Source organism: Lepidochelys olivacea (assembly GCF_965140295.1).
Source record: "Lepidochelys olivacea isolate rLepOli2 genome assembly, chromosome: 14".
Classification (NCBI taxonomy): Eukaryota; Metazoa; Chordata; order Testudines; family Cheloniidae; genus Lepidochelys; species Lepidochelys olivacea.
This window is the reverse complement of record NC_140424.1, coordinates 23172547-23278460: the sequence shown is the minus strand read 5'-3', so window position 1 is coordinate 23278460 and position 105914 is coordinate 23172547. Positions and strand designations below refer to the sequence as shown.

At 47.6% G+C, this 105914-nt stretch overlaps 1 protein-coding gene across 1 annotated transcript; it reads right to left on the bottom strand.

Moving 5' to 3' along the window:
* Positions 1 to 4467: 4467 nt before the first annotated feature.
* Positions 4468 to 98060, bottom strand: PIK3R5 (phosphoinositide-3-kinase regulatory subunit 5). The gene is made up of 19 exons (XM_084646760.1): positions 97950 to 98060; positions 55462 to 55574; positions 38814 to 38914; positions 36180 to 36248; positions 34531 to 34669; positions 27918 to 27987; positions 25255 to 25429; positions 24238 to 24391; positions 22928 to 23011; positions 20127 to 20868; positions 19406 to 19559; positions 18707 to 18832; positions 17906 to 18034; positions 16340 to 16433; positions 14408 to 14484; positions 12625 to 12718; positions 9416 to 9498; positions 7734 to 7846; positions 4468 to 6228 (listed from the first exon to the last, which is right to left on the bottom strand). The coding sequence occupies exons 2-19, from the start codon at positions 55559 to 55561 to the stop codon at positions 6081 to 6083; spliced, it is 2652 nt and encodes an 883-aa protein (XP_084502886.1). The 5' UTR covers positions 55562 to 55574; positions 97950 to 98060; the 3' UTR covers positions 4468 to 6080.
* Between the last annotated feature and the right edge of the window lie 7854 nt (positions 98061 to 105914).

The window sequence follows — 105914 nt, the reverse complement described above, 5'->3', positions numbered from 1 at the left end:
GCTGCCAGCAAGATGTATAAAGATAGATGAAGTGGATCAAAACAAGAAATGGACCAGATTTGCTTTGTATTCATTTTCTCCTCCCTCCCTCCGTGAAATCAATGGCCTGCTAAACCCAGTTGTGAGTTCTGTCCTTTAGGTTTTGAGTTCTATCCTTGAGGGGGCCATTCTGTTTCTTGCAAAGCCTCCCACTTCGTTGATTTTAATTTAAAGCCAACCCTGTAAGGCATGTCGTCAGTTACCCCTCCTTCCGTCAGAGCAATGGCAGACAATCGTTCCGTGCCTTTTTTCTGTGCAGACGCCATACCACGGCAAGCATGGAGCCCGCGCTCAGATCACTTTGGCAGTTAGGAGCACATTAAACACCACACGCATTATCCAGCAGTATATGCAGCACCAGAACCTGGCAAAGCAAAACCGGGCGAGTAGGCGACGTCAGCACAGTGACGAGAGTGATGAGGACATGGACACAGACTTCTCTCAAAGCATGGGCCCCGGCAATGTGGGCATCATGGTGCTAATGGGGCAGGTTCATGTGGTGGAACGCTGATTCTGGGCTTGGGAAACAAGCACAGACTGGTGGGACCGTATAGTGTTGTGGGTCTGGGATGATTCCCAGTGGCTGTGAAACTTTTGCATGCACAAGGGCACTTTCATGGAACTTTGTGACTTGCTTTCCCCTGCCCTGAGGTGCAAGAATACCAAGATGAGAGCAGCCCTCACAGTTGAGAAGCGAGTGGCAATAGCCCCGTGGAAGCTTGCAATGCCAGACAGCTACCGGTCAGTCGGGAATCAATTTGGAGTGGGCAAATCTACTGAGGGGGCTGCTGTGATGCAAGTAGCCAACGCAATCAAAGATCTGCTGATATCAAGGGTAGTGACCCTGGGAAATGTGCAGGTCATAGTGGATGGCTTTGCTGCAATGGGATTCCCTAACTGTGGTGGGGCCATAGACAGAACCCATATCCCTATCTTGGCACCGGAGCACCAAGCCGGCGAGTACATAAACCGCAAGGGGTACTTTTCAATAGTGCTGCAAGCTCTGGTGGATCACAAGGGACGTTTCACCAACATCAAACGTGGGATGGCCGGGAAAGGTACATGACGCTCGCATCTTCAGGAACTCTGGTCTGTTTCAAAAGCTGCAGGAAGGGACTTTATTCCCAGACCAGAAAATAACTAACTGTTGGGGATGTTGAAATGCCTATAGTTATCCTTGGGGACCCAGCCTACCCCTTAATGCCATGGCTCATGAAGCCGTACACAGGCAGCCTGGACATTAGTCAGGAGCTGTTCAATTACAGGCTGAGCAAGTGCAGAATGGTGGTAGAATGTGCATTTGGACGTTTAAAGGCGCGCTGACGCAGTTTACTGACTCTGTTAGATCTCAGCGAAACCAATATTCCCACTGTTATTACTGCTTTCTGTGCGCTCCACAATATCTGTGAGAGTAAGGGGGAGACGTTTATGGCGGGGTGGGAGGTTGAGGCAAATCACCTGGCTGCTGGTTACACACAGCCAGACACCAGGGCGGTTAGAAGAGCACAGGAGGGCGCAGTACGCATCAGAGAAGCTTTGAAAACCAGTTTCATGACTGGACAGGCTACAATGTGAAAGTTCTGTTTGTTTCTCCTTGATGAAACCCCCCGCCCCTTGGTTCACTCTACTTCCCTGTAAGCTAACCACCCTCTCCTCCTCCCTTCGATCACCACTGTCAGAGTCAATAAAGTCATTGTTGCTTCACATTCATGCATTCTTTATTAATTCATCACACAAATAGGGGGATAACTACCAAGGTAGCCCAGGAGCGGTGGTGGAGGAGAGAAGCACCAGGAGGGGTGGTGGAGGAGGGAAGGACAAGGCCACACAGCACTTTAAAAGTTTAAAAATTTAAATCTTATTGAATGCCAACCTTCTGTTGCTTGGGCAATCCTCTGGGGTGGAGTGGCTGGGTGGCCAGAGGCCCCCCCACTGCGTTCTTGGGCGTCTGGGTGAGGAGGCTTTGGAACTTGGGGAGGAGGGTGGTTGGTTACACAGGGGCTGTAGCAGCAGTCTGTGCTCCTGCTGCCTTTCCTGCAGCTCTACCATATGCTGGAGCATATTAGTTTGATCCTCCTGCAGCCTCAGCATTGACTCCTGCCTCCTCTCATCATGCTGCCGCCACCTTTCAGCTTCAGCCCGCCACCTCTCCTCCCGGTCATTTTGTGCTTTCCTGCACTCTGACATTGTCTGCCTCTACGCATTCGTCTGTGCTCTGTCAGTGTGGGAGGACAGTAAGATTTTAGAGAGAACATTTCATCAGAGAACATTTCATCGCGAGTGCGTTTTTTCTGCCTTCTAATCTTCACTAGCCTCTGGGAAGGAGAAGATCCTGTGATCCTTGAAACACATGCAGCTGGTGAAGAAAAAAAAAGGGACAGTGGTATTTAAAAAGACACATTTTATAGAACAATAGGTACACTCTTTCACGGTAAACCTTGCTGTTAACATTACATACATAGCACATGTGCTTTCGTTTCAAGGTTGCATTTTGCCTCCCCCCACCGCGTAGCTAGCACCTCCCCCCTCCCTGTGGCTAACAGCGGGGAACATTTCTGTTCAGCTACAGGCAAACAGCCCAGCAGGAACGGGCACCTCTGAATGTCTCCTTAAAAAAAACACCCTATTTCAACCAGGTGACCATGAATGATATCACTCTCCTGAGGATAACACAGAGAGATAAAGAATGGATGTTGTTTGAACGCCAGCAAACATACACTGCAATGCTTTGTTCTACAATGATTCCTGAGTACGTGCTACTGGCCTGGAGTGGTAAAGTGTCCTACCATGGTGGACGGAATAAGGCTGCCCTCCCCAGAAACCTTTTGTAGACCAAGACTTAGAGGATCAGAATTAGTCCAGGCTGACAAATAGCAGATATTTTCCCTGGAAAGTTATAAATGAAACAAGAATTTTTCATTTTGTTTTTTTTTTAAAAAAAGGTGAACAAAAGTGTTCCATTTTGGTTTGGATTTAAAAAAAAATGTTGTTTCTTTTTTCCTCATCTTTCCTTTCTCTCCCTTAAAAAGGGAGAAAGATGGGGAAGTGTTTTTAAAATAAACTGAAAAAAATTCAATTCATTTTTAAAAATTTTTTAAAAAAGTGGAAGTATTTGTTTCCTTCAAAAGCCATTTTAATTAAAAATTGCTAAAATTTTCAACCAGCTCTGATCAGAATTAAAATAGTGCTCAGCAGCTAATTCCTAAAAGATTGTTTATATATAAAGCTGTCACCTTCTCTTTGCTCAAGCTATTCACAAGGAGATTGCATTTTTTCCGAGCTTATTCACTGGAATTTGTCAGTTCCTTCAGACATTTCAGCTAAACATCTTGTTTTCTTGAATATCCCCAGAAAGGGAACACAAAAGGGCATGGGTACACTTGAAACAACTAGTTAAAATTATTTTTTAAAGACTCATTTAATATTGGGGGGAGGCTATTTCCTTTTTGGTGGGTTTTTTGTGGGGCGGCGGGAGGGTGAGTATGGGCTAGAAAAGCACAGGCCAGAATGCAACATTTGCTAGGTGAAAAGAAAAGATATCCTAGAGACATAGGAGTTGTCCTAATCTTACCAGAAGGTTATTAAAGCCTCTTACTCTATGTAAGTATTTTTTTCTGTAAGGGGTAACACCTCCTCTTGCTTGGATGTATCACATTGCAACCTGGTGTAATTTTATGTGTGGTCATAGGAGCAGCACGACTTACAGCCCTGGAAAAAAATATCCCTTATTTATCTTGAAAACAAGAACAGTGCAAGAGTGGCTGCAGTGTATCACAGTGTATGTGTATTACACATACCCTGTGCTCTCTTGTGGAGACTTTACTTTTGTTCTTTTTCCTCTATCCGATGGAAGGCTATTTTAGACTGACTGTATACAGTCACTCTTTTTATGGAAAAGCATATGTAACTCAAATTAACACAAGTTTCAGAGGAGCAGCCGTGTTAATCTGTATTCGCAAAAAGAAAAGGAGGACTTGTGGCACCTTAGAGACTAACCAATTTATTTGAGCATAAGCTTTCCTTTTCTTTTTTCAAATTAACGCAGTGTGAGTCTTCACTTCCCTCTAGTGGCTGGACTATATATGTTTATGAGCCTATCACTGTCCTTGAGGTAATATGTCCAGGACTTCAGCTCAAGCTGTAGAGGTTAATTCTTTTTAGATCCGGGAGCCATGGGGGTTCAACCCCTGCAAACGACCCAGCTACAGCCATCACTGCATTTGAAAGGATACAGCTCCAATGCCTCACATCATTCCCCTTTCGTGGTCAGGAATTGCTTGGCACTCACCACATTTTATTGATTACACAAACTCTGCACTCACACTGCTCTTGAAATAAATCAATATTTAATATTTTACAGCTTTCTTAAAAGTTCTTTGAACAATATTTTACAAATTATCATAGACACACAAACTTGCTGATGTCCAACATATATACAGTTCATCCTGAAATGAGTTTCTATCATTTAAAAAAAAGCATTGCAGGCCCAAAATCCTTAATGGGGTTATACATTCCTAGAGTTTTGCGCTTGTTTTTCTTTATCACAGGGCAATTCTGCTCTCCAATATTTTTGTGTGGCCAGCGAAAGCATCAGTGTTTACAATGTTAACAGGGCGAGATCTACTTAGCCAAGATCACAGATTACACTGTTGTGACAGGATAAGGTGCAGCGATCCCCTCCTGGCCTGGCAAAAGGGCATTTTAGCTGGTGGCTGAGCCCACCCGGGCGTTCGGAACCGCCTGCACCCATGTAAGGCAGTAGAGGCATGCGGGCTTTGGCGTGTTAGTAACAGGGCAGTAAGCCAACCAACACTAATAAATAGCCTTGTGGTGAAGAGTAGCAAACAAGGCTGTTCCAACTCCCATTGCTTCTGTGGTCACATTGCACGCACAGCTATTGCACCTTCCTGGCACCATGCACCTAGAGCCTTTTAACAAGAAAGAAGGGAGTTAACTGTCTCCTGCTGGAGAGAGGGGTTCTCCCAGGGGGCTCGAAGTCCTATAACCGCTGTGTCACTAGTGTTTTTGGCTCCAGGGCCTTCTGCAGCAAAACTGTTCTCTCTGGTACGTTTAAACTTAGCCTGGCTCAATACCATGGCCTCCCTAGTACTCACCTCCCCTGCTCCCAGAACTGTGAGTGCAATGCCATTGGCACCATACATTCACCTCTCCAGGGTGTTTCTTTCTCACCCAGCATTCAGTGCAGGTAAGCTGGCCATGGGAGCATTAACTGAACAGGGGAGCTTGTGCTTTCAGAGACTTAGCAGAACGCAGAGGTTGATCGCTCTGGTGACCTAGCTTTACAGTGACTGTAACACGGTGCATAGATCAATGTATGCCCAGAAATCGCTTATTGCACTAGATCACTGGCACCCAAGCCATGGTCTGCAAGCCGCCTTCAGCTCCTCCTTGCCCTAAATGCAGCCCTCATCTTTGTGCCTGTAGGACAAATAAGTCCCCAAATAATTCAGAGTAAACTTGTCCCCTGACCCCAAAGAATTTGTAACATTAACAGAGATCTTCAAATTTGCTTTGGGCAAAGCATCATCAGGACATTGTCTGGAGGTTAGTTGAAAACTCTCCAGCTGTTTAAGGTGACTCATCATCTTTTTGTGTCCCCAAAACCGCCTATCGCAGCCTTTCCAGTATCTACACTGGTTGCAAGTTCACTCCAAGTACAGCTGATCAGGAAAGTGGCACTCCCCTCCTTGCCCCACCCCGCTGCAGCGCCATCTGGAGATGACAAGGAACCCACTTCCCTCCCAGAGGGCATGAACTGCGACAGCTACCAGAGCTTTGAAGTGACCCCTCCATTTCTCAAGGGCATGCCAAACACAGGCCAGGGGTAGCTCATCCATTGTGCTAATGCTTCACGTTGCAAGACAGTTGGGAGCAGGAAACTCTAGTTCCCTGACCCAAGGGAGTGCAATAAATTTCCTCTTCCAGGGGCAGCTTTTGCAACTATCAGGATCGGCTGGAGGCATGTCTGGTCTGAGGCGGCATGGGGCCTGGGACATTATGCCCTGGCCTTGCTGGTTCTTCTATGGCAGTGCTCCGCTGAAGGTGGCAATGGGCAAGCACAGAAGAGAACAAAACTCAGGCTGGTCTTGGGGGAGGTGATCCAAAGAGGATGTCCTCAGTGTGCAGGGTTCACCGTCCCTGGGTTTGTAGCATGCGGAGACCTCGCACCTGCAGATAAAATGAGCAATGGAAATCACAGGGCTGGGACAGGCTTGGAGTGCAGTAAGAACGCACGCCATGGAATTCAAGTTACAGGGACCACATGCACCCTCAGAGGGGGGCCTGATTTGCTGAAGTGCTGAGCACCTGACCAACCAACCCCTTTAAGATTGCTCAGACTGGGGACCCAGAAGTGGAGCATCCAAAATCAACAGGCACTTCTGAAAACGTACACCCTAAAAAAAAATACAAGACAAAACTTTTGCATTTCCTGAATTTAAGTGTGGAACACTTTCTTTTGCATTCTCTGTATCAAAGTTTTAAATGATCTCCTTTGGATCCTGCAGCAATAAAAGGATTAAGAGAAGAGCAGGGGCATAAGTAGCTGAGGAAGAGTTCTGAGTAGCTCAAAAGCTTGTCTCTCTCAGCAACAGAAATTGGTGCAGTAAAAGCTATTACCTCAGCCACCTTGTCTCTCTAATATCCTGGGACTGACAGTTACAACACTGCTTACAGTCCATTTAAATGTTCATAGATTCCAAGTCCAGAAGGGACCATTCAATCATCTATGCTGACCTCCTGCCTAACACAGGCCAGAGAATTTCACCCAGTTACCCCTGTATTGAGCCCAAGTGAAAATGCAGTGCTCTGTGTCATGTCTGATCTCATCCCTGGTAATACAGCTTGGTCCTCTCTGAAGAGGAGAAATACCCCACTGGAGATGATACCCTAGGCTATACTCATGGACAGACAGTCATTTGTCTTTTCCCCTTCCCCCCAACAACCTCCCCACTGAAAGGCATATGGACTATCTGGGATGAGCGTCCCAATACCAGGGCAGAATCCTTGCAAGGTTTGGAAGCTGTTTGCTCTGTTTATATGCTCAGCACAGTCACTAGTCACAGTATTTATTGTGCCTTGAATTCCCCTGGTTGACTGATTAGTCCTGCTGGAAGATCTCTTTCTGCTTGGAGATCCTTGACTGCATTGTACCCCTAGGTGGGTGACTGAATGTTAGGAACTGGAGATCTTATTTCAAACCTTCAACCTCTCGGTAAAAGTTCAGCCTCCCAGTGGTTCCAGCCTGGAGCAGAATTGGAGAGGGGCAGCATAAGGACTGAGACCTGTTGGTAACAGCAGGGCACCTTGGTGCTGAATCCATCTTGGGACAGAGGACTGAGGTTCCGCTCCTGCTTGGCTGTATTAGTTGTACCCACATCTGCACATGGCTGTTGTGTGATCTGAATGGCATCATGGCTCCTGCCTGCATGACCTGCAGCGTTGCTATGCAGTGCAGAGCCCCATTTAGGCCATCTAGCCCCTTGAATGCATGTTTACTGGAGCACTGGCCACAAACAGTCCACACGGGTTCAGAAGCCTAAGCAGCACATTTGGGTCTAGGGGGCTAGTCCCCTCAGGGCTCACATGACTCAATGGGGGTGCCTTACCTATAGCACTTGTCCCCAGAGGAATGCTGGACACAGCCGCAGAGAGACATGCTGGACATTTCCTACCTTGTGACGCTCTGCAGGATTTTCTGCTCATCCTGATCCAGGCACACGGCGAAGGAACAGTTGACTCCAATGATCTGGACCTTGTCTGCTTTTATCTGGGACACGCTGATCTGCTGCGAGAGACAGAGAGAAACACCATGAGTCAGGCTCAGAACATTCTCCAGCCAGCACAGCTTGGCTTTGTGGCACGTGCAGCCAGGGGCCAGGATCCCATTCACTATACGCTGCGCCTTTTAGGGTGTGTCTACACCTAAAGCTTGCCTAGATGTACTTGGGCTAGTTCTCCTCGAGCTAGCAGTGTAGCCACGGTAGCTCAGGCAGCAGTGAGCAGTGTCACGGGCTTGCTGTGCCAAATACTGAAACCAGTAGGTATGCACTCGGGGTGGCTAGCCCATGCCACTGCTCACTGTGGACCCTGCTACCCTAGCTGACCCACGATGAGAGCTAACCCGAGTATGTCTGTGCGAGCTGGGACTCTCAGCACCATCTCCAAATGTAGACATAACCTTAGTGTCAGGGCTTGGCCTGAAGAGGGGCCGGACTATGAGGCAATTCAAGAGGGAGGATTTCACGGGATAAGAGACTCGCCCTGAACGTTCACATATGCAGGGAGACATTTGTCGTCCTTACTCTAAAATAACAAGCTAGACTGGGTGTCCATGTTGGTGTAACAGTGTGCGTCCAGTCCACTGAGGATACAGGTCTGTTAAGCTGACTGCTGGGGGACGTTGTCCTTTAGCTCAAGTGGTAGCAGCTCATTCTCTTAGCTCTAGAGCCCGCAGTTACGAGCAAGGGCCTCATCTGGGATTTAAACTGCTGTCCTCACATGCTAACACAGAGGAACCTACCCTGCCTTGGAACATGCTCTGAAAGCAAGATTTATACATCTATCTATTTATACAGCTGGATTTGGGTGCTAGAGGCACAGAGGGCTCAGAGTCTCCCATCTGGGCTGTTAAAGTAACAGATTGGTTTTAAAATACAGTGGCCAAGATTTTCAGAGAGGGGGCCCCACAATAAGGCACCTGCATACGTGAGCTATTCTCAAATGTGCTGAATACTCGCTAGCTTCCATGGACTTCAACAGGAGCTGTGAGGTGCTCAGGCCACATCTGCCAGAGGCAGCACCAAATCCCAGTCCTCCAACACACGGCTGCTCACAGATGAAGTCGTCAGCCATCACACAGAGCAGTTATTCCCTACAGTTTCCCAACAAGCTTCGATACCCAAGCTGGCAGGATCCAGCAGTGCACTGCTCCCTGAACACCTGCTGTGCTGACAGGACTCATCTGCCAGCCTGACATCCAGGTGCTGATACAGCCCTGGGTACACAACAGGGAACTCTTCCAGCTGCAGCTTTGCCTGGGTTTTTCCCTCTGCCACTTGGCATCCTAGTTCTCATTGTGCTGGTGCAACCGCAAGCAGGACTCCCTAAGCCGCGAGACTCAGCTGCGGCTGCACAACAAATACAGGCCACGGCTAGGCACACACAGCGCCTTTCTGCCAATCTGGAAGTGAGGGCCCTAGAGTTCATGGAGATGGCAACTGTGATGGAATCTGGGCACAAGTTACTGGCCGCTCCGAAGCTCTCAAACCTTCTCCTCCCCTGACAGCGAATGAGCCACAGTTACTCTCTCCTTACCAGCCTAAACGAGGATACAAATACGGCAAATCCAACTTACCTGATTGAAGCTTTTCTTTGACTTGGAGTTTTGCCTCTTGACGACCTCGGTTATGGTTAAAGTCAGACACTCCGTTTTCGAGTCTGGAACAGAAGAGAGGGAGGTTTGCTTGGGCTATTCGAAAGGATTTGGATTTTAAATGAAATGGCCTCTCTGGCATCCAAGGCATAGAACTGCCATGCTCCCGAAGGAGTAGCCTCTGGCTTTGCTTGGCCAGTGGCAAGTAGCCAAGTTCAGACTCTCTGAAGGGAGGGGAGGGGGGAGAGTCAAGAAGGGATCTCTTGACCCCATTCTCCATCAAGTATCTCTAACAAGGATCCGTCATGCTATCAGGATGGATACTGCACGAGCACAGGTCACCAGTCCTGCAACTCAAAGCCGTGTAGAAGTTAGCCCATATCAGATAGTCGGAGGGCTACCCTCAGTCTGATAACCCCTTTGAATGGGCCAGGCCAGGGGTCCCAATACAAACCTGGAGCCTTAAAATGCCACCTGACTGTTTGAAAGGGAGATTATTACAGGAGCTTAGTATTATTATTATTGTTATTGTTTGTTTGTATTGGAAATCCCCAGCTAGACACCACAGCATTCCAGGACTGTTGTGAGCCACAAGATCCCAAATCCCAGCTCTACAGAGTTAATTATCTATCTTTGAATAAAGAGCACAAAACGAGAGATTGCTCTGCTGCCACATACAACAGCCTCCAGCTATACAGCCTGAGCTAAATCAAACAGATGTTCCTTCCAGCCTCCCCTTCACATCCCCCCACACACAGACAGAGAGAGCGAGAAAACCAGAAAAGAAGGCAGAAATACTTAGCATTATCCAGCTTCAAACATGATCCAGCTTTACAGACATTACCTGAAAGCCAATTAACTTCATTAGGGGCTAAAAAAAATTGGATCTACAAAAGCGACAATTGCAACATTGGCTGGAACAAATTCTTGCTCCCTCCATAGCTGGTGCAGGCCAAGTGACCTAAAAACTTCCATGTCTTCGCTAAAGGCCTGACACCTTTCAGCTATTTTGTGAGCAGCTGGTGTCTGGAGCTGCAGTGACATCCTGTGGCCAGACCAGTGAATGTGAAAGATAATCCCAGATTTCTGTGGCATGTAGGGAATTCGAGTGTGATGGGAAAAACTCTCCCTAGACATCGCATAGCCTATCGAAAGACACCCAGAATGAACTCAGCTTGCAGGCAGATCAGAGAGTTAAGCTCCAGAAATAGAACAGAAATATACAGCATTGCAATATCTGCAGCCTGCAACGTAGTGGTGGTGGTGAACAAAAACTAAGCGATAGCAACACTTCAGCTTTTCCAGGGGGAGGGAGGGAGGTGTCTGAGCTGATGGAAGAGGTTTAGATAGAGAGGCTCCGAGAAGCTCCAGTTCATTGGCTATTGCTCCATCTGAATGGTTGGTCCCAACTGCTGCCTTTATAGCAAATTTATGTGTGCCAGGGCGCATCACATGGAGCATTTCAGTGAAACAGAATAATACAAGGTTTCAGAGTAGCAGCCATGTCAGTCTGTATCCGCAAAAGTGATGCATCCGATGCAGTGAGCTGTAGCTCACGAAAGCTCATGCTCAAATAAATGTGTTAGTCTCTAAGGTGCCACAAGTCCTCCTTTTCCTTTTGAGAATAATACAAGATCTTCTCAAGTGAATCTGTTCCACCTGCCGAAGCAGTGCTGCGTTCAAGCAAAAGAAGAACCATAACCTCTCATTAAGAAGACTACAGCGCTGAAACATTTAACAGGGTGGCTCAGGGCACATTGTACTACCAGGGGATCGAGAGAAAGGAAGAAAGGTAACCAACAAAACAAACACACAGACCCAACTGCCGTGGGGGAGCACCGAGGAATGAGAGCACTGGCCTACTGTGAGTTCAGTTATTAACTCTACTGGAGAGGGTCAGCTGCTAAGGATGGCAGGACAGACAGATAAAAGCCTAAGTGCACATCTCCCTGGTTCTCACGTTGCACCTACAAGAGCATTATGTTCTTTGGTGCTTCTAGGTAGGGGCTGTGCAGCCTCCAATGGCCACCTCTCTACCGCAGCCAGTTCCTGCTCTAGTCATCTTTGGCAAAGAAACCCCAAACCAAGGCAAACTCACCAGGACTCATGTTTGGAACAACCCCAAAACTCAGACTGGGTTCACCCAGGGTCACAAGCCCAGCTCTTGGCAAAAGATCAGAGATGCTCTGGATTTCAAACACCCCCAGAGCTCTGGGTTGATTGGACCAGGCCCCATCTCCACCTTTGGCAAACCAGAGCACAGCTCTGCCTAATGGGAATTGCTATACTAGGTCAGACTACTGGTCCAAGTCCAACGTGCTGTCTTCAACAGTGGCTAGTGCCAGCTGCTTCAAAGAACGGCACAAGAAATTCTGGAGTGGAGAACGTTATACAACGTTCATTCCAAGGACCCTACACAAAGTTCTTCCAGGGCAGGGCAGAGCTTCGGGTCAAGTGCTTTAGCCACCAGACCTGCAACCTCTCCCCAGGTTTCCACGGGCTCTTCCTGCCAGCTAGGCAGAGGGTCCGAATCCAGGGCTCTTACTAAGGAACTAATGTAATGATTCTCAGCCCAACATTTCAACCAACAAAACATGCAGAAAAAAACTGCTTAGGGAAATCAATGCCCCGATCCTATACAATGTCCTATTCCTGGCCTTTGGTGCCTGTCCTAGGCGTGTGGTATGTTTATCCTGTGTGCATCTGTCCACCATGCAGAACAGTTTTGGAAACAACATTTAAGCCCTGGCTCTGAGGTTTGTTAATGGGACAGAGAAGCTTTCACCTCTGTGACCCATTTCATCCCAGATCGGGTCAGCACAGACTGAAGATCGCCACCCTCTGATGGCTGTTCTACTGCCTGCAGGAGAGGAGCTGCTGGTCTCAATCCAGTTCCTAATGGAGAGACGTTCATATCACAGAGCCACATGTGGCTCCCTTTGGGGGAAGGCTCAGTGATCAGAGCAGTGATCAGAGCGAAGTGCCCTTTCATCCCTGAAGATGGCCTTAAAGGTGGAGGGGACCTGAATCAGGATGGCATGGCTTGTTTTGCCCCGAAGCACAGAAGGCATCGCTAATATCTTCTCCTGCATGACACACACACTCCTCCCCATGCCAGAAGCACCACCGCTGTCCACTTTCCATCCTCTCCCACTGCCCCTGTGTAAAGGTTTAAGGGCACCAGAACTCACCTATTTCTTCGTACTTCTTACAGGTCTTGCTGAGGTTGACAGAGGTGCAGACCTTTTCAACATCATTCCAGTGGCTCCTTCCACTGATTGCTGTCTGCGGAGACCAGGCAAAAGTGAGAGAGACGGGTCACATTCCACCCTGATACTGCTCTGCTCATCTCTGACCTTCTGGCTGATATAGCTCAGAACTGGATTTACACTGAGATGGATGGTCCTGGGACCTTTAGCACCAGTTAAATGTACTTGCTCAAACTACCAGATGCCCAAGCTGCCCATCCATTCCAATAGTAGGTTAATGCTCTATAGCTGAACAGGGTACTGAATCAGGTACTGTCGTAAGCAGGTGGAGATTGTTCTCAGGATCTTTACTACTTTAGTAAGGAAATCCACCAGCATGAAAGAAGAGCCAGTATTTATATAGGGCCTATCACACTTCCTGCTCACTTGGAGGCCACCATTGGTTATGCCAATAAATGAAGCAGAAAGTAGAGGACAGGGAGCCAAAGTGCTTTCAGCTTATTTAGGCTGTGATCCAGCAAAGCATTTAAGTACACATTTAACTGTAAGCACCAGACTAGATCATTGAAGCCAACTCATGAGCTCAATGTAAAGCACAGGTCAAAGAAATTTGCTGGATCTGTTGAAATGCAGCAAACACTATTAGTGTTTGTCAAGTGCCAGAAGAGTGCAAACTGCCACTATCCTTCAGAAATTCATAGCCTCACACATCGCCGCATTTTGGTTTCTTTCCATCTCAGATGAGGTTCCCTTCATGTTCCAGAAACAAACACGTGGAGGAGATGTGGGTGAGATATGAGCAGAGATCTGTAATTAATTTTTCCTCTTGGCGATTAAATTCCTGTCATTTAAATAGCCATCAATCCCTTTCAGAAAGGGCCCAACAGGGAGAATCAATTAACTCAAAGAATCCCCCTTATCAGGCAACGTGGCCATAAAGAACGTCTCTGCATTACAAGTGGAAGAATGTCTGGAGACCTGGTTACAGCACAGTCTCTCCAGGGCTGCACCACAGCTCAGTATTAAGGTTAAAGTCCTGTCTACACTTCAAAACATACATGGTAGCCTGTCAGATCTCCCTCTCCACGCATGACCTGTACCTGAAGGCAAAACCCCTCATGAGGCACCTGGTTGTTCGGCAATATGGTATGAGGGATTCCTTCCCTACTCCACAGAGAGGAAAGATCAGCTTCCACCCTGAATCACAAGATATTCTCCCCCTTCCCCATCAACTGATATAAACACACTCTCCTAATCACAGAAATGTAGGGCTGGAAGGGACCTCAAGAGGTCATCTCGTCCATCCCCTAACGCTGAGGCAGGACCAAAGCTAGACTATCCTAGACAGGTGTTTGTCCAATCTGTTCTTAAAAACCTCGAATGACAAGGATTCCACAGCCTCCCTAGGGAAGCTGATCCAGTGCTTAAAGTTAGAAATTTTTCTTAATATCTAACCTAAATCTCCCTTGCTGCAAACGACGCCAATCATGTCGTGTCCTGCCCTGGTGGACATGGAGAACATTTGATCACTTTCTCTTTGTTGTCTTTAAAACAGCCCTTTGAAGACTGTTATTGGGTCCCCCCTCAGCTGTCTCTTCTTCAGACTAAACATGCCTATTGTAGTTCTCTGAGTTGTGTTTATTTCCTCTCCACTTAAAGAGATTTCCTTCATATACCCTATTAAAATCTCTGACTCAGTGGAGGTCTACACAATGCTGAAGAAGTTCCTGCAGCCTCTGTCCCCATCGGACTACCACCCAGTTACCTTGCTATGGACGATTTGTAGTGTTAGAGGGATTGCTTCTCTGTCGCCGTCTATTCCCAGCCTTTTGCTGCCTGGACCTTTGTAATACAAACAGAAGCTAAAGTCACACAACAGCCTTTTCTCTCCCCGCCGTTCAATACATGTTCACACCAGTCCCTCTCCCCTTAGGAAAAGCTGCCCCGTTTCTGAGGAGTTCAGCTTCTCACTCTCTCTCAAGTCATGCATCCTGATGACAGCAGAACAAGTGGCCTTAGAGTACCTCAGCTTGCTACAAAGCAGAATGAGGCAGATGAGTGAACAAGTTCAGAAGAAAGACCAATCACCCCTCCTGTTACGAGTGGTGGTTTGGCTGCTAAAAACTGCTGCCTATTAAGAACAGAGCTAAGACCACCAAATACTTTACTTCAGACCGTCATCAGTTCTCAAACCCTGGTCTTATGGGGCTCTACTATTCCGTCCCAGGCCAGACACCCAGTCCCGTTTCCAGAAATCATTTCTGTGTCAAAACATGCTCTTCAGTAGACCTGTGATAGCCAAGCAACGAAAAGGGGATCAGTGTTAACCTGTTTGTTACACTGCCTGCCACTTGTTTTATTGGAATGTGACAGAGGAGCAAAAAGAAAAACTAAAGTTAGCTTAAAAGCTGCCCCACATGAATAAGCTCATAGGGGATTTTCAGCATAAAACACAATAAGCAGCTGGAGACCTCTCCACAGAATGAAAAGAAATTAAATTAAATTAGCAGGTGCTGTTGGGTAAGTGTTGGGTCTTTCGGGAAAATAGAAAGCTGTAAAGGGCTGGTTTACCAGCTGGGCTCTTTCTTTTTTTTGCAGATGTGTACCCATCATAAATTGGGCTTTAAATTTTGTGCCTGAAGTTCACTGATGCTTTTTCCAGACAAAATTATTACAGGTGCAAAAGGGTGGGTGCAAAACTGCATCATCAAAACCCAGTTCAAAATTATGCCCTAAGTGTTTAAAGATGAAAATGGTTGATGGGTTTCACTATTGAAGCATAACCTGTCCATATTATGGGAATAGGGGCAACTAGTTCAATGGAGAGCACTTTGTAAGTTCTGCTTGGAGACAGCAAGAGGAAGTCAGAGCACAGAAAAGGATTCAGTGCCAAAAGAAAAAACAAATTAATAATGTGTTTTCTTGCAGTATATAATTTAGCCACTAGAGTCTCTGTGTGCTGCACAGAGCTCCAAACAGAATGTGGTCTCTGGTAAACAAGTGAGACAAAATTGGAACTGAAGCTGTGTGGATGCCTGCTTGTGTGTCCGTGGCTGTAGCTGTTTTCTACTAAACAATATTTTCTGTTTTAAAAGATCTATGAATCTATCCGTTTCTTTCCTTTGCCTAATTAAGGCTTACAAGAGTATAACCAAGAGATTTTGTAACTGAAGTATCAAGTCAGAAAGAGAAATTTTGAGTAAAGACCCCGCCAAGACAAAGAAAGAAAAAGGATGTGCTGGTTTCCAAGACACTGTGCCAGGACTTGATGAAGGGGAAAGGACCTGTTTTTAGTTACGCTAAAATAAATTAACTTTGGATCAAGGGAAAAGTAACAAAAAATTTCCTTGAGAAACAGAAATCATAAAGACTGTTACAGAAGGGAAAATGTAGGTTTAATGATGCTTTAGTTTCCAGGTTTGTAAAAATCCCTTGCTATATCCCAGCTCCCAACCACAGAGTTTATTGGAGCAACACTCTCCCCAGCCATCTGCAATCCAGCCCAACTGTGGATCCGATTTCTCTGTGCAGTTCATCTGGGTTTTTCTAGCTCCCCTAAGGAGCTAGTTATTAAGCATTCACCATCAAATCTATTTGTGCCCCGATTTCTAAAGCTGCCATTGTATCACTACAGAACCTGTGATGCATGAGACTTTAGGAAGGCAAAGAAACATCTGTGTCCAGATCTGATACCTACCCGATGCCCTGATGGCCCGTGTGGCAGCCGAGTGGCCCAGTTCGAGGGATTGAATGAAGACCTCAGTCTTCTTCTCACCTCCAATGAAGGTTAGCTGTCGGGGGAGGGAGAGAAGAGAGAGATGCACTATGAATGCACTGCACAATGAGGGAGCCGGGCATATTCCTAATAGCACACTGCCTTCAAATGAAGCAGTGCAAGGAGAGAGAACCCCTCAAGCTAGAAAATCCTAGCAGTGCAAGTCACAGCAACCCGACAGCAGCATTCCTACTCTGATAAATGCCTGTTACCATCACTACCTACATATGCATCCCACGCCCAACACCTTGTTATGAGAGCACCAGGATGACAAGAACCTTCCTCTCAATCTCTGCATGCTGGACAGAGCAGGCTTTGGAGAACAGGCTCCTTGCAGGGATTTCAGAAAGCAAAGCGTGTGTGTAATTGTTAGCACTGGTGAGAGCCATACGTGTATGGAGAAAGAAAGACAAGTTAGATGAGAAGTTGTCTATGGGACACCCATCCTCTCTTAGGGACCAGGGTATCGGGAGAGAGCAGAGTGGAGAGTTTGGAGACTTTATGGTGTGATCTGAACTACACTTCAACCGTCCCCAGGGTGCTGAGAACCACTGCATTCTACAACAGCAGCAGATTGGTTTCTCTGGAGGTCGCTGTTGGTTAATAGAAGTTCCCGCGGAGCGTTATCCCCCAGAAGCCTCCTACACCAGCTCCATCACCAGGATCAGGAGGGGCATCAGTCCATCATGAGCCATTAGTGAATGCAGGAAGGGGCAATTGCATACCAGGCTCTACTACCATGGTGATAAAGCAGAAGGAGATGGACTTGACTAATGGAAGCACACAGGGGCATGCACGGAGGGGGGGGCGCAAGCAGGGGCACTGCCGCCCCCCAAAATCTCTGTGTGTTCCCGAAGCCCGGTGAGGGAGGAAGCATCAGGGCGGCTGATGGCTGAGCTCCTCCTCCCCACACCGCTACAGCTGCAGCCTGCTGCTTCTCCTTCCCTGCTGTTGGAGTCCCATGTGTTTCCTCTGCCTCCAGCCCCGACTCGCCTCAGCAGGCATCTGCAGAGCAGGCAGCAGCGCTGGGACTCCAGCAGCAGGGAAGGAGAAGCAGCAGGCTGCAGTTGTAGGGGTCGGGGAAGGACCCTGCAGCCAGCTGCTTTGCTGCTTCCTCCTTGCCGGGATTGAAGGGACATGGGGAGCGCCCCCTGCAGGGGGAGCTTCTGCTGCCTCCTCACAGCTGGGTGTCCCTAGAAATGGCAGGGGTCACGCAAACCTTTCATTTGTGTGTGTTTAATGTGCCCCTCCAAAAGCATGCAAATTTAAATTCCTGTGCACGCCCCTGGAAGCACAGTCTCACGGGCCCACAATAGCCAGGTCAGGGGAGGAACTGGCCGAACCCTTGAGCATCATGGACGTATCAGTCCTGAAGAGACCTTTGTCTCGCAGAGGTTGGTACTGGAGTCCTTAGTTGATCTATGCAGAGACAGAAGTCCTCACAAACCCCATGTGCAAGGTGGGATGGAAAGGCCCAGCCCTGCGTACCTCTGTCTGGTAGAGCTGCAGCAGCACCGGGCGAGTAGCAAACCGGCAGTAGTAAAGCACCATGTCAGCCAGGATGGGCAGCTGCTCCCTGGACTCCTCCGTAGGCTCCACCTCGGGTTTGGCAGATTGCTGGCATAGACACAAGGAGGTGAAATGGAAACCCGCTCTGCTCCTGATGTTCAGCACAGGGCTGGGAGGTCGTGGGTGCTGGGGAAAGGTACTGGAGTCGCAGCCCTGGAGACTAAAACCCTCCGAACAGGTGCTGTGGCTGGGCGAGTTCCCCCACTGACATACCTCCACCCCACCCTGCTGGGACCAGGTCAGCCTTCTCGGCCTCTCTGCTGAGAATGGCGCCCAGGGGGTGACCAGTGTGGGGAGTAACAGCGAGAACACGATTCTTGCCCTGGAGTTTCCCCCTATGTTTCCCTATTGGCCAGTTAGTCTCCTAATGCACAGCAGGGGGGATGGGGACACTGGCCTCCTGTGCATTGTCCTGTGAACAGACTCACAGAAGAGGCAGAGCAACGGGGTGGGTCAGGCTGGAACCAGCCACTCCCCAGAGGCAGGCAATGTTCAGCCTCAGGAAAGCCTCAAGCTGGCTCCCAACCTGGATCTTGCAGGATAGCTCAAAACTAGACCCATCCTGGAGCAGACCCAGCTGGTCCAACACTAGCAGCTGATGGTGGATACTCCAAATGAAGGGGAGAGACCCTCCTCCCGCCCCCATGCCAACACATGGAAAGGGGCAGTGGGGTAAGGACCCAAAGCCAAGCTCATTTCCTCCTGAGCTCCCGGACATACCTGACACAGGACATCCGTGGGCAAGTTAATCAGCCCAAGAACGTTGCGCTCGTACCATGGGTCCAACATCCCAATGTAGTGGGAGATTTCGTTGGTGCTGCTTTGTGCCCCAGCTGAGCTGGGTTCCTGAAACCAGACAGACAGAGTCACTCAGGAGATGTCTACACTGCAATTAAACACCTGCGGCTGGCCCATGTCAGCTGACTCGGGTGCATGGGGCTCAGGCTACGTGGCTGTTTCACTGTGGTGTAGACGCTCAGGCTCAGGTTGGAGCCCAGGTTCTGGGACCCCAGGAGGGTCCCAGAGCTCGGGCCTGAACATCCACATTGCAGTTAAACAGCCCTGTAGCCCAAGAACCAAATCAGCAGACACGAGCCAGCCACAGGTGTCCAGTTGCAGTGTAGACATACCGTCCTGGGCCGGTTGATTTCATTTATTTTTCTTACTGCAAGTGAATTTTGAGCTGGCAGAAGGTATTGCACTGTTGGCCATCAAGAGGGCAGGCCACCTACAGAACAGACAGGGACAGGACAAGCTTCCCTCCCTGTCAGCCTCAGGCGCACTTGGTCTATTCAGTACTTGGCCTCTCTGCCGAGCCAGCCACAAGGCGAACCAGTGAGGGCCAAGCGTGGTGCTGCTTGTGTGACGCAGGCAGGTCTCTACACTAGGAGCTGGTCCGACGGGAGACACAGCACGTACCGTTTGCCCTGAGGCTCTCAGGTGAGGATCTCCTGGAGAAGGAGGAGCATGTGTCAGTGGTGCAGATGAGGTAAGGCAGCTCCTCTTCACCGGGATGTAGAAAAACTGCAGCTTGAAGTACCTTGTCAGTAATGGGCAATCAATTTCTTGTAGTCTAGAACAGGGAGAGGGAAGGAGAGCACTGCAGAGAGCCCACTGTGTCAGCACAAGCGAGGCGTGGCTAGTGTCAGGTAGGTAAGGCGTGCGCGCACCGTCCCCACCCCCACACAAACAGTCGTGTGCGCGGTGAGGGAAACAGTGCAGGAGCAGCCCAACGCTCTTTACTTAGCTCGTAAGCTCTCTGGGGCAGGGACCGTCCTTCTGTCGGATGTTCGCACAGTGCGTTGCACAAGGGGCTCTGCACAACACCACAGCACGAGACACGGCCACGTGCACCACGAAGGGACAGCACCGAGTGTGGTGAAGGGTTCGTCACCAGGCCTCAGTCGTGGAGGCTAACAGAGTGGGAACCCAATCCGCCATCATCACCTCACAGCACAGTCTACACCAGGGCATAGCCAGAGGATCTGGGCCCACCTTTCATGGACATCAATAGAGCTACATCTATTGATACCACCGGAGGCTCTGGCCCTTGGACTCCGTAAGGCGACGTGCGGTGGGAGGGCTGGGTAAATACACACAAGGAATGGGAGCCGGGTTCCCCTGGTGCCATCCCACTCACCTAAGGTTCCTGTACGCCCGGGCCACTTTCCCTGAGATGCGGTCTGAGCCGAAGACCACGACGCGCAGCGTGGAGACCTTGGTGTCCTCATCGTAGCTCAGGAAGGGCCTGCGCTGGACGCACACGTTCTGCGCTATGTGGTGCTGCGGGAGCCGCTGACTCAGCACGTGCTGGGGCAAGGAAAGAGCCCTCCGGGAGCGTGCTGGGATGTGGTGCTTGGCCTCTGGGTTGCACAGGCTCTCGGCCCGGCGCAGAGGTAGGGAGAGCGAACCAGTGTCAGGATAGTCCCTTACGTCTCTCCGCAAGACCAGCTGGCTTTTGCTCTTGAACAGCTTGCAGATTTTGCTGGCCAGTCTCTGCCTCTGCTTGTGAAGTGTCGTCTCCTCTTTCAGGTCCAGCCTCCCCACCAGATCGAGAGAGCTCTCATCGCTGTCTTCGGCATAGCCACTGTCCATGCAGTCCTTGAGGCTAGACACAAAGGACTTAAAGGACCTTCTGGAGACCACTGACAGCTCCGAAATGGAGTCCTTGGAAGTGGTGAAGAGAGACATCCGCGAATGTTTCGATGCCTCCTCTGATAACTCTGAGTACACAGAGTCCTTGGAAACCGCCGAGATGGAGGAAAGGAGCGAGTCTCTTTGTGGAGAACAGCCATCAATTTCCGTCTCCTCTTCCTCCTCATCCTCCAAGAGCACTGGCTTGAGAACATCGCACTCCTTGTTGAGTACGTCTCTGAGGATATCTGAAAGAATAAGAGCCAGCACAGAGTCCTAAACAACACAACATGGGAGATGAGAGGGGCATATCGGGCCTCCCAGCCCATCAACCCGAGGGCCAGTGAGGGATTATCCTCTACAGTGTGTTCTCCAGTACTTTGTCCAGCCTCGTATGACCCCAGTGGTGGAACTTCTACCGCCTCCTTTCTGAGGCCGTCCCACACGAATACGAAATGCACTTGTGCCCAGAACTCATCTTGTCAGAAGTTGTCAACGTTTTTTGACCAAAACAAGTGGATTTGGTGGGGGGGGGGGGAAGCGATTTTGTCAAAAACTAAAAACACTTTCATGAAAACAGTTCGATTTCAATGAAATTTTTTATGCAAAAAAAGTTTGAAACAAAAGTCAGTTTTCTTTCAAATGGAAGTTTTTGTTTCCTTTGGGTTTCCAAACACCAAAGTAAACTAACATTTCTTTTGCTTCCTTTCAACTTGGATTGTCAACTAGTTCTACTACTTATGGCCACACCCCATTAAAATGTATTTTAATACTAATCAAGATAGCCAGCCAGGTCAGAAAGTGATAATGCCACTGGCTCCCTGACAAAAATGTACTCTGTGAGAAGAATGAAACAGACAAGCCCAGGGGAGGACAGGTGGGCCAACAGTTTTCCAGAGTGACAGAATTGATGTAGCTTGTTGGGGCCGGCTGGCATTGAATGCACAGTCTGCACAGAAACACAGAGATTTGTCATAAGCAGGGACTGGGAGTAAAAGAGAAGTAGCAGCTTCGCTTGCAAAATTGCCGAGGAGGGAGGAAATTACCAGGCCAGGCACAAAAAACTCTGCTCACCTGACCCTATCCTGAGGGCAATGGAACCCCCCCACACACCATATTTTGTTGCCCAAAGCGTACGCCCACACTGGAGCTGGAGGTGAAATTCCCAGCTCGGGGAGACATACCCACACTAGCTTTCATTGAGCTAGCATGCTAAAAACAGAGCGTGGCCACTGCAGTGCGAGGGGCTAGCCACCCCAAGTATGTGCCCATCCTAGGTGACAGGCCCGGGACTCATGCTCCGGCTGTGGAGGCTCGCACATCTGTTTTTAGCACAGTCCTCAAACTAGGACTCGCACCTCCAGCTCCGGTGTGGCCTTCCGCAAAGGGAGCTAAACTTGCCCCCAAGGGGGCCGCTACAATTTGGCAAAGTTGCGGTAGGACAGCTGGCCTGTCTGCCCAGCCCTGGAAGGACCGACGCCACGTCCTAGGTCTCTTTCAGACCCTTGCCTTGGGGTGTGGTTTATTCATTTCAACACAAAACTCGGCCAAGCAACACAGAGTTATTTCCCAGACCAAAACAGGCGGCAGGGACCCCAGGGCCTTTCCACTTGTGTCTCTCCCCACTGCTCCAGGACCTGCTAGGAGCCAACTTCCTTCCTGCAGCCCCCGCCCCCGCCACTGAGCCCTCTCAGCTCTTTATGGCAATCACTGACCTCTCCCCTGCTGAATCTGATAACGAGCCAGGGCTGGCCACAGGATCCCTGACCATTAAAGGGGCAAGCCACCCTGTTACAGTTGCATTATTATTAATTGTCTGTATGGTTGTAGTACCTGGGGCCCCAGTCACAGACCAGGTCCCCATTGTGCTGGGCGCTGTACTGACTCAGAACCAAAAGGCAGCCCCTGCCCCAGAGAACGTCCCATCGAAGTACTGGGTAGGTTCCAGTAACGTACATTTTCAATATCAAAGGTCATTATTTCTCTTGACATTATCTATATTCTAGGAACGCAGGAAGGTACCAGATCAGTGCTGAGCCAGGCCTCAGTGCTGCGAACACCCACACACATGCTTAACTTTAATCCTGCGAGGAGCGCCATTGACTTCAATGCATTTCAAACAAAGCACGTGTGCGTTTGCAAGATGGGGCCTCGAAAGCCTCTCCGGTCTGGGATCCTGCCTCTGCCACTGGCCCCGTGCTTCCGAGGAAGTCAAACTCCCCACAATGCAGCTCTCTTTGCACGCCTGTGCCATGGGGGCCAGGGGAGTTCTTCCTCAGCCAAGCTGTGGGTGAGTTTTAGCCTTACCGAAATTATCCTTGTCCCAGCTGTAAGCGTAGCATCGAGCAACGGGGATGGGGACTGTGTGAAGTTTACACGACTGGGCCATCCCTGAGAAGAGAGAAGAGCAAGTGGCAAGTTAGGAACATAGAGTGAGAAGGCACCTCCTGTGTGACTGAGTCCAGTCCCCTGCTATTTATTGCAGGCCCCTCCATCTCATAATCCGTTTACCTAGCTCCATCTCAAAACCATTTAGATTGTTCGCCTCCCCTCCTATTGGAAGGGCCATTACAGAACCTCTCTCCTCTGATGGTTAGAAACTGTCTTTCATTTCCAGCCTAAATGTATTCAGCGCCAGTTTAAATCAGCTCAGGCAAGCATCGACTGAAGTGAAAAGTCCCAGCATCAAGGCCCCTCTTCCACTTGTGAGCCCCCACCCCCTCCTCTCCAGCAAGTGATGCCACCAGCAATTCATCCTAACAGCCAGGGATGAATGTGGGAGGGGAGGAAGTAGTGAATTCTCACTAGCTCCTCCCACAAAGTGAACTCCACCCATGTAGGACAGCAACATGAGAATCTTCTCACCACAGACAGTGTATGTGTTAAACAAAACAGCCTCTGCCAAGCTCATCTGGGGGGCTCCTTGGACTCTGTCCCCACTCAGTGGGGCTAAGATGCCGCTTTGTGCTCCATTCCACCCCTCTGCCATGCTGGGGCCAGAGATCAGGTTGGAATGGCACTCCCAAACTCCGCCCACAATCCATGCCACACTCCGTAATGACACCACAATGAGCCATCGCTCACAGCCGATCACGCAGACCTTCACCATACAGCCAGGCATTCTCCTTGTGTGAGTGCTTTCGGCAGCAGTGAAAAAGTTCACAACATCAACATTTAAAGCGATCCTTGCCAGGCATGCGGGTTGATACTCCGAGATGAATGGGGCAGTTCCGAGCTCTCAGAGCTATAATTTCAGGCTGTTTGCAGACCCAGGCAGTGGTCATTGTTACAATCGGTTTGTGTTTTGAAAGTTTTCTTCCTAACCATAAGGGTTAGAGACTTTTTTTTTTTTTTTTTTTTTTAATAAAAGCTGTGATTCTGGAGCAGAAAAAGAAATAAGCAAGAAAACCCCCCCAAAGACCAGCTCATCATGAGGAAGTGAGCCAGAACAGATTTTTTGTTCTACTTTTGAAATGTAGTCCAGTCAAGGATTTCATGCTTCATAGCATCCACTCCTGATCTCTCAAAATAGAGCAGCTAACGTATATGACAGGCCAGGCTAGAGAAAGAAAAGTAGAACATTGTATAAATTAGAACAACCCCACTCACTCTCATACCTGTGATCTTAGGAAAACCTGCTTCAGCCGCAATGTCCTGCAGCATGGACTCCAGCTGTTCCCTGGCTGTGACAGGGTCGCTGGAAACAGCTGCCAGCTCCTGAGCTTCTGTGGTGCGAGAATGGATCTCTGAGAGCTCTTCTAAGGTCCTGGACTAAAGAGAGAACAGAGATTCAGAGACAGCTTGTCTACATGTGGGTCTCTCTTCATGAAGCATAACCCATTTCTTCTAGAAAAAGAATCCTGGCCAGAGCTAAGTGAAACACCCTTCTCCCCCCAACCCCCATAAAAAATTCTGGGAAAAAATGTTTGAATTTCATTCAAAAAAATCTATTTTTTTTGTTTGGGGGGGGGAATTTAAACTATTTTAAAAAACAAGAAAATGGGAACTTTTGTTCACTTTGGTCTCTTCTCTTCCCTCCCTCCTTCTTTGCCTTCTGCCCCCTTTTTTCCAGTGGGTTAAAAAAATGAAAAGGCAGGGTAGGGCAGGGCAGGGCAAAGGAGTAAAGTAGTGAGAAAAAAGTGGGACTTCCCCCCCGCCCCCAACCACAAAAAAGTTTCAAAAAGTAATTTTAAACGTTTCAATCTAAATATAATTAAACAAAAAAGAAAGTATGACAACACATTTTTTCCTTGAGAAATCGTTGTTGAAACCGCGTTTTCTTTTGTTTTAAACTTTTGATTGACAACGCAATGAGCTCTATTCATCGCCATTTCCCATTGTTTCGTTGTAAAATTATGGGAACGAATAGTTGTTTCTACCTTCTGAATTGAACTGCTGCGAGATCTCACCTCCCCCTTGCAACTCACAAGACAATTTACATTCATGCAGCATCCCCAGAAGCACTGTGCAACCAAACTGATCCGTGAATTGCACAAGGGTCAGCATGGAACTGCAGCCATCTCTGGGATGGAGAAGACCACTGCTAAACAGCACACAGAAAAATCACCCTGTGTGCCAGGGATAGAATTGCTCTTGTTTAAAGGCCTCCATGCAGAACGCAGGAGTCTCTCTACCTTCAGAATGCGCTGTAAGCTGCCCATATCGCACTTGGTCCCAAAAGTGGCCTGGTAGATGTGTCCAATTAGCATGACGAAGGTTCTGTGCTGGCTGTGCTCCGCGGTGCTCATCTTCCTGGCGACAGACTGATATTCGCTCTGAACCTCAGAGGGGTTGAGCAGCAGAACCGTGCTAAGGGCAACATGGGATGGTGGTTAGTGAGCGTAAGATAAAATCAACTCAACTCACTGCAGCTCCAGGGTTAATTAAACAGCACCTTGCAAACTGGACCCTGACATGGGAATAGATAGAATAAATAATAACAGGTTTCAGAGTAGCAGCCGTGTTAGTCTGTATCTGCAAAAAGAACAGGAGGACTTGTGGCACCTTAGAGACTAACAAATTTATTTGAGCATAAGCTTTCGTGAGTGAGCCGTAGCTCACGAAAGCTTATTCTCAAATAATAAATAACAGTTGCACTGTTAGCACGACCTGGAGAACAGAGGGACTTGGGAGCTTTGTGTGGCATTTGATCAATTCCAAACTATTCCACCCACCAGATGGTGAAATCCTTCCACATTACAGGAACATGGAGCCTGAGAGAAGCCCTTCACCTCATTATCCCAGTTTACTGTACACACACAGCACTGCCCAGTCCTCCCGCTCATGCACTGTCAGCAATGGCCTCTAAAGACCAGCTTTGCTCTGTCGGTGCTTGGCAGACCAGCCCCAGCACTCTGGTTCCTGGGCTTCCCATCAGCACAATCTGCCAATTGTGTCAGGCCACGGGCTGTTTTACCAATGTACAGGCTGGACACAGAGCAGGAAGTCTATGTTGACAGCGGTGCAAATCTAGACGGTTGTGATTGCACACAGCGCTATGGCCCTTCCATCAGACAGACACTGGGTCCCTCCCCCAAATAGCCTGCAGTCTAAATGAGACAGATCACACACGATTGGGGAAGGACAGAAAGGGCGAGGGAGTAAGAGAAGGAAACCAAACTTGCCCTTGAGACAGCATCTTGGTTAATGGGGTTGGCTACTGGGCCCACATGAGATCTTGGCAGATGCACCAGATCCTTGCTAGTTTCCAGGTGTGACTGAACGGATCCATGGCATGACAGGATATAGACCATACAAGACCCGTCTCTATCCCAGTGTCCAGTTGCTGCTGCAGAGATTGACCAAGGTGCTCAAACTAAGAGTCCCTAGATTTAAACACCTGGGGTGGGTGGTCTCAGAGGAAGGCCCCTGCTCCTGGAATTGGGCTCCCGGCTAGGCCACCAGAGGCAGAGGTTAACCTTCAGGACATGGCGCACAGCCTGAGGCAGAGCAGTGGGGAAGAGAGGCACTCCTTAAGCACGGCAATGGAGTTTCTTCTCCATACTAACAGCAACCTCTAATTGCATGTTAATTGCTAAGGCCCTGGTCCAGCAAAGTGCTTAAGCAGGTGATTAACTTTAAGCAGGTGAGCAGTCCCGGTGTAATCAACAGGACTTGCTTAAAGCTGAGCACATGCTGCAGGGTTTGCAGGACCGGGGCCTCAGTAGGCCCACAGGCTCAGGCAATGGGCACAGGCTTTGTATAATGCCCAGGCCTGGTCTATACACAGATTTTGTACTGGTAGAAATATGTGGGTTAGGGGATATGATTTTTTTCTTTTTTACCTACACAGTTATACTGGTACAGCTGCTAGTGTGAATGTGGTTACACTGGTATTAACACACCAAATACCAGTATAACTTAGTCCCTTTCCCATACAGGGATAGCCAGCCTGGTATAAAGCACCTTTATGCTTTTATCACTGCATCCTCACTGGGAGGCGAGCTGCTGTACCATTTGAACACACTTGTATATTTAAAGCAGTACAACTGCATGCCGACAAGCCTGAAATAAAAAATGCTCACAGTAGGGGAACCTTAGCGATGGCTGAGCCAGCGGCTGTTGTTAATAGCAGGCTAGGGAGAGATCAGCTCTGCATTCACACTTTCATATTTACAGATGAGGGTGATAGCGTGGGGAGGAAGGGATCGAAGGCCCAGATAAGGCCCCCTCCCCCTTCTCTGACTCAGTCACATACACCGGGGTACGTGCTGGCTTGCTTATTTGTCAAGAGATGGCACTTTTATTGATCAAGCATGAACCCTGTCAAACTTCCTGCCTGGGATGGGGTGAAGCTGTTCCCCTCCCTCCAATCTTTGCCCCGCACCTCTTCTGGCTAATGCATGTCACTTTGGATCTTTTCTGCTCTCCACCTCGCATAGAGATCGGACCAAACATTCTCCGGGCGACAGCCACAGATCAGCTCCTTCTTTTCACCATCCTGTTCTTTTCAAGACCATGCATTTCCCACCATGGGGCAACAGCAAACACACACGCACACACTGAGAACTGGAGAGGGCCCAGGACGGCCACTTTGGGAATGCTGGTATTTCCACTTTATCCATATGCCTAGACCATTAGTTCAGTGCTGTTCTCCACTGCCCCTTCTCCCCCGAACCCATACACAGCCACAGCTGCATCTTGGGTGACTTTCTAGGGGCTGCTTGCCCTAGCTTGGCATCTGCCCCTTGATTATGAGCACTATGGAAAGAGCAGTGGGGGTTCCAGGGAGACCAGCTGCCAGACCACACAAAGCCACCCCCATCGATCCCCTCCACCTCCCCACAGCAGCACTCACACAGTGGAGCTCTGGCAACTCTTCATGGACAGTCCCTGCTCCGCCCTCACCAGCCTTTGGTACGAAATCCCTGTGGGGAAAGAGAGAAGCAATTCACTGACTGCAGCAACTTGGATCATATGGGAGCAAGACAAGCCAGTAAACTACTGGCATCAAGTGTGTCTTTTTAACATTTGCTGAACTGGCCAAGGTAAAGATCAGGAGGGCGCCTGATCCTTTAAAACGCATTAGCTACCACACGCTAACTTCACATCTTCAGGCCTCATCTAGACAAGGCCTGAGAGGTAACTTGCATTCAGAGGATCACCCAACACTCCAGGTGGAGCCAATAGTACCTAGGTAGGCATGGGGGGTGGGAACAAAGCCTATGGCAAAGTGATAGGAGACATTATGCTGGCGGTGAGTTACCGGCCCTACTTCAACTGTGCGAGAGCTATGGAGAGGGAACGGAGGGGTGGTCAGGACCAGATAATGTGGGCAAGAGGCTGGAGTGATGGGACAGAAACCAAAGGAGATGGAGACAAGGTCAACCGTAAGCATGGAGCAGGTTGGGGAGCTCACACAGAGCAGGGAGGAGAAGTGTGAGGCATATGGCAGTCAGAGCAGTGAGCTGGGTGTGAGGTGAGTATGAGACAGAAGCGATGGAGGTGGCAAGCAGGAGGCTGAGGGAGAAATCACAGGGGCAGAGTGCAAGGGCGTGTTGGGAAAAGATGAGGACACAAGATCTGAAAGGCAGGTTGGCAAGCAGAAGAGCCGGAAGCAGATGCAGGGAGGAGGGGGCTATGAAGCCGGAGCAACTCCAGGGAGATCTGAAGGCAAGTCTAAACTATGTTCAGCTAACAAGAGAAAGCAAGGGAATGTGATGGATAGCAGGGGCAGGGAGCAAGGGCATACACGAAGCACACAACAGAGAAAACCCAGTAGGTCGCATCCCTCTGCCAGTGCCAGACCATGCCCTGCTGTTTTCTACTGTTCTGTCCAGTTTTCATTTACAGTGTCCCAGGATCCCCTTCAGCTGAGCAGACAGGGACCAGGAAGGTGAGTCACTGCTAAGGCGTAAGATGTGTGGCCTCAGCCGGGTGGCTGCCGAGGCCATCAGGGTCACATGACCATGCAGTTCACCAATCTCACCCCATTGCACCGTCTATGCTCTAGCCTGCACCAGTCCACGAGAAGCCACGTTCAGTCCAGCAGTGCTGAGCAGTTCTGCATATCGTTGTCATGAACAGTCTCTAGGCTGGTGCAGAACAGTCAGATACCAAGGTCAGTGGGTTTCACTGTTCACAGAGTCTCTAAAGTGCCATGGATGGACTTGGCCACTTGACTCCCAAAAGCAACCTCCACAGTCAGGCGAGGAAGAATTAAAGGAGACGAGCTCTTGATCCCCAGGCTTCAGGACACCAGCTGATCAGCAGCAGGGAATCAGGATAAAATAAGGGGCTTTATACCAGGGTACAGTCCTCTGTCTGACGCCTCTGACATGGGTCACTGCTGTGGGCAGGACGTTGTCCATTCCGGTGAGGCAATTCCATTGGCTTTAATAGGACCAGTCACGGGGGAAAACAAACAGGGAAAGTTTTCCTACACCACTAAAATTCACACTATTGAACTGCAACGAGCAACTACCCGCTTCCCCAGGACATCCACAAGGCCTCACTAGATGGAGAAGACTTTGCAGTGATTTTCTCTCATCTATTTCATTTAGCGTCTGTAATGTGCTTTAGGAACTGGGGTCCCAGGTGCTGGGGGGGCGGGGAGGGGACAAACTTCTCTCTTATCTGCTTCCCATCCCCCCCGTTCCGCAATATGACTTCTAAAGTCTTCTCAGGTTGCATGTGCAAATTCAGCATGTACCGGCCTGCGTTCTCAGGCCTGGGCATAGGCTTTTTATCTGTCCACAGAACAAGTTGCCATGCAGGCAGCAATCGTGCAAGCTTCCCCTCCCCCACACAGCTTCCCCCCGAACCAGGATCACCCGACGGGCGTTCAGTCCATGTGGAATGCCCATGCCTGGCCACCCCCAATGAGCCTCAAGGGTGATGACAGCTTTGTCCATCTGAATTTTTGGCTCCTGGGAAGTGGACTGAGACCTACCAAATCCATTTCAGCCAGGACACCAAGCGGCTACCAGACATGGGCCTCATAAAGCCCCTGCAGCAGCATCCCCTGATTGAGTGGTGCCTTTCCGCTCAGTTTCCTGGGGCAGCCTGTGCTATCCAAGCGGATATTTTGTATATCGATTCATTCAATGATCATGCTTTGCAGAACAATCCACACCGACCCAGGCTCTCAGACAATACCAAGGTTTATTGAACTCTCGGTAAATATTGACAGCAGCTTTGTCTCGGTTAATCTTTACCTCTTGGCTTTGACCTCATAAGATTCCCAGGAAAGCTGAAGCATCTGGATAGTAATATGGTGACACTGTACCACAAACAGCTCCGGAAGTGCCCGGCAAACAGAATGAGTCTATAAGGTCTTGGTTGGATTTCCAGTGAACAAGCGTGATCTCCACAAAGCTATCACTGTTACTGGTCCCTGAAGACGGTCCTTCCCGCTCACGATCAGGGCACATTGGCACTGCTCTGTGCTTTGTCTGTTTCCATGGCTGTCAAACCATCTGCCTCCTCATACAGTGTAAAGAGAAATTTGGCTCCAAGCCCCCAGCCACGTTATTCTTGGGCACAATGGTGTCATGATGAGAGCAGGATGCAGTGAAGGCTCCTGGGGATCTCCCAGGGGTTTGCAGTTGTGTTTAAAACAAGCTTCCTGAACAGGTGTCACAGCGATAACAGACCACAGAGATGAGGCTGGGAGATTCCAGGGAAGTTCAGGGACAGCATCATTGATAGCACCACCATACCAACCACATGGTACTTCTAGGGCCCATCCACACTACAGATACTGGACGGTTCCCATCTGCTGTGTAGACACAATTCCTTTCCTGGTTTCAGCACAAAGCTGCAGCCCAGAGGACAAAGTGCACCCAAACCTGGTTCAGATGGAAGGCTCTTTATCAGGACCGGGTCTAACCCTGGGACTGATTTCCAAACACTTTCTCCTGTTTTGTATTGCACTGCTGCATTCCCTTGCGATGCTGCGGATGCGTAAGTGCATGGAGCTGCCATAGTGGTAGGAAAACAAACCACCCCAACATCTCCTCCCCCTGCCTGGGGGTCAGGTCTGCAGGCCAAACATCCCAGTCTGAACCTCACACTGCAGTCTGCCTCTCACTGGCACCACGTCCCCGGCGCCTGCCGGTCAAGGGGGCAGGAAAGACCCCCGTTAACGAAAGAAACTAGATTTGTCATCACAGCAAACCCAGTTTCCTGGTGGGCGCCGCACAGTTCAGAGGGGGAAACATTAACCCTTTGGATACTGCACACACCACTCAGCAGCTTTCATCCGGCTGGCAGCATGGAAGAGGCAGGTTTTGAGGGGTTAACTCCAGAGCCCAGAAGATGAAGAAGGTGACTGGTGGGGGAGGACATGTCAAACTGACATTTTAAAACAGAACTCGTCATTGTGAGGAGAAGGTTCTCACTAAGCCCTGCCTTGCTGCATGTCTTTGTTCCCCTACACACTCCCCACGCAAAGGCAGCCCTGTGACATCAGCATAATCTCCATCCCCGCACCGCGGCTTTCGCGACATGAAACTGGGACTTGTGCTGCCGTTAAACGGGGTCAGAATACACCATCTCTAGACAGGAGCATGTAGCCCAGCCCAGATGTCAACCAGAAAGAGGCATTCCCAAAGCACACTGTCCCCTGGAGAATACTGCAGTTTCCTGCCTTGCCAGAATTTAGCATTGAGCAATGCATCCCATCACTTCTCCCACGCAACCGAGCGTCACGCCGCAGCAAACAGGAACTGGCCAACAGCCTGCACTGAGTTACAGAAGACTTCCCTGTTTTGCTGGTGCCATTTCCCAGCTGTCACTGTCTGGCCTCATGCTTTTTCCTTTTATCCCTCCGGAGTCCTCAGTCACTTTCTTTCATAGGAGCAGTGCCCATTACTGGGACCAGCAGGTCTCCTGGCCAGTGCAGCCTGCTCTGTGAAGTTTGGTTCTCATTACAGGCAGTGTGGGAAACACCAGGGCCACAGAGATGTGCACAGCAGAGGGGACGTAGGCGGATTGGTCAAGACGAGAATGCCGGATCCAGGTAGCTTTCTTTGGGGACCTTCACAGTCTCTCTCTGGCCAAATCCAGAGCAATTTCCCACCTGCTCGCCCTCACTTTAGGGGTCTGGATAAAATAGGACCCAGTTCTGAACCATCCTTGGTTCTGACTTTGCAGAATTGCAGCCCAGCTCTATGTGGCTTTGCCATTTCAGAGACCAGGCCCAGCCAGATGAGAGGGAATGGCCGGAGACCCCTTGGAAACGTGGGGGATGCTAGGCCAGGTTTAACATTGCAGCAGTACCCAGGAGGGGCTGATTTAAGGTAAACGGATGTAAGCTGCCTTGCATCAACCTGACTCTGCAGTGTAGACCAGGGCCAACCCCAGCCACTGGGCTGCTTCACTGGGAACCCTGTTTGGGAGGGCTTGAGAGCTCCAACCAGTGAAAGGTCTCCAGACCCCCTTGCTTACTGGGCCTCATTTGCCACCTCACTTAATACAATCAGTGCACTATTCTTAACATCGTATCCACAACCCAGACAAAGACCTGAGGGCCCAGCCTGTACCAGGGCAGCTCTGAGCTGGGATGTGGTTTAGATGGCAGTTACAAAATTTTTTTTTAATCCTTTTGCTTCCTCGAAAGCATCTTCTATCCACCCCCATTTCTGGAACCTCAAATTTCACCCCCACTTAACACCTGGTTAATCTCTACTTAACCCCTTGGCACTAGCTGAAGAATCTTTGCTGATACTGATAATTTGCTGATAATTAGCCTGCAGTTGCCAGTCACCATCACCAGCAGAAATTGGATCCCTGGGTAACGTCACAGTTAAGAAGCACACAGTGTATTCCCCCACTGTCCTCCCAGAGTGCTTCAGCTCTGGAGTACGGGGCCTCCTCTTGGCCCTGTCTGCGCTAGTACATAGGGCATTAGCAATGATGTGTGCCTCAGGGCTTGCCTACACTACAGAGCCACCTAGGATGGCAGAGTCTCCAAGTGGAGACGCAGCAGAGGCAGACAGAAGTTGTTCTTCTGCCGCCAGTAGCTACACCGCTTCCCCAAACAACATTAGCTAAACTGACAGATGCACTCTTCTGTCTTCTCTATACTGGGGGTTTTGCCATCATAGCTACGCTGGGTGTGATTTATTCATAGCTATGCCAGTAAAACTTTGCTGTGCAGACTTAAGGCCGTGTCCACACTAGAGAGGAGAGCTTCTCCTGCTGCCATAGCTAACACCACTCGTTGGGGGTGGTTTAATTATGTCGACAGAAGAGCTGTGCCACTGTAAGGTCTAATGTAGACATGGCCTGCCCGTTGCCAACACAGGTTTTCTACAGCACGTCCCCTAACCCTGCTTGGAGCTCATCTAATCCTGCATTAGCAATCAAATGGTGCCAAGGGGTGATGTGGTGATTAACCAGATGTTAAATGGGTGTGAAATTCTACAATCTGTTCTAATACAGTACTGAAGAAAAATGATTCTCTGCATCTCATCCTCATGTGTAAGACCCTTTTTAAATGACCTTTTCTTTTAATTGAAACAGCTGCTTAATTGGAACCAATAGGCCATCCACGAGCATAGCCTCATTAAGACGATTCTACTGCGTAAAGACAGATACGATTACATGCTGCAGGTCTTGCCTGCAGCTGAGCCCAAAGTCCAATTACACAGAGACAGCACCTCAGCCACAAAACAGTGGCTGGGAGTTCCAGGGTACTGTATGAAAATTTTTTACAAAGCAGCACACTCAAAGACTAAAGCCACCTTGATGGGAATGAATGGATTCACTGTTATAACCAAATTGTCCCGCTGAGTCACTTTCCTTCGCAAAGCAAAGTTTAGGGCTAGTGGCAATAGCAGCAGGGAGCAACCAGAGCTGGTTTGCCATGCAAAAAATACCCCCAGAACAAAGAGGCTGCAGTGGAAATTCTCATCCGCTTCATGAATCCACCGAGATCAGCATGTCTATCTGAATTTAACATTCATGGAGACATGTCCGGTGCCATGCAACGCGGTTCCTCTACGTGACAGCATTAATGCTAAACACATGACCCTGGAAACGTAACTATGTCAATTCAGCTTTTGACCTCTGGAGGAGAGTTGGCTTCCAATCTGTGTTAGGGCAGCAGTGAAATGAGTTCAGCGGTCTCAGCCCGCTCCTCCCAGATGACAAAAGCCCATTTACAACTGTATTGGAAAACACAGAGCAGATGGTAGCAAATGGACCCACAGTTTGCTGCATGGCTGCTGGTCCTGAGCTTTGCATGATTTGTTTAAACACAACGTGTGTGTATGAGAGCAACACTCAGAGAATTTCAGAGAGAACATTGTGCATACCAGGCCACCGTGGTGAGCATTTCTGGTTTGGCATGAAGAACGGTCAAAATACTTCACTCAGACCCTCTGAGGCTAAGTTAGCTGCACCCAACACCACAAAGACTACGCGTGAGAGGGATCTGTAAAATGATGGACTGTTTGGATTCCTACCTGGGGCCTTGAGTTCATCGCTGATGAAGGTCAGTAGCTCCCGGTAGATGTTGCAGTAGGGCATAGGCCAGGTAAGGAAGGTATGGTAGGTGCTAATGGCCTTCAGAAGCAGGTCAGAGTCTGGTGGGAAGTGAGGAGTCTATAGGGTAAAAAGAAGTAGCATGAGGATTACAATCCAAGGTGGGTCAAGGACACAGTCATGGAAGCCTGTCCTTCCTCTTTGGCTTTGGTCCCTCCCTGCTCCCCAACACCACTCAGATGGATTCAGATCCTCCCAGGTCCCAAACTAGGCTCCCAAACTGAGCTGCTCGATAGCCCAAATAAAAGAGGAGGAGGTTTCAGCGGCCACTAGCAACATGGGAAAGCAGGTATCTGGGCTGGCACTGGGAGGATAATAAAAATAACTCTCAGTCTAGATCAGACCAGAGGTTGTACAGTCCACTCTCTGACTGTAGCTAGCACTGGATGCTTCTGAGGAAGGTTCAAGAAACCCTTCCCTGGGCAACTACAGAATAACCTTCCTGTTGGGGTTGTTTCTTCCTAAACTCCACCAGTTAGTGGCTTATGCGCCAAAGCAAGAGAGTTTCTCTCTTACTAAAGAGAACATACTCTTAGCAACCATGGATGTTCCCATCCTTTCAGATGCATAACCCTTTTATGAATCCTGCTTAGTTCTTGGCCTCCCAGAGATCTTGGAGCAATGAACTGCAGAGTTCAAGGAGAGTGATCACTTTAGATAAGCTATTACCAGCAGGAGAGTGGGGTGGGGGGAGAAAACCTTTTGAAGTGATAAACACCCATTTTTTCATGGTCTGTGTGTATAAAAACATCCTCACTGCATTTTCCACTTTTATGCATCAGATGAAGTGAGCTGTAGCTCACGAAAGCTTATGCTCAAATAAATTGGTTAGTCTCTAAGGTGCCACAAGTACTCCTTTTCTTTTTGCGAATACAGACTAACACGGCTGCTACTCTGAAACCTGAAAAAAAGTATTTCCTTTTATCCGTTTTAAATGTATTGCCTTTGGGTTTCATTAGAAGTTCCCTTGGTTTGATTAATTATGAGAAAGAGCAAATGGGGCAGATTCACCTTCTATACACAGGTTATTTTGTATACTTCTATCACGTCCCCTCTCATTTATCTCCTCTCTGAAAGTAAATGGACCCAAACTTTTCAGTCTCTCCGACTTATGATATTTGGTTGCTTGTTTCTGATCCTTTTCCACATCTGCTAGATCTTTTTTCAGATGAGAAGATTAGGGCAGAGCACAGTACTTCAGGTGAGGATATCCCAAAAGTATAACTAGATTATAAAAAGAACTAGATAAATTCCTGCAGGAGAGGAAGCCTATTAGCCACGATGGTCAGGGATGTAATCCCATGTACAGGGCAACCCTAAACCTCTGACTGCCAGAAGCTGGGAAAGAAGCCGGAATGGAACTATCCAAAATTGACCTGTTTTGTACACTCCCCTGAAACTCTGGTACTGGCCACTGTCGGATGCAGGAAACTGGGCTAGATGGACCCAGTACGGCAGTTCTTATGTCTTATATAATGACATTATTCTGCTTTCAGCTAGGCCAGTGCTCCAATTCTCAGCCCGTCCCTGAAGCTGAAGTTACAATTGGTTAAAAAAATTTAGGACTTACACACAGAGCTGCAGAATAGAAGAGAAGAGCCAATGGAGTGAGGAGGTCATAGTTGCATGTCTCTTGGACCTGCAGGAAATACACACGAGAAGAGGAGTATCAGCAGTGCTACTTGGTCACAGAAATACCTAAAAGCTGTCAGGAGATGGAAGGAAGCTTTGTAGGAAACCATCCAGTCGCAAGAATTGCTCATATAGGGTCTGTCCAGTACCCCACCCAATGACATTGATGCTAAGATTCCCATTGACTTCAACAGGCACTGCACAGGATTCAACAGGACTTTTCACACCCCTGGGCGACATTTTTATACTGATGTGTCTGTAGTGTAGACCTGGCCTTAGGTTGGCGTAACTATGCTGCGTCTGCACTGGGGATTAGGTTGGCGTACCAACGCTTGTCAGGAGCATGGGTTTTTCACATCCCTAACCAATGCAGCTACATCAGCCTAGCTTTGTAAGTACAGACTAGGCCTTTGGCACAACACATCCAAGCTCTGTCTACACCGGGAAAGTGAGGCGCATTAGAATAAATTGGTTAGTCTCTAAGGTGCCACAAGTACTCCTTTTCTTTTTGCGAATACAGACTAACAGGGCTGTTACTCTGAAACCTGTCATTAGAAAATGTGTTAACTACAATCTTTAAATTAACACTCTGTTAAATGCTACTTAGCGCCCAGCGAGGACAAAGATAGTCATGTTTAAAAATATAGATTAGCTGGTGCCAGTCAATCCTAGATTCACATGAGTGAATAATGGAAAATATTTTTGCAACTATTCAAATTCAAAAGGGAATTTATATCCAGCCAAGTTTGTGACCCTTTACATTTTCTGAGCAACGGAACTTTATTCACACTTGTTGCAATGTGTGCTGTGTATTGAATGTAAATCATGCAACCAGATAACAGAAACACCACCAGCTGATTTACATCACTAGGCAACATTGCGAAATTTGCAACAAAGCTAATTATGGACAATCTGCAGACTAAGAATTATTCACTGAGGAAATTCACCAATAATTATGAATCCATACAGGAATAGCATGAGGTGTTCCTGAACGACTGGAGAAAAGGGGGAAAAGATTAAAAAATAATCAACTTATTAGTTGCCATATTGCCTACCCCAGCCATTTAAAAATCATGAATCAGGCCTAAAAAAAAACCCCAACAGACACATTTTTGGTTCATTTTAGTTCTTTTGGTTTGAGTCTTTAGGGTAAGTACATTTGGGTCATGTTTTTAAGATTTTCTCCTTAACTAGAAAGGCTAGAAACTTTTTACAAAAATGAAAGCTGAGATTCTCACTTACTCACATGAATCTAGGAGCTGGGGCTTTAAGGAAAACATCAAATATTGCCAGACTCATGATAAAATTGTGGGGGTTGGCAACACTGTCATGTGAATTATTTGCTCGCTTGAACTCCAGAGTCCCTAACACCACCTCCTGCCAGGCTAAGGTCTCCCACCCAAGTCTTGAGGCTACTTAACTTGGGAGAGCTGATGGCCTCCCATCAGAAGATGGACTTATTGAAGGTTAACAGTTCAGCACCTCTGATCCTTCACTTCCCATGCTTAGCTGGACATAGCAAACCCTAGCAGCCTGCTGCTTACTACAGATGCTAGCATTTGCTCAGTCCCTACGTTCCAAATGTATTTTTGGTTGCAAAGCAAACCAGAATAGCTGAGGCAAAGCTTCCATTAAAATAGCAGGAAGCAATCAATTCCTTCTGAATTGGACAGGCAAAAAAAGAAAAGCTTGCAACAAGGGAGGGTCTCAGGAAGCCAAGCCTCATAAATTCTAGCACACCAAACCAACTGCAGCCCTGCCCCTAGAAACATGCATGCCCAGGACTCCTGGAACCGTATGGCTGGGATCTCCCTTCCCTGGCTTCCCCCTGCACAATGGCCAGCACACAATGGAGAATGAGACTGGAATCTGGGCTGGTCCCCAAGTGCGGAGGAAGGCGGTCGCTATTGTGGGACTGGAGGTCATGCACATAGCAGCACTTCAGGAAGTAGGAAACCTCTCCTTGTGTCTTGTGATGCTATTCAAAGTGCAGATGTTCAGGCTTGCTCTTTTTCCCAGTGCACTATCACATCCCTTTTCTCTGCAGTTCCCACATGCCAGAAGCTGCTCTCCAGAGGTCTGACCTTGGGCCAGCTCGACTATCTCCAGGCACTGATGCTCAGTCATTAACCCTATTATAATATCTGCTAAAAACTGCAAAATTCAAATCATTTTGGGCACAGGGGCTTACACTTTTGCACGCTGACTGGAGCAGGGCAAGCGGGAATGGGGCCAACTCACGGCAAATCTGATTCACATTTGGGGGTCCACACGCAGAGTTGGGAGTCTCCGGTGCTGAGAGAGAACACGGCCAATTGACCAGCAAGCCTGCAGGCCAGACACCAGCTTCTCTTTCACTGGGCATAACACTCTGACTTCCTCCTGCTCAAAGGCTTCCTTCCTCCATGGAAAGCAAGAGACCTAGCATTCAAATTATATAGGGGACGAGGCTTCTTTACAGACTTCAGAGCAGGACCCCCTGCCAGACTCCATCCTAATGACAACAAAGCACCCATTGCCCCAAGCCTCCTCCCTGCTGGGGCACCCTTCATTCTTGCTGGCAGGGCCTTACCTCTTTGGTTTTCTGCAGGATTTTCTCTAGGAGGATGAGGTAGTTTCCTGCATCTCGGCTGACCAGCTCCTGCAGGCTCCAGCAGTTCAGACACAGCCCAGCTATCAGAGCGAGAAAGGAAAACCACATTTCAAATACACCAGAAACTCCAGAGCTGGCAGTGGGGGTGCACAGAAGGAACCGATAACACAGGGAATATGGGGCTAGCACTTTGAGTCATTGAGAGCTAGAAACCCAGCATGTTCATTCTATTCTGTTCTTATCCTCCCCTCATTGACACAGTATCTGAGCACCTTCCATTCACACATTAACTGACTGACTAATGTCTGTCACATGTGGTTCATTGGGAATTGTTTTGGCAGAGTCCACACTGCTCCCTGGTGATATCAGGGAAGGCAAGTCAGGGAAGTGCACTTGGAGCGGATGGCTGGGATGTTTGGGATGGTCTTCAGTTCCTGGAGGAGTCTGTTCCACAGTCTGGCACTGACTCCGTGAAATCTCCGTCTCCTGCACAGATGAGCTTTACCCTTGAGGTAGAGAGTTCCATTGTACCAGAGCAGCGGTGGTGTCACCCACACTCCTCATCCAGGAGCTTTAGGATTTTTTAAATGCTCCAGGCCCTGATCCCTGAGCACCCTGCAGGACTTGAACTTGGCCTGATGGCAATTGTGGGAACATGGTACAAAGGTAATGAGGCAAGTAACTCCTACTGTGGTCACCCAGGTATTTAATGTCCCTCAATTCCAAGTCTCACACCGTTATCACCACACACCTTCCCACCTGTGCAGCTAGCAAGTAGGAGAGCAGAGACGTTAGAGAGAGAAAAGACCCGGAGAGCGAGCTCAGGAAAGAGTCCAGACAGAGAATGCCTCCAATATAGGGATACTGCCACTAATCTTAGCCAAGAGACCTAGAAAGCCATCTCAGGTCTCAGATAACTATCTTCACAGAGTACACAACTTACTTCTACCCTGGTATTAAATGATTTCTGAAGGAGAAGATGCAAGATTTATGAGCCACTGAGGGAGCGGAAAAAGGTCACATCTATCCAGACCAGGTGAAACTGTATCACCAGTAAAATACATCTCCTGACACTTGCTTCCTTCGTTGTCAGTTCACAGCCCTAGCCAGTCCTCCCCACTCCTGCTCATATCGTGAACCATTAACATTCAGCTGGCTTTGCTACCTGGGCCACTGAGCAGGGTAGCTGTTGTTACTAGCAAAGCTATTCCACTGAGAAACACTCATGGAATTTCAAAGTGCAGTCTTGCTCTGAAAAGTTATTCTGAAAAGGGGTACAGTCGGGCTCCTTATTTACTGGATCTCTGTGACCCTGGGACAAGTGTGATCAGCAAGCAAGAAAAAGATATTTTTTCCATAACTGCCAGCTCACCCTGCAAGTCTGAGAGTCAAGTCTGGTTTTTTCTATCTCATGCATCATTGCCAGGCATCTTGACCCAGCTGTGGTGTATTATTACTCTGTTTAAGCTGTGCATGTCTGTCCCTAGAAGGAAAGATGCTGCCATAGGAACTGAACAAACAATTGTGTAAATAATGTGCAAACCAAACAAAACTGCAGCTCCCTGCCCAGTAGCTGCACTGGCTTTACAATGTAAATGGCAGTAAACCTTATTGTGGGCTCTAACGTCAGCACAATTCTGAACACAGCAAGAGAACAGGTGTGCAGAATAAAAAAGAGCTTCCACAGTCATTGTGCTAACTAAAACCTTTGCAAGTTGCTACAGGGCTCGGAGGCTGAGATTTTCAAAGCCACCAAAGTGTGTCCAGTTCCTATTCATTTTAATTTGAAAAGCTTGATCATAATGCTTCAATAGCCTGTTGTTTCGGAACTAGTCTAGATACCCAAACCAGACACTCGTGTCTTAATTATGGGAAGAGCTTGAATAAATGGTTTAATGTAAAACACTGGTGTCGAACAAGGATGCATTCTCTCATCTCTCCTGTTTGTCATTGCCACTAACCTCATGACGAGAAGCGTGGATGAATACAATACAAGCCTCATGTGGTTTAACTATAGTACGTTCGAAAATTTTGGTTTTGCTGGCGACATAGCTCTTCTAAATGACAGCTCCAACCATATGTAAGCAAAGAACGCCCAGCAGCACAAGAAAGACAGATTTAAAAATCAGTTATGAAAAAACAAATCTAATGAGAACCCCAGCAACTCCCAACTCCCGTGTTACATTAGAAGGCAAAGGAATGTAAGAGTTCACATGTTTCAGCAGTAACATGCAAACCAGTGGGGATGTCCAGGAAGAAAATGTCACAACCTGGCACTTCACCAGTTTAAACAAGATTTGGTCGTCAAAAATCTACCAATTTTAAAGACGAAACTACAAATCTTCAACTCCAATGTCACTGCCACTTTAACATACAGATGTGCAAGTAGGTTGACCAGACAGCAAATGTGAAAAATCGGGATGGGGGTGGGGGGTAATAGGAGCCTATATAAGAAAAAGACCCAAAAATCGGGACATCTGGTCACCCTACGTGCAAGCTAGAAATCCTCCTAAAGATACCGACATCTCAGTGCCTTAGGTATTAAATACAAATACTAGGTATTCACTTGAATGAATTTATAACAAATGTCAAGATCCATCAGAGTGTTCAACAACCCCTTATCTCTAAAGATACCCAGAATAGATGGAAATAGCTCATGTTAAGAATGAAGCCAGAGCTTCTGCCACTGGGTAGGGAACATGGAAAACAGGCCAACTGAGAGAGTCCTTGTGTCAGACAGAGAGGAAAAACTTCAGGGACTTAACAACATGGAGGACAAGCAAAGAGCAGCCCAGGATAGACAGGGATGGTGGTTTATGCTCTAAGTGACATGTGACAGCGCAAGAAGGTTTTAGATTGGCACGCTGGGTGTAACTGGACTCTGACTGGCTGGCTGTCAATGAAGTTACAATCAAAGTCCTATGTGGCACATTATGCAGGAGGAACTTATGTGGCAGGAACCCCTGAATTATGCCACTGTTTGCTCCACTAAGCCCTCTCCTCCTTACTGCTTTGCTAAGTTCCCAATACCCCTTTCTCCCTCAATATTCATTTAATTTGCAATTCAAGTTCAGTTGGACATTGCCTCTAGATTGTCAGCGGCTGCAGATTTTTGCACTGAACCCACACTGGACTGCTTTGTAAAGGTTGCTGGGTAATGAGGGCAGAGGTTGGAAGATTTTTGATACTGGAGAGGTAGATGCAGCTCCTCTTTCCCTCCCCTTTCTGGGTAGAGGTTACTCCAAATTTGGAGGGGGGAAGGTCTGAATTCCTTGTGTTCCACCCCCCAACTAAGCTGAATAGCAACCAGCTGTCCCATTGCTCCCCACGGCAATATCTGCTGCCACTTCCAACAACCGACAGACAAACGTTTTAGCATAACCTTTTGAATAAAATGATCTGCAGTGAAATACTTGAAATGCCTACATTATCTCATTAGCCTTCAGAGTTAACGTCCCTAAACTGAGATTATTGGGGCAGTTCCCAGCTCTTAGCTCTATTGTTTCAGAAGATTCGCACGGGTAGCACATCATCATTACCCAGGGGTCACATCTTGAAGGTTTTCTTCACAGCCTATAGAGGTTAAACACATTTAATAAATAAATAATAATAATAATGTGGATTCTGGAAGAGAGTTGTTCTGCATATCCAGTAAGGAAGACAATTATGCATTAACTAATGTGGCTGCACAATCACATTATAATATACAGTGTCCCAGTTATGCTTATATCACTGAAGTTCCGTAACTGGAGGAGCCAGACAGGTTTGTCCTGTTTTTAGGCACAAATTCCATGTGATAACAGAGATAAGACACCCCAGGCTGTGGATTTCAGGGAGGTTGCTTCATCTTTTGGGTGGGCAGGACTCCACACTGTGAAGGCCCAAGATATAGGTGGGTGGAAGGTTGGGTCAAGAAAAAGCATTTTGCAAAAGCCCAAATTTCTGACCAGCTCCAATCCATTTCGATCAGCTCTGAGGCTGACAGAGAGATTGACAGCATGTGCAGCTACCCTTTTCTGATCTAAGAGGTGATTGACAAATAAATACCGAACAGCTGCCTCATTCAGCGAGCACTGAATTGGGCAAGGGGCCGGCAGAAACAACAATATTGGGATTTCAGGGCAAAAGTCCTACCCACTAGGAAGATAATAAAGTTGCACTTGTAACCTTACCTTTGGCATTGCCCGACTTCTGCCTGGTTTGTTTACAACTTTAGCAATGTGGTATTGTTTATGATCTAATCTGTGTACAATGGGAGGCATGGCCAACAACTCAATAGTTAATTCAGCAATGTTTCAGTTTTTCATTCAGCAGTACCTCTGACCAGCTTTTCTCCCAGAAGTCAATGTGATTTGAAGTACACATTTCCTGAACTTCATTACTCTCTTTGCTGGGCTTTGGCAAGTCGCTGTAATCAGATCTTTCACACAGTGGGGTTTCCCTCTGTCAGCCTCACCCTAGACTGCAGTACCTTCCTGGGAAAGTCCCAGGACAAGAGATTTTCAAGAAAGTAGCTGTCCCAGCAGGGAGACCCAGAGCTGCTGGGAACCTGGCTGATTTTGGCAAAGCAACAGGGCGGGGCAAGGGCTGGGCATGATCTGGACTGATCTGGATGCAAACTACCTCTGCCTTCAGCTTGACTGATTTGGGCAGAGGCGGTCAGGTGGGTTTGCCTATTGCTGAGGCAAATCAGGATGTTTGGAACAGATGCCTTTGAGACCAGCTGCCTCACTGTGGGGAAGGGAAAAGCCCAAGGCAACAAAGTGGGATTTGCAAAAGCGGCAGGGACTGGAATACACCTTGGTAAATTGCCGGATGAGGAGAACTCCATTTCCTGTGTGAGCACAGCCACAAGTACAAATAGCGCAACAAGGTGCATGCTCTTTCCTTCCTCTCATCACTAGCAAAAGAGGAGGAAATCACAGTGCTGGCTGGCTGCTTTATTCTGGACTGAATGAGATGTGGGAGAGGGGGCTGGACTCCTTCCAAAGGGAGAGAGAGGACAAGCTCTTAGAAAACAGATAACAGGCAAGGTGAGGAAGGAGGGATGAGGGGCGGGCCTAAGGCAAGTATCACAGATGCAGAGCTGGCTTGAGATCACATGGGCCACTCTTGTGATCACAGGGTCTCCCAGTGCCCAGGGCCAACCCCATGATGATGCAGCAAAGCAATATTTAAATCCCACCCCATGAGATAGAGTGGAACTTGTTTGATACAGGTTAAAATCAGAGGGTTGGATAATCAGAGTTTCCTCGTTACAGCAGGAACGCAGATGACTCAGACAGAGGGGACAGCTGCTGCAGAGCTTAGGCCAGCATAACCCCATGAGACATCCGCAGCCTTCAGTTACCAGAGTTCGGTAAGCCAGGGCAGTGCTGTGTCCCTGTTAAAATGTATTTAAGCAAAAGCATTCCGGCTTTGAAATCCGCAGACACGGGAAGCCAGGATAACGTGGCCCAGTGAAGCAGTACTGGGCCAACAGTGATCACCATGGGTTAAGGGTTCCAGGCCTTTGCAGGAATTCTTGACTCCGACCACCGTCACCATGTTACTTCCACACCAGCTTTGCATTACGAGTATCCAGGGCCTTGACATGAGTGCCGGAGACTCCCGGATCCCTAACCCTGTCACCCCACCCTAGGGCTACATTTAGACATGAACATGCTGCCTATGTGGATTGGTCAGAAGATCATAGGCTACCTTTAAAGCAAACAGGACATCTAGTCACAAACTCCACTTCCTTCTACAGGTGTCACCTTGGGGTGCAATGCAGTCTGCTGAGAAGGGAGAGCGGAGCACACCTCAGCTCTGCTGCGACAAGAGGGTATTTTTATGAAATACTGCGTAAAGCATTTCAGTGTCCTGTAATTCGAGATGTATCTACTGTAACATGTAGCCAAAACATCCCAGTCGTGCCAACAGCAGCCCCCTTTCGCAACTCTTGTGAACAAGCCTTTAAAGTAAGCCCACAAGCACCCAGCACATGTGACCATTGCACCATCGCCACATCATTAATGAACTTGTTGGCTAAAGCTAAGGCTGAATTCTTGCCCCCACATCCCCCCATTATAATCCACTATTCTCAGTCAGCTTTTTGCCGTTCCTGGTGTAACAAGCCCCAGGTGTTTTCTTTGGGGAGTGAACTTGGGGGCTCTGGACCTAAAAGCATAGGCCACGCCAGTCATAGAATCCAAGGCCAGAAAGGACCATTGTGATCATCTAGTCTGACCTCCTGTATAGCACAGGCCAGAGACCTGCCCCCAATAATTCCTAAAGCATAGTTTTTAAAAAAAACATCCAATCTTGCTTTTAAAATGGTCAATGATGGAGAATCCACCATGACCCTTGGTAAATTTTTCCGATGGTTAATTATTCTCACTGTTAAAAAATTATGCCACATTTCCAGTCTCAATTTGCCTAGCTTCAACTTCCAGCCATTGGATTGTGTTATACCTTCCTCTGCTAGATTAAGGAGCCATTTTTAAACATTTGTTCCCCATATAGATACTTATAGACTGTGATCAAGTCACCCCTCCACATTCTCTTCATTAAGCTAAGTAGATTGAGCTCCTTGCGTCTCTCACACTATAGGGCAGGTTTTCTAAACCTATAATCATTCTCATGGCTCTTTTCTGAACCCTCTCCAATTTATCAACATCCTTCTTGAATTGTGGGCACCAAAACTGGACACGGTATTCCAGCAGTGATCACACCAGTGCCAAATAGAAAGATAAAAACCTCTCTATTACTATTCAAGATTCCCCTGTTTATGCATCCCAGAATTGCATTAGCTCTTTTGGCCTCAGCATCACACTGGGAGTTCATTTTCAGCTGATTATCCACCACAACCCCCAAATCTTTTTCAGGGTCCCTGCTTGAGGACAGAGTCCCCCATCCTGTAAGCATGGCCTCTATTCTTTGTTCCTAGATGGATACATTTAGCTGTATTAAAATGCATATTGTTTGCTTGCGCCCAGTTTACCAAGCAATCCAGATCGTTCTGTATTAGTGACCCATCCTCGTCATTATTTACCACTCCCACAGTTTGCAAACTTTATCAGGAATGATTTTATCAGGTCACTGATAAAAATGTTAAATAGCATAAGGCCAAGAACTGATCTCTGCGGAACCCAACTGGAAATATACCCACACAATGATTTTTAATCCATTTAATGTGTGCCATCTTAATTTTATATCATTCTAGTTTTTTTAATCATAATATTGTACAGTACCAAGTTAAACCAGAAGTTTATGTACATTATTTCAACACTATTACATTTATCAACCAAACTTGTAATCTCATAAAAAAAAAAAAAGATATCAAGTTTGTTTGAGAGGATCTATTTGCCATAAACCCATACAGATTTACATTAATTACATTACCCTTCTGTAATTTTTTTATTAATGGAGTCCTGTATTAGCCACTCCATTATCTTGCTCCAGACTGATGTCAGACTGACAGGCCTACAATTAGCTGGGTCATCCCGCACACCCTTTTTAAAAAAGACAAAAAACATTAGCTTTCCTCCAGACTTCTGGAACTTCCCCAGTGCTCCAAGACTAATTGAAAATCCACATGAATGGCCCAGTGAGCTCCTCAACTAGCTCTTTTAAAACTCTTGGATACAAGTTACCTGGACCTTCTGATTGAAAAACGTCTACGCTTTGTAGCTTCTGTTTAACATCCTCCAAAGATACTAGTGAAACAGAAAGAGTGTTATCACCATATGTTAAGCCTTCTTCCTCTGTTTTTTCCCCAGATACAGAATAGAAATATTTATTGAACACTTCTGCCTTTTCTGCATTATTACTGATAATTCTACCATTTCCATCTAGTAATGGACCGATACCATTGCCAGGATTCTTTATGTTACTAATATATTTTTTAAATCTCCTTCTTATTGTCCTTAACTTTGCTAGACATAGATTTATCCTTGTGTCCCCTCACTTTCCTTATCAATTTTCTACAATTCCTAACATCTGATTTATATTCACTACCATCAATTCACTGCATCTGAGGAAGTGAGCTGTAGCTCACGAAAGCTTATGCTCTAATAAATTGGTTAGTCTCTAAGGTGCCACAAGTCCTCCTTTTCTTTTTGCGAATACAGACTAACACGGCTGTTACTCTGAAACTACCATCAATGTCCCCTGTCTTCCATTTGTTATAATGTTTTTTTTATAGCTGCCTTCACCTCCCCTATAAACCCAGGTTGGACTTTTACCCAGCATGGCCCTTCTTCCTCGAGTGTGGTTTTTTGTGCCTCTAGTAAGATGTTCTTAAATGATAGCACTGTTCCATCGCTGGCCATCTTGGTATTAGATGTAGTGCTGAACCTGGAAGAAAATCCTCTCACACTCCCTCCAAAACTGCCCTATTAGCTGCCTCTGTTCGCAGCACTGGAGTGCATCTAGCAAGTGACTTTTTATACCAAGCCTTCCCTTAGCTCTGCTCAGTCCCACCCCTCACCACCAGCGAGTGATTAACCACTCAGAGACATCATACAGCTTGCCCAAACAAAGCTCCATGGGCTAGATTCTCGCAGCCTTTAGCAAGGTGCCCTACTTACTCAGGGGCCCACAGCCCAGCTATGCATCCCATATACAGGGAACAAACAATCAGACCAGACACAGCACCCACCAACTCCCACTACCTCCAACCACAGAGTCTGCAGCTACTCCTTCTGGGCCTCTGTTTGCGGCTCTATTGCTTGAGCTAAAGGACAGAGTTCACAGGCTGGCAGGTTTAGCCAACTGTATGTGGATCCGCAAGCTGGGTGGGGAGGGGACAGAGACTCATTCCACGTTAACAAGCATTACACTGGGTTCACCAAGGTTACACCTGCATGAAAATGCAGTTTAGAGCAGGGGTGGGCAAACTTTTTGGCCAGAGGGCCACATCGGGGTGCGAAACTGTATGGAGGGCTGGGTAAGGAAGGCTATGCCTCCCCAAATAGCCTGGCCCCCACGCCCTATCTGCCCCCCGTCTGCCCCCCTCAGAACCCCAGACCCATCCAACCCCCCATGCTCCTTGTCCCCTGACCACCCCCTCCCAGGACCCCATGCCCCAAACTGCTCCCCTGGGACCCCACCCCTATCCAACCTCCCCTGCTCCCTGTACCCTGACTGCCCCCACCCCAAGAACCTCTGCCCCATCCAACTGCCCCCTGTTCTCTGACTGCCCCCCAGGACCCCTGCCCCTTATCCAATCCCTCCCCCCTGCTCCCCGCCCCCTTACCATGCAGCTGAGAGCAGCAGGAGCTCGCAGCCCCGCCGCCCGGCCAGAATCAGCCACACTGCCCATGCAGTGGAGTAGCTACGGGGATGGGGGTACAGCAGAGGAGGGGCCTCCAGAGAACAGATGCTACATATAAGCTTGCACATAGTCCTTCTGCTCCAAAACCACACATCTCTGCCACCTGAACTATAGAAGACCCCAAAACAGGGAAGTTGGAATAAAGGTGGTTTCAGAGTAGCAGCCATGTTAGTCTGTATTCGCAAAAAGAAAAGGAGTACTAGTGGCACCTTAGAGACTAACCAATTTATTTGAGCATAAGCTTTCGTGAGCATCCGATGAAGTGAGCTGTAGCTCATGAAAGCTTATGCTCAAATAAATTGGTTAGTCTCTAAGGTGCCACTGGTACTCCTTTTCTTTTTGGAATAAAGGTGGAACGTCCTATAGCCTGTCTATGGGCAGGTCATTAAAGGGTAACATCACCCATGCACACTGAGCTGGTGCATTGCAGTCACTCCGGCATACACAAAGAATTAAGACAGGCAAGAAGGTGGTGAGGCCTAGAAGAGTATCCCAGTAGCTCTGTTCCCTCCTTGCACACACTGTGCTGGGACAAACGCAGAGCAGCAGTAGGGTTCCATACATAGCTGTCCATTACAAAGCGTCTCTTGCTGATTTCATTCTCAAATCCAGAGTATTCAGATGCAGTAGCTGCCATAGCAGCTAGGACTGTCTCCAGTGGAGATAATCTGCTACAGGATGCAGGCACTGCAGGGAGAAAAGGTCATTTAAAAATCTCAGCCTCTTCTGCTGCTTTATTGCACCCTAAATGCTTCCTTACAAAATTAAAGTAGCATCAGGTCATGGTGGCATCCAGGAACTCCCAGGGTCTCTTCCCACCAACCTCACGGGGTACTGGGCAAGTCAACTTTTCAGCCCGATTTTCCTGATCTGTAAAATGGGATCATCACACAGGGAGCTGTATTCATTGATTTCTAAATCAGAGGCTCGGAACCAGAGCACACAAACTACATTGGCCCAGTCAGAGCACTGGTGCTTGACTTGAAAGGTGACCGCCACCAGACACTTCTAGAGTGCGCTACACGTACAAGTTACTTCACAGACATTAATTAATCCTCACAAGACCCTTGCAAGTTTAGTAGGCAGGTAAATAAGTCAGTATCATCCTCACTCTGCCTCTGAGAAAACAGAGAGAGATCAGATAACAGCCTTGTCTTCAGAAGTGCTGAACGCTCTTGAGTCCCATGGTAGTTCGCAAGCTCAGCATCTTTGAAAAAAGCCAAAGTCATCAGCCACTTGCTGAAGGACAGCAAGTCAGTGGCAAAAGTGGGATTAGACCACAGCTCTCCTGACTCTCTGTCCCATGCTCCAACCAGCAGACCACACTGCCTCCAACACCACGTCAGGATAGGTCGAGCTGTTTTTTGCAGCAAAGAAATTAACAAGAAAGTCCAACAATATGTGACTGAACAGCCACTCCCAGAGAAATCTCACTTTAGAACAGGAAACAGAGACTCACCAGCAGCTCTTTGGGGCAGAGACCATCATTTTTGGTTTGTTTGTACAGCACCTAGCACAACTGGCTCCCAGTCCATGACCGGGGCTCCTAGGTGCTACGGTAATACAAATAAATATTACAAACACTGAATTTGGACTAGCTCCTGAATCACACTACATAAGCATGTGCAGAATAGCACCTTGAAGTGTTTCTGCTTTGATCTTCAGTGTCAACAAAGATTATAACATCACACCTCGAATGAGCAACAGCCAGCCCAATATGGGGGGGGCGGGGCGGAGAAGAGGAGAGGTGGCTAGGAAGGATGAGGCTTGAAGGTTTCTTTTCTCAGAATTACACTGCAATACTTGGCATCAACATGCCTCCTCCAGCGGCTGCTACCTCCTGAATTCTGCAGCTGTGGTTAACGCTTCCCCTTTGCTTCTTGTTAAAAAGGACAACTGTCAACTTCAAAAAAAATAAATAAACCAAACTCGCCACATGACTCTGAGCCAGCTGGTACAAGTCACACCCAGGATCAGTAGAACAGACACAGGTTGCCAGGGTGAAAAACATTTGTCTATTTTTTCAGTTTGTTTCCATTGTGCACTTGATATCTCACTGTGACTAAATCAATTCACTGTAATAATTTGCCCGTGTTTGTGACTCTTTAAAGTCTTGCAAGTTAAAGGAACATTGGGCAAAATTTTCAAAATGTGTCTAAGTCCCACTGAAAAAAAATCAAGAAAGTCAATAAGGACTTAGGCTCCCACACATCTAAGTCACTTTGGAAAATGGGACTTAAGTGCTTTTGAAGACTGTACTCATTGTCAGGGTTCATATACCTAAAATGTGTCCTAGTCCCCTCCCTTGTTTTTTGTTCCACTGAGTTCTAGGTACATCTCCAACTTCTCCCCACAAGGCAAATATTTCTGTGGGCTTTTTTCTTTCAACTAAACAAAAGAATGGCAGCAACCCTGTATCCAGGGGCAGCCCCATGCTAAGCCAGTAGACACATCACAGGAAATTTGCAAAAACCAAACCAGTCTTTACACGAGCGGAAGATTGCAGTTTCCATTATTTATTTTGTTTATATTTGTGTTTGAATTGTATTCCCGCATCCCCAATTAGCATTGGCAATACACTTAAAGCATGAGAAAGGAGGCATTTTCCCCACAACCTAGTCCAGGCCCGTGCAGCATATTTGCAGCTCATGCTATGCCCAGGTATTATTTACAATCTAGCCAGGTATTTAAATCGCTATAGTACAACACTCATTAGCAGCTTTGTTATTCTCATAACAACTGAGACAGAGTTAAGTGACTTGCCCAGATCAGAGGGAGTCTGTGGCTGAGCTGAGAACTGAATCTGGATCTCCTGTCTTTCAGGCCAGGGCTTTCACCACAACCCACTCTTCCTCCTTAGATCACCAACCAACAATCTATAGCTGGGTATTAACGTCTCTCCTGTCCAGGGAGTTTAATATGTGCTACAGGTAGAGCTAAGAGGACACTTGGATGTTGTGATGAGATGTTCAATACCTTTGCTGAGTGGCCCGCCTAGGCGTGGGTCTTACGAAGCTATTTCCCAGCACTGGTTCCCAAAAGGGTTCGAAGACCCATCTTGGGAGGGGCTCCCAGAGGTGAGCTCTTTTCTGACCCTTAGGGGAACAGCTGGGCTTTTCCAGCTAGGAGCCAGAAAACGGGAGCTGCCTTGGTTTAATTTTGTTTTCTGTCTGAAGGCTCTTTAGCTGCATTGAGGGAATGCAGACAGAGACCCTGCCAATTTGTTTCAATTTGATTGCTCCAGAAAACCTGCAAATAAACCTGCAACCTCAGGCAAGCTTTTCCTTGACCAACTTGGGATTCCTGCTGGGCTCTGTACACAGACCCAATCCCTACCACAGGCATATCCTACTTCTGAAATGCTGAGCACAGTTGTAATTCACGTGCCTGCTTCTTGCTGACTTCACAAATCTCAACTTTTAAGTCAGATCTTTTTTTGGTAGGGGAGGGTGAAACATTGGAAGCAATTAGTCACTCACTATGGAGCAAAGGCTTGCAAGCATAGTACTGGAAAATAAATCACGGTATTAAATATGCAGATGTGCAGAAAATTATCTGTGATCACAGAATCAGGATCAGGTATACCTATGTTTCCAGCACAAACAGCAACTGCTTTCCTTTCAAGTCAGTTATTTATTTCAGATTAAGGAACACAGCAAAAGCAAGAGAGCCAAAGCAAATTGGCAAAGCCAATTAATAAAGGATGCAAAAAGCAACAATGCAAAACTGTGGCCAGTAGGGTTAAGGTTAAGAAGGAATTCTTTAAATATATATCAGGAATAAACAAACTCTTTGCAATAGTATAGGTCTGATACTAGACAAGGATGGTAAAATTATCACTCATGATGCAGAAAAAGCAGAAGTGATTCAATAAATATTTCTGTTCTGTATTTGGAAAGAAGCAGGATGGTGAATTCATATACCACAGTGATAATGAAATGCTTTCTATTCCATCAGTAACTAGGGAGGATGTGAAAGAGTTGTGGATGTTAGCGAATGACTAATCGCTTCCACAAGGAGTAGCAAAAGAATTGGCTGACGAGCCTTTGAAACCATTAAGAGTGATTTTTAACAAATCTTGGGACACTGGGGAAGTTCCAGAGGACTGGGAAAAAAACATATGTTGTGTCACTATTTTAAAAAGGTAACCAGGAGGGTCCAGGTAACTATAGGTCAGCTAGTCAGATACTAACGCTCTCCAGAATAATGGAAAAAATTATATGGAATGAAAATTGGTAAAGAATTAAGGCATGGGAATAAAATCAATGCCAATCAACATGGTTTTATGGAAATAAGACTTGTCAAACTGGTTATTTTTTTGTGGGATCACAAGTTTGGCTGGTAAAGGCAACTGTGTTGACATAATAGATTTATACTTCTGGATGGGGTTTCATTTAGACATGTGTGACATTCTGATAAAAATGTAGCCTGAATTAAATGGATTAAAAACCGGTTAACTGATCGATCTCAAAAAGTAATTTTAAATGGGGAATCATCTGTCTGAATGGGGGTGTTTCTAGTGTGGTCCCACAGGGGTCTGTTCTTGGCCCAATTAAGTTCAATATCTTTTATTTGTGAATTGGAAGAAAATATAAAATCAATGCTAGCAAAATTTGCTGAGGGCACAAAAATAGAGTGGTAAATAATGATGAGGACAGGTCAGTTATACAGAGCAATCTGGATTGCTTGGCAAGGCAGGGTCATTTGAACAATGTGTTTTAATAGATACAGCCAAATGCAAGGCCATAAAATCAGGAACAAAGAATGTAGGCCGCATTTACAAGCTGAGGGTCTATATCCTGGAATTCAGTGACACTAAATGACCCAGCGGCCATGGTAAATAACCATTTGAACATAAGCTCACAGCATGATGCTGTAGCTAAGAGGGTGCAAGCGATCACTGGATATAGAAGCAAGGGAATATTGAATAGAAGTAGGGAGGTGATATTACCTCTGTATACAGCATTAGCGAGATCACTACTTCATGCTATGCCCAGTTCTTGTGTCCAAACTTCAAATGGGATGTTGAAAAATTGGAAAGCGTTCAGAAAAGAGCTACAGGTTGAACCTCTCTAATCCGGCACTCCCCTGGTCCGGCAACATCCATGGCCCGGCAAGCTCCCCCGTCTCCCCACGCCTCTTGTGCGCTGGCGGCCCTGCACTTACTAACTCCTCCTCCTCCCTCCCAGCGCTTCCGGAGCTCAGTGAACAGCTGATTCGTGGTGTTCAAGCTCCGGGAGGGAGTGGGAGGACCTGGGGCCAGCAGCTAGGACCCCAGGCGAGGGGCCAGAGGCTGGGGCCTAGGGCCGGCATCAGAGCCCCCTGGTGGGGGGGGGCGGCAACGGGGCCACCAGGCGCGGACCACACTGGGTACAAAGCCTGGGGGTGCTGCCACAGCCCCCATATCCTACTTCCTGTGCCAATGGAGACCCGCTGGCACACTGTATTGACCTCCTGTGGTTCGGGAAATTCTCTGGTTCGGCATTGGTCAGATCCCGAGGGTGCCGGACTTGAGAGGTTCAACCTGTACAAGAATGATTCAAGGCCGGGAAAACCTGCCTTCCAGTGTGACATTAAAGCAGCTCAATCTATGTAGTTTATCCAAGAGAAGGTTAAAAGGTGACTTGATCAGAGCTTACAAGTATCTACGTGGGAAGAGATTTCTGACAGACTGATCTTTAATCTAGCAGAGAAAGGCTTGACAACATCCAATAGCGGTAAGCTGAAGCTAGACAAATTCAGATTAGAAATTAGGCACTTTTTCTTTTTAAAAACAAGAGTCATTCACCAATTTGCCTATGGTTTCTCCATCCCTTGAAGTCTTTAATTCAAGATTAGATACCTTTCTAAAAGATATGGTATAGCTCAAACCGAAGATATGGGCTTGATGCCAAAGTTTCAGGGTGAGTGTTTTGGGCCAGGGTTTTGCAGCGGTCAGACTAGATAATCATTATAATCCATCTGGCCTTAGAAACCTATGAATCTAAAGTCTCCACGAACATGTGCAGCATTCAACTGCCTGATAGCATGCTGACAAGCAGACATCCAGAAACATAAAGGTGCCGGGCATTGAAAACAACCCGTGACAGTTGCATACACCAACACAGCACATCCAAAGCTGGGACACACCCATTCTTTTTCCATTCTCTGATTTAAAGATGCCTGACCCAGCTGGCTGGGAAAGGGTTGTATACTTTGGTCATCTTGGGGGAAAGGGAAAAAGTTTGGTAAGATATGAATGTAGTATATCAGGCTGAAACCTGGCTCTCAGATCACGATCCAGAGTTACTGGTATCCAAGTTATAAAACCATGAAAATGAGGGTAGCAAAGACCAACGGTCCCTGAACGGCAGTGACCGGTGAGTAAAGCACAGAGGTACCAGTAGCAAGACAGAAATTCAGGGAGAGTTTCTCACGTCCTTATTCACACAGACTAATACCTTACTCTATACGCAATCTCCACGTCTTCAGTGATGCTGCCTGACGTGACTAAACGACAGACATGGGAGGGGGAATATTTTAATGAGACGATGTAACTGCAGTTCCATGGAACCGTTTAACCTCTGGTTAACAGAACACCCACTCCCTCAGTTAACTGAATGTTGGTCACACCCCCCCGGCACCGAATGCTAGGTGGGACTGCCAGAGCACTCAGTACTGAGCTAACTCTGTTCCCACTGCAGTCTATGGGAACTTTACCATTGACTTTAATGGACAGAGCTGGGCCAGCACTGGGTCCTTTGGAAAATGCCATCCACCATGTTTCATTGTTCCCCTTGTCCCAAAATCCCAGTGAACACCCCCCCCCCCTCACACACACACACACGGAAATATATGTTTGAGCTGCATTTGCCCCAAAGCAAGACCGCACCAGCTAGTCAAAGAACAGGAGTCATCCCATGTGGTGAATGGAGGTTCCTACCCTTTTCAGCCAGTGCTCTGACCAGTTCGCATACACCATAGCACGTTTACTCACTACCTTAAACTTAACTTGAATCTCTCAACATCTTGGCACATCTTTCCAGCTAGGTGAAGAACTTGGGCAGGCACAAGTGGGTAAGTAGAGCAGACCCATCTCTAACTCATGTATTGAAGGGAAGGTGGTTCTGAGCCCCGAAGTCGCTAGAGGAATGCGGCGGTAGTTCCTAGCCATATTACCTTCCCACTGCTTGGGCAGAACGTTACCAGGCAAAGGACAAGATGTACAAATATCAACAGAAAGGGCAGGAGGGATCCCAGGACATTTATGCCACAAGGTTTGGTGAGGATACCGTGGGCCTTCAGGAAGCCCATGAATATTGGGTCACCTACCAGTCCATGTGGTGGAGGAGGCTGCACTTCTGCTCAGCCCATGTAGACATCTTTCCAGTGCATGATGGATCCTGTCCTCTGTGCAAGTTGTGTGCTGCATTTTAGATCATCTCCTAAATAGAGATATAGAGAGAAGAGTTAACATCACCAGGCCGTACCCAGGAGCACTCTATTGAGCAGAGAACACAAAAGAACTCTCCGAAGCCTTGAAAAGCAAGGACATCCACTTTGACATTTCAGCCAGTTAAGAGTCTCTTCCCGACCTTTTCAGATACTATCATTGCTACCTTGTAATCTTCTCTGCCAATCGCCTATCTTCCCTACCTTCCCAACTGTCAGCAAAACAAGAGACATGGGCAACTCAATCAAGAGGAGCTGCAGGGTCTCTTTGTTGTGACCAGGGGGCGTAAGATCCTCCACAACTGCAGTACGTGCGTATGCTCACAACTACCCTCCGCTGGAGAGAGCAAGACTCGCTCATGCGTTTGCAATGATGATGAAGTCTAGTGGCTATAGGCCTGCAAAGAGCCTTGACGTAACTGACAGCTAAGGAAGTCTCGTGGCTTAGATGGTAAAGGGAGCAGATGGTTCCGAGTTCTTTCCACCCCACAGTGCAGGCGTGTAATTTAAATAGTGACCGTGATGGACACTGTTAGTGGCTATGGATTCATCCTACAGTGCCTCTCCTCACGGATCATATTTCTAGCCTTAAACAACCTGTGGGTCTGCAAAGGGGAGCTGGATCTGCTCCTTCTCCAGCCATTCCCTGCTGTTGACTGGCCAACTTAAGGCAAAGACCAAGAGGCTATTGGCATAACACAGGATACACATGGTCATGGAGTCTGTGCTCTTGGATAGAGTGCCTCGTCATGCAGGATAGTCACAGCCATGTTGAAATAGCAGATTGCATGCACATTTCACCATCAATTTCACTGTATGGAAAATACCCTTCCACCCTTACTGTGCAGGGATCAAACCCAGTAGGCAGGCCAACACACGATGAGTCGCACATGACGTGGCGTCATCCTTCTTACAGCATTACATCCAATTCAAGGGAGCGGTGGGGGACACACTGGTGGTAAGAAAACTAGCCTTTTCAATTAAGCATTATGGCAGTGATCATGTACCTCCTTCTATTACAAATAATGAAGAGACTACTGAGTTAAGGCCACCTCCCCTGCAATCAGAGCTGAACATCCAGATGGCTAATGCTAGGTGTGCACCTTCCCCTCTCTAGCCAGAGGCCTCAGGGGGGTCTCAGAGCTTCCTTGCCTCTCAATTAAAAATATTAATCTAAAATCCATGTCTCCCGGGAGGAAGGTTTAGCCAGTGCAGCCTTTGCCTTTGGATAGCAGGAGCTGCCTCCTATTCATTCTCAACACACACTAGGATCCTAGAAGATCCTCGAAGGGTTGAACTTGAGTCTGGGGCATTCCAGCATTTCTCTTGGCTTGATTCTCAAATGTATCCAAGCAGAACTTGGCGATCATGGCTCCTCAATTCACAGCCACTGAAAGCAGCTTACATTCAGTGGAGAACCCAGTATAACAGAGCTGTGCTCCACCCTACACCTTCCTGCCCACCCACTACCTCCCTCACGTCAGTGGGCAGGGTTCTGGCATGGCAGAGCTGGCCTAGCCACACCATCAGCTATATGCTGGTGGAGGTTGCCCCGCACAGGGGAAGATCTCTGATGGAGGCCTCTAGCTGCCTTGGGCTCCTAAGGAGAGCAAAATGAACTTGGCAAGTCAGAGAATCAAGCCCCTATTCCTACCTCATCCACACTTCAGAGAATCCACACGTGGGTCCCTCCAGGCAAAAGTGGCACTGAAGCACTGGCCTGGCAGGTGAAAGCACTCTGCTTTACTGGGAAGTGAAGAGCTTCTTCAACATGTTGGCACCAGACTCTACCATGGACTGTTTTGGTTTCCTGTCAACGAGCATGCATACTCCCACCGACTGACTCTGCTATGGCAGTGTAGGGAGAAGAGATTCTGCCACAAAGTGTCTGAAGTGAACAGACAGAGAGTATGTGCTCATCTTCCGATCCGCTTGGCATTTCACTCATGACTTGTGGCAAGCGTCAAAAGGAAAGCGGTGACTAAGAAGGCAATGACTCATGTATCACCCAGCACATTGCCACAGGGCACAAAAATCCTACATGTCAGCTTGTTCGAGAACACAGCTGGGTCATCTGAAGAAAGGCTAATGTTAGTCTAGTGTTCAACAAAGAAAGACTAGGAAATGCCTCTTGCCCGTTGAGAACTCTTGATCCACCTGCCACGCACTGTCCCAGAACAGCAGAATTCCCTCCCTTATGCCCCTTGATTTTGAAATAGGAAATGGACGTTGGGACCTGAAGGGAAAGTTATTACCGTAATTTTCAAACCACAAAGTACAAATGCGTCTGTCAGTTTCCTAATGTGCCTGTGGTGACCACACACGTCTCCAAGGCTTGTCATATTCAACAAAGTCTGTTGAAAATTTAATGGAAAAAGGACTTTGGAATGTGTCCAGAATGGTGAACTAGCGACATTTCATTCCCCCTCACGTCACCCCCCACCAAACAGACCCACAACCTGTGCAAAATTACATTACAGGGGACAGTACTGGAAAATGCAAGTCAAACTTTCCAAGCGGCCTTGCTAAGGGTTTGCCTGCACTGCAGAGGGAGTAGATGTATCTGAGCTAGCTTTATTCTAGCTAGCTCAAGTGCTGGAGCAGTGAAGCCACAGTGACCCAGGCTGTGCAAGCCCACCTACTTGGGCAGTAGCCTGTGCTGAAGCCCAAGCTGCCACAGCTTCGCCGCTATAGGTACTCATGCCAGCTAGTTTAAAGCTAGCTTGGGTAACTCTACATGGGCAGCAATCCCACCTCCCACTGCACTGCAGACATACCCTATGTCACCTCCCTACTCCCAGCAATGCAAGGGGAGGCCAAAGACTGGGGCTAAGGTTTTAAAGAGCATCCAGTGATTTGGAGTGTCTCCTTTTAGGGTGCCCAGCTTAAGACACTTTAAAAGGGACCAGATTTTCGGTAAGAGCTGAGCACCTGCCCGCTGGAAATTTGGCCCTTTTTATGTGTCTCAAGCTTAGCCCCACAAAATGGAGAGACCCCAAATCGCTAGTCACTTCTGGAAATCTGCGATAGCACGTTAGTGCACCGGGGTGAGTTCTTCAGGTGCACGTGCCTGCGAGCGCTAAGAGTATGCAGGGTGAGTTGCCCACAGTGGCACTTCAAAGCACTGGCAGGGCTGATGCTTTGGGATCAATCCTACTCCAGCTCCATCGCCACGCCTTGGTGCTGCTTTGTAAATTTCCGAGCAGCATGCCATGGTACAATGGAAGGGCTTTCCTGCCTGTAACAAGGCCTGCAGCTGTGGCTCAGACAGAGTCCCAGAGAGAGCCTGAGAACAACTAACTGAAGGCTGTGCAAGATCTGGCAGAAGACAACAGGCACCTGGGGAGTTTTCGGTGGAGGCTTGAATTCTGGAATTTGTTCTTCAGGGAAGGGAAAAGAAGGGAAAGCACCAGAAAAAGACCAAGACAGCGAGTAGATTCAGGAGAGAAGACTCCTGGCTGTGTCTTTTCTAGCCTTCACAGAACAGGCTGTGTGTGGAAATAAAAAAGTAATAGTGCATGGCACTGCCATTCACGCCACACACTAGCATCTGGAGATGCCACACCCACAAGACAGGAAGGAGAGGGGAAGCGACAGCAATGGGGGTACAAATACCCCACTGGAACGAGGCAATCCATGTCTCTCCTTAGAGAATTTACTTGCATATGGAATAGGGTAGGGCTCAGACCAACTGCCCCAATTATTCTGCACAAACAGGGCATGTGCTGGATGAACTAGATGTCAGGTTTCAGAGTAACAGCCGTGTTAGTCTGTATTCGCAAAAAGAAAAGGAGTACTTGTGGCACCTTAGAGACTAACCAATTTATTAGAGCATAAGCTTTCGTGAGCTACAGCTCACTTCCTCAGATGCATATCGTGGAAACAGATCACTGCCCAATACTGTAGTCTCTGGGTGCCTTCCATGTAAAATCAACAGTCAAGTCCCCAGTGGACTCCACGGAGCATCTGACACGTCTCCCTTTTTGGGGGTAAAATCGCCCCACACAATAACTTTGCTTTTCAATAGCAGCCTCCACCTAAAGATCTCCAAATGCTTTACAGGCATGAATGATCTAAACCTCACAACCAGCCCCATTTTACAGAGAGGTCAACTGAGGTACAGAGAGGTTAAAATAATTTTCCCAGGATCGCACAATGAATCTGCAACAGCTGGGAACAGCACTCAGGTCTTCTGACTCCCAGTCCTGTGCTTTAACCAAAAGGCCATTTTCCTCCAATCCCAGAACAGTTAGAATAATTAAGAGGCACTGTGTCTTCTGAAAGGAGACAGATAATCTTGCTAGACACAGATTTTTAGGGCAACTCATCACCATAGTACATACTGATAGCTGATCAGATAGGACAGACTTCTACTGTTATATATGCTACAATGAGAAACTAGCCTCTCCCTTCCCCGCCCATGAGTGGCACCGCACAGCTTGATTCATTAATGAAGCCGCTTCTTACTGATCAAGGGGAAGTGACTGAGAACGAGAGGACAATAGGGAAGTTAAGAATCATTGTCCACCAACTATGTGAATTACAAAGAAGTAGCGTGATCAGTTCACAGAAAGCAAGTTTTGCTCAGCATTTTAAATGCCTTTAACAGCGGCAACAACAAAATAAAGCCACGTTGCCTCTCACTGCAGTACACTTTTTTTGAGTGCCAAATATATGTTTGCTATGTTTAGTTTGATTTTTAAGAGATGGGGTGTGGAGGATACAAGCTTAGACGGGCCCAAAGCAGAGCCAGAACTGAGCTAAGCCCCACTAAGGAGGAGGCTGGATTTGAATAGAGCTAGTTGGGAATTTTCTGATTAAATGGGGTTTTTTTCCCCATCAGAAAATATTGATTAGTCAACACTAAAATGGCTAGCAGGAAAGAGTCAGATTTGACAAGTTTCCCAATTTGAAAAAAAAAATCAAACTTTTTGAACCAAAGAGTTGTGAGTTTTGGTACAAAACAACTTTTTGTTTCAAAATATTAGTTAATTTATAGTAAAAAAAAAAAAGTGTATTATTTTTAAAAGGCCAAAATTGAAAGGAAAATTGACTGACCCATTCCAAAATTATTTTTGGACTAGCTGTTCACAAAACAGAATCTGAGATTTTGACTTTTTGTCCCAGGTGCAGGGCAGATAAATTCTCAAAATCTTGAAAATTCTCATGGGCTAGGAAAACAATTTCCTACCCAATTCTAGATCTAAACCATGCAATTTGAGGTCATCTTTAGGTTATTAGCGGAGGGTTTCAGCTGCATTAGCCAGGCCAGAAAGCCCTGCAGAAATAGTTAGGTGGGAACGCACAGGTTAAACATTAGGCGAGGGCTTCACCCCTTTGCTATAGCCCTTTCATACTGCGGCAATGTTGAAGGGTCAGTGAAGGGAGAATTCCCCCTGCCACAGGCTTTGGGTAAGGGCAATTTATGCACCCTACCAGCCTGCTGACAGGGCAGGGCAGAGTTACTATGCATAGCACTGTGGGCATTCTGGTGGCACTGCTACCCAGAGGAAGCCAGGAAGGCTGCCATAGCTTGGGCACTCCCCTCGGGGTGTGTAAGTTAGGCCAGAGGCCTCATTGGTCCCTGGAGCGGCCCAGAATTGGAAGGATGGAAAGGAGGCTTAAACTCTGGAAATCTCACTCTAGCAGTTCAAAACACAGCCTACATGAATAGGACCTGGTATGCTACGTAACTGAAATGCGTGTGGGCTTTACTATAGGAAAAGAGCCTATACTAACTCAGAGGTGTCTAATATGTACAGCATGTCCTACATACACAGGGCCTGATTCAGCCCCTCCACTGTGGTGGGGTGGGGGGGTTAGGAGTTGCTCCATTGGATAAGTGTAAGCAAGAAGGAAATCAAGCCTAAGGGTCAGATCCTCAGCTGCTGTGAATGAGAGCAACTCCACTGCAGCAAATGGAGTGGCAGCCGTTAGCACAGCTGCTTTTGCTTAGGCTACAGAGACTTCTGTCCCACAAGGGGCAATTCCCAAACCCACACTTCTTCAGATCAGACCATTCCAGCGAGACATCTGGAGAGGGTACAGCCCTACGCATCCTGGCTACATTAATGCTCTCTCTCTTCCATTTCCACCAAAAGGCCAAGAGAAGAAACCCAGACAGCCATGTCACAATCTGAGACTTCACCTTCCATTACAACCAGCGACAGCTCCCCAAGACACATGTGCAAAAAGCAACTGGCCCGCTGAGTGCCTTCATCTCCTTCAGTGGAAGGGAAACCCACGGCATGGAACAAGGTCTTTAATACAAGCATCCAGGACACACAAGAAAGCCCCCAGGGCACATTCAAGGCAAGACGGTAGCTCTTCCTGCCCTGCTAGTTCAGAGGCTGCTGGCTGCAATGCCAAATTAGGAAATGGAAAAAAACCCACCCAGCCCAGAGGCCTGGTTTGCAAACATACTCGCTTTCACTGGGAAGTCGGATGGGCGGAGACCTACGTGCTGGCATGATTACAAATGCTACTCTGCCCTGTGTCTCATTCATGGACTCCACTCCTCCAGTGCTGTCACTCCTCACCCAGCCCTCAACTCAAGTGAGAGAGGAAGGGCTCGGGTCATCTGAGCCAAAGGACGGAAACTAAACCAAACCAAACCATGGATACAGGGGAATCCATGCAGGTGTGCTGGGTGGGAGAAGAGCTGCAGCGGCAATCACTTAATTTGAAATCAAAAGCATCCAGATCATATCTAATGGTTTGCCAGGACCAGGCACATGTGATTTAGACCCTACAGGGAATTCGTTTTTTCCCTTTGACATCATCTCATCTCTCCGCCTTCCCCATTTCACTCTGATGGCAGGGGTCAGGTGCAGGAATAAACCAATGTCACCAGAACAAAGGTCCAAGCAGATCACTCACTCCGAGTGGCACAAAAGCAGAAGTAGTGCAACAAATCATCCTCTCCACCCAAGCCCCCTTCCACAAAGAGATCTGGAAGCTCAGCACCAGCAGAGAAGCAAGCGAGTATAGCGGCACATCTCTCGCATCACACGCGCCAGCCTTCAGGGATCAGAAACCAAGCCGTCCACAGGAAGGTGTCATGAGCTCAGCTCACTGCAGCCTGAGCAGGTCATGTCCTAGTAAGAGCTATTGCTGGTGATCACTCCTTAAGAGACACAGAACCCTAAAGCCTCCCTTGATTGAAGCCTGTATTGACTTCAGCCCTGAATTCTTCTGACGCTGAGGAGTTCCAGTGGGCTTCTTGGGAATAAGCACAGTCCCTTGTGTCATGAGCACAGGTCTAGAAAGCAAGGAGAGCATCCATGTGTGCGTGTACATGTATGCTACAAGCAGCTAGCCCTGCACAGCTGGTACTTACTCCTTCTATGAAATCCACGTATTTCCTTAGATCACAGAGGAAGTCCTAGTTTCTGCCATTCTTAGCCCCCCAGCTTCTAGGGTCTCCTCCTCCTCCTGTGCACACAGTTCCTAAGTACCAGTGTCAAAGGGTGGAGCCCCGGAGCAGAAAGACTGAGGAGCCATAGGATGTTTCTTGTGGGATCCGGGGCACAGCAGGGAGCAACCCACAATTTCTTACGATCCTCACAGCTCAGGCACAGTCACCCTCTGTGTTTATGCTCAAGTACGCACAGAGCATCAAAGGGCAGGGAGATGACTAAGATAAGAAGTTCGTTCAAACCCTGCGAAGGTGGCTTATCAAAGGATCCAGAAGGCAACAGGTTTGACAAACATCCGCTCACAAAAGGCAAGTGAACCATCCAAACACCCAGGCGGTAAACATTATTTCCTTATTGGGTCACCGGTTCCTGGCCTGCTGGGGTAGGAAGTGAGCTGATTGCACAGCGGGGCTGCTGGAAGACAACAGCATATAAGCCCAAGCATGCGACTGGGAGCAACTCTCTCCACTCAGACAGGTGGAAGCCAAGTCCCACTGGGGACATGGGGTATTCAAAGCCATCACTGATCTGAGAATCACCACTGGCCTCAAGGGGGAAACCAGCATCTGACGCAGAATCAGAGGATCTTTGCCCACAGCCAAAGGGGGAGGGATTGCCTCAGTCACAAACCAAGTCCTTAACATAGCCTAGGAGTGAGGTCACAGTGGTCACAGGCGGCCTCATGTGACAGTCCCTCTAGAAATAAGAGAAGTGTGAACTTGTTTTGATTCACCATGTAAAAACCAAGTGCGCAAGTGGCTGTGTGGCCCCAATTGGTCTGTTTATGATAGCTAGGGTTGCCAATCCTCCAGGAGTGGCCTGGAGTCTCCAGGAATTAAAGATTATGTCACATGATGAAATCTCCAAGAATACAATCAGCCAAAATTGGCAACCCTAATAATAGCACAGACATTGAGAGGAAGCATGGGCCTAAGCCTGAAAATCAGTAGCTCCTGGGTCTTCTTCAGGACTTCACCCGTCTCCTGCTGAAGTCAGTGGGAGCAGTACTGGGCCCTCACTGTGTGACCGTCTCTGCTCCACTTTTCCTATCTGTACACCAAGGATGATATGATTATTTGAACAGAGTAGTGCCTATCGATCCACAACCAAGAGGAGGTCCCTATGGCACTAGATGCTGTACATACACATAGTAAAAGAAAGTCCCTACCCCGAAGAGGTTAGGATCCAAATGGATGAGAGACAAAAAGGAAGGATCATTATCTCCATTTTACAGATGGGGAAAATGAGGCACAGAGAGATTAATGGACTTGGTCAAGGTCACACAGGACTCTGCAGCAGAGCCAAGAATTGAACCCAGCTACCCTGAGCCAGAGTCTAGTGCCTTAGCCACAAGACCACACTGCATCACACATCTCCATACTACTATTCTACTTCATACTTCAAGGGCCACAGGAGATGTTTAAGAGCAGGTTGCTATCTCCATCCCAATTAGGCCAGCAGGTGCCACTCACTCATGCTTTCTTCCTAAATGGAGCATGAAGCCTATATCTTAACTTCAGTTGAACATTTAGGCTGCTAAACATCTCTCAGGCCTTAGTGAGCCAAGGATGTATGGCTTGGTTAAGCAACACCTAAGAAAATGGAACATGGGTGGCCATCTACAAGAATCCCATTCCAAGTATGGAAAGGAATGACGTAGTTCAGGGTGAGGGGATGCGGGTGTACATATATATGGGGATAATGGGACAGATCTTAAAGAAATGAATCATTTAGAACACAAGCAAAACTTTCCAACAGCAACAGCTCTTCAGCTAGTGATTATACTCCCCAAGGAAGCAATCCAAGTCCCATCACTGGGGACATTTAAGATTGAACTGGACAAAGCACGCACACACATGCACAGTATGGAATAACCCTGCAATAATTCTTGCTTTCTATTATCCAAAACAGAGACCCATGCTTCTACTCTTCTCCAGTTTGTCATGAATACTGACAATGGGATGTCTTTTTAGCTAGTGGTGTATTAGATTTTACTACTTCATATTACTTTTTCAGCCACAGTTAAGCCCCATAGAATACTCTACATCAAACTGCAGAGAGCATTGCTACCTATCTAGATGAAATGTGCTGTAGAAGTGTAAAGGCAGAAAGTTGCACCACCATGTGGATTACTGCAGTATAAGAACAAGGAAAGGGAGGGACTATGAATTGTCTCAAACTCAACATTATGGACATATTGGAGCTCAGCACTAGATATCCTGGAAGTAAAAATCAACGATGCCCTTCCATAGGAGGGGCACGTATTGTGATCGTGAAAGAGAGGGTTGGCCAAGTGCACTGACCTGCAAAAGAGCCGGAACATTCTAGTGCAAATATTCCCTATTAAGCAGAAATACAGAAGAAAGAGCAACTTCCTGAAGTGTTAGTAGCTGATGGAGATAAATATTTTAAAAACACACACCATTGAACCTGGGTGACTAATTTTCCAGCTCTGGATACCAAAGTGCTGGCCCTTTTTAATGTGTTAGTCATGTGTGGTTTATTCCTCCAACTCCCTCTGGTCCAGCTTCTTCTGCTTAGCTTTCACTAAGTGCCTACAGATAAGGGGATCAAAAGAGAAAGCCAACAGGAAGCTGAGAGCTGCTTAAGAAATGTCATCACCACATAAATTTCTCTCTCCAAGCCTTTCACGCTGCTGAAAATAGGAATTATTTAACAGGATTTCCCTAATTCCACCCTGGAGATTAATTGCATCAGCAGCAGTCTCTTAATGCTAGAGTTTGTGCATTGGAGGGACCACAACCTGCAAAACCAAAACTAGACATACTTATCAACATTAAATATCCAAGAAGTTGACGTGGTTTCCAGGGACCCAGAAGATCTGGGTTTAGTGGCTGACTTTGCCAGTTTCCCTGTGTGACACTAGACAGGGTGAGCAATAAAGCACAGAGACCAAGTTCAGTTCCCAGCTCTGCTACAGGCTCCCTGTGGGTATGTCCACATTGCATAGTAAACCCGGCTCTGTGGGACATGTGCCTGTGGCCCTGTTCTTTTCAAGCTTGTGCTGGAATGTCCACACTGCATTGCTATGCGAGCCTCAAACCAGTGCCGTGGGCAAATAACGTAGAGTAATATCTTCAAAAGCACCTAAGTGACGCAGGAGCCTAAATCTTACTGACTTTCAATGAGACTCAGTCTACGTCTATCCTACACACAACTGGCGGTGGCGTGTAGCATATGTGCAGCTACATGCCACAGTGAAAGCACGCTGTGTCCACACTGTGCTGTATAGCTGCATGTCGCAGTGAACGGCTCTGGCAAAGGGGAGACTGCGAGAGTCTCCAGTAGCAGGGAGCTGCCCAAGCCTTTGCCCACTGCCGGAGACTATTTCTGAGGCAGGGAAAGGCTCCAGCAGTGGGGAGGCAGTGGGACACAACACGGATAGAAACAGCAGCGTAAACACAGGCAGAGCTTCGGCGAGCGGAGAGCCATGTGGGGTATGCATTCAGGTACATACCCACATCCTTCATGCGTGTCTTTACTTACTGAAACCATGTCTCACTGTCTACACTGGTACTTATACCCATGCTGGGGGGCTACATGGGTATGTACACTACATGCAATTTTGAAATTTTTACTCTAGCCTCTGGGCCAGATTTTTAAAGGTATTTAGGCACCTAAAGATGCAATGAAATCAATGGGTGTTTGGCACCTACATGCTTTTGAAAATCCCATTAGGTGCCTAAATGCCTCTGACATCTGGCCCTTTGTGCCTCAAGTCCCCCATCTGTAAACTGGGGATATTTCCTTTCTCTGTTTAGTTTGTAAATTCTTTGAGGCAGAGACTGCCTTACATTTTGTTTGTACTGTGCCTAGCTGCCACTGCACCCCGATCTTGGTTGGGGTCTCTAGCCATTACTGTAACACAAATAATAATGGTTGTACTTTTTTTTTTCCCCCCTACTTGGTTTCTTAAGTCTCTTTCTTCTCCAGGATTGCTTTCTTAATCTTCCTATCTTCCTCTTAACAAAGAAACCAGGCTCATAAGCCTGAAGACTTCATAGAATTCTTTTGTAACAGTGAATTCAAGACGTCACAGCTGAATGTCTGTCTCTGGTATTTACCTGATGCCCCGTACCTGAGAGCCTCACAGTCTTTAATGGACTGATCCTCATCACATCCCTTCAAGGTAGGGCAGTATCCCAACTGTACAGATGGGGAACTGAGGCAGCAAGAGATTAATTGATTTGCCCAAGGTCACACAAAAAGCCTGCAGAGGAGCAGGGAACTGACCTGGGTCTCTGGTGTCCCCCACTAGCACCCTAACCATCTCCTATACACAGGCTGAAGGGTTATATTTAAGCCTATACTTAAGATAATGCTCCTAAAACTTCTCATGAATGGAAGAACTTTTCAGTCATTTAACCACCTGGCTTTGTGGCTGGAGGGAAAGATGTAACTACAAGAATGAACACCAGCAGACCTGAAGAACTGGACTCCGCAAGCCTGTCAGCTCCCAAGAGAGCTACTGCTACCTCGACAGATGTTTCAGGGCAGGAAGAAGCTCGCCTCACAAGCAGAGAGCCCATAGTAGTGTTTATCTAATAGTTCCTGTTTTTAGCTTTGTCTCTTTTTTCTGTCTTTGTTCCAAAAATTGAATTGTTGTGATGGTGATACATGGTTTGCATGGAAGAGGGTGAAGAGATTATGCATCTGAGTTTTCAACTTCCCTTCACTAATAAGAGAACTGAAGCCTTGACATTCAAACAAACTAAGTTCAGATCAAAACTAAAAGCCATAATACCATACAGGTGTGGGTTTTTTTTTTAATGTGTTGGAGCAGACAACAGCTGCTCTGGAGCGTTTGGATTTGAAGGGACACATTCACTTCTGATGTGTCTCCATTAAAAGTCCATGAAGTTACACCAGGGATGAACATGGCCCTAGATCAGCAATGAGGCAAGAGGGTCTCACTAGGGACGCGTCAGTTCAGCTCTCCTATGTCTGAGTTTTTCACCCCCATTACTGGAAAGCAACCCATCCTTACAACTGTAGCTATCATGTGAAATGTGGATAACAACATAGGGGTGCGGTGACAATAAATGCCCTAGAGAGAGACTGTAACAGCCAGCTATTATTGTTCTTGCCCATCACATGCTTCTGTTGTTGTCTCAAGAGCTTCCATTGCACCAGGCTCTCAGTTTAACATTGCAGCGCTGTCAGGTGATGCACTGCTGACAACACATGCAAACCAGTCCTGGTGTCTAATTTGGCAGATCTGAAATGGTGGAAACTACAGTTACTTCAGCCAAGCGTAGAGGCTGCAGCAAGATGCTGCTGGCAAAAAGAGCTTTGTTTGTTCCATTTGTGGGGGCCCATCACTGGGGCCTTCCCTCTGTAGGCAGGAGCACAGGCAAACACCCTGATTGGCACCTGGGGGCAGGATCTTCACAGTCAGGTCGGCCGTGCCAAGGGCCTTACCCCTAGAGCACAGCCAGCAGTTTGGAGAAAGCTGGAAGCACCCTGGCAGACCCAGTTCAGCAGGGTTTCTCCTTTATTCACTCCCACAGACATGCTGTACAATCAAAGGTCACTTGTGTTCTTCCCCAGGTCCTTCTTGTGTATGGTCCCACCCGCCTCACCACCCAATCCATACCCTGACAGACAGACAGACTACCATTTAGAATCCTTTCCAGGCAGGCCAAATAAGGGCTACAGACTGAGCCCGCCCTTCATGTCAAGAACCGTAACCCAGTTGCTGAAAAAGCAAACCTTTCCACAAACACCACGCCACAAACACAGATGGGGCTAAGTTATGCACCAGCTGTCTCTCACATGAGCTTGCTGAAGGGGAGTAGGACTCTGAGAACTCACAGTTGGGTGCCAGACCCTGAGAATCGTTGGGGGCTACATACCGATATCGCCTCAGTCCTGTCCCTCTTCTGCAGCCATGTTTCAGCTCCCCACCCTTGTTTGCAAGGCCCTATGTCTCTGGGGTCTCCCCTGTATTCGTTAAGAGAGGGCTCTTCAATCTAGCAGACAAAGGTGTAAAGTAAACAGACCAATGGCTGGCAGATGAGGTTAGATAAATTCAGACGGAAATAAGGTGCACATTTTCATTAGTAAAGGTAATTAGCCATTGTAACCACTTACATAGGAAAGGGACATCACGGGACATTTTTTAAGACTGTATTATCTGAGCACCTCTCAGTCTTTAATAAATTTATCCTTGTAGGAAGTCGGGGAGTGCTCGTATCCCCAGTTTATAGATGGGGAACTGCTCCAGACCACTCAGAGAGTCTGGGGCTACCACGTCGCGGGCTAGTGCCCTGTTGGGCTATCCTTCCTGCTTCAATAAGGGTATAAAACCAGGATTTCGGGTTCTTGTTCTTCCTCTTACCCCTCCTCCTCCTCCTCTTTTATTGATCTATGACCCTCCCTCCTCAGGTCATGTCTGAATTCTGCTGGTCGCTCTTTGGAGCAGAGACTGTTTCTTATTTCAGTGACACATCTAGACACACTTTTGGGTGCTCAAAAGAAGCTAAAGAGCTCAGGTGCTGCATCCCAGCACCACCGTGTCTTGTAACACAACATCTAGGAGAGTCGGAGAATGGGCCTGCCGTGTGACTGCCGTGTGCCCCCACTCCAAAAAAAAAAAAAGATTTTAAGCCAAACAACATTTAGTCTTCTGATTTGCCTTCTGGTGTCTGCACCTTCAGGGGTCACTTTTTCCAACTTTTCTCTGCAGCCAGGAGGGTTAGAATCTCAACTTCCATTAAAAAGAAAAAAAAAAGTCAGATTTTCACATATTCATGGGGCTGATAAGAGCTGGAGCTACCAGAAAGACACCAAATATCACAAAATTCAGTGAAATCGACAAAGCTAGCCACCCTGGGGTTCTTAGTGTGCCCCACGCCCTACTTTTCAAATAGCCATGAGATTGCATAGGGATTGAACTAATTAGCTACTACAATTCCCAATCCTTTTAGCAAAGAAACTTCTTAGTACCTGCAGTTTGCATCAAACAGCAGTTTACTCTTACAGCAGAAAACTGATCTTTCATTTTCTGAGAGGATAAATGTTATGCTACATGTAAATTTCTTTTCCCACATCTTTTGTAAGTTTCTAACCATTCATCTGCAAAACTCATTCCAGTAGCGGTACCAGCTAGGAGAATGTCCCCATCTGTCATCCTTAATGAGTACAAATTTAACTATCCTCTAATCACCAAAGGTATTGTTCTTGGTATCAGCCAGAGAAGAGAGAAACATGCCTCAAAATGAGTCAGCAGCAGGAACAATGTGACTACAGGATTTTTTTTTGGGGGGGGGGGAGAAACGGGGACAACAACTATCGATAAATAATCTTGCATACAGCAACTACCCTAAGTCCCTGATCTGCTCTGGTGGCAAAGCTGCGTACAGAGCCTTGGGGACATATCAGAGTGGTCATTTCCTTGGAAGATCCTGACTGGCTGGCCCAACAGCAGGCCAGGCCACATTTTAGGGTCTATCTCTAAAAGTTTCCACAAGGGTCGAATGATTATGGGTGCTGAGACCCAACCCTATGAAAATCAGGGTCCTTTAAGGGTGTCTTGGATCTCAGCCTATAGGCTTGATCCTCAGCCCCTTTCAGACACCTCAGCAGTGCAGAGCAGACTTAAAACTCCTGTAAATGGCCAGCTAAGGATTCCCCCTACATAGAGGAGTCCTTTAGTGGCACAGAACCAGGCCAATGCAATCCTCAACCTTGCAGCTCCTGGCACAGAAGAGACAATCCTGGAAAAGGGGGCAAGGACAGGAGCCCCTTTGCTCTCCAGACCCATGGGGGCCACTCCTGCTGGCACAATTTAGCATAGTCCTGAGGCTGCTCTAAGCTGCTCCTTGGTAGAACCAGACTAGCAGCCTGGGAAATCAAACGGCTGCAAACCAGCCGCAGGATCTGGCCTGACTTATCTAAGTTAGTGGAACACTACACACCTTCCAGAAGAATAGCACAGGTGGGCATCACCTTACTCAAAAACCCCTATAAGGCTATACAACATGCTCACCATGTGCCACATCCCCTCTCTGTTACATAGACCTTCTACTACATATGTCCTCCGGCTTCCTACTGCTCTTTCACCCCTAACTAACCTCTCCACCCAGGGATTGTGCACTTTCTTGTGAGCATCGAACACTCATTATGCTTCACGCAGATAGCAGACCACACTTGCTTGTTGTTATACTGCTGACATTTCTGCAAAGTTAAAATTTAAACTTGGTTTGGTTTTTTAAGAATTGCTACCCTTACTCTCTTTGGAAGCTCCTTCCAGTTTTATCCCTGAGGCAAGTGAAGAGTGAGTCTCAACATCTCAGCTGCAAGAAAAGGCTCTCCCTGTTATTGTGATCAATTACCAGCCAGCCATTACAAGGAAATTCCAGTCCCGGGTTACAACACGGCAATCAAGTTCAGATACTACAAAAATGATCCGGGTTGAATACTGCGACCTGTCTGCCCACTTGTCCAAAGGCAACACACAGCGCCTTGCGAATCTAGCCTGCGCTTAGATGTAACCCTTACAGAGAAATCCTGGGCAACCATAGGGAACAGCAGCTCTCTCTTTCATCCTCCAAAGTGTTATGTTGTAAGACACTCACGAAGAGAGATCAACTGGACTTGGTGGCTCATCAAAGAGGAAGCATGGTCCAATGGTTTGGGCTCTAGGCTGGGACTCCGGAGATGTAGTTTAATTCACCACTCAGCTCAAGGTCACCCAAGAAGTCAGTGGCAAGTCACTGAGTCTCTGTGCCTCAGTTCCCCATCTGGGAAAATGGGTGGGGGTAATGGTAATAACAGAGCTTCAATAGCTCTCAGGGGTGTTGGGAAAATAAACATTAAAAACTGAGGTGCTCCAAGACTATGGTAATGGGGGCCAGATAAGTACCTAAGACACACAGAGAGAGATAAAGCCACCAAAAATCCAAACCCTGTCTCCCCAACAACCTAGTGTACAGTCCAGATGTCATAACTACAGTAAGATGGTGTTGCCTAGTGGCTAGAAGGGGGAACTGAAAGTCAAGACTCCTAGCTTCTACTTCTGACTCTGCTAGTGAGTCACTGTACAACCTAAGGTGATGTCCCTGTGCCTCAGTTTACTCCTCTGTGAAATGGTGATGTCCTACATGCCTCACAGGGGTGCTAGGAGGCTCTGATAGTTAAGGTTTGCAAAGCAGTGCAAGAATAGCAGACGAGAAGCGTTATTTTTTCTTATACCACCTTGTTTTTAGTGAGAATAAAGACCCTGCTTTGACCTTAACAGGAGCAGGGTGCATCTGTTGAAAGCTTCTTTTAAAAAAGACAAACAAACTATATTTCATAGAGGTTTTTTCTAACCCACAAGAACCACTTGTTTTAACCAAGACATCCTGTCAGGGGTACCTCAGAAGCAGTATACACCAGTGACTGAAGCTTTAAAGTAGCGTAATTAGGTTAAACACTCAAATGCACAAAAGAGCTCAGATCACTTCAACCAAGAAAGCAAAGCTATCTAAGGTCAGATCCTGAGCTGGTGTAAAACAGAGCAGGTCCCCTGAAGTCCACAGAGCTATCCCAACTTGGAACAGCTGAGGATCCTGCCCCTGGAGATTGCGCATTTCCGCTTGGGAAATCTAATTCACGAGCAATGAAAAGTTTAATTCGTTTGCTAGCTATTTTGCCCACTATTGCCAAATAGATAAATAAAAGATTTAGCTGTGGCAATGGGCTGGCCTCAACTCCAGCCAAGGGAGCTAGGAACCTGGCACAGAGCACGCAGGAACAGCAAAAAATTAGAAAAAACAAAACAGATTAGTGTTTTAAAAACACAAGCACATAAATCTGCTTATCTCTTATATAAAGCTGTGCTAAAGTGGGCAAGATCATAGGCACAGCACCCCAGTTCAGCTGCATTTTGCTTGTGGCTGGGGAGCGAACAAAATGCAAACTGTGACGGGAAAAAAGGACTTGCTTTAAAAGTAGCATTAAGATCCTAATTTTGTACAGAAAGTTGTTGGTTAAAGAAAGCCTGCCAAAGGCAGGTTTCAGAGTGGTAGCCGTGTTAGTCTGTATCAGCAAAAACAACAAGGAGTCCTTGTGGCACCTTAGAGACTAACAAATTTATTTGGGCATAAGCTTTTGTGGGCTATAAACCACTTCATCAGATGCATGGAGTAGAAAACACCAAAGGCAGGACATTCACAATTGCTCTTAAAGTTTGAAAATACCGGAATGCAGCATTATGGTTACAATGCCTTCTTCAAGGGAAAGGATGGTGGTGTGGTGTGGTTATTGCTCTGGGCTGGGACTCAGAAGATCCGGGTTCAAATCTAGCTCTGCCTTGGACTACCTGTTTGACCTTGGGTGAGTTACTTACTTCCCTTGGCCCCGACTCCTCATCTGCACATTAATGTCAAAGATACTTTCCTGGGAGCATATGAGGCTAAATTCAGTGTTTGTTAGATGCTCAGATACTGTAGTGATAGGGCCCATATAAGTACCTAGATCAAGGGTCTCAAACACGCGGCCCGCTGGGTTATTTCCTGCGGCCCGCCAAGCTCCCCGTGCCCCCACCTTCCCGGAGTTATTTCCTGCAGGCCGCCAAGCTCCCCTCCCCCCACTCCCCGCAGCACACCGCATCCCTGCTCCTCTGCCTACCTCCAGGCGCTTAGCGCTTTCCAGGGGGGAGGAGTGGGGAGCCACGTGCTCAGGGGAGGAGGTGGAGAAGAGGCGGGGCAGGGACAGGGATTTGGGGAAGGGGTTGGAATAGGGGCGTAGAAGGGCTGGGAAGAGGCAGGGCCTCATGGAAGGGGTGGAGTGGGGGCAGGGCCGGGGGCAGAGGGTGTCAGTGATGCCGTCCTCGGGCCAATGGACTAGTCTTCATGTGGCCCTCCTGGTGATTCAAATTTGAGATCCCTAACCTAGATAGACAGAGACAGATCCTTACTCTGCCACTTTGCAACCCTCATCATCCTCTACAGGAACTCTGTCTGTGATCTGCACAAAACATTATAATTAACACAACCATATGGCTGGGAAATTAAGCCCTCAAGAGACAGGACATGGTAATATTAGGCTGAACTTTACAAACACAGTGGGATGGAGTCCCGAATTCAAGTGGAGGGATAGTTTGTCAGTTGATACAACAGTGCCATACTGGAGTTTATCACAGACAGCGAGATTCAGGGGCTGTAACCTGAAGTCTTGGCTTGGTATTTAAACCTCATGAAATCTACAAGAGGAGCAACTGAACAAAAGTAAACCAATGGCTTTGAAATTAGGAACTTGGAAAAATCAAGCTGAAAATTCTTCTGGATTGGCTCCAATCTAGAGTGTTTTAACATCGACTGAGCTGAGAATATTCAGCAGTGAGAGAACTGATACCTTGAAATCTATTACTATTATATGGATTACAGCAGTCTCTGGAGGTTCCAGCCGAGATCAGGGCCCCATTGTGCTAGGCAGTGTACAGACATCAGGACTTGGAAGACTTGTTTGGAAGGCTTTGCTGGTATAACTATGCCAGTACACTATACTGGCCAACTGCTGCTACTGGGGACACAGTTGATAGTGGTATCGCTTATGTCAGCTCCCTCAAGTGAAATAAACTATACCAGCAAAAGTGCAATTTTGCCAGTTTAATACAGGAGGCTGGAACAGCAACGTAGCTGCAGCTCATCACAGCCCCGACTGGTGTGGATAGGCCAGCAAAAGTTTTCAGTATGAACCTGGCCACAGGGAGAGACTCTCTACCCCAAAGTGCTTACAGTCGCAATAGAGCAAGATGAAGGCTGGAAGAGGAAACAGAGGCACAGAGTGGGGAAGTGACTTGCCCAGGGCCTCACAACAGGACAGTGGCAGAACTGTGAATAGAACCTGGATCTCCTGGTCCCCACACCACCCTGCCTAGCTAAAAGTTCCTTTGTGACTGCACCTGCTAGTTCTAGGAAATGCTTCCTCCTCCCCAGGCCCTCCAGGTCTCTCTTCCCCTTTGTACACACCCATAGTATGTCACACCCCTCCCAGCTCTGTGGATGGAGACAGAGCCAGGAAACAAGAAGGGATGACTGATGACTAGGCAGGGACATGCTCTCTTCCTCCAAGCTGCAGGAGGCACTTAATAGAACAAAAAAGAAGGCTCTTAAATTTAATCCTTGGTGCTCTAAAGACAATGTTTGCACACAGGGTGCTGCTGGGCAGGTAAGCATTGTCATCCCACAATTGACACAACAAGTCACTATCAAACCTGGAACTCTGGACTCCAAGGCCAAATCCAATCCTCAGTCTCACCCTGAGGGAACTCATTTACTGCATCTGTGTCTCAATTTTCCCATGACAAAAAGTTGGGGACAACCGTTGGGTTCTGAAGGTCGAGGAAGTAACCAGGCTAACAGCCATTTTAGACTTGATTCTGGCCAACGGTCAGTAACTGCTTGTGAATCTGAAGATGGAAGGCAGTTTTGATGAAGATACATGTCATGATTCTTAGGAAAGGAAGGAGTGAGGAGCAGAATAAGGAAAATGGACTTCAAATAAAGCAGGCTTCAATGGCCTCAGACAGCGGGCAGGTAAGAAAATCAAAGGGAAAAAGGTGTTCAGGAGAGCTGGCAGTTTCTCAAGGAGACAATATTAAATGCAGAACTACCAACTATCCAGATGGAAAGGAAAGACAGGAAGACTAGTAAGAGGCCAATATGGCTCCATATATATATATGATATGATATAAATCATAGATATATCTTGATTTTAGTAAGGCTTTTGACACTGTCCCACATGACATTCTCATAATGAAACTAGGGAAATGTGGTCTGGATGAACTTACTATAAAGCGGGTGCACAACTGTTGAAAGACTGTACTTAATGACTAGTTATCCATTGTTCACTGCCAAACTGGGAGGGTGTGTCTAGTGGGGTCCCACAAGGGTCTTTTCTGCATCTGATACTATTCAATATTTTCATTAATGACTGGGATAATGGGATGGAGAGCATGCTTATAAAATTTGATGATGATACAAAGCTGGGCGGGGGGTTGCAAGCACTTTGGAGGACAGGATTCAAAGTGACTTTGACAAATCGGAGAACTGGTCTGAATTCAACAAGATGAAATTCAATAAAGATAAGGGCAAAGCATGACACTACATGACACTCACCCACCAACATAGCACTGTCCACATCGGTGCTTTTGTCAGTGAAATTTGTGTCCAGTTGGAGAGGGGGAGGGGGAAGTGGGTTTCATATCCTGACCAAAAAAATGCTAATGTAGACAAAGCCTTAGATTAGATACTAGGTAAAACTTTCTAACAATAAGAGCAGGTAAACTCTGGACCAGGCTTCCAAGGGAGGTTGTGGAATCCCTGTCACTGGAGATTTAAGGACAGGTTGGCCAAATACCTCTCAGTGATGGCCTGGGTTTACCTGGTTCTGCCTCAGTACAAGAGGCCGGACTTGATGACTTCTTGAGGTCCCTTCCAGCCCTACATTTCTATGTACCTTATGCATCACATCGGCTCCATTGTGCTGGGGTGGAAAACCATACAAAAACCTTACAGAATCAGTAAACCCAAGTTCTAATCTTGGTTTTGACAATGACTGGCTGTGTGACTTTGGGTATGTCACTCACATATCTGGAATGTTCTGGCTTCAGATATGTATTTGCATATGCTACTTCCCTGTGTTGTTTTTATCTGCTGCTCAGAAAACGTAGAGTTGAGTAATCAAATTACATCAAAGAAAACTCCAACAAAAGAAATCCTGACATGTCAGCCTTTTCCCCCGTTGCAACAATGATGAACAAATTGTTGACATCCTAAGTAGCGCAACAGCGGTCTGCCAATTCGCTCCCTCTCCCCTTGACAAGGGAGAAGAGAAACAGTGGACACAACCTGAGCTGCCATTTTGGGTCCAGAATAAACTTGAAGAGTTTACGCTCTACAGCAGACTAGACTTCAACTCAGGACACAGTTAAGTGGCAGATGAGGAGCTTTCCCAATAATTCCCAGCAGTCGCCACAACAGCATGATGGAAAGAGACTCTTCAGAGAAAACAGCCAGTTCCTCTCAGCATCTTTCATTTTACACCGATAGACTTCCTGTCTGAAGAGGAAGCCACAAGCTGTGTGGCTGAATCCATCCTCATAAACACATGTACCAAGGCCCAAATGCTTTGGGGCCTGAAGAGGAAGCTCCCATTAGCTAAAGATGGTTTCCACCAGCATCCTACACTTCTGCATTTTCTGAAGAGATCCTCTTACTTCACCTTCTCGTATGATCACCCCAAAGGGGAAGCGCTCTGGATTCAGAAGGAAGTTTTGCTGCAGTTTCCTATTCTGGGCTATGACTTCACCCTCCTCCCAGTGCTGAGATGCACGTATGGCATCCCTTCGCACTATGCAGCTGATCCGTGTGGTCACTGACAGCTAAGGACTTTGGTCTAGTCTGTACAGTACCAGGAAATGTAGAGAGAGTGCGTGTGTGAGTACTCGAGAGAAAAATAAACCACACACAAGTTATTCAGAGCCAAGAAATAACCACATTATCGCAAAGGCAAATCACCCAGCTGGTTACTCACCAAGAGAATTATCCAACTCGCTACCAAAGGGGATGCAGGATTTAAGGGGGGCAAGGGAACATGTCAAAGGTTGGCAGAAGCTTGGAGAATGAAACCGATACAGAAACAGGGGGAGAGGAGATTCACAGCCAACACCCAATGTACACAAATGCCATCCCTCCTCCACAGCCATTGATACTCCCACCCTTATAGAATCAGTGTAGTTGCACCACACAGAGATAGGGCACGTTTTGGAGAGCCAAGAAGTCAAAGGACATCCCCTCCTTGCACTAAGAGAAATCCAGCTTCCCCTTGCTCCCTGCATGTTGCAGTGGGGACTGGGGATCCACCACCTTCCCTGCAGAGGCTATTACAACCTTGACATCAGAGTAGCAGTTGCAGATTGGCTGCCATAAGGTGTCCTAAAGAAAAGACTCTTTCTATCTCCACACCCAGAGGAATTCCCCAGGGCACAGTCCTTCTGCTCAGCCTATGCACTGAGGCCAGGATTTGCAGAGAGTTCAGGTCTCGCTGCTGTTTCAGGCTATCTGCAGACTCAGGCAGGTATCACTGCCTCAGTAACACTGAGAAGGCTTTCGTCACAACCATAATCGCTTAGGTCCGAAAAAGTCAGATGGGTAGATTCCCTGTACCTACTAGGGAAAATTTCTTGCTCTCCAACCTGCTAAGGGGATTCGTCAAGAAGAAACCTTTTTATAGAAGAGCTTTGTGTCAGGTTTGATTCACAAAATATTCCCTGGGGCTTTGAATTTACTGTTGTAGCTTCATCACCAGATTAACATGTCTAAATATTTTTAGAGGTAATATTTCCTAATCACCCTATGACTCTTCAGTGTGGGAATTACAGTGTATTAATTAGCAAGCAACAGGCCAAAAGACCTATGCCTGTAATTCACACCCTGTTTAGTCTACTGCATAATTGGGAAGTGTGAGAATCTGCCCGTGGACTGAAGATGCTAGAAAGTTAGGAGTTCTCATAAAAAATGCCTTAAGTCAGGCAGGATCTCTCACCTCCCCACAGCACACTTATTTTCTGTCCCTGCCACCTGTACAGAATACATGGTGCGGAACAAAGGTTTTATCACTGAGTTCGGGATGCCCAAGGAACATGCTGAGAACACAGTCCGCTTCACCTCCATTATCACTGGAAACACACTTCCAGCTTTTCAGAACAATCATCTGGCACTTCTGAAACAAATCTAATTGTGGATCTGAGGGCTGCTGAAGGAAAAGGCCAAAGTGGTCTTGTTAACATCCGAAGGCTTCTGTGCCTGTACATGAAATTGCTAGTGTTACGTATTAGTATTAATCTGTATTTCAGTTGCAATGGCTCCACATACTCTGACGACTGATACATGTAGTCTCTCAGAATTGAAAGTGTGCATCTGACCCCCTGGGTGATGGAGCCAGTTCTTCATGGCTGATTAAGGCCAGTGGAGATATTAGGTGTCTATTACTGATAAATGTGTCCCTGTGACGGCCAGTCCCACTTACATAAGCTACAGTAAGACCCTTGCTCAAGAAGCCATCTTTAATGACCCTGCCATGATGCCAATGCCCTGTCTTGACACTCCCTTCTTTGGGTAAAGTTTGAGAGGCATTTTCTTGACCCATATCAGTATCAGGAGGGTAGATGGCATTGATATCAATAACTGCTTACGAGCTACCAACAGCAGACAAAGGTAAGGATATATGCAGCTTTTATTAGCCTTTGATTCATAAACAGATTCAGAGATTCCAAGGCCAAGTGATCATCTAGTCTGACCTCCTGTATGACATAGGCCATAGAAGTCCCCCATAATCATTCTAGAGCAGCTCTTTTAGAAAAACATCCCATCTGGATTTTAAAATTGCCAGTGATGGAGAATCCACCCAGCCCTTAGTAAATTGTTCCAATGGTTAGTTCCACCCACCGTTAAAAATGTATGCCTTAGTTCCAGTCTGAAATGTCTAGCCTCAACTTCCAGCCATTGGATCCTGTTACACCTTTGTCTGATATTCTGAGGAGCCTGTTTTGAAACATTTGTTCCCACTGAATAAGATGGATCTTCCAAGATGGACCGAGTGGCTCCCCAGTGGGCTCTTTCCACCCCAAGAAGCCCCCAATTTGAGGTTCTGCAGGGTTCCATTTTGTGACCTCCCCTCTGTTCAATGTGTACGTGAAGCCATTACAGGAGATGATAAATAACTATGGACTGCATGGTCACCCATATGCTGACAGCCAGCTTTATGCATCTTTTTCGGCTACCCAGGCTCTGGTGTCACTACTCACTCACTGAGTGCCTGACCAAGATAAGAATCCAGATGTAAGTGAACTCTTTACAGCTCAACCCAGATGGTTTAAGGAGTACTGCTTGTTGGTAGGGAGTCAGTTTGAAGGGTCACAGCTGCATCTACATTATCTATTGTGGGCATATACATACACCTTTTACCACAGTGGTTTACAGCTTTCGTCTTCTTCTGGACCCATGAATGCCCCTAGATTCTCACCATCTATGCTAAAGTCTCTGCAAAGGCTTCCTGTTCATTTCTGGGCACCAGTCAAGGTGCTGGTGAAAAATCTTTAAAGCCCTGAATGTCCTGGGAGCCAGTTATCTAATATACACTATGCATCATATATTGTCACCCAATGCCCCATGAGTGCAGTTAAAATTGGCTGGGAAGCTGTTAACATCTGTTCTGAGTTCTCCAGGACTGGTGCTACGGCTACATAAGGGCACCTGCCATCCCACCACAGCCAGAACATAGTGAAGTGTAAGGATATGATGCAAGATATTTAGGGAGCAAAGATGGTCCAGTGCTCAGGGAGTCACCCTAGGTCTTGGGAGACCCAGGTTCGATTTCCTGCTCTGTTACAGGTTCTCTCTGGGACCTCTGGCAAATCACTTAGGGTGGGATCCATGAAGGTACATCAACACTACAAACCACAAACTCCTCTCAGCTGCCGGCTAAACCTGTAGGTGCCTACACTCACTCAGCACCTAAGTTTTCCCCCTCGACATGCACACAGCAGCCTCCCTCTAGGCACCTGGGCACCTGTCTCCCAACTAATCCCCACAGTACTTCACACGCTCAGATAGACAGGCGTTCGGCTGCCTAAGTTGCATGTGGAGGCCCCATCCAGCAGGCAGCCTGTGAGCACGGCTACCCGATCGAGCCCCTCAGACGAGTACACACAAAAAAGCTGGGGAGGATTGGGGAGGCCCTCCCTTATAACCTTTAGCCTAGTGGACAGGGTACTCATCAGGCTGGAGGAGACCCCAGGTTCAAGTCCCAACAGCACCTGAAGGGGAGAAGGGATTTAATCAGGGATCTGCCACCTCTCAGGTGAGTGCCCCAGCCACGAGGCTACAAAATAATTCTGATGTGGGGCTCCCTCAAGCTCTCCTATTGAAGTTGTTCCATTTTAATTAAACAATAGCACACCTAAATATTACTTAGGCCAGAGAAAGAGTTGGAATGACTCTATAGCCTCGTGTCACTCAGAGTCAATTTTTAATAGACATTTCATGGACAACTTACATTAGATGATTGACAGTGTAGCCAAAACTAAAGAGTGAGTAAATTCCAAATTAAATATGACGTTAGGGCTGATGAAAGGTTCTGGATTGACAATCCTGGTTGACAAAGTCCAACAGATGCAGAACAGGCAGCACGGACTTCATCTCCCCATGGGCCCCATCATAGATGTATACCCTGGAGACACCAGGCCATAGGTGAAATCCTAGCTCCACTGAACTCAATGGCAAACTCCTGTAGACTTCAATAAGACCAGAATTTCGCCCCATATCTTCAATGGATATAAATCAATATAACCCAATGAAGTTACACCAATCTACTGCTATTCATAGAATCATAGAATATCAGGGTTGGAAGGGACCCCTGAAGGTCATCTAGTCCAACCCCCTGCTTGAAGCAGGACCAATTCCCAGTTAAATCATCCCAGCCAGGGCTTTGTCAAGCCTGACCTTAAAAACCTCTAAGGAAGGAGATTCTACCACCTCCCTAGGTAACGCATTCCAGTGTTTCACCACCCTCTTAGTGAAAAAGTTTTTCCTAATATCCAATCTAAACCTCCCCCACTGCAACTTGAGACCATTACTCCTCATTCTGTCATCTGCTACCATTGAGAACAGTCTAGAGCCATCCTCTTTGGAACCCCCTTTCAGGTAGTTGAAAGCAGCTACCAAATCCCCCCTCATTCTTCTCTTCTGCAGGCTAAACAATCCCAGCTCCCTCAGCCTCTCCTCATAAGTCATGTGTTCTAGACCCCTAATCATTTTTGTTGCCCTTCGCTGGACTCTCTCCAATTTATCCACATCCTTCTTGTAGTGTGGGGCCCAAAACTGGACACAGTACTCCAGATGAGGCCTCACCAATGTCGAATAGAGGGGAACGATCACGTCCCTCGATCTGCTCGCTATGCCCCTACTTATACAAGCACCCAACCCAGCCTCTCTAGAAAAGAAAGGTAGTCCAATCTTTAATTCGATCCTTGACACCTCCATTGAGGCTACCATTAAGATTGCCAATGACAAGCAGGGTCTGAATCAAAAAGAGAGGCTCAATATACCCCAACCCTCTAATTCACTCAGTTCCCCAAGGGCTGTACGGGCAACAGGGTACTACTTTGCTCTTGTTTTAAGTACCTCTCCAAGCTATTAAGACTATAACCCTGACCTCACAGAACAGCTTACATTTGCTTCTTGGTGGGAAAGTTTAGAGATAGGCAGGTGGGGTTGCACCAAAAGTTAGCGAAATGTGACCACAGCACCATTTTAGTTATTTCAGAGAAAAACCACTAGTATAAAATGGACAGAAGCATTCGCATTATAATTCTGTTGATTAGACTCAGTAGTCACTGAAGTTTGCTCTCAGGCTTTTAGTCCCTTCAGAAGTGGGACAGGATGCCTCCCCTAAAGACTGAACTGAAAGTCAGAGATAAAGATTTCTGTTTGCAATGCAGCTACTGAGCTGGAAGGGTCAGAAGAAAAGTGCATCCTACTCCAGTTCTGGGGCCAGACTCTGCTCTCAGTTACACCTGGGGTAATCCCCTGCTTTAATAACAAAGGGATTTTACTTCCATGGAATAGCTCTGGGTTTGCACCAGACATCAAAAAGCAGAGACTGGCCCCTGGGCCTTTCATAGCCGCATGGCACAGCTGATGCAAGAGGTGCTATCACAGTAGCACGAGCCTTTCCAAAGTGAACAGTCTGTGTAGCAGAGCTGGGTAGTGGGGCTGGCACCTCACCGTGGGGTTTCTTACCTGCAGAGCTGCTCCGGGGGTCGTGGTGCCCTCCTTGCAGACAGAGCCTTTGGGCCACCAGTGTATATTTTTCATTTTGGAGGAAGAAATTGGAAGGGGCCAAGAGGGGCTGGAGGGCAGGGGAAATGGGGCTGGAACCCTACATGTGTGAAGGAGGGAATGGGGCTAGAACCCCCACATTTTGGAGGAGGGGAGCTGGAGATGCAACAGCTGTATTCTCAGCAGAGGGCCCCTAGCTACAGAACCCCCTCCAGAGGAGATTAAACTGACACAACTGTCTGACAGAGACATTCCCCCCTCTCTCGAAACAACATCTCCTTCCGACAGACCCACGTGGGGACAAACAGGAGAGAAGAGAGGAAACGCCATAAGAGGGGGAGGATCTCTCCTCTCAAGGGAAGGATACATGAAAACATCCCTGGGGAAAGGGAATGCTACACAAGCCCAGCCCTTTGTGGGATCAGTGCTTCTCACTGGTTGCCTGGCACCCAGATGCCCAGGTGCTAGGTACCGTCAGGGTACCCAATATTAAATTGATGGGGAATTGGTGCATGACAGAACCACACGGTGGGAGCAGTGGATGAAGGGGTATTTGGTGGTGTCTAGGAGATCCTTGTACTTGTAACATGCTAGGCCAGCAATGCACTGTGTGGCATTGGTCCTGGCAGGTCGCTAGTCATCAGGGACAGGTTTTCCCTTTCACGATGTGTGCAGATGGTGGGAGAAGAAGGGGCAAATCAAGCAGTGAACAAACCAGGACGGCATTTAACATGAGCAGGGGTCGGGAGCTGTGTATGGTCTGTGACTTTCCCCCTCTTATCCCCCCAAGACAGCTTCCCACTCTAGACTTCTGCTTTTGGTTTCGGGCATGCTCGCTCACACCCTTTAGAACAGCACAAAGCTGTTCTGAAAGCCCTTTCCACCCCCTTAAAGCCCTTTCCACCATTCATAACTAACACCCCAAACGCAGGGCAGTTACAGTTTTACTGGGCCCAACCTCCCCAGCCCTCTGCCCACCCACCCGAATCACATGTTTACGCCGGTCAATTCAGCTTTGCCCTCCTTTGATCTCCTCCCCCTACTCCAACTTGGCAAGTTACTAGAGACGCAGAAATCATGCTGATGGGCGGAGCTTACCCACAGAGCCAATTGACAGAGCAGGCTGTGAAACACAGGAACTTACGTGATGTTATCACAACGATCTAGAGAGTGTGGCATAAATCTCTCTAATTATTGAACAGATATGTTTGAATTCACTGCAGATAAAATGAGAGCAGTTTTATGGGAATACAATGAGTTAAACTCAGATCTTTTAAAAAAATCACTTTCAGAAATCTAGTGATACGTATGACTTGCCCCCTGGCTCTATAGGCCACGGAGGTCCTTGCTGCTCTCACAATTTGTCCCCACCTCTCTGTGTCAAGGCATGTTTTCCCCAGTGATGGTAATTTACGTTACAACTCTTCGGACTTGCTCAGTATTATCCCTCAGGGCCAGCCTTAGGGAAAACGGTGTCCTGGGTAAACTTGTATTTTTGTGCCCCTCGCCCCCATGGGTGTGGTTCCCCCCCATTGCCCCTGCCACCTGTGGACTCCTCAGGTTCCCCAACCCCTGTGCCCCCCTACTGCACCCCTAACTCTGGTCACCCCTTCTGCATTCCTAGCCCCTGCACTGTGCCCCTAATCCCTGCCCCCTCACCTCTACACTATGCTCCCTGCACTCCCTTCCTGTGCCCCTAACCACTGCACTCTGCCCCCTCCACCCCTAATTCCTGCACTCCCCACCTGCACCCAACCCCCTCCCACCTGTCCCCATTTACCCCAATCCCTGCCCCCCTTCACCCCTAACCCCTACACTGTGCCCCCTGCACCCCTAACCTCTGCCCCATCCTGTGTTCCATCCCCTGCACTGTGCCCCCTTTGCCCTGAACCCCTGCACCCCCATGCCCACTTGGGGAAACAAACCTGGATGCATGGAGCAGCTAGCATTGTTGCTCATTCACCCTCTCCAATGCTGCTCCTCCAAGTCCCCACTAGGGGCTGTGAGGGAGCGGGGAGTGAGGAGCCATATCAGGGCTCCCTGCATCCCAGTCACTTTCTCCACCTGACTGTGTAAGGGGAGGGCAGAGAGCAGCAGCTCCTGATTTTCGCCTCACAGCACAGCCCAGGTCGGGAAAGTGACCTGGATGCACGGAGCACTTGGTATTACTGCTCGATCCCCACCTCACAGCCCCCTGGGAGGGGCACATAGGAACATTGGGGGGAGCTGTATCTGCAGACATCCTCCCCACAATAACTAAGCAGCATGAATGATGAGATTTCACAGAGAGCAGGTCTAGCTTTAGATGCCAGCAGCAAGAACATAAGAACAGCCATACTGGATCAGACCAAAGGTCTCTCTAGCCTAGTGTCCTGTCTTCCGACAGTGGCCAATGCCAGGTGCCCCAGAGGAAATGAACAGAACAGGTAATCATCAAGTGATCCACCCCCTGTCGCCCACTCCCAGCTTCTGGCAAACAGAGGCTAGGGACACCACCCCTGCCCATCCTGGCTAACAGCCATTGATGGACCTATCCTCCTTGAATTTATCTAGTTCTTTTTTTAACCCTGTTATAGTCTTGGCCTTCACAACATCCTCTGGCAAAGAGTTCCACAGGCTGACTGTCCGTTGTGTGAAGAAATACTTCCTTTTGTTTGTTTTAAACCTGCTGCCTATTAATTTCATTTGGTGACCCCTAGTTCTTGTGTTATAAGAAGGAGTAAATAACACTTCCTTATTTACTTTCTCCATACCAGTCATGATTTTATAGACCTCTATCATATCCCCCCTTAGTCGTCTCTTTTCCAAGCTGAAAAGTCCGTCTTATTAATCTCCCCTCATACAAAAGCCATTCCATACCCCTAATCATTTTTGTTGCCCTTTTCCGACCCTTTTCCAATATATCTTTTTTGAGATGGGGCGACTACATCTGCATGCAGTCTTTGGGGAATCAACACAATGTGGTACTGACAGGACAGAACTGTTTGCAGAATGGTTGGAAAGGAGATGTGCAAACTATCACTTCCTCCAGGCTTATTTTTAAAACATCTTTCTTGGTATTAGCGCTGTCACAGGGCAAGCTCTATTTTTGTTTTTGATGTACAGAAAGATAGGGGGGAATTCCACTCCCAACCCCTCTAAAATGACGAAGGAGGATTTTGATCATGCTGAGAAAGAATGATGCTAATTTTGTCCCACCAAGTCATCTCCAGCACAGACTGCAACAAATCTGTACTTTGCCCACCAGACCAAATCCTCCTCCAAGACTCTCCTCCGCGTAAACTATCCCACATAGAAGCATAGAAATGTTGGTCTGGAAGGAACCTGGAGGGGTCATCTTGTCCAGCAGTTCTCAACCGGGGGTCCACAGCCCCCAGCTGGTTTCAGGAAGAAAAATCAGAGCCCTGAACCCCCTGAGGCTCCTCTGCCAGGCCCTGGAGCTTTTAAAGCATGTTGGGGGGGGGGGCCCACAGGGAGAAAAAAAAGATGGAGAACCCCTACTCTAGTCTGTCCATCTGCACTGAGGCAAGAACATGTAAACCTAGAGCATCCCTGACAGGTGCTTGTCCAGCCTGTTCTTAAAAACCTCCAGTGATGGGGGTTCCACAGCCTCCCTCAGAGCCTATTCCAGAGCTTAGCTACCCTTAGAGATAGACAGTTTTTCCTAATATTTAACCAAAATCTTCCTTGCTGCAGATTAAACCCATTACTTCTTCTCCTACCTTCTGTGGACATGGAGAACATCATCCTCTTTATAACAGCCCAGAACATATCTGAAGACTTATCAGGTTCCCTTCTCAGTCTTCTTTTCTCCAGACTAAACATGCCCAGTTGTTTTAACTTTTCCTCAGATGTCAGGGTTTCTAAACCTTTTATCATTTTTTGTTGCTCTCCCCTGGACTCTCTTCAATTTGTCCTCATCTTTCCTAAAGTGTGTGCCCAATCCTGGATACAGTACTCCAGCTAAGCCCTCACTAGTGCCAAGAGGAGAGGGACAATTACCTCCCATGTCTTACATACGACACGCCTATTAATATACCCCAGAACATTAGCTTTTTTCGCAACTGCATCATACCATAATACATTTGTGATCCACTATAACCTCCAGATCCTCTTCAGCAGTGCTACTCCGTCCAGCCAGTTATTCCCTATTTCGTATTTGGGGACTTGATTTTTCCTTCCTATATGTAGTTCTTTGCACTTCCTAAAAGTAGTACTTTGCATTTGTCTTTACTGAATTTCTTCTTGTTCATTTCAAACCAACTCTCCAATATATCCAGCCTGTTTTGAGTCCTAATCTTGTCCTCCAAAGAGCTTCCAACCTCTCCCAGCTTGGTGTCATCCATACATTTTATAAGTGGAAATGAAAATATTGAGCTCAAGACTGACCCCTGTTGGACCTCACAAGATACATCCTCCCTGTTTGACAGCAAGCTATTGATAACTACTCCTCAAGTAAGTTTTTTTTTCCAACTAGTGTTGCTCCCACATTACAGTAATTTCATCTAGATCACATTTCCCTTGTTTGCTTATGAGAATGTCATGTGGGACTGTGTCAAAAGCCTTACTAAAAATCAAGATATGTCACATGCTAATCTCCCAGACAGGCAACGCAGAGCAGTCTTCAAATGGGAGATGCACTCACTGTTTATAAAAACAAAAACAAAAAAACCATGCATCTTGTCAGAAAGCAGCTAAATGCAGAATGGACATATGTTTTTCTCCCCAGCTCTGAATTCGAGTCATCATTTCTAGGAAACAGGTATTCCCTCCCATGTTACTTTATTAGAGGATTCCTTCCAACTGTTACAAGTGTCAAAAATTTAGGGCAGTCAGAAAAAGACATCTCAGCTCTTTAGATTGATTCATAGCATACACATAACATTCTAACATCTTAATAAGGAGATCTATTAGTCTCTGAAATAAGTTCCCAAAGGAAACTATGGAACCCTATTGCTCAAGAAATTTAAAAACTATGACCTAACAGGTCTCATCTATGGTTACTTAAAAGCTACCACTATATGCTGGGAATTATTCTTTCTGAAGTGCAGCTCAACTCTGAAAATTAACTTTCTAAAAACAACATCATGGTGCTCCTTGTTTCTCATTGCCCAGTAATTCTAGATCAACTGTGCTCAATTTACAAATCAAAAGATGTTTTAACGGTCAGTCCTGCAGATTAAGCCTAGGATCGGAGATTCAAGCTGATTTCTTCCTTTCTCAAGCATCTTCACTGGTAATAAAAAGTCACATAGTATAAGATGTGTCCTTGGCAACACCTGTCCTCACAAAGATTGCTCTCAGTAATACCTGAGCAGTCCCACTGCCTTTTATGGAGTTGCACAGATATAACTGAACTCAGTAACCATCCTGCTGAACACAATCCAGTTCACTCCTCCATTGCGGTGTGTGATATGCCAGGCTAACTGGGGAGGGCGGCAGCTTGTTTTCCTCACAGCAGAAATGACTCCAAACACAAACACGTATCTGACTCGATGATTACATAAAGGTCAGTACATAGTCACTTTTCAGAGAGAAAATGCACATGTTCCTGGCATCAATTACAAAAAAAGAAACCCACCTCAGCCTTTATCATAACAGTGAAGCTTAGTTTCATTTGGTATGATACTCTCAACTACAACTTCAGTATCAAGCCTGAGGAAGATTTAACTTGAGATAGCGGTGGGGTTTGATAGTTTCACTTGTAGGATTGAGCATTCCGTCACTGGCACGCAATGGAAACTCCACCATTGCTATTCACAGGGCAGAGGAAAGGGAAGAATTGTTAAGGAAGTTATAAAGCACCCTGATCGAATTGGCCCTGTCAACACTGGTTCTCCACTTGTGAGGTAACTCCCTTCTCTTCATGTGCCAGTATATTTATGTCTGCATCTGTAATTTTCACTCCATGCATCTGAAGAAGTGGGGTTTTTACCCACAAAAGCTTATGCTCAAATAAATCTGTTAGTCTTTAAGGTGCCACGAGACTCCTTGTTGTTTTTGTGGATACAGGCTAACACGGCTACCCCCTGATATAAAGCACCTGGACACTTTTGTAAAACCTAGCTTCTTATCCTGCTAAAGCAACACTCCCTAACCTGGGGAGCATGAGCAGCGGGGATGGGGAACACTGCAGGACCCTGAGCCTGCCCCAGACCTACTGGGAAAATGTTTAAAAAGTGACCCAAACCCATTCATGAAGTCTAAATCCAGAAGCACTACCCATAGAGTCTAAGGGACCACTGCAACCATCTAGCCTGAGCTCCTGTTTAAACACAGGCAACAGACCTTCTCTGAAATAACTCTTGTTCGAACTAGAGCCTATCTTGAAGGCACAAGACAATAACTGGCATTTGAAAAGGCTTGTCGGGGATTTGAACCCAGAACCACTCTCAAATACTGGGTAAGAATTATATGCCTATACCAACAAGCTACTCATTGGTGGTAGGTGAAGCTTCCCCTAGGGAAGGTTAGCTCCCTGCCCCACCTCTTCCAACCTCGTCTCTACCCCTGTCCCCTCCCCACTTGCCATGTCCCACCAAGAGACCCCCGCACTCGCCTGGTCCCTCCTCACCCCCCCAGCCACCGTGAGACCCCTCTCCCACCCACCTCCTCATTCCCCCACCAGGCACCCCCATCCACCACTGGCTCGCTGCGTCCCCCTTCACACACCCTGCCCCAGCAGGGGAAAGGAGGAATGCAGCGGTGATCTCTGGGCAGGAGGGGTGGTGTAGTGGAGGAAAAGTTACCAGGCAGGCAGGCAGCAGAAGCGGGCCCTGGGGGACTTGTGGAAGGGGCAGAGCAGGGAGGGGAAGAGGCGTGGCCACACGGCCCAGGTGTCTGGCGGTGGTTGCACTAGGGAAGGCTTAGCCTTCCCTGTCCTATTATAACCCACTGCCCATGAAGCTACTTCCCATGATGGCCTCAAAACATCCAGCCCAGAAGCAGCTCCCCTGGGGGACAGGCTCAGAAAGCAAGCTCCCCTGGATCAAGCTTTGCTTCCCTGCACTTGTGGCACTGTGCCCAGCCACATGCCCAAGTTCTGCCCAGCCTCAAGGAGTCATGAATGGATACCCACAGCAGCCACAAAGGAAAGATAAAAGGAGAGGGCAGAAGAAAGGACACATGGCAACAGCTCCACCAGGACAGAGCATTAAGGGAAAACCAGAGTTTTAACATGTGAAAGGTACATGTGGGTGGTCCCATCATGTAGGTTTGTACCAGGAATAAGTGAATACAGTGATACTGCAATACCATGTAATCATCCCCCTCCCATTATCTCACTGCTCCACTGGCCATCCAGCTTCATTTCTCTCTCCAAAGTGCTCCTGTCTTAAAAGCCCCAGAGATTTGCACATAAAAGATAACATGGTAAGTCATTTCCCTTCCTGCCAATTGGCTGTACTGTTTGCACCTCGAGACCCAGTTGAGATCAGGGCCCCATTGTGCTGGGTACTGTACATATGTATAATAAGAGACATTCCCTGTCCCAAAGAGACTACAGTCTAAAAGGACAAGACAGACAAGGAGGTCAGATGGTAAAAAATAGAGGACAGTTAAATGACTTGCCCAACATCACATAGTGGGGTGGGGAATAGAACCCATGTCTCCCATGTGCCAGTGCTCTACCCACTACTCTGCATTGCCTCTTTTTGGTGAATTCCATATACGAATATGGAGTGATGACTTTGCCCAATAGAGTTATTTTTAAAAACTAGCTTACAAATGCAATTTGTGTCTGCTTAAGTTTTCTAGTGGTGAAACAAAGATACTGCAGGACAGAAGGGTCAGGAAAAAACCCCAGCCCTAATGTTCCTGAATGTTGTTTTTTAACTCCTAAGGTACTAAACAGATTTGCTTGAAACGGAATAGAAAACCAAAAAAACAAACAAAAAACAAATTAAATCTTTACCCTAAGGCCCTGTTTCTAAAACTCCCTTTGCGTAAACATTTCCCACTGAGAGGGAGCCCTAATTGGTAATACGGACACTGTTTCAGCTGCTGACCTCATTGTTCTCAATCATTTAGATTTGCTCCTAGCAAGGTTAAACTGAGTGGTACTGAAAGCCATGTCAAAAGCCGAAACCTCATCTATGCTAGGGTTCCTATCACTACTGACCTTTGGCTAAGCCACTGTTAGCAACAGTGAGACATTTTTCAGAAGTTCCCCCAGCACAGAGTAAAAGTGTGATTCTGATCCACATTTGTTTTCATGGCTCACAAAGGGGTTTAAACCCAATTTATCCTGCAAAATTGCATGCAACTGCAACTATGGATCTGACAGCAACATCTCTCCAGGCTGCAGCTGAAGACCACTCCACCTTCTGACCTGGAGCTGGGCTAGGGTTAGCATGGTCTTGCTAATTTCTAAAGATGGGATGGGTTTTAATGTCCAACATCCATCCAGTTACCCACCCATGCAAGCCAGTTCCACAATACCAAAAGAATCAAGGAATTCTCTGTGTCTCACCTTCAGCATTCTCTGGAACAAGAGAATACAAGAATAAAAGGAGTCTACACAAGCCCAGGTCTGCTTTCTTGGATTGTACATTATCATAATACAAGGAGCAGCTAGGGAATGAAACATATTTATCCACCAAAGCTCCAGTCCTGCAATGTCTTCTAGACGAGCAGATCCCAGCACACACCTGAAGAGAGGAAGGATGTCCCAGGGTGCTAGGACTTGCCAGACCTGGGTTCAGTTCCCTCTTCTGTTACAGGCTTCCTGCGTGACCTGGCCAAGCCACTTCGGTTCTGTCTCCACTGCAGCCAGAGGTGTGACTGCAGCACATGTAGACATACCCAGGCTACCTTTGATCTAGCTAGCTCAAGTAACAACAGCAGTGAAGCTGTAGCAACATGAGCCAGCTGCTTGAGTACACACCCAGAGTCCTGGATGGGCTTATGCAGCCCATGCGGCCGCAGCTTCCTTGCTATGGTCAGTGGAGCTAGCTAGAGCCAAGCTGGCTCAGGTACACGCACGCGTGCTGCAGTCACACCTCTGATTGCAGCATAGAGATACCCTTAAGTCTCTCTTTTGCCAAAGTCCCTCATCTGTACAGTGGGGATAACAGCATTTCCCTGTCTCACAGGGGTGATGGGAGGCTGAATAGGCTCACTAAATAGTTCGCTGTAGGGGAGGAATTTTAGGGACTGCGATGTTACCTATTTTTGCAGTCACCACCAGCACTCCCAAAACTTTTATAAAAGGTACTTTATTTAAAGGGTTACCACCTACTCCAAACTGATATCAATAGTTAGTGAGCCCACTATCTTCTACTAAAAAAAAAACTCAGCCAGAGCTGCCGTGTGTCTGAGTAACTGGGCCCCGCATGCTGTGTTCAACAAGTTATTTGGAGCCCACTGTGCCCCTGTAGTTTCTTCAGACTACTGTTTCTTTTGCCTTTCACCCAGCAACAATAGCGACCCAGACTGGATCCACCTTAAAATGAATTTAACCTGGTAGAGAATCTCCTATGGACTCTCGAGTGTCTCAGCAGCAATTTAAGCCCGATCTTTCAACTGGATCTACGTGGCCAGTCCCAAAGAGAGCCCTACATAATGTCTAGAGCATTCTGTGCAGGGTCCATTTGCACAGATCCAATGCAGGATGGCAGCCTCCTTGTGTTAAAAAGGCAAGATTTATAGTGCTATAATATGTTCAATCAGAATTGCAGTCCTATCTTAACCCAAGAACTGCAACTTCATTACCTAAATAGATCATGCTCCCTCTTGTATTAAGGAGCTCAGTCTTCCTCAGTTCACACTGAGCCATTATTTGCCAAGTTTAGCAACACAAAGGCACTGCTAGTGAAGAAACACATGTGCAGGTTCACTTATACAGATTGCCAGAAACAATGAGAAAAAGGAAATGCCACCTGAAAGGATGAGAACTTGTTTGTGGCATAGCCTCTGACTCAAGGATATGGTTTAAATAGACACACCATCAGTGGCTGAAGGAATAGGTTAAGGGATGTACAAACTCATCAAGATACCAGTTAGAAAGAAAGAACTTTGGGAGAAGCATGTTTGATCAAAAAATAAAAATTAAAAAAAAGATACGGAAAACTGGAAGAAAGTTACATCCTTCCTAATACAAGGACAGCTGAGAACTGTGTCAAACAGACAGCAGCATTTCAACAGAGCTTTCCCTCTGTGGATCTACAGTGAGGATAGCCTATAAGTAGTTAGCCAAGTAACATATGCTGTTTTCCTATTTAACTCAAAAATATGACATATGCCCTCGTTAGTGGCAAAAATACACGTGTTCTGCTTTTACCCCTTGTTCCCCTGCAGAACCAGCACAACTGGGAAAGAAAGACCATGCTGGAGTTTATTCCTTCTTGTGCATAAATTGATCATCCCTGTAACTGGAGCATAGCTAACCAATTAGTTACAGGTGTGCATGCAATGCAAACAGTGAGGTTGCCCAACTGCCCCAGAGAAGAATTTGAATCTTTATTACAGGTCATGAGGCATGAAAGGCAGAACCCAGCTTAACTCTCAGATTCTGGGAGAGATTTCAGGGCTGTCATTTAGATAAGCCACCTTTCTTGAAAATGTAGCACACTGGGCACAAAAACAATCAAGACACAAACATGACCATCCATTTTTTACAAAACCACTTTTCACAGGGGTACTGCATCAATTTCACACATGAAAGCTCCAGCTACAGTTCTCATAAATATATTTTAAAAGTCAGCCATGCTTTTGCCTGTCAAATCTCTATGGGGAGATCATTGAGAGATGGTGATATTAATGATAGGGATCATCTTACTGCAAATGTAAGCTGCCTTTTAAATGGCAAAGCCTGAAATCAAAGACTAACAACCTAGGAGTTCATGTAGTCCAAAAAACATGTGTTATAACCACTACTTGCCAAACAGGACACAATTAGTAGGAAAACAAAGTGTTTATCTGCAAGCTTCCAAGAGGGTATTAGAAACAATGAAGAGGAAATATAAAATTAACACTACAGAGGCGCAATTGGCAGCGCCCTGCAAGAGCCTGTTCTTCCCCATGAGGCTCCCTATTCAGTAGCTTTCATTAAGAAAATTGCATCTCGGAAGCATTCCTGCCAGCGTCCTTATTTCCTAATGAAGGCTTGCCAAAGAACTGTGTCTTTTAGCTACTGCACAGCGTACGTTCCATGTTCATCGCTTGCTAGCTGCTCAAATCTTTGCAATTAAAACACCCAAGGAGTCCCATGGAAGCATCATTAGGGAGACAAGTTCTCATGCTGGGTTAATTGGCAGCCAAAGACAAGATCATCAACACACAAAAGCCCCCTTTTGGTGTCTATAACGGGAAGTGAGTTTGGAAACTGCATTTGCTCTCCTCCCCAGAAGGACAATAAAAATGGATTTTTCCCCACCAACTAGGCCCGTGACCAGGAGAGGGAAGGTCGTGTCCACCCTACTGGGACACCTCACAGAGGGGGCAACAGCACAGCACGACGATGACACCAAGTTGCCCGTGCAACAGCCCTTGTGTATCTTTAAGCATTTCACTATTGCGTGGCGTGCGCAGTACGCAAGGCAAGAATCCTGCTAACTACCGCCCATTCACCTGAGCAGCAGCTCAGTGCGCAATGCAGAAGCATACTGACCAAAACCACACAGCCCTGCAGCAACCATGAACTGCATGTTACTTGGTGTGGTTTCAGGAAGTACCTAGTAGAGCAGCCTGGGGATTCACACTTTCGTACATTTAAGAGCCCCAGGCCCAGCCCCCTCAGTCACTGGGCTAGTAAAGGATGTCAGGGCTGCAAAGAGAGTTTTCTCAGTTCCTGGATGGGGAAGGAGTGCTGCACATCAAGCTAAGAGTGGCATTGATGGACTCTGTTTGGCAATGGAAGATCACCACCATCCAGGGCCTCCTGAGGAAGGGGAGAGGTAATCTTCTTAAAGAGAGAAGAAAAAGCAGGAGATCAGCAACTGTATCAATGAGCAGTACTATTTACCAGAACCATCAGGACGAAATGTCCAACCCTGAAATCTCCCCAGCTAAACAGCTCTATAAACCACACAACTGGGCATCAAAGTTTCAGCTAGCAATGAAAAACACACATCAACCCGTGGAGCTAAGCCAGTGGGGGAGCCCCTGTTTCTAAAGGAACCTGATCCAATCCTCGCACCTATTCCAGATAATGGAAAAACAGAGCTCTGAAGCATTTGAAGAGGACCAGAGCTTAAAAGTCAACAGAATTTACACTGCTCCAGGCACACACTTGAAAATGCTCTTGCAGGGCTTGCCCCAATATGCCTTGCACATCGTCCCACGTCTGGGCATCCACTTGAAAGTTTACAAGGAAAACCCCAAGATATAAATTATTCACCCCGCACATTAGGGGCAGGTAAATGTCCACTTTATTAAATAAATATAGAAGTTGAAACCTAGCCCCACTTGATCTGTGGCTGTACCATACAAACGCTGCAAGCACTCCTGTCACTGAGCTGACACAACGACAAAGATGACCCAGTCTTGTCTACGCTAGTGTCCACAGTGTTTCTTCCACGAGCGGAGCTACACCGGTGGTGCAATTACAGCTACAGAGTTTGCTCGTTTATTCAAAGCCGCAAGCACTCCGCTGCACTTGTTAAAGCCAGGCTCTTCTGAGAGCAGAGTGTGGTAATTTTCCTCTGACGCTTTCATCTAGATTCAGTTCTTCTTTTTCATCACATAACATGAATTTTTATTTATAAAGTTAAGTAGAAGAAGCCACAACATAGTTTCGTTTTGCTTCTGTCCCTGCCTGCCATGTAGCCTCTCTCTTTGGTTGCTTGCTAAGAACTTCAGGACCCTGCTCCAACGTGTTTGCTGTCCCCTCCCATCACATCAGGGATGTCCAAACTCTGCCCAACTGACAGGCTGCGTTGGCATCTCACCAGGAGCCCAAAGGCTGCATCAAGTTTACATGAAGTGACGCAGATAGCAGCTGCCTTCATCTTTAATTCACAGGCACAATCCATGGAGGCTGCGTAGCCAGGCATACAAAGGGGCCTGAACACTTGGACCAAGATAGAGCATTGCACGCTTGGACCTGTTGTGATTCCACACCACTTCTCCTCCGTCATAAAGAGCAGGGCACCTATGGATTGTATAGCACAGATCCAGGAGCTATACTTATCCAGCTGGCTGTAATTTGAGCACTCCTGGGCAAGGGGGGATGGAGGGGAGAGGAACTTCTGCCCAGCAGGGAGGGGAGTCTAGGGGGCTTCAGCCCCATAGGAGGCACCTGTCAGGGCTCGTGGCTTCAGAAGCTCTGAGCCCTGGCAGGTGTGCCCAGCTCTCAAACTTCTGAAGATTATCATATGTGGCTCGGAAGGCGCCAAATATAAATCTCCTTTATATTTTTACCTTTTATCCTCCTCCCTTCCAAATTTCTCATTACAAACTCTGATCTGAAATTCACACATCTGCTTCGTGCTCTGGAATTGTTAGAATTCAAATTTCTGCACCAGTTTTCAGAGCCACCTCAGTATTACTATAAAAAAGTGAAAGACTGAAATAGTGTCTTTTCCCCCCAAAATGTTTTTTATGGCATTTTTCATTTTCCTAAATAGAAGCTTGCAGAATATACAAACATATTATTTAAAAAACTCACTACTGAACAATAACACTGTTGCTGCTTAGCACTACCAGAGAAACCATGACACAGCAATGCAGGCAACCCCAACTTTCATCTCTTGCTGTTGCACCATGACTGCTGGTAGTGACAGTGGGACACAGTGCTACCGACAATCAGCCAGTGAAGCTGAACAAGTGCTAGTAATAGTGTGCAGTTTGAACAAACATGCTAGTGCAGATAACGCCTGAGAGGTTGTTTCTGTATATCTCGTACACTGCAGCTAGTTCAATCAACTGAGTCTTTTCCCTCCTTTATAACATCTGCATTAAGCCTTTCTCGGAGGTGGTCAGGACAAGCGAGAGCAAAACGGGCACTAGCCTGGATCCAAGCTCCAGCCAGTTGCAGCTGCATAGCAAAATGATTCTTGCGGTGAAGTTTAACTAGGGATGGGAGATTGACGCACTAAAGGAGAGTGGCTCATTGGTCTCCATTCGACTGGGGGAATTCCTGCCGCAGAGAAAGGTGAAGGGACGGTGCCCAGATTTACACTAGATTGGATGAAGCTCCTCAGGGAACAATCCCAAACTGAGAGCCACGTGGATGTAAAAGACCTGGTGGGTCTTGTCTGCTTCTAGATTCTATGTTCTTAGGAGTATGATTTACTCCTGTGTCCATCTGGGCAGAGTCCAAAACCACATTCCATTCCCTATGTGGCGTTTTTTGATGGATTCTGTCTCCACGTTAGTGCCTACCCCCCATCTCCTCTCAATCCCTGCTGCTTCGGAGGGGAAGGCGGCTCCCCTCTCACAAATCACACATGGATTAGGACTGATCGAAAGCATGTGGTCCCAAATCCTCTCCAGTTATTTCCAGGACTCCAGGCCTGGGAGAGCCAGTGCATTCAATCCTGCCATAACAGGCCACTGTTTAACATCCTCCTGCAGTGGGGGGAGCAGGTCACTGCTTGCTCTCCCACCTGGGGCAGCAGAGACAGAGGCTCAAAAATCCAGCCACTGCAATGACAGGCTGGAGAGCCCCTGGAATTTCCCCGCCCGCCGGCAGGGCTGAGCTGGGACATCCCCCCCAAACCGGGTCCCACACCTGGGATGGCCCATAAACAGCCCAGGAACTTTTCACACCCACCCAGGCTCCGGTAGAAAAACAAGCTTCAGAAATGACTCACCTCTGTATCGCACCACCCGGGGCCTTTCCCCATCGCTCCTGTCAACAGGCGAGACCTCACCCAGCCCTGGAGTCAGACCCCACCCCACGCACGGCGCCCTCGGCCCGGCGGCAGGGTGCTAACAGGCTCGGGGGTGGGCAGCACCCATCCGCATCCGGGCTGAGGGGAAATGCCCGGGCAGGGGCAGCTGCTGCCTCCCCGCTCCGGGCCTCCCTCCCCCGGGTCCCGCCGCCCTGCCGGGACGCCAGCCCCACCGATGCCCCAGCCGCCCCCCTGCAGCCCGGCTCGGCCAGCCGGCCTCCGCTCGCCCCCCGGCGTCCAGCCCCAGCCGGGCTCCGCTCACCCACCTGCAGGGCAGCTCCCGCCGGGGCTCACTGCCCATCCTGGGTGCCGCGGCAGCGCTACAGCCCGCGGCGCCGGGCTGGGTCTCCGCAGCGAGCCGCTTCCATGGCCGGGATGGAGCCGAGGCAACGTAGCCGCCGCTGGGCTGCACCAGCGAGGGACCGGGACGCGCTGGGCGGGGGCGGGCCGCGGGCGGGGCGGGGCTGAGCGGCTGCCTCTGCCTCTGCCCTGCAGCGCAGCCGAGCCCGGACCGGCACTGCATGGCACGGGGCGTCAAGCAGCCAGCGCTGGGGAGAGAGAACACCCGTGTCTGTCTGTCCCCAGCCACATCTGTCCTCATACACACCGCTCTGTCTGTCTGTCCCCAGCCACATCTGTCCTCATACACACCGCTCTGTCTGTCTGTCCCCAGACCCATCTACCCCCATACACACCGCTCTGTCTGTCTGTCCCCAGACCCATCTACCCCCATACACACCGCTCTGTCTGTCTGTCCCCAGCCACATCTGTCCTCATACACACCGCTCTGTCTGTCTGTCCCCAGCCACATCTGTCCTCATACACACCGCTCTGTCTGTCTGTCCCCAGACCCATCTACCCCCATACACACCGCTCTGTCTGTCTGTCCCCAGACCCATCTACCCCCATACACACCGCTCTGTCTGTCTGTCCCCAGCCACATCTGTCCTCATACACACCGCTCTGTCTGTCTGTCCCCAGACCCATCTGTCCTCATACACACCGCTCTGTCTGTCTGTCCCCAGCCACATCTGTCCTCATACACACCGCTCTATCTGTCTGTCCCCAGACCCATCTATCCTCATACACGCTGCTCCTTCTGTCTGTCCCCAGACCCATCTACCCCCATACACGCTGCTCCTTCTGTCTGTCTTCATACACATCTATCCTCATACACACCGCTCTGTCTGTCTGTCCCCAGACCCATCTATCCTCATACACGCTGCTCCTTCTGTCTGTCCCCAGACCCATCTACCCCCATACACGCTGCTCCTTCTGTCTGTCTTCATACACATCTATCCTCATACACACCGCTCTGTCTGTCTGTCCCCAGACCCATCTATCCTCATACACGCTGCTCCTTCTGTCTGTCCCCAGACCCATCTACCCCCATACACGCTGCTCCTTCTGTCTGTCTTCATACACATCTATCCTCATACACACCGCTCTGTCTGTCTGTCCCCAGACCCATCTATCCTCATACACGCTGCTCCTTCTGTCTGTCCTCATACACATCTATCCTCATACACACCGCTTTGTCTGTCTGTCCCCAGACACCTCTAGCTGTCTGTCCTCATACACACCGCTCTGTCTGTCCACACACACATCTGTCCGTCCTCATACACACAGCTCTGTCTGTCCTTCCCCACACACATCTATCCTCATACACACCGCTCCTTCTGTCTGTGCCCAGACACCTCTTGCTGTCTATCCTCATACACACCACTCTGTCTGTCCACACACACATCTGTCTGTCCTCATACACACAGCTCTGTCTGTCCGTCCCCATACACCCCGCTCTGTCTTCTGTCCACACACACATCTGTTTATCCCCATACACACCACTCTGTCTGTCCTCATACTTTATCTAATTGTTCATATACACATCTGTGTGTCCCCATACGCATCTATCTATCCTGTCTGTTTGTCTATCCCATACAGCCCCCTCTTTCTTTGTGTTTGCCTATCTCCATACACATCCATGTATCTATTTTTCCTGCCTTGTTCAGCATTTCATATAATCTCTTTTTCTCCTCCCTAGATCCTAGAATGCTGGTCTCTCTGGCTAATTGTTTCTTTCGGACTCTGCAACTCTTTGGCTATTAATATAAAAGCACCACAAATCCAAAAAAAAAAAAAAAAGCAAATGTCTGGTTCTTGCAGTGGCCATATTTCATACCTCTCACCCACTACAAACACATATAATAATAATAATAATAATGATTAATGTATATTTCAATTCATCATTAATTGTAGGCATACTGCCAATCTTGCTCCTGGTCAAAGTGCCTGGAGTACTGCACAACCTAATAGAAACAAGTGCACTAGAATTAGCCCACCTTGAAATGCCAAGCTCTGAATGCATGAACACAGGATGGGCCCGGTCCAGGAGAGGGATTGAAAGAGTAGAGGGATAAATGGCCAATCCAGGTTATTGAAGAAACACTGAAGAACTTTACAGGCACTCCCCAAACAGTGCAGAGATGAAGTTCAGTGGGTTTCTGTGGTGAGGGATTTTCACACTGGAGGGCTGAGCAGATGCACCATCACCTGCTGACATCATGCTGGAGAGGCCAGCTGTGCCACACTGTACAAGGCCACTGTCTATGTCATTGATATAGAAATGCTGCATGACAGAGATGGGCAGATGATGCATTATTCTGATTCAGACAATATTCATATTCGGGAAGCTTAACTTTCAGACCCCCACATTGAAAAATATCATCAGGGATCAGCCTAGGCCTACTCTGCAGACCTCTCTTGCTCCCCAGTTCCAATCCTTCCCACACCCAGGTTGCTTTAAGCCCTTTCTCTGGAGTGGCGGGCCAGGAGCCTTCTTCTTATCTCCTCTCCAGCGTCTTAAGCAGCCAATTGACCACCTCCCCCATCTCTGTCATTGGAGGTGTTTAAGAACAGGTTAGACAAACACCTGTCAGGGATGGTCTAGTTATTACATAGTCCTGCCATGAGTGCAGACGGCTGGACTAGATGACCTCTCAAGGTCCCTTCCAGTCCTACGATTGTATGATTCTATGATCTTCAGTCTTCAGAGACCGCTGCCATCCTCTCAACTACAAACAGGGGCGTTAGGAGTGGAGGAAAGGGGCATATGTCCTATTTCCCCCCCCTCTCTGCCATCATGCAAGAAACATGTTCCTGTTGCTGCTGCACAGTGACTGGGTCATAGGAGGCCACAGCTAGCAAGGTGTTTAATAACTAGGGATTTTGCATTGGGTTTCCTTGCGGTTTTGGTTTTTCTTAAGAAAGCGACCGCAGGTCGTTCGTGTGGCAAGATCCGAAAGAAACTCGAAGGCTGAAATAGACGCTAGTTTCTGTGTGAGATTCCAGTGAATTTCAAAAGAAGCCGAAAGGGAGAGAGAAAAAAATCCCCCCTTCATTGATTACACTTGAAATAAACGTGTAACACATGTGACTCATAGTCATAGATTCTAAGGCCAGAAGAGACCATTGCGGTTATCTAGTCTGACCTCCAGCATAACACAGGCCATAAGACTTCCCTGAGTTAATTCCTGTTTGAACTAGACCAGATCTTTCAGAGAAACATCCAATCTGGTTTTAAAATGATGGAGACTCCACCTCAGCCATTGGTAAATTGTTCCAATGGTTAATTACCCTTGCTATTCAAAATCGGTACTTTCCAGTCCGAATTTACCTAGCTTCAACTTCCAGACAGTGATGTGTCAATGAAATGGGATTCTGGAGCCCTTGGGTTCTGCCACCTCTGGTTCATGCAGTCTCCACAACAGTACAATGGCAAATGATTGCTACAGTTCATGTAGGGAAAAACTTTACCCCATGGAACACTGAAGGAGTGATGTGTGGGGAAGGGCGCTCTAGCCCTAAGGCTGAGTCTACATGGCAATTTGCAAGAAATCTCCACCAGTGAAAACAACAGTGGAAACTCTAGTGTATACAGGGTGCTGGTGTGTTTACCACCATGGTCAGCACTGGCCTAGCTTTGCGCTCACTGGAATCATGGGCAAAACTGCAATGAGAGCAGATTGGGCCAGCATGGAGTGCTTTAAAAATCTGGCCCCATGCAACCCTGCAGAGCCAGGCGACATCCTGTGATGATTCTGCATGAACAACAGTGCATACAAATACACTTATTTGAAACCTTGGTGACAAAGGTCTACCAGGCTGTTTTCAAAAGCTAAAGCCCCGGTCATGTAATGTGCTCCAAGGGGGCAAATCCCTGAGACTGAGCAGAGCTTTGTTGATGTCAGCGCTGCATGGAATGGGTGCAGAGGTTTGCTTGCACTGAGCTCATTGCAGGATCGGAGTCTGAGGGTATATCTTTTCTGCAATTAGATACCCATGGCTGGCCCATGCCAGCTGACAGAGGTTCGCGGAGCTCGTGCTAAGGGGCTGTTTAATTGCAGTGTAGACATTTGTTCTGGCTCAGGCTGCAGCCTGAGCTCTGGGACCCTCTCACCACACAGACTCCAGCCCAAGCCTACATGTCTACACCACAGTTAAATAGCTAAGCCCCACAAGCCTGAGTCAGCTGGCACGGGCCAGCAGCAGGTTTTTAATTGCAGTGTAGACATACCTTGAGAGTGTAACTGCCTTTTTGACTCGGCTCTTTAGAAACAGATTGGAAAAGCTAGCTAGGGGCTGGGAGGTGGCGGGAGGGCTTGTCCAGATATGGAAGAGGGTCAGGCCAGGACTTGGGAACAATTCAATGATGCTGAAATCTCATCATTCATTCCCCTAAGATTTCTGCCGTCTTAAGCCACATCCAAACTGGAACTGTTATCCAGGGCCTTTTTGGTTTGGGGTGTGGTCAGTGACCAAAACCATGGGACCAGGTTCAGATCTAGGAATTCAAATCTGACCTCCCCCTACTCCTGAATTCAGAGGGATCTGGATCTGAGGTTTCAGTTCAGGCCCATCTCTAATCAAAACCGATCAGGCAATGTCTAGGGAATAGCTCTGAATCTGCAAAGAATTGCGATCACGTACCATTTGTGTGCATTGCAAAATGATCTCTGAATACACTCCAACCTCCCAACCCGACATACTATATGTATTTTAACCTGTGTGTTTTGCTTCCTTGTGTGTATGTGAGCTTGAGGAAATTACCAAACATGGGTATTGGTTCAAGGGGCTCAGATCTGAAGGAAGGATGTGGAGAAAGAGCAGGGAGGTATAATACCATAGCACATGCACGGCTGGGGAGTCTGCTGCAGTGTGCACTGACAAGAATTATAAAGAAGACACACACAAGGTGGCATCTCCCATCTGGCTTGACTGTAGCAGAGATCTCAGAGGAGGAGGCTGCTGGTGGCTAGCTCCTTCCCTTCTAGAGAAAGCTGAATCACAGGGGAATGATTAGAGCTGCTCAGGAATTTTTCTATGAAACATTTTTCTCTATCAGAAAAAGCTGATATGGTCAAACGGAAACTTTTCACAGGAATGGACCAGTTTTGATAGCCAATAACCCCATAGTCAGGGCAGTCACTTGGGCTGTGGGAGACCTAGACTCATCCCTGCTCTGCCTGATCTGCAGCAGCGCCTTGAAGCCAGGTCTCACTCTCCAAGGTGAGTCCCCTAACCACGAGGCTATTGTGGGCTGGGTCTCAAAACTCTCAATCTCTCTGTTGGAGCTTTGTACACATAATGAAGTAGGCAATGGAGCAGCGATTTCCCCCACAGCTCAGGTGAGGGCCCTGTGAAAATAGCCAAAAGTCTTACCGTGGAAGGGGATTTTCTTAAAATTTTCCACGTTCTTGGGACGTGAAAGCTATTTCCTGCCCAGCTCTACCAGTGACACAAATGCAGCCTTTGGAGACAACAGGACTGTGAGGGGAGGGGACAGCCAGAATCACAACTGCAGGCTGCTGTCTGCTTCCTTTTTCAAATTCCCCCACTCAAAAAAATCCACTGTGAGCTTTGAATGGACACTGAGTAAGATGGAGAACTAGGCTGAACCTGGTGACCATATCGTGTCCAACTCTGGCTGGTCTTATGTGACCCATCCCAGCGATAAGAAGCTACCCTGCTCAGACCGAACACCTGTAGAGGGCTTCTGCTCTGCAGACAGCAAAGAACCTGACAGTGGAGAGTAAACAGCTTTAGCCCAGTTTTCTTGAGAGGGAAGCTAAGATGCAGACACTTGTTCAAAGTCTCACCATCTCCCACTCTGGGGCTATGGCCATAGGATTGTGCTGTTCCTCATGCAAGTGGGTATTTGCAGAACTGTCAGCCACAGAGGGTAACATCTCCCCTACAGTGAGGGACATGGAAGTAAAAGATCCGAGGCTTGGCAGAAAGTAATTAAGACTGGGGTAAGGTCCTAAGTGACCCAGGAGCCTAGATCCAATTTTCAGAAGTGACTTCGACACTTAGAAGCCTAAATCTCATTGGACTAAGTTTCACTGAACTCAGGCTGTTAAGTCGCTTTTGAAAATGGTACTTAGGCTCCTGAATCATAGAATCATAGAATATCAGAGTTGGAAGGGACCTCAGGAGGTTATCTAGTCCAACCCCCTGCTCAAAGCAGGACCAATCCCCAACTAAATCATCCCAGCCAGGGCTTTGTCAAGCCTGACCTTAAAAACTTCTAAGGAAGGAGATTCCACCACCTCCCTAGGTAACTCATTCCAGTGTTTCACCACCCTCCTAGTGAAAAAGTTTTTCCTAATATCCAACCTAAATCTTCCCCAATGCAACTTGAGACCATTACTCCTCGTTCTGTCATCTGCTACCACTGAGAACAGTCTAGAGCCATCCTCTTTGGAACCCCCTTTCAGGTAGTTGAAAGCAGCTATCAAATCCCCCCTCATTCTTCTCTTTCGTAGACTAAACAATCCCAATTCTCTCAGCCTCTCCTCATAAGTCATGTGTTCCAGTCCCCTAATCATTTTGTTGCCCTCCGCTGGACTCTTCCCAATTTTTCCACATCCTTCTTGTAGTGTGGGGCCCAAAACTGGACACAGTACTCCAGATGAGGCCTCACCAGTGTCAAATAGAGGGGAACGATCACGCCCCTCGATCTGCTGGCAATGCCCCTACTTATACCGCCCAAAATGCCATTGGCCTTCTTGGCAACAAGGGCACACTGTTGACTCATATCCAGCTTCTCGTCCACTGTAACCCCAAGGTCCTTTTCTGCAGAACTGCTGCCTAGCCATTCGGTCCCTAGTCTGTAGCGGTGCATGGGATTCTTCCGTCCTAAGTGCAGAACTCTGCACTTGTCCTTGTCGAACTTCATCAGATTTCTTTTGGCCCAATCCTCCAATTTGTCTAGGTCCCTCTGTATCCTATCCCTACCCTCCAGCGTATTTACCTCTCCTCCCAGTTTAGTGTCATCTGCAACCTTGCTGGGGGTGCAATCCACACCATCCTCCAGATCATTAATGAAGATATTGAACAAAACCGGCCCCAGGACCGATGCTTGGGGCACTCCACTTGATACCGGCTGCCAACTAGACATGGAGCCATTGATCACTACCCATTGAGCCCAACAATCTAGCCAGCTTTCTATCCACCTTATAGTCCATTCATCCAGCCCATACTTCTTTAACTTGCTGGCAAGAATACTGTGGGAGACCATGTCAAAAGCTTTGCTAAAGTCAAGGAACAACAAGTCCACTGCTTTCCCTTCATCCACAGAGCCAGTTATCTCATCATAGAAGGCAATTAGATTAGTCAGGCATGACTTGCCCTTGGTGAATCCATGCTGACTGTTCCTGATCACTTTCCTCTCCCCTAAGTGCTTCAGAATTGATTCCTTGAGGACCTGCTCCATGATTTTTCCAGGGACTGAGGTGAGGCGGACTGGCCTGTAGTTCCCAGGATCCTCCTTCTTCCCTTTTTAAAGATGGGCACTACATTAGCCTTTTTCCAGTCGTCTGGGACCTCCCCTGATCGCCATGAGTTTTCAAAGATAATGGCCAATGGCTCTGCAATCACATCCGCCAACTCCTTTAGCACTCTCGGATGCAACGCATCTGGCCCCATGGACTTGTGCACGTCCAGCTTTTCTAAATAGTCCTGAACCACTTCTTTCTCCACAGAGGGCTAGTCACCTCCTCCCCATGCTGTGCTGCCCAGTGCAGTAGTCTGGGAGCTGACCTTGTTCGTGAAGACAGAGGCAAAAAAAGCATTGAGTACATTAGCTTTTTCCACATCCTCTGTCACTAGGTTGCCTCCCTCATTCAGTAAGGGGCCCATACTTTCCTTGACTTTCTTCTTGTTGCTAACAT

Coding starts and splice junctions, on each gene's coding strand:
- PIK3R5 (XM_084646760.1), bottom strand. CDS start 55,561: ATGCAGCACACAACTTGCACAGAGGACAGGATCCATCATGCACTGGAA. Junction 18,833..19,405: donor TGAGAGCCTCAGGGCAAACG/GTACGTGCTGTG, acceptor GTCTGGTTTCAG/GAACCCAGCTCAGCTGGGGC. Junction 12,719..14,407: donor TACAAATCGTCCATAGCAAG/GTAACTGGGTGG, acceptor TGGTCTCCGCAG/ACAGCAATCAGTGGAAGGAG.